General features: G+C 37.7%; 30 protein-coding genes across 38 annotated transcripts; 15 read left to right on the plus strand and 15 right to left on the minus strand.

Moving 5' to 3' along the window:
* Window positions 1–1155: 1155 nt before the first annotated feature.
* Window positions 1156–4559, minus strand: LOC9307415 (transcription factor SRM1). The gene is made up of 2 exons (XM_021021966.1): window positions 3405–4559; window positions 1156–2003 (listed from the first exon to the last, which is right to left on the minus strand). The coding sequence occupies exons 1-2, from the start codon at window positions 3779–3781 to the stop codon at window positions 1472–1474; spliced, it is 909 nt and encodes a 302-aa protein (XP_020877625.1). The 5' UTR covers window positions 3782–4559; the 3' UTR covers window positions 1156–1471.
* Window positions 4560–5882: 1323 nt separating this feature from the next.
* Window positions 5883–8523, minus strand: LOC9309437 (NADH dehydrogenase [ubiquinone] flavoprotein 1, mitochondrial). The gene is made up of 3 exons (XM_021021969.1): window positions 8299–8523; window positions 6420–7895; window positions 5883–6175 (listed from the first exon to the last, which is right to left on the minus strand). The coding sequence occupies exons 1-2, from the start codon at window positions 8299–8301 to the stop codon at window positions 6438–6440; spliced, it is 1461 nt and encodes a 486-aa protein (XP_020877628.1). The 5' UTR covers window positions 8302–8523; the 3' UTR covers window positions 5883–6175; window positions 6420–6437.
* A 108-nt stretch (window positions 8524–8631) lies between these two features.
* LOC9309438 (SURP and G-patch domain-containing protein 1-like protein) lies at window positions 8632–9922 on the plus strand. Of its 2 annotated transcripts, XM_002871299.2 has the most exons (4): window positions 8632–8780; window positions 8949–9024; window positions 9221–9451; window positions 9676–9922. In XM_002871299.2, the coding sequence occupies exons 2-4, from the start codon at window positions 8962–8964 to the stop codon at window positions 9805–9807; spliced, it is 426 nt and encodes a 141-aa protein (XP_002871345.1). In that variant the 5' UTR covers window positions 8632–8780; window positions 8949–8961; the 3' UTR covers window positions 9808–9922. The 2 variants fall into 2 exon arrangements, with proteins under 2 accessions (XP_002871345.1, XP_020877630.1); XM_021021971.1 differs by lacking the exon at window positions 8949–9024.
* Window positions 9923–10133: 211 nt separating this feature from the next.
* On the plus strand, window positions 10134–12212 carry LOC9307416. The gene is made up of 6 exons (XM_021021970.1): window positions 10134–10832; window positions 10917–11012; window positions 11115–11292; window positions 11368–11465; window positions 11609–11670; window positions 11754–12212. The coding sequence occupies exons 1-6, from the start codon at window positions 10380–10382 to the stop codon at window positions 11905–11907; spliced, it is 1041 nt and encodes a 346-aa protein (XP_020877629.1). The 5' UTR covers window positions 10134–10379; the 3' UTR covers window positions 11908–12212.
* On the minus strand, window positions 12180–16953 carry LOC9307417 (transcriptional repressor ILP1). Its single transcript, XM_021021967.1, has 6 exons — window positions 15720–16953; window positions 15310–15477; window positions 14007–14686; window positions 13558–13840; window positions 13158–13447; window positions 12180–12705 (listed from the first exon to the last, which is right to left on the minus strand). Exons 1-6 carry the CDS (start codon window positions 16854–16856, stop codon window positions 12513–12515), a joined length of 2751 nt encoding a protein of 916 aa, XP_020877626.1. The 5' UTR covers window positions 16857–16953; the 3' UTR covers window positions 12180–12512.
* Window positions 16954–23406: 6453 nt separating this feature from the next.
* LOC9309440 (WD repeat-containing protein 26) lies at window positions 23407–27238 on the minus strand. Its single transcript, XM_021022329.1, has 5 exons — window positions 26958–27238; window positions 25566–26396; window positions 25061–25162; window positions 24305–24934; window positions 23407–23923 (listed from the first exon to the last, which is right to left on the minus strand). The coding sequence occupies exons 2-5, from the start codon at window positions 26364–26366 to the stop codon at window positions 23693–23695; spliced, it is 1764 nt and encodes a 587-aa protein (XP_020877988.1). The 5' UTR covers window positions 26367–26396; window positions 26958–27238; the 3' UTR covers window positions 23407–23692.
* Window positions 27239–28436: 1198 nt separating this feature from the next.
* LOC9309441 (transcription elongation factor SPT4 homolog 1) lies at window positions 28437–30474 on the plus strand. The gene is made up of 5 exons (XM_002871301.2): window positions 28437–29073; window positions 29178–29269; window positions 29602–29657; window positions 29994–30055; window positions 30176–30474. Exons 1-5 carry the CDS (start codon window positions 28984–28986, stop codon window positions 30224–30226), a joined length of 351 nt encoding a protein of 116 aa, XP_002871347.1. The 5' UTR covers window positions 28437–28983; the 3' UTR covers window positions 30227–30474.
* A 3565-nt stretch (window positions 30475–34039) lies between these two features.
* Window positions 34040–36611, plus strand: LOC9307418 (pyruvate kinase, cytosolic isozyme). 2 transcript variants are annotated; one of them, XM_021021610.1, is made up of 4 exons: window positions 34040–34164; window positions 34433–34721; window positions 34962–35423; window positions 35511–36517. In XM_021021610.1, exons 2-4 carry the CDS (start codon window positions 34464–34466, stop codon window positions 36321–36323), a joined length of 1533 nt encoding a protein of 510 aa, XP_020877269.1. In that variant the 5' UTR covers window positions 34040–34164; window positions 34433–34463; the 3' UTR covers window positions 36324–36517. The 2 variants fall into 2 exon arrangements, with proteins under 2 accessions (XP_020877269.1, XP_020877270.1); XM_021021611.1 differs by lacking the exon at window positions 34040–34164 and adding an exon at window positions 34172–34346 and having other exon boundaries at window positions 35511–36611.
* Window positions 36551–39010, minus strand: LOC9307419 (calumenin). Its single transcript, XM_002873327.2, has 9 exons — window positions 38496–39010; window positions 38122–38324; window positions 37853–37955; window positions 37665–37730; window positions 37402–37575; window positions 37223–37319; window positions 37001–37139; window positions 36844–36904; window positions 36551–36761 (listed from the first exon to the last, which is right to left on the minus strand). The coding sequence occupies exons 1-7, from the start codon at window positions 38897–38899 to the stop codon at window positions 37011–37013; spliced, it is 1176 nt and encodes a 391-aa protein (XP_002873373.1). The 5' UTR covers window positions 38900–39010; the 3' UTR covers window positions 36551–36761; window positions 36844–36904; window positions 37001–37010.
* A 477-nt stretch (window positions 39011–39487) lies between these two features.
* Window positions 39488–42377, plus strand: LOC9309442 (serine/threonine-protein kinase SRK2G). The gene is made up of 9 exons (XM_002871303.2): window positions 39488–39898; window positions 40149–40223; window positions 40301–40402; window positions 40516–40569; window positions 40740–40832; window positions 40976–41068; window positions 41457–41561; window positions 41651–41749; window positions 41845–42377. Exons 1-9 carry the CDS (start codon window positions 39779–39781, stop codon window positions 42157–42159), a joined length of 1056 nt encoding a protein of 351 aa, XP_002871349.1. The 5' UTR covers window positions 39488–39778; the 3' UTR covers window positions 42160–42377.
* Window positions 42378–42582: 205 nt separating this feature from the next.
* On the plus strand, window positions 42583–45746 carry LOC9307420 (uncharacterized protein C57A7.06). Its single transcript, XM_021022272.1, is given in 8 exon segments — window positions 42583–42905; window positions 43038–43128; window positions 43223–43704; window positions 43800–44018; window positions 44129–44428; window positions 44513–45277; window positions 45348–45479; window positions 45584–45746. Coding segments are annotated over 8 exon segments (2391 nt in total). The 5' UTR covers window positions 42583–42638; the 3' UTR covers window positions 45719–45746.
* Window positions 45747–46355: 609 nt separating this feature from the next.
* On the plus strand, window positions 46356–50118 carry LOC9307421 (DEAD-box ATP-dependent RNA helicase 26). The gene is made up of 10 exons (XM_021022271.1): window positions 46356–47447; window positions 47531–47637; window positions 47905–47960; window positions 48073–48297; window positions 48443–48649; window positions 48724–48810; window positions 48898–48993; window positions 49073–49288; window positions 49362–49544; window positions 49752–50118. The coding sequence occupies exons 1-10, from the start codon at window positions 46468–46470 to the stop codon at window positions 49977–49979; spliced, it is 2385 nt and encodes a 794-aa protein (XP_020877930.1). The 5' UTR covers window positions 46356–46467; the 3' UTR covers window positions 49980–50118.
* A 179-nt stretch (window positions 50119–50297) lies between these two features.
* Window positions 50298–53642, plus strand: LOC9307422 (DEAD-box ATP-dependent RNA helicase 25). Its single transcript, XM_002871306.2, has 10 exons — window positions 50298–50657; window positions 50843–50949; window positions 51069–51124; window positions 51231–51455; window positions 51831–52037; window positions 52112–52198; window positions 52288–52383; window positions 52460–52675; window positions 52772–52954; window positions 53231–53642. Exons 1-10 carry the CDS (start codon window positions 50431–50433, stop codon window positions 53501–53503), a joined length of 1677 nt encoding a protein of 558 aa, XP_002871352.1. The 5' UTR covers window positions 50298–50430; the 3' UTR covers window positions 53504–53642.
* Window positions 53643–53959: 317 nt separating this feature from the next.
* On the minus strand, window positions 53960–58917 carry LOC9307423 (DDT domain-containing protein DDB_G0282237). Of its 2 annotated transcripts, none has more exons than XM_021022273.1 (11): window positions 58411–58917; window positions 57791–57924; window positions 57389–57561; window positions 56770–57179; window positions 56597–56675; window positions 56030–56367; window positions 55425–55885; window positions 55149–55341; window positions 54876–55037; window positions 54698–54786; window positions 53960–54529 (listed from the first exon to the last, which is right to left on the minus strand). In XM_021022273.1, exons 2-11 carry the CDS (start codon window positions 57901–57903, stop codon window positions 54379–54381), a joined length of 2169 nt encoding a protein of 722 aa, XP_020877932.1. In that variant the 5' UTR covers window positions 57904–57924; window positions 58411–58917; the 3' UTR covers window positions 53960–54378. The 2 variants fall into 2 exon arrangements, with proteins under 2 accessions (XP_020877932.1, XP_002873374.1); XM_002873328.2 differs by having other exon boundaries at window positions 58715–58904.
* Window positions 58918–59839: 922 nt separating this feature from the next.
* On the plus strand, window positions 59840–61238 carry LOC9309443 (flavonol synthase/flavanone 3-hydroxylase). The gene is made up of 3 exons (XM_021022274.1): window positions 59840–60381; window positions 60450–60777; window positions 60852–61238. The coding sequence occupies exons 1-3, from the start codon at window positions 59915–59917 to the stop codon at window positions 61065–61067; spliced, it is 1011 nt and encodes a 336-aa protein (XP_020877933.1). The 5' UTR covers window positions 59840–59914; the 3' UTR covers window positions 61068–61238.
* A 906-nt stretch (window positions 61239–62144) lies between these two features.
* On the minus strand, window positions 62145–68985 carry LOC9307424 (translation factor GUF1 homolog, chloroplastic). 2 transcript variants are annotated; one of them, XM_021022276.1, is made up of 22 exons: window positions 68704–68985; window positions 68439–68615; window positions 68264–68350; window positions 67980–68036; window positions 67757–67822; window positions 67261–67323; window positions 66877–66921; window positions 66677–66777; window positions 66321–66417; window positions 66021–66092; window positions 65430–65584; window positions 65292–65349; window positions 64928–65008; window positions 64609–64695; window positions 64418–64489; window positions 64191–64325; window positions 64007–64080; window positions 63501–63588; window positions 63109–63186; window positions 62749–62824; window positions 62476–62510; window positions 62145–62403 (listed from the first exon to the last, which is right to left on the minus strand). In XM_021022276.1, the coding sequence occupies exons 1-22, from the start codon at window positions 68944–68946 to the stop codon at window positions 62302–62304; spliced, it is 2049 nt and encodes a 682-aa protein (XP_020877935.1). In that variant the 5' UTR covers window positions 68947–68985; the 3' UTR covers window positions 62145–62301. The 2 variants fall into 2 exon arrangements, with proteins under 2 accessions (XP_020877935.1, XP_020877934.1); XM_021022275.1 differs by having other exon boundaries at window positions 62145–62397; window positions 62470–62510.
* Window positions 68986–69461: 476 nt separating this feature from the next.
* On the plus strand, window positions 69462–73762 carry LOC9309444. 3 transcript variants are annotated; one of them, XM_021020512.1, is made up of 13 exons: window positions 69462–69557; window positions 70124–70546; window positions 70712–71025; window positions 71113–71205; window positions 71301–71391; window positions 71586–71679; window positions 71759–71856; window positions 72048–72117; window positions 72310–72413; window positions 72503–72619; window positions 72729–72805; window positions 72910–72954; window positions 73044–73762. In XM_021020512.1, exons 2-13 carry the CDS (start codon window positions 70238–70240, stop codon window positions 73579–73581), a joined length of 1950 nt encoding a protein of 649 aa, XP_020876171.1. In that variant the 5' UTR covers window positions 69462–69557; window positions 70124–70237; the 3' UTR covers window positions 73582–73762. The 3 variants fall into 3 exon arrangements, with proteins under 3 accessions (XP_020876171.1, XP_020876170.1, XP_020876172.1); XM_021020511.1 differs by lacking the exon at window positions 69462–69557 and adding an exon at window positions 69587–69850; XM_021020513.1 differs by lacking the exon at window positions 69462–69557 and adding an exon at window positions 69880–69899.
* A 95-nt stretch (window positions 73763–73857) lies between these two features.
* On the minus strand, window positions 73858–76996 carry LOC9307425 (ATP synthase subunit beta-1, mitochondrial). Its single transcript, XM_002873330.2, has 9 exons — window positions 76440–76996; window positions 76052–76127; window positions 75877–75965; window positions 75676–75793; window positions 75495–75598; window positions 75237–75395; window positions 74915–75139; window positions 74507–74818; window positions 73858–74244 (listed from the first exon to the last, which is right to left on the minus strand). The coding sequence occupies exons 1-9, from the start codon at window positions 76911–76913 to the stop codon at window positions 74131–74133; spliced, it is 1671 nt and encodes a 556-aa protein (XP_002873376.1). The 5' UTR covers window positions 76914–76996; the 3' UTR covers window positions 73858–74130.
* A 506-nt stretch (window positions 76997–77502) lies between these two features.
* On the plus strand, window positions 77503–80686 carry LOC9309445 (ATP synthase subunit beta-3, mitochondrial). Its single transcript, XM_002871309.2, has 9 exons — window positions 77503–78210; window positions 78474–78549; window positions 78641–78729; window positions 78820–78937; window positions 79028–79131; window positions 79233–79391; window positions 79465–79689; window positions 79793–80104; window positions 80310–80686. Exons 1-9 carry the CDS (start codon window positions 77728–77730, stop codon window positions 80421–80423), a joined length of 1680 nt encoding a protein of 559 aa, XP_002871355.1. The 5' UTR covers window positions 77503–77727; the 3' UTR covers window positions 80424–80686.
* A 2105-nt stretch (window positions 80687–82791) lies between these two features.
* On the plus strand, window positions 82792–85870 carry LOC9309446 (ATP synthase subunit beta-1, mitochondrial). The gene is made up of 9 exons (XM_021022968.1): window positions 82792–83315; window positions 83647–83722; window positions 83802–83890; window positions 83984–84101; window positions 84179–84282; window positions 84384–84542; window positions 84616–84840; window positions 84944–85255; window positions 85501–85870. Exons 1-9 carry the CDS (start codon window positions 82842–82844, stop codon window positions 85612–85614), a joined length of 1671 nt encoding a protein of 556 aa, XP_020878627.1. The 5' UTR covers window positions 82792–82841; the 3' UTR covers window positions 85615–85870.
* Window positions 85871–85943: 73 nt separating this feature from the next.
* On the minus strand, window positions 85944–89565 carry LOC9307427 (probable E3 ubiquitin-protein ligase HERC4). 2 transcript variants are annotated; one of them, XM_021022970.1, is made up of 14 exons: window positions 88939–89565; window positions 88458–88534; window positions 88254–88332; window positions 88071–88130; window positions 87858–87959; window positions 87660–87753; window positions 87468–87510; window positions 87306–87351; window positions 87181–87227; window positions 87010–87112; window positions 86749–86803; window positions 86542–86645; window positions 86379–86458; window positions 85944–86236 (listed from the first exon to the last, which is right to left on the minus strand). In XM_021022970.1, the coding sequence occupies exons 1-14, from the start codon at window positions 89231–89233 to the stop codon at window positions 86117–86119; spliced, it is 1305 nt and encodes a 434-aa protein (XP_020878629.1). In that variant the 5' UTR covers window positions 89234–89565; the 3' UTR covers window positions 85944–86116. The 2 variants fall into 2 exon arrangements, with proteins under 2 accessions (XP_020878629.1, XP_020878630.1); XM_021022971.1 differs by having other exon boundaries at window positions 86749–86800; window positions 88939–89487.
* Window positions 89566–95970: 6405 nt separating this feature from the next.
* LOC9309447 lies at window positions 95971–100002 on the minus strand. The gene is made up of 10 exons (XM_021022841.1): window positions 99418–100002; window positions 99061–99181; window positions 98556–98641; window positions 98027–98408; window positions 97829–97929; window positions 97613–97679; window positions 97111–97338; window positions 96586–97032; window positions 96429–96501; window positions 95971–96346 (listed from the first exon to the last, which is right to left on the minus strand). Exons 1-10 carry the CDS (start codon window positions 99819–99821, stop codon window positions 96087–96089), a joined length of 2169 nt encoding a protein of 722 aa, XP_020878500.1. The 5' UTR covers window positions 99822–100002; the 3' UTR covers window positions 95971–96086.
* Window positions 100003–100092: 90 nt separating this feature from the next.
* Window positions 100093–102152, minus strand: LOC9309448 (probable E3 ubiquitin-protein ligase ARI16). Its single transcript, XM_021022842.1, has 3 exons — window positions 102033–102152; window positions 101113–101917; window positions 100093–101013 (listed from the first exon to the last, which is right to left on the minus strand). The coding sequence occupies exons 2-3, from the start codon at window positions 101913–101915 to the stop codon at window positions 100308–100310; spliced, it is 1509 nt and encodes a 502-aa protein (XP_020878501.1). The 5' UTR covers window positions 101916–101917; window positions 102033–102152; the 3' UTR covers window positions 100093–100307.
* Window positions 102153–103263: 1111 nt separating this feature from the next.
* On the minus strand, window positions 103264–106320 carry LOC9309449 (alternative NAD(P)H-ubiquinone oxidoreductase C1, chloroplastic/mitochondrial). The gene is made up of 10 exons (XM_002873335.2): window positions 106074–106320; window positions 105571–105764; window positions 105392–105487; window positions 105241–105307; window positions 104971–105154; window positions 104735–104828; window positions 104354–104566; window positions 103926–104273; window positions 103755–103831; window positions 103264–103681 (listed from the first exon to the last, which is right to left on the minus strand). The coding sequence occupies exons 1-10, from the start codon at window positions 106114–106116 to the stop codon at window positions 103438–103440; spliced, it is 1560 nt and encodes a 519-aa protein (XP_002873381.1). The 5' UTR covers window positions 106117–106320; the 3' UTR covers window positions 103264–103437.
* A 300-nt stretch (window positions 106321–106620) lies between these two features.
* On the plus strand, window positions 106621–109310 carry LOC9309450. 2 transcript variants are annotated; one of them, XM_021021658.1, is made up of 4 exons: window positions 106621–106990; window positions 107639–108733; window positions 108834–108908; window positions 108983–109310. In XM_021021658.1, exons 2-4 carry the CDS (start codon window positions 107840–107842, stop codon window positions 109100–109102), a joined length of 1089 nt encoding a protein of 362 aa, XP_020877317.1. In that variant the 5' UTR covers window positions 106621–106990; window positions 107639–107839; the 3' UTR covers window positions 109103–109310. The 2 variants fall into 2 exon arrangements, with proteins under 2 accessions (XP_020877317.1, XP_020877318.1); XM_021021659.1 differs by having other exon boundaries at window positions 106708–106886.
* Window positions 109311–109565: 255 nt separating this feature from the next.
* On the plus strand, window positions 109566–110435 carry LOC9307428. Its single transcript, XM_002871312.2, has 3 exons — window positions 109566–109745; window positions 109921–109983; window positions 110084–110435. The coding sequence occupies exons 1-3, from the start codon at window positions 109649–109651 to the stop codon at window positions 110164–110166; spliced, it is 243 nt and encodes an 80-aa protein (XP_002871358.1). The 5' UTR covers window positions 109566–109648; the 3' UTR covers window positions 110167–110435.
* Window positions 110436–111836: 1401 nt separating this feature from the next.
* LOC9307429 lies at window positions 111837–112899 on the minus strand. Its single transcript, XM_002873336.2, has one exon. It carries the CDS (start codon window positions 112866–112868, stop codon window positions 111978–111980), a length of 891 nt encoding a protein of 296 aa, XP_002873382.1. The 5' UTR covers window positions 112869–112899; the 3' UTR covers window positions 111837–111977.
* A 173-nt stretch (window positions 112900–113072) lies between these two features.
* On the plus strand, window positions 113073–115277 carry LOC9309451. The gene is made up of 5 exons (XM_002871313.2): window positions 113073–113157; window positions 113526–113675; window positions 113756–114546; window positions 114638–114725; window positions 114830–115277. Exons 1-5 carry the CDS (start codon window positions 113128–113130, stop codon window positions 115151–115153), a joined length of 1383 nt encoding a protein of 460 aa, XP_002871359.1. The 5' UTR covers window positions 113073–113127; the 3' UTR covers window positions 115154–115277.
* Window positions 115193–116856, minus strand: LOC9307430 (protein ATAF2). Its single transcript, XM_002873337.2, has 3 exons — window positions 116323–116856; window positions 115952–116232; window positions 115193–115859 (listed from the first exon to the last, which is right to left on the minus strand). Exons 1-3 carry the CDS (start codon window positions 116480–116482, stop codon window positions 115449–115451), a joined length of 852 nt encoding a protein of 283 aa, XP_002873383.1. The 5' UTR covers window positions 116483–116856; the 3' UTR covers window positions 115193–115448.
* Window positions 116857–119461: 2605 nt separating this feature from the next.
* LOC9309452 (transcriptional repressor ILP1) lies at window positions 119462–123784 on the minus strand. Its single transcript, XM_021020230.1, is given in 7 exon segments — window positions 119462–120008; window positions 120328–120623; window positions 120737–121010; window positions 121184–121633; window positions 121635–121816; window positions 122346–122483; window positions 122601–123784. Coding segments are annotated over 7 exon segments (1806 nt in total). The 5' UTR covers window positions 122868–123784; the 3' UTR covers window positions 119462–119809.
* Between the last annotated feature and the right edge of the window lie 139 nt (window positions 123785–123923).

Below are 123923 nucleotides of genomic sequence, written 5' to 3' on the forward strand. Positions count from 1 at the left end.
TTTGGGTCTTCCTTGTTGAGCACACACTTGGGTAACATGGAGAGGACGCATGGTAAGACTGCTTCATCACTCACTGCCCTGTCCTCTCGCAGCAGCTCACTGCCACTGGTGGTATACTCCCGAAACAGTCGGCAGAGTTGTTCAATGGAGTCACCACATATTACTTTGACTTCCAATGCTTCTGCTACTTGCCTGGCCTTTAGAGTCAACTTGACTTGAAACGCGAGGACAGTGGCAAACTGTAGTTTACGGGCCTTGAAGATATCCCCAGGGGTTACAGGTCCAACGCCAAGAGCACTGACAGGAATAGCCACCTCCGGGGATGTCAAGCACTCGACCAACCCTTTCAAGGACATGAAAGTAGAGGCTATAACATAAACTCCCTCCCCATGCTTGTTCAAACTTGCTATCACAGATGTCATTGCATCTTGCTGCTTTTCCAACTCCCATTGCAGATGTATTTGCTTAAACCACAAATAAAAATCCTTTAAGAGAGGGTTTTTTTCCTTATGTCGAAAACTATATATCTAAAACGGGACAGTATTACCCCAAATAATAATATATAGGATAGGATGCTCGCTCACATCTGATCGATCGTACAAATTCTACATTCGTAAAGATACAGATACGGATCGGAGAAACCAGATTGAACCAAAATAATTACCTTATTTGTTAGCTCTCCGTTCCAAGCTGCTCCTTCTCGCATCTCAAACCCAACTGCTAAACGTCGGAACCACGACAGAGCTCGATCCATTGATTTAGCTAAAGCGAAGCAAAAAGATCAAAGATAAAAAAAAAAGATGGAATGAGAGAAGAATAAGAACTTTTTCGAACAATATATAAGCGGATCAAACATCGTCGGGGAAAACCTAATTAATGAAATCTCTTTTCTTTTTTAAGGCCAATGGGCCCAACAAATTTCTTGTAGGCCCATTTTAAACGTTCTCCAACAAATTTCTTTTAGGCCCATTTTAAACGTTCTCCAACAGAGGATGTGCTTAAATATCCGAGTAATTACGACACAAAAAAAAAAAAAATCCGAGTATTTATGTATATGATTCTGTTTTTATTTAACTACGAATCTTCCGTCACAGTATCTTATACAACATCCAAAAGGAGGTACAACTTCAAAAATAAAGGAATTGCACGTTGCAATTGATAATTCAAACAGATTGTTGATTGAGAACAAAAGATTTACAATGTTGCTTTGTCTATCTTGTTGTAAGCCTCATAACAGAGGCTTTATTGTGTTCACATACAAAGAAGAGTGTTTCTTTTTTTTTTTGCTTCTGGAGTCTGCAAACTAATCATGTCATCTTAATATCTTATTCGGACCTCATACAAAATCCCCACAAACTAAGTAATAAAAAAAACTCGCTCAAGGAACAAGCTTTGAATATTCACTAAATCCTTTACACATCTTTCTTACACCTAAAACCAAGTGCACTATCACTGCAAAGGTGCTTTCGAGTTACCTATGAGCTGTTGGTGTGCGCGGCATGGTGTACGGCATTTGACCCATGTTCATTGCTGCACCAGGAACCACCGAGCCAGGGACTGGAGCAGCATGGACTCCATAAGCCATGTGAGGTGGAGCTGGGAGGTTCACTGGTGTTCCAACTGTTGAGACCAATGGTCCACCTACTGGTTGACCTATGGTGGGTGTTCCATACATAGGAGCTCCAGGTGGTGCTTGAGAGACGGCTTGCTTGGCTGATTTGTTTCCTCCTCCAGCAACAGCAGGAGAACTGGTGTTGTTGTTGTTGTTATTGCTGTTGTTCTGACCAGTGATTGGTCCTTGTGGCGTTGAGACATCTGCGTTGCCAACACTAGTGATGTCGTGAATGCTTGATCGCCTTCTATCTTTGTTCATTGAGTTTAGACGAATGAAATACTTTTGAGCGTGGCTCGCGACTTGGGTCGGTGTTCTTGTTACTACAAAGTTGCGAGAAATGCTACGCCAATCACCTTTCCCGTACTTATCCAAACCAAGAAGAAATAACCTGTAACATAGAAAAGACAAAGACAACAGCTCATTAGAATCATTGCATAACCAAAAGGGCAGAAACTCCTCGGCCATAGTATCAAACATGAAAACACACAAACCACTGCCAAACGGAAACAGTCTAAAAACAATTGCAGGAAGCACATTAAGGTCATGTCTTGCATCTACCTCAACAGCCAATCTGCAGATAGAATGCCACAAGTATACAGAATCCTACTTCTCAATTGCTTCTCCACTGGATTTTAATTTCCTAACTAAGAAGGAAAGACATTTCTAGACACCGGTACAAAGTGTTTGAAAATGAACCTCGTGATTTCTTGTCCTACTTTTCCTATTCAATAAGCTATGCCTTTTCTAATTTACCAGGAGGATCTATCACCGCCAAAACTCAATTTCTCAAAAAAGCACATGTAAACTACCAAATTATCAAGATGACACGGGAGTAGATCAAGATAATGGCAAAAACACAAGTTTATAAAAATGGTGTAAGAATCTGTTAAAAAGGCTTCAATCAGACAAATAAGCATTTTTTTTAACTCTCCCAGCAAAAGATTCAATCAACAAAGATAGACTTTACTGTTACATCAGTTTCCCATATCTTTAGCAAGTGAGAAAACAGTCCGGAAATTGATTATATGCCACTAATATAGCCATTATATACTTAACTCTAGTTTTTACCCCTTATCTACCCTAATAAGGTCCCAAAACCACTTGCATCTTCAAGAGAGAAAAATGAAGACTAAACTTCAAAGTAAGATTTTCTTGTCTCTTTCTAAAAGGAAGGTGGGGTTTCTCCAATAACAGAGGTTGGATGGACTGTTTCACCATGAAAAACAGCATCTAGCTTCAACAAGTGGTGAAAAAGACGGTCAAAATGGTCCCGGGGGTTAGATAGTATCTCCCCATCATCTCTAACATGGTGGATATAATGATATAGCAACTAGGACAGGAAGGTAAAGCGAATTTATGAGAACAGCTTTCTCTGTCCCATGCCAAGTTATAGTTTCAATAAATTCTGAGACTTTATAACAATCACGAAACTAAAACCACTTCAAGAAATCTCTACTTTTCCTTCAAGCATCCTCTAGAGTTACCTCGGGTCAGTCCCCCCTAAAAAAACCTCAATCCTTCCTTTTTTCATTTAAAGTATCAGATAGAGGAGACCAAGAACCTAAAGGTCTTGCTTCTAAGTACAGTATGACTTTGAAAACTCTTGATTTCTTAAAGGTTCACAGAATTAGACACCCAAGAGTACCTAAAATTGTCACTTAGAGAAATAATATTAAGGTTCTCGAACACAATGAAGACATGGAGCACAGAACAAAAATAATTTTGAAAGAATATTAAAAGAATGAGAAGAAGCAGAAAGTGATTAGCAGCATAAATAAACAAGGATCACCTGTGCTCATCTTCTGTCCACGCAATACCCTTTCGTCGTTCTTGATCGGACTTTGATTTACCTCCTTGGTTAGACTCTCCCGCATGATTGTTACCTCCTTTCTTACTACTTCCTCCTTCATCACCAGCATGACCATTTGATCCTTGAGGAGACCCATAGGCAGGAAGAGGCACACATCCTGATTCAATCCTACTAACATCTTCAACTAAAAGCTCATAATGTTCTTTAATCTGTTCAACACTTTTCCCTGGAACATCAGCAGTAATCTTCTCCCAGCGTTCCTCTGATTCATCAGTATTATTAGCTAGAGCTCTCTCAAAGGCAATATCATCCTCCCTACTCCACACAGAACCATCACTAACTTCCTCCACCGTCATGTTTCCAATCAAACCCGCACAAATTCTACAGAATCTACCCGAATCCCTCTAAAAAATCTGGGATATCAACCAGATTTCAGCAAATTTCGTGTCTTTTAGATCTCCACAAACTAGAAACTGATTTGCAGACAAACTTAGTAGAATCCCAAAGCTGAGAAACACACGAAGAACTCAGATCTTCCAAGTATCACTGAACCTAGCTAAAAACTAGCCTTGATATTCCAATCAAAGCCCAACCATACAACTAAACTACGGATATAAAGAGACAAGCTTGGGGAATCGAATATGGATTCGCACCTCCCACAAAATCAAATTCCCTCGCAAAAAAAAAAACCCTACTCTCTCTACTGATGAACTAAGACGCAAAGATGAATAAAACTTATCGTTATGAGATAGAAGCACGAAGAAATATATATATATCTGATAGCCAAAAGCAAAACGGAGATTGAAACGAGGGAAAAAGAGGATTGGCAGAAGAAGAAAAAATGTGAACTTTATAAGAAAATCAAATTGGGGGTTTTCTAGGGATTGCAGCAACTTGAAGGAGAGAGAGAGAGAGAAAGGGAAATTGGAAAAACCCAGAAGACTGAGAGAGAGAGGTCAAAACGCCATTGTTAAAGGAAGGGGAAGTTCAAACCATAAGCGCCCACACATTGATTGATAGATAGCAACAGTTTTCACAGCACAAGTCCGCTGTTATTTTGGTATTGTTGACTCTCTAACTTTTTGTTTTAGTTCCAATTAATCTTTCTTTGTTGACCAAATTATGCCATGTATTTTTTACTCATCGTTGGTGATTTTATTTTTGGAATAGCATGTGACTAGATATTTTATTTGGTGACATTTGGGGTCTAAGGCAATCATTGATGAATAATAATTATTTTGTACGGTGATTATATGTTTTATCATAAGGCAATTTAATAGTATATCAAACTATTTGTAGAAATTGTTCAAACTTAAGCTCTGATTCGGAACCTCTTTATGTTCTGACGTTTTTCCAACAACAAAAATGCTAATGACTCTCCGAGTCATGCAAATGCAATACTGGGTTAGTCCTTGTATAGGAAAACTTTTGAAAAATTATACTATTCATTTTTAGGAAGATTGTATATTTTAAAATCTTTTGAACCTTTACAAAAACCATACTATTAGTTAAAATAATTGTTGACACAAATTATAAAACTATTAAATATGAAATCAACAAACCTCTAATTTTCTTTAAATAACCGGACGATCGCAAATAAAAATTCGATAATAATTTATAGATACGTGGAAAATCTAAAATGCTATCTAAAACGTATATAACGGTAAATCATAATTAAAAGATTAAAGACTAGAATTAGAAATACGTCATTTTGTATAAGTTCAAAATGTTGTCGCAATATATTTAAAAGATTCCGATCAATAGTACATTTGATAATTTGGTGATCGTGTAGATTACAGAATCAAAATTATACAAAATTAATAATTCAAAGTAGACAAATTGGGAATTATTTCAACAAATCCATAATCACTTCAACGAGTATTTCTGTAAAATGTAATAAAATGTGTTCAAAGTTGATAATCATATTATTTCATTATGTAATTTCTTTCTACAGCTTGTTGATTGATAATCACAGTAGTTTTATCGATTAGTAAAGAAATTGGAAAGGGAAAAAAAAAGGTGGAGAGGTGGACAAAGAAGTTAGGGAAGATGTTGACGTCTTATCCATAAATATCCTCCAAAAATATCCAATCAGACCGGTCCCCATCACCCTCACAGCTCTTCCCCCTTCATTTATCTCTTTTCCTATAAGTTATTCCATTGAAGACAAACCCAAAACATCTAGGTGACTCGTTATATAATTTTTGATTCTAGGAAAATTTTAGGAAGGTTGTACAAATTTATAGGTTTAAGATGATTTCTACTAAGTTTAATTTTACGAAATCAAGTTGGGACTAATCACAATTTGGTTATACATTACCCAAAAAAATCATTTTGGACTATTCTATCAAGTAGACAGAAACCAAAATATACAAATTTACCAATTTATATCCTGTAGATATTTTTTCAGAAAATGCCAAAAAGAAGCATTGATTACAATTTATTTGCAATGTAAACTACTTATAAACCCAAAAAGGAGCATTCTTTATTTCAAACATGAAAAGGGTTTGTTTGGTTGTTCCCAAAATGTGCTCTCATAGTCAATAACATAACAAGCAAACAATAAAAGAAAGTAGAGTAATGCAAAAGAGCAAATACCGCTCTTTTCTGATACAACTTGAAGAGAGTTTTAACATTAACCATTCAAACAAATACATTACCTTCTTCCCCTTCTGAAGTAGCTTTGCATCCCAAAACCACTAATAGTGTGCATTCAGATTTTATTTTCATGGAGAATAATAGCAAATGTCCTGCAAAAACGTCAATTTTGTAAGACAAGGACAGAGCAGAAGCTAGTTACGGAAACTAACTGTTCATTACTGCTCAAGTTCTTGAATACCCAAAGAAACTATATACAGAGCTTAAAACGGGAAAGTCTACCATTTCACAAATTCAATCAACTAAGGTTGCGTAAAATCTAGATATCTGCTTTTAAGGTTGCAACAGAAGATTAAAAGAGAGCAAGATGAATCAGCAAAGACTGGAGATGCAAACCTCTGATTAACAAGGTACTTAAGCAGCAGCCTGTAGCAACTCCCTTTCAGCTCGTTCCCTGATCCTTCTCTCGAGCTCTGGCCTAAAGTGTCTTATCAGACCTTGCACGGGCCATGCAGCTGCATCACCCAATGCACAGATTGTGTGTCCTTCGATCTGTTTGGTTACCTCCTGCAGCATATCAATCTCTTCCAGCTTTGCATTGCCAACTTTCATTCTCTCCATGATCATCCAAAGCCAACCTGTTCCCTCTCTGCAAGGAGTGCACTGCCCACAGCTTTCATGCTTGTAGAAGTAAGAGAGCCTTGCAATTGCATCCACAACATCAGTTGATTTATCCATCACAATGACTGCTGCAGTTCCTAACCCTGATTGGACAGCCTTGAGCGCATCAAAATCCATCAGCACATCCTCGCAAATGTTCTTAGGAATCAGAGGAACAGATGAACCACCAGGGATGATAGCAAGTAGATTGTCCCATCCACCTCTAACACCTCCACAGTGCCTCTCAATCAGTTCCTTGAGAGGTATACTCATCTCCTCTTCCACCGTGCATGGCTTGTTTACATGGCCCGATATACAAAACAGCTTTGTCCCAGCGTTATTTTTCCTACCGAAACTAGAAAACCACTCAGGTCCACGCCTTAAAATGGTAGGCGAAACAGCCACTGTTTCCACATTGGTAACAGTAGTGGGACAACCATATAAACCAGCATTAGCAGGGAACGGAGGCTTCAACCTAGGTTTTCCTTGCTTCCCTTCAAGGCTTTCAAGAAGGGCAGTCTCTTCACCACAAATGTAAGCACCGGCACCAAAGTGGATATAAACATCAAAATCATAACCAGAACCACATGCATTCTTCCCCAAGAGACCAGCTGCATATGCTTCTCTTCTAGCCTTCTCTAGATTCAAACGCTCATTCACATATTCACCCCTGATGTAAATATACGCTGCACTTGCTCTCATTCCGACACCAGCAATTAAACACCCTTCCAACAATTTGTGAGGGTCATGACGCATGATCTCCCTATCTTTACAAGTTCCAGGCTCACTCTCATCAGCATTGACAACCAAATAGGAGGGACGGCCATCAGAAACTTTAGGCATAAAGGACCACTTAAGACCAGAAGGGAAACCAGCACCACCACGTCCACGAAGACCCGATTTCTTCATTTCATTGACAATCCAATCAGTACCCTTGAGTACCAAATCTTTGGTCCTATGCCAATCACCTCTCTTCATCGCGCCTTTGAGAAATGGGTCATGCAGACCATAGAGATTAGTAAAAATCCGATCTTCATCCGTGAGACCACCGAAATGAGTCTTTTCCGGGGGCGGAGGAGGTGGAGGTGGCTGTGGAGTGGTAGAAGTGGATGCAGCTTGAGTGCTGAATGATCTCAAAGCTGGAGCCACTCTGTTAATTTCCTTCCAAATGGACACTGCCCTTTGCAAGCCAAGAATCCCCCTCACGGGTGCCTATCATCAAACCCATATAACAGAGACGTTCAATGGCAAATTAATTCCAACTAACAAACAATGGAACACATGATCTACTTTAAAAGCAAAAAAAATTGAAGCACGAAATCAGTAAAATTGCAGAGAAATCGCTGTTTCAACATGAGAAAACCAAACTAAAGGAAGTGAATAAACCCAATCGCTCTAAATGGATAATCTTGAGCAGATCAAAATTCCAATCAATCATAACCAGCTAGATCTAAGAAGATGCCGCATTTTGAAATCATTCAGCTGAATTCGAGATAGATACAATCAAAGTCTTAAATTCGGAAAACCCTAACAAATGCGATCGAGAAAAAAATCGTAAAACCTAGAAATGAAAACGAAGATCATCAAAGTGAGTGCGCGAAAACAGATTGCTTACCATGGAGACGAAATTTCCGAGAAGTAGTCGTACAGAGAGAGACTGGTCTTTGGTTCCTGAAGCGTGAAGGCCACAAGAATGGGAGCTTGAACAGACGGAGTTATAATCACTGCCCACCTGAGACCGACGAACTCGAGATAAACTGGTTGGATTAGATTAGTCCGCGTCTTCTTGACGTTAACTTTTCTATGTTTTATGGGCCTCCCTTGTTGGGTCAGGCCCAAATATTCCTGTCCAAAATTTCCATGATGGTCGAATTTCAAAATTTAATGAACTATAGGGGATAATTAGCATTTAGAAACATATGAGGCGTCTTTTTATAATTTTCTTAATTTCCCAAATCGGGCCGGCGATTATCAGAGGCGGTGGTTCGATAGGGAGAGGAGGAAACTGAAGCGATCTCGGCCCAATTTTGATCAGCTCGTCTCAACGATTATAGGGTTTCTTGGTGTTCGACGACTGCTTGAGTTTCACGTTTTTTGGTGAGTACCGTCTTATCTATTATCTCCAATATTTTGATGATTCAGGCTCATGGTTTATGAAAATTGCCCTGTTTTACACCAGACAAGGATCAACATAAGCGAATTCTTGTGTTTGGCTTTAATTTAACCCTGAATTTCGATGATATAAATATTTCTGATTGTATTTAGGTTTTGATTTGTTATGGGAGATTCCTCGGTTTCGACAAGTTCATGGGCTGCCATTGACTCTGCTAATAGGTTTCCGGTATAAGTCATTTCTTGATTCATCTCTTCTTTTTGTGCTGCATTTAACCTATTTACATTTTGTAACTGTTTAGTGGTAGGAAATTTTTGGGTCTGTTTCTAGTTGTGTTGAATAGACTACAAGAAGTATGCAAAACTGAATGTGCATTCCTTTTGTTTTTTTTTTTATTTGACAATTGAGTTTATAATATGTTCAGGTGTCGAACGTTATGGGTGAGTCCTCTGGATCAAGCAGTTCATTGGCTGCTATAAATTCGTCCAATATTGGGTTTCAGCTCCTAAAGAAGCATGGCTGGAAGGAAGGCACTGGTCTTGGAATCACTGAACAGGGTATATTGGTGCCTGTACAGGCAGAGCCAAAACATAACAAACGAGGACTGGGAGCTAAACAACCAGCTAAGAGAAAACCGGCACAGCCTCAGGCTAAGGTCTTTTTTTTTTTCTTAAATCCTTACAGGCGATTGCCTTTAAATCTGAAAATACCTAATGATGAAAAAGTGTCCATGCATTGATAAAGAGTCTGCATCAACCACACTTCATATCTCAATAGTGCTGGACTTGGTTTTGGTTTATCACGTTGCCATGAGCTTTTATGTTTCATTTGTTTTAAGTTAGGCATATAAACTTATCTTTTCTTTACTATAAATTTCAGGATGAAGAAGTCTCAAAGCAGAGCAAGAAACTTTCAAAGAAAATGCGGAAGATGATGGAGCACGAAAAACATTTACAGGAAAAAGAATTTGAACGAGCCTTCTGTAGGGAGTTCTGGCCCGATAATGTATAACTAGGTTTTATTCTTTAGTACCTGGATGTTCCAAAAGCTTCTGTATTTACTGCAAATTTAGAAATACTCTCTTCTATTATTGCCTTACCAATGAAGAAAAATAGTTATAGAGTCATGCCAAATTCATACCTTTAGACATTTATAAAATGGAAAAAGAAAATGAAGTTGATGCAGACACTTCAAGCAAGTTTTTGTTTGCAAGTTTCTAAAGTGTATGTTCATGTGCCTTGCATTGGCTTACTCATGCATTTAGCATGCCCAGATCACTTCAAATTGTGAACCAAAAAATTAATAATAATCCGATTTAACATGAGAGTAAACAAAAATTCTAGCTTGTGTGGTAATTAAAAGACTTCAATAACGAATTCCATTTGTTATATGTCTGCTAAATTCACTTTTTCTTCTTGTTGAAATAAATGGGCCGAGTAAGCAAGGCCCATTAATACCCTCTTAAATAAATTGAAATTGTTATATCTTCTTCCTTCACCTTCCGTCGTAGTTCCCCGACTAGCTAAGTACTGTAGAGCTCCGCCGCATCCGAAGCCGTCTTTTCAAATCGTCGAGCTTCAACAATGACGTCTCTTCTCCTACCTTCATCTCAATTTCTCCAGACTCGTAGCCAAAACAATGGCCAAACATTGCTTCTCCCTCGAACACCACTTTTCGTCTCACTTCCTTCTCTCCGTCAGCTGAGACCGAAACACCCCTCTATTTCCGCCGCAGCTCCGAAAAAACAATCGGATACTGTCACGACGCCGACGCCGACGGCGAAGAAGAATTCGAGCGTGGAGGAGGAAACAGAAGAGGAAGTAGAGGAGGATATGTTGTGGATTCAAGAGAAGGCGTTAGACCTAGTCGAGTTCACTGGATCGGTGACTCAGGCGATTCCAGGTCCTCGAGTTGGAAGTAGCAAATTGCCGTGGATGCTCGCCGTTCCGTTAGCTTACGCCGGCGTCACTTTCGTCACTGCTTTCGTCAAAACCGTTCAGAAGTTCTCTTCTCCTAAAGCTCAACGCAAGAAACTGGTCTCTGATTCCACTCTCTCTTTTGTGATCCTTACTTGAACAACAAAAAACTGATTCAATTTTGTCTGTTTCGAATCTCTTCAGGTGAATCAGAATGCTATGCTTTGCAGATCTATAGATGAGCTATTACGGAAAGATGGAACAGTGCATAGCTCTGAGCTTAAGGCACTTGAACAAAAGGTGCGAATATATAACATGTCACTGATCTTCTGGTTTGATCTCTTAACCATTCCAGTTCAGGATTTGATATGAGAATGCTGAATTTTGTTTTCTACAATCCAGACAGAGTTTAACATGGAGGAGATATTGAGGAAATACATTCGGTATGCGTTGAATGAGAAACCGTTTAATCCTGACCTTGTTGCTGATCTCATTCATCTAAGAAAAGCTTCTGGTTTGAATGATTCTCAGATTCCTGAGATTTTAAATGAGATCTCTCGTCGTATTGTCAAAGAAAAAGGTAACTAAAACTTTGTTAAAGGCTCTCCATTGTTGCAATCTTCTTTATTGCTCTTGACATATTTGGTTTTGGCAGGTCCGGTAGTGATGAAAATGCAAGGGTTTACAGAAAAAGGATTCAAGAGAAAACTCGCTGTGCAGGCGCTTTTTGGAAAGATTTACTATCTCTCTGAGGTAATCAATGTGGAAACATTACTTATACTTGAGAGAATCTGCTTACTCTTTCAACATCTTCATTGATCTAATCATGAAGTCAGATATGCATACACTGTTTTGTATATGCGATAGATTTTCTAACTCCATTCTCTTTTCAACAGCTTCCTGACTTCTGCTCAAAAGACAACTCCTTAATCGTCAAGGAAATATTTGGAGTTACAGAGTAAGTTAACTCTCAAATTGCACCTTTATTCTTATGCTTTTACAATATTCCTTTTACTTGACATTCTCTACAAAACATTTCAGCGAAGACGCAGAGAAGCTGCGGATACACGCCCTTGCTGAAGCTGGAGATATAGAGGCACTTGAGAAAATGGTGGAATTTGAGAAAACAGCCGAGTCTTCTTCGGATAAAGAAGAAGATTCAAATGAAGAAGATGATTCTAACACCACTTCCTAAGATGTTTGTTCAACGACCAACTTCAACATTAGGATTTTTTTCCAAAGGGGGTTTTCTTCTTCTGTTCTTTGACTTATATCCCAAGTTGTGTTGTTTACAGCAGAAGAGTCTGATTCCAACAGAAATTGCCCTTTTGCAAAAAAGCATGACACAGCTTGTAATAGAAATTTACTGCATCTAAAATGCAGCACAACAATACAAGTTGTGGCTTATATTCATAGAAATTATTTTGTCTTTGCTAAATCTAAACTCATACAGATATAAAAGGAAAAAAAAAAAAAAGACTACAGATACTTTAGCTTCTATATTTATGATAAACAAGCACAGAGGTTACACTTACATTAAGCCAAAGTTAGTGTAATTAAGCCAAAGTAATAAAACTCTTCTGTGTCTGAAAATGGATTCCGGAAGCTTTTGGTGCTAGCCTAATACATCTTGAAATGTAAAATCCTAGGGAAAATTTCAGTTTCCTGGACTCCAAAAGTTGTAATCTTCGATGTTGAAGTCGATGAGGCTTAGCTGGTACAGTCCGAAAGGTGTAACTGATAACCTGAGGCTAAAGATTTCTGAGTTGACTTTCCAGTTTCCCATCAATAAAATTTTCACTAAACGGCCTCCTTGAGGTTGAATGTTCTGACAATTTCCCTGGCATGGTCATGTTCATGGAGCTCTACTAGTATTCTCTTTAACCTGCGGGCGAGACCAGTGGTTTCTGCATCGTCCAGTCCTGAGGCAAGCCTTTTCTCGAGAATTCTTCTGAGTGTCAGAGTACAATCCACAAGAGGTTGCAGTGGACGACTGCAAAGTCAAATAAAATATTTTAGTATGTATCAAGGCGAATGTCAACATAATGTGGTGATGTCCAAAAATGAGATGCAGATATCATGTGAACCAAATGAAGATAAACAATGAAATGATTGGTCTAAGACGAATGAGATTCCAAAAAAGTATAAAGACCATAGCCCGACCAATACTCCTAATTTCGAAAGAATTGCCCAGATTTTGTAAGATAAAGTATGTAATGTAAACATCTTAGTCCCGATTCGACAGCTTCACTTTACTTACTCTTGCATTGGCACTCGTAAAAAACAAGATAACTTTTCATGCAAACGGACTGTAATTGTATTGGTAAACAATATGCAACATCACAAGATGTAACTATAATGTTTCACTACAATGAACCATGAGAAACCTTCATGTGTGAGAAAGTAAAATTTCAGATTTGAATTTGATTATTAAATCAGTGTTACCTGTGGGTTCTTGTGACGCTTGGTCCTGTCCATACTCCAGACAAAGAAGCAACGATTCTTTCAGTTCTTGTCACAGCATCATGTATATTTGATGCAATGCTTCTGACATGGGGTAGAACTTTTCCAAACAAAAGGTCACTAAGAGCCAAGTTCTCCAACACTGAAAGCGCCAGAATGTCTTTCCACATACATATATTTCTCATCAGACGGACTGATGTCCCAAATCTATATGCTGCAACTTGTGGAGCATTAGGTACAGCCTTCAATACCAGCGGATCCCATGTCGGAACCTGGAGAATAAAGAAAGAATCAGAGGATATCATTAGTCCAGAATCTCATAACAGACTCAATGAGATCAATTACGAAATTAGCAAGAGATGTAACAAATTAAAATTCATACGCTAATAGCTGCAATGGCTTCAACAAGGCGAGCACGAATAGCAGCAAATAGTTCTGCTAAGGCCTCACTCGAAGCAGAAACATAATTTGTCACCAAGCTTGTAGCAGCAACAGCATTTCTTGTCTCCCGGGTGCTAAGTATATCCCAGCAACGAACTATCTGATGGTGCAAAATGGGTATCGCAACCTTTTCTACTAGCTCAGGGACAAGGTTGGCATCAGTATCATCTGGTGCAAAATCATCCCCATCTTCTGGCTTCCCGTAATCAAATAGCAATCCATGCCTGGAGACACAAATCACAAGTTAGATCACTTCCAAAAATGCAAAAAAAAACAATGTTTTTAGCTAACCCTCTTAAGAGACTAATGCCTACTAGATAGTATATGTAAACTGTGTCTGAGAATGAATGTTTGGATAATTAGGAAAGTCGGAAACTGCGAGTAGCTCACCATTTCATGTCAAAGAAATCCACATCTTGATGAAGAGGATCCCATTTCAAAAGCTCCAGTCTTACATAAGGTGAAAAGATGGAGGGAACGGTCAAAGACATGTAAGCATCCCGATAAGTTGATGAATAGTCTCGCTTCCACCTCTCAAATCTCGCCTTCACCCTTGAAAGCTGGGAGTACTCCTCAGATGCATCACTAAAGACCTTATCAGCACACTGAAGTAAGCTATCTCTTGTCTCCTTATAAGCTGAAGTCTCAGTGTCACTCTCATCGGTGCTTGATTCTCCTTCTATTTTCAGAGAAGATCCTTCAATCTCCATGGCTGATGCACGCTTGTTTTCAAATCGAGCTCGCCTTTTCTGCCGGGCTGCAGCCCTCTGTTCCACTTCCCTGCGCTTCTGCAGATTTTCGTCTCTGCCAAATTCATCAAGCTTAACTGGTTGATTCATCTGCTGTCTTATAGAAGCAGAGGCAGCCAACGCAGCACTTGTGGCAGCAGCAATCACTGAAGTACTGCTTCCTTGTTTGTTTAGAACTGTCATTGCTGCTTTCACAGCGGCCCCCAACTCTATCATTTCATCATTGTTATCTGCAATTCTCCTTTCCAGAATAGATAAAGCATGTTTTTCGTTAAGTTCCTTCATCTGATCTTCAATTTCTTCAATTAAGGAACCCTTGTTCTGCAAAAAAAAATTCACAACAGTAATTAGGAGTTCTGTTCTAACAACAACGTAGGCTTCCAACTGTCTTTACACATAGGGCAATCCAAAAGCAGTGTAGATAAAAATATGGTAGGGTTCACAACTGGTCGTTCGTTTTCATAGTTGGACAAAACTTAAAAGAATGACCAGCTAGAAGTTCCATTCTATGAAGGTATACGTTATGCATAAAGAATCCATACAGCTCTATATGGGAAATATATTTTGTTCTTTGTCAAGTAAAAATAAAACCAGTTTTAGTTTCAATATTACAAAAATTGTTTGCTTTCATAAAGATGAAATCCAACTCCAAGTGTCAAAGAAAACATATGCCACGGGAACCTAGATTTGCCTAAAAATATGGGTTGAGCTCATTTTTTCTTTGTTTTCTTTGAGATTAAGATTAAAGAAACAAATGCAACATAATACTAAATCTTAATCTATTTCATTTTCCCTTGGATTCATGATCCAATGCAGGCAACTGAGATTTACTAAGAAAGTATTAGCTATTGGTAATTTGGTATTATCAAAAATAGAATAATAGTCGGCCAGCAACATAAGCAAACATGTATATGAATACAGAAACAACATTATATTAAGCATACCTGCATGAAGTCGCAGATAACAGAAATGAAGTCTCTGAGTTTTTGCATGAACACATACTTATCTCCAGCTGCAGATAGCGAACTTTCAAGAGCTGTGATACTCATCAACGAAGCAGTCAAATTCTCATCTGTCTTGGTAAGGGAGGATAACGTTTTTGCATGAGATTCCTGGCAAATAGTTCAAAATTAATTCAGTTCGTAAGAAACCAAATTAAATCTAAGAACTATAACTCATAAAACTAAATCAGTCCCATAACTAGTCAAATAGCAAAGAGATACTAGGAAAACCTCTGTTGTGAATTAAGTTCAAAATCCACCTAAACTAATAATCAACTAGAATAACATTAACAGCATACAAATACGGAGATACTAAACAAACCCTACAAGAAGGCAAGTTTATAGAGCAATACCTTAAGCTTCTTAACATTGTCTTGCAATGCCTTCTTGGCAAGTGCGGCTTGTTGTGACATTGGTAATGTATCAACACTAGTAGCTGGACCAATGGTAGGAGCCACAGAAATATTCGGCATTGGTGTCCCGGCATGATAAGTATACATCTGCGGTTGCTGGTGTGGTAGTGACTGCTGGTTAGAATGCAAAGGCACGCCAATCCCATTACTAGTTACACTCCTATGAGACCCTTCATCCATTCTTTTACCAATACCCTTTTTAAATTGCTCCTCTTCCCACAACTTCTCTTCTTCATCCTCATCCTCATAAAAACTACTTGTCGTGGTTTCTTTAGCAGTAGGATTTTCATCACCGAAATCAAACACACCTTTCTTATCACCTTTGTGTGGTCTGGCACCGACGAAAATCCCCTGAAAATCTGCATCCTCATCGCTGACTCCTTCAACAGCAGAATGATTTGCGGTACCACCATCCAGTGATATGTAATCAGGCGCCGGTGCTGAACGTGACTGCCTCATCCTCTCTTTCTTGGCTCTAATAATCGCTGCCTGATCGGCAAAAGCATCTTCAGGCTGCTCTTTTTCCCCTTCCTCATCGAAGTCCAAATCCGAAACCTGTTTGACCACATCCTTGAGACTCTGCTGCTCATGCTGATGCGGAGGTTTGATTAAACCCTTAAGCACTACTTTTGGCTCGGAATTTGAACTAGGGCGAGAATACGGAAGCGTCCGTGTGTTCTTCTGGAGCTCGAGCAGCGCCTCTTTCGAATAAGAACCGGCCTGAGGAAGCACGTTAGAAAGCGGAGCCACGGTGGATAGAGAAGAAGCGGGACGATGTTCCTTGGTTGAAGAGTGTCTGTGAGAAGATCCCGAAACGCCGAGACGGAAAGAGGATTTGACACGGTCTCTGCCGTTCTTAGGCTTTATCGTCACACGGGGAGCTCCATCTTCTTCCTCCTCCTCGTCGTCGGCGAAACTTAGAAGTTTCTTCTTCGGGGCCGAGGCTGAGAGTGTTTTAGGTTTCGACAAGGAAAGAGTCGAAGTCGGTTTTGCCGCAGGGGTAGCAACTTTACCGTCGATTTCATCGCCGCCGTCGTCCCCTCGCCGCCGGAAATTCCTAGGACGGTTACTTCCCATTCTCTCTCTCTCTCTCGAATTAGGGATTTTACAGTTAGGGATCGAAACCTTTGAATTAGAGAATTGGAATTGAGCTAATCCTTTGCTTTTCTGATCCTCCTGTACTTGTATTTCATAGAAAAAAAAAAGAAAAAGGAAAATTTTTAATAAGGAAGAATAATAATATGACCAAAATAATAATATTTAAATATTGACAAATTTTATTTTTCTATATGAGCATAACAAAAAAAAAATCAAATTAAAATTCTAAAAAACCATTTTACTAATCGGTAAATTACTTGCATAATCGCATTAAAAAGGTAATTATGCATAATGCAGGTTAATGAAGAAAAAAGGACAATTCAAATTTAAGTAGACATGCAATCAAATAAGTAGGCTAATTATAACAAACTAGATCCTCACCCGCACGTACGTGCGGAGTTTCATATTTTAAGATATGTGTTATATAAAATATATAATCAATTTTTTTTTGTTTTTCACAAGCATTTAAGAAATTGTTTTTTGTTTCTGTTTTGGGAATTAGATGATAGAATATATACCAGAATATGAGAAATTAAATGGGAAAAATGTCATTTAAATCGTCACTTTGCCATTTGTGGAGGTTTAAAGCATGAACTTTGAGCCTGGTGCTTTTAATCCTAAATTTCTAGTTGACTTTCAATTTAATCTCTAACTTTCGTTGACGATGCCGATTGAGGCACGTCTTTAACTAGACAAACGGAGGATTAAGACGCTGTTATCTGTCCGTTTAATATATCCGTTAATAAGCTAAACGATGTCGTTTAATCAAATGAAAACCCCCAAATTCGATTAAGCTCGAACCCTAGAATACCAAATCGAAATTAGAAATACAAAATCGAAGATTCTCTCTCGTTTTCTTCTCTAATCAAGACTTCAAGATAGCTGTGTTGAGTTTTCGATGTAAAGATCCTTACACCTAACCCACACACACACTTTGAAGGCACTCCACGGGCAGCGAGTATTATCGATGTCTTGGAGCTAGAACTCATCGGAATCGAGACAACAGATCTTGAGGAATAAAAATGAGATCGAGATTTGAGAAGAAATCGAGATTAGAGAAGAAAACGAGAGAGAATCTTCGATTTTGTATTTCTAATTTCGATTTGGTATTCTAGGGTTCGAGCTTAATCGAATTTGGGAGTTTTCATTTGATTAAACGACGTCGTTTCGCTTATTAACGGATATATTAGACGGACAGATAACAACGTCTTAATCCTCCGTTTGTCTAGTTAAAGACGTGCCTCAATCGGCTTCGTCAACGAAAGTTAGAGATTAAATTGAAAGTCAACTAGAAATTGAGGATTAAAAGCACCAGGTTCAAAGTTCATGCTTTAAACCTCCACAAATGGCAAAGTGACGATTTAAATGATATTTTTCCCGAAATTAAATGGATATTTATATTCGGTGTGTTTAAATAAAATTTGGTACACAATTTTTTTTTTGTTTGATTAGTTATAATGTTTGAATAGAAATAAAAGTAAAAAATTAGTAATTTGTTTTTGGTGAATGATTTGGATAGGTTTGCATGGTTTGGTAAATAATCTATACATAATTTGGAAAGTTGCAGATTTGGTGTTTTTTAGTTATAATATTGTTTATGATTTTTGATTTCAAATATTTTTTAACAGCAAATTCCAAATCGTGATAGGTTAATTTGAGTGTGTTAAGTGTTAACTATAAAACCAATCTCTTTACATAAATCGTCATTTGTCCGATATAATATATTTTGAAATTCGCTTGTCTATAGATATTAACTGCAGATTTTGTCCTGAGTGACTATGGCTAGGCTAATATTCATGTCAGAGTTTAATTCTTATGAAGAAGAGAGGTTTAATGTAATCTTTTAAGCTATTCAGAATCCTGAAGCAATGTAAAAGGTTAGTTAGATGATATATGTTAGCTACTGTTATATTATTTTTGTGTAGTTGATAAGAACATGTTAGCTACTGTTATACTATTTTAATTTGATACAAACTTTTAGAATACAATTTTGTCATTGTATGTTAAATGATTTTACTAAATTAGAGTTTCTAAATGTTAAATGTATACAGGCTAAGCATACTCATTCTTATGGAGTGGCTTCATTTGATGTCGTCTTTGGAGAAGATAGGACAGCGCTATATAATGTCAAAAGATTAGTGAGATGATAAAGATTGACTATTTATTTTTAATTGTTATGAATAGAAAGATGCTCTTATACATTTAGAATTAGTAGTATTGTTATAGTCATTTTATTTTTGGCATAGTATGTTAAAATGAGTTAATTATAATACACCAATTTCTGCTATTGTTTGATAATACTTAATCACCTTAAACTTTTGAAAAACAAAGTTTAGGTATTTTGATTTGATTATTTGAGATTCTTTAAAAAATGAAAATTGAAAATAACATATCTGCGATTCTAAACAACATTATGTGTTCTCTGCTCCACTCTTCAGTAACACCATTACTTGCCAAATGCAAGTTTTTAAAGCAGCTTGTACCTGTAAGCACACATAATTTTTTTTGATTGTTTTCATAGTATTGAAGAGATATAACAATCAATTATGAGAGAATAATAGCTGGAATACGACTTATAATAGTCGTGTTCATGAGGGACATTTTGAAGCCATGCTTGGTCGCTCTGTACTTCCCCATAGATTTGGAGAGTGTAAAATTTTACACAATTCTCCACTCGAGATTTGATGAACCTTTGAAAATTGTTGTTTATTTATAGTAACATAAATCAAAGTACCCTATATAGAAGACAATAAAACTCGTGTTAATAATCATATTTATTAATGATAATTTGAAGACTATAAAGAGTTTAAGATCTAGTGAAAATTGATTGTATACTTACATCTATATGCACCGGTGATGCCAATATTTGCAGCCATTGTGTCAAAGGAGTAGCAATTGCAAAGTGATCGTATGAAAGGTTAGTGTGTATCTTAAATGGCATTAGACATTAGGTATTTATATGAAAAGAGGGTTTTAAGAATCATATCAACATCCGGATATTTGCGAATATGGATTTTAAAGGTATATGCTCGATTTGTTAGTATATCATTATCTAGTAATTGTGTTTAAAGAGATTTATCTCTATTTAGTTAGCGAAATTCTTTGGATTTTTTTGTTATAGAAATCTGTTTAAATGATAACTAACAAATTTGGTTATAGCATTAATTTCAGAAGCATAAAACATTCGAGAAGATCAGGCTGAATCAAAATCAGCGAAGCCCAATTGTTCTTACATTTGCGAGGAAACGGAAAGTAAACACAATGGACCAGGATCCACGAAGCCCAATAAGAATAGAAATGCAAAGGCCATCGGATCCTCTTACTCTATGCTTACCATTACCAAGGTCCGCATTTTTTTTTTAATTGTATTGGTGAAGGTCCGACCCAAATACCCAAGATCCGCGTCTTTTTACGGGAAAAAACCCTAAAAAACCGCCATCTATTTTTTTTTGGCCGTTTAATACGCGTGTTATTAAAGTTAGAATAAAAATGCCTCATTTAATTTCGGTTGTCTTTTAAATTCATTGTTTTTAAAAAATTGGTAAATTCGTACCTCCGACTTAACAGCCGTTAATGGACGTAACAGAATCATTTAACGGTGTTAAATTTTAACTTTCGTGTTAAAATATATATATACAATCGGTTTACTCTATGTTACGAATATGTTTTCTTGGTCTAGCGGTAAGCTATGTCTTGTTTAACCTTCAGCTGATGACTTCGAATCCTCCTGTAGCCCATTTTATTTTTTATTTTTTGGGCTTTTTTAATTTCATTTATCTTCTTCATCTCCCAGCGATCGATTTTTTTTGCCTCTTCACATTTTTCACAAAATATAAACTCTCTTCACAAAATCTCACACTCCTCATAAATTCTCCCAAATTCACCAAAAAACCCTAAGTTTTCCTCTGTTTCAATGGCGATTTCATCTCCAGCCCCTACTTCTTCCTCCTCAAAACTCCTCAATTCCTTCAATTCCTCTGATGCATCAGTCTCCACCATTAAACCAAAATCCCTAACTCTCTCTTCATCCTTCCTTCCATCAATCACATCTCTCTCCATTGATGAGAATTGAAAAAATAAAATCAATTTCAGTGACCAGAGTGAAAAACCCATGAAGAAGATGAACTAAAACTAAAAAAAAAGAGGACTAAGACAGGGATGTGCTTTATCACCATACCTATTTGTGATCTGTATGAATGTCTTATCTCAACGTATTAACAAGGCTGCGGTAGAGGGTAAGTTTGGTTACCACCCAAGGTGCCATAACGTACTACTCACACATTTATGTTTTGCAGATGATTTAATGGTTTTTGCTGAAGGGACAAAGAGATCTATAGAAGGAATCATGTCTGTTTTTGATGACTTTGCAAAATGTTCTGGACTGAAAATTAGTATCGAGAAGTCTACCTTGTACATGGCAGGAATAGCTCCGGAAACACAAGCAGAAATCCAACAGAGCTTTCCATTTGCAACAAGTCAATTGCCGGTACGCTACTTAGGCCTACCTCTAATGACCAAGGCAATGTCAGCCCAAGACTACCTCCCCTTGACAGAAAAAGTACGAGCCAGAATAAGTTCTTGGACGAGTCGATTTCTCTCCTACGCGGGAAGGCTGCAGTTAATACGATCGGTTTTAATGAGCATCACAAACTTTTGGTCAGCAACTTTTTGCTTACCAGGAGCGTGTATGAAGGAGATCCAACAGTTGTGTGCTGCTTTCCTTTGGAGTGGACCAGATTTAATTACTCACAAAGCTAAAACATCTTGGGAAACTGTTTGTTTACCTCGCAGTGAAGGCGGCTTGGGTCTGCGACCACTCAAGGAAACAAATAAAGTATGTGGGCTGAAGCTAATCTGGAGACTACTTGCTGCTCCAACGTCAATGTGGAGTAAGTGGGTTCATACATACCTAATTCGGAAAAAATCTTTTTGGACAGTGAATGCAAACTCATCACAAGGATCTTGGATGTGGAGGAAAATTCTAAAGCTCCGGGACTTGGCCAAGAATTTCCATCGGGTTGAAATTAAAAGTGGTAGAGGGACATCGTTTTGGTATGATACATGGTCTTCTATGGGAAAGTTATTTGACAACTTTGGTGATCGGGGTTGTATTGATCTTGGAATCTCAAAGGCAGCCACGGTAGAGGAAGTCCTTAGTACTCACAAAGGAAGACGGCGCCGTGTGGAAAATCTCAATAAGGTTGAAGCTGAAATCGAAGAAATAAGATTGAAGAGGAAACCAGAGGAGGATGATGTGAATTTATGGAGATGGAAAACAGGTTTTAAAGGGAAATTCTCTTCAAATGAGACTTGGAAACTCTTGAGAGTAGAGCAACCTATCTGCAGTTGGGCTAAGGGTGTTTGGTTCTCCGAAGCTACACCAAAATATGCCTTCATCACGTGGCTTGCAATGCATGACAGATTAACTACGGGGGTTCGTATGGGGAAGTGGAATGCACAAGTAGACGTCTCGTGTAAACTCTGCGATGAACCGGTAGAAACAAGAAACCATCTTTTCTTCCGGTGCAGCTATTCAAGATAGATTTGGGAGACATTAGCAAAGGGATTACTTCAAAACAGATACACATTGGAGTGGGATCAACTCATGTTGCTCATTTCAAGTAACACGCTCAAACAGAAGGCACGTTTGCTTCTGCGATATGCCTTTCAAATCGCAGTCCACACCTTATGGAGAGAGAGGAACAATCGACGGCATGGAGAAGACCCTATCACAGCATCGATCCTTGGGAAAACCATCGACAAGAACATTCGCAACCGGATCACTCTTCTTCGAAAAACCGGAAACGCAAAGTATGAAGACCTTTTCACATTTTGGCTTTCCACTAAGTTTTAAATTGTAAACTCAATGTCAAAAAACCTCAAAAAGAATGCACTTGATGTAACACTGGTTTTTTTGGTGAATAAATTTTACATTCATTCAAAAATAAAAAAAATAAAAAAAAAAAAACTAAAAAAAAAGAAAAAAAACGGAAAAAAAAATTTAGGGGCTGTGGGTGGGTTCAAACCCGACCACTAAGGGATAATCAAATTGTGTGTTACCGCCAGACCACAACAACATATACGCCATTTGTTGTAAAGCTATCGTATATATATATTTAAACACGAAGAGTTAAAATCTAACGCTGTTAAATAATTCCGTTACGTCGATTAACGACTGTGAAGTCGGAGGTACGAATTTACCAAGTTTTAAAACACGACGATTTTAAAAGACAACCGAAATTAAATGAGGCGTTTTTATTCTAACTTTAATAACACGCGTATTAAACGGCAAAAAAAAAATAGATGGCGGTTTTTTCCCGTCTTTTTACATGCAAATTATCCAGTTTACCCTTTATCGATTTTTGATTTGTTCTCTTATAATGTAATTATCCTAATGGCAATCTTTGTAATTTTTCACTTTATAAGGTTATTTATGTTTGAGTGATTCCCAATTAATAGTATAGATTAAACAGATTTAGACATGAACAATGAATTGAAGGTTAAAAAAACCAATAGAACTAGTCTGAGATAAAGAAGGTAAGTGCAATTGCAAATGCTACCATTCAAACTGTATGTACAATGTAACATCATTAGAAGAATTATATTGCAAATTGCATTTTCTTTTTCCTTTTTGTTCCTTCCACTGATGGGTTCAGAATTTTTTTTAAAAAAGAAAAGAAACAGATTTTGCCTTCTTTCTTTTGCTTTCCATACCAACGGAAGCAAACATAAAGAGGATGATGAAGAAAGAAGAAACAACATAACTGTTAAATAGTTTTAAGGAAGGTCATTCATTTTCTTTTTTTCTATCATAATCAATTCCCATTGCATCGGTGAATCACACCGTTACTGCTACTTCCTTGCACATGCTTCTTCTGGTTCTGTTGGTTAATCCGGTCAAGTCCCCATATCCTTATGGTTCCGTCATCGCTTGCTGAAGCCAACATGTGTAAGTTCGTCGGGCTCCAGCTCACGCAGTTGACTGCTCCTGCATGGCCTGGTAGCTCGACGATTAACTTCCCTGTAGATCTGTGCCATATGTATACCTGCAAATAACAGAAATGTGTGGACCCATGTCACCAAAACCCGCAGAGAGATCAACTAAATAACAAAGCAACCATTCTTCGATACTGGGAAACAGAGTATATTATCTGGTTATGCTCTGTCTAAACTGATTATGTTTTGTCTAGACTGTAAATCCTAAAACTGCATATAGATTAACTGCAGAAAGAAACAAACATATTCCTTATTCTGCAAAGATTCTGAGAACAGAGACTGGATGTTCTGTCTAAATTGATAAAATGTAGAATGAGACAGCCACTACCAAATTCACAGAATGATTCAGAGAACAGACTGGATTATCACCATTTGATTTAGCTTTTTTCTTTCATGTGCTTATGTGATGATAATAAAAGAGTGGATTTTACCTGAGAATCCTCGCTTCCGCTAGCGACGAAAGCTTGTTTATACCCACCAAAGCATGATCTGATGATGAATCGTGAACGCTTGTGGCCTTTGTATCTTGACACAATCTTGGGGTCACCTTCAATATTCCAGAGACGGATTTCCTGGTTGTGGAGGTTTACCAGAATATATTTGTTGTCATTCGAAAGCGAGAACGAGGTAATCATGTCTTCCTCTTCAATTAATCTCTCAACTGTAGCTTCTCTATCAAATAGCGATATCACGGAATCCTTGCATACACTTACGAGCCACTTTCCATCATCTGTCATTGCTATATCTGATACCTTTTGAGTCCTCTGACCTTTCCAGCATTCCAACTCTCTACCATCTAAATCCCACATGCAGATGCTTCGGTCTGTCATCCCCGCGATTATTCCCTGCCCATCAGGATACCATCCGCAAGAAATGGGACTGATGCCGCCTTTTTCATAAATGTGAACACAGTCTCCTGAATCAACATCCCAGCGTCTGATAACCTCTTCTGCTCCACATGTAAGAACTTGACGATCATCAGGACTCCATAAGATGGCAATCACGGGTTTCTGGTGGCCAACAAGTGTATGCTTCAATGAAGTGTGCCCATCTGCGCAGATCTGAAAAGTACATTCTAAGTGAATCAGCAAACAGGTTGCCTCAATTGGAATAGGTAACAAATCAAAACTTTAACAGGTTAGCAAAACCTAATTCAGGTGAGCCTTTGGTTTGTAACTCAGCCTTACCTCCCATATGATTGCTGTTTGATCCTTGGAAGATGAAGCCAAATATTTGCCATTATGTGAAAATTGCAAGAACCAAACTTCATCGGTATGTGACTCCAAGATCTGAACCATTCACGTAGAGAGAACTTAACGAATGTGATTTAAGTCAGTAACGCACACATGCACTGCAAGTCTGACTAAACTACAAACAGAAAAAAATGCCACACAAATAAGTTAATCAGAGGAACGTGTGTACAGGTGACAGCAAAAATAATGTACTACATAGCCAATGATGGAGAAGGAATAACCAAAAAAGAAGAGAGGCATCAGATTGAGACATTTAACATCTTCTATTTCTTTCTCAATGACCTGTCAAGGAAGTGGAAACGTTTGCAGCACATTGTACAGTAATTTCTCAGCTAAAGATATGGGACTCTCTTATAGTACTGACAAACTCATGATCAACAAGAAACGAAACAACAAGATGAATGAAACAGATGAAACATTCACAGCAGAGTAGTCTAACCTGAACAGTCTGAGAAGGAATTTGGTGCTGCCCGCATTGATGGTCAGAATACAAAGACAAATCACTATCCAAAGTATTATGGAAAACACAAGAATCCCGCTGAATATGAAGTGAATTCTCAACTAAACACTCCAACCTCTTTTCTGGGATTATAACAGAAGCAGGAAGCAAGTTTTGCAGTTCCTCCAGAACCTTAGACCTTGAATTCACACTTTCTTTACCTGGAGTCGAAGTGGTATGTGATATAAAGCTTGAAGGTGATATAAGGGAGGAAGCGAGCTCATGAACACGCTTTGTATTAATACGAAGAGGCGCCATCTCATTCCTTAAGGTGCCTAGCGCATCAACTATGTTTTCAACTTTCAGAAGCTCCAAGAACTTTTGCTCTAGGAGCAAGAAAGACGCAGATTTGACAGCCTTTTCATCAGGCAGACCGATTCTGTACAATGTTTTAACACTTTGATCCCATTTTCCATCCTTAACCTGCTGCAGAAACAGCTTAATGGTGGAATTATGCAGAGAGATTCCGGATTCTTCCTCCAACATAGCCCCGGTTTTATCATATCCAAGTGAATAAAGAGCCCTAGTGATAATCCTAATGAATTCAGATTTTTTAATGACCCCTTTGGAGCCAATAGTTTCGTCATCCCCTTGGGAGGTCAGAGGCCTTGCCATCAGGTCTCCCAAAGAGTTGTTCACACTAGTACCTCTAAGAGAGGAGTTCCCGGAGAAGCCGTTCTGTTCGTCAGTAAGCCGCTTAGCACGTTTCAAAGGAGGTTCAGTATCCTCCACAACTCCCATGAAATTCCTAGTTCAGCCCATATAAATTATCTGCAGAGACAACACAAATGAGACCAAACTTTTGAGTGATTGCACATTAGATCCATACAAAAACTGAAAAATGCACTTGATCAGAAAATTACAAGGAAACAAATAAGAGAAGCCAAAAGCCTGAACTTAGCCTTGAAATTAAGAAAGAATCAGGAAGGGATTTTAACAAGTTAATCTCTGAAAACTCATGTAGATCTAGTAGCAAGGAGATTAGCATTCAAACATGAAGAACAATTAAACCAGTGAATAAAACCCAATTGATCAAAACTATAAATCAAATGCACTTTCACTTTGTTCGATCGAAACAATCACCTCTCAAAAAAACAAAACAGTGAATCGAGATACGCACAATCGAATCAATCACAGTAGTCAATAGCAAAAATACTCAAATAACCCACAAAATCGACATAGTGCACCTAGAACAAGGATCCCCAAAAACCCAATTCGTGAAAATCATCATCGAACTTAAATAGAAGAAGGATCACTTGGGTATGAAGATCAATTAACACGATCTAAGAAGGACAAAATCAAAAGGGGTTGAGGCGAAAAATCCAATCTTACCAAATAAGAAGCAAAACCCAGATAAGGTTTGGCGATGGCAGAAGAAAGAGAAAGAGATAGGGATTAAGGAACAGCCCGGAAACAAAGGGGGGAAGGAAGACCGCTAGAGAGATTTAGGAAGCGGTGAGAAGATGATAGAGGGAGCAAGTTCTGGAAAAGAAGATGGAAAAGGAGAGAGAGAGAGGAAGCCAGAAGAGGAAAACAAATACTATTATAACAAGGCAATAGAAGAAGCAAAGGGCAGGCGTGGCTGATCACAGGCTACTCTCGTCTTTATAGTCCCAACAAAACCTTATGCATTTTCCTTTTCTCATATATTTTCTTTATCTTCACATTAATATTTTTGATACTTACTTGAAATATGTTAAAACGGTGTCGAATTAGCGGATCAAACGGAACGGAACAAATGATGTAAGTGCATTTTTTGATTCACGGAAGATAACCAGTTTTCGTTGACAGTAAACTAGTTTTTAAATGATTTGTAGAAAAACGTTAATTTCAATGATATCGGTTTATTTTTCGAGGAATAATTTTATGATATAGGCGGACTAGAGGAAGGGATGCTTTGAAAACAAAGATTTGGTGCGGGCGGTATGTGATTTGGTAGAATTGTCTAGTGTTTTTAGGCTGTGCTCAAAAATGTTATGTAAAATTCTAAGTAAACGCCATATAAGATAGGCCTTAATCCTTATACATCAAATAAATGTTATCTTTATCACCTTTGCAGCAAATTGCGACTGTAAAATCTCTTAGTGAAGTGAAATTAGCAAGTCCCTTTTAAAAGAAGATAGAATGTTTAAATTGAGAAGTTGTACGACATAACCAAATGAGATTATTAGAAGGTTAAAAGAGTTTGAATGGGACCCAAAATTAATGGGTTACAGCAAAATAGTATATAGAAATCCAACTATTAGCTTGGAAGAGAAAAAATAGTAAGGGTCAATTTTTATCTTTATGCATCGTATTTGGTAGGTGAACTTTGAATGGCAAAATATCTCACATGGTATAAGTGATGGGGTATACACGTTTTGTTTAGCCCTTAAGCTGCATGTTATTGGTTTAGTCTTCATCGTGCATACATGCGTATAATGCGGTGTGGTGCAATGCAAAATCCGCAGTAATTGAACATAGAAAAAAATGAGTTAGTAGGTAAAAGAAATTGCTATCAGAACCAGGATGTCGTGGTCTGGTGGTAAAGGGCTCACAGCTGTGAGTACCGCCACCAGGGTTCGATTCCTGGCCACTGCGTATTCACATTGGCGCTCCGCAGACTTCCAGGAGCCAACACGTGGAGAGCTGTTTGGCCGCCCACGTGGCTAGTCTGTGCGAACCGATAGCTAACACGTGGAACCCTGCTCTGTCGGCTCGCCGCCGATAGCTAACATGTGGAACCCTGCTCTGTCGGCTAGTGACAGGAAACCTGGGTTATCAAAAAAAAAAAAAAAAAAAAAAAAATTGCTATCAGAAGTTTGTATCCGAAAACTCGGTAAGAAAAAGAGCTTTTGGAAAGACTTTATTTTAATGACTGGTCCGCCACGTGTCGTTATGAGATTCCGTTCCTAGTGCAAAATTATCCAAACACGACAAGGACGATAAACACGATTTTGCTTGTACAAGAAGAATAAAGAAGGTTTTTTGAAGAAAAAGAAAGTTGACTATAATAAACTATGCACGGCACTCGGAGGCAGGAGAAATGAATCATTGTAAACCCTTAACAAATTGAACTCATCTTGTTGCCGAAGTTATACAGATAACGTAGGGAAGATGAATGGGCCTGTGATTATTAGTGTAATGGACTCTTAGGCCCATTTTAGAGAAAAAAATGACCAATTTCCCAAGAAAATTAATTAATTTCCTCCCGAAATAGACAATCCTGGATTAGGGGACCACATTATGGGCCCATATTGAGGCCCACATTTATGGTATTTATACTGTACGGAACTGATAGATAGACACGGAGACATTGTTCTCGTTTTTCACAGAAATTTCGATTTAGGACGTGTGGCGATTTTGGAGACAAATCACAATGGGAGAAGCGCCTGCTCAGATTCCGACGAGTTTCGGCCACGAGCTTAGGGCTTGTCTTCGATGCCGCCTCGTCAAGACCTACGATCAGGTCTTCGATGCCGCCTCGGCCACGAGCTTAGGGCTCTTTTCACTTGTGTTTTGCATGTTTCTTCTCTTGCGGATATCTTTTGCCTAATCTAATTCATCCAACAGTTTAGGGACTCTGGTTGCGAGAACTGTCCTTTCTTCAAAATGGAAGACGAACATGAACGTATCGTCGATGTTACAACCCCTAATTTCAATGGGTATGTCCTTACTTTGAATTTACATGTCACTGTTCATAAGTCTCGGAATCTGGGTGGGACTCTACTTATGATGAAATTGTATAGTCTATACTTGTTGAAAAGACTGATGCGTTTTTTGGTTGGCCACTAATCTCTCGTTTTTTGTTGAATTTTTTATTGGATGAATCGTTGCAAATTGTGAAATCACTGTGTATATGACTATAAAGTTTTCTGCTTTAAGCAACATGAGTTAACAATGACAGAGATGGTGCTAGTGTTGATTTATGTCTCTTTCGTCATTTGTCGATGTCTCGTCCATGTAATTATGTATTGATATTATGATTGTTTTGCAGTATAATCTCTATGATGGATCCACGCAAAAGTTGGGCAGCAAGATGGTTAAGAATTGGTATGTTTCAGCTCTGTTTCCTGATCGTCCTCATTGTCTTTTTGAGTTTACTGTACTGAGTAGCTGAGTAGCTTCTTCTTTCCGTTTCCTGTTATTTTTTGTCTCACCATTATACTTTATATATGGGGATATTAGTGCTACGTTATATATTTTATTCACCAAAATCCCGCTTTATATATATTTTAAATTTAACTGTTTTGTTTGCATCCGTTTGAGCGGTAGCTGCATTCTGATTTCTGTGTGTTTATGGCTTGATGTTGTATTCCCTAATATTGCCAGCTTTCTTTGAGACAGAACAGAAATAAATCTAACACTTTGCAAATATCTTGTTTCCAGGGAAGTTTGCTCCTGGTTGCTACACTCTTGCTGTCTCAGAGGCACTCCCAGAAGAAATGCAGGTAAACATATTTACTTCTCTTAGAAACCTAACAAGGGATTAAGAAGCAAATCCTTAGCTTTGGGTTTTCGTATTGACTGTTCGTCATTTTCACATGTATGTGGCGGAAATCCGTTGGCAGTCCATATGCCAACAAGTACGGGTGCAGTACGTTCCGCCCAAACGCATTTGAAGGCAAGTGTCTCCATATTGGCATCTCTGCAAGTCGTCAGTTTCAAGAAGACTTATTAGTCCGATGGAGGTTATGAATGGAAGTAGTTAAGTTGTCTACTGTTTCTGATTTCAACTAATATAGAGTTTTGATCCTCTTGTTGTTTACAAAGACTTATCTTGCCAACAAACTCATTGTGTAGTTCACCTGTGGAAGATAAGATAGATGACATAATTTTTCAATTATAGAATGGATTTATATTTCTGTGATATTCAGTTCGTTAAATGAATTTTATTAACAAAATAAATTAAACACCTAGCAAAAAGTTTGTGGTACCAATAATTTACAGACAAAATGTCAACTATGCAGTAAATAGAACACCTAGCAAAAGAGTATTGAAGAAATGGCTCCTTAATCAAGCCAAGAGGGAAACAAAGAGAGACATTATTGGTTTTTGGAATATGACCATTGAAATTCCCAAAGAACCAAAACAACTATGGGAAGATGTATAACATGCTTGTCTTTATACCAAAAAAATATGAGACCCACAAATTCATGGATACAAACAAACAAATTATAAACAAGAATTGAGAGAATCACATCTTTCGATCCAAGGTATATTCTTCTGCTAGAGTAATCATAAACATAACGTGCATAATTTCAAGTACATAGTTAAAATTATAACAAATGAATTTTTAACAACAAAAAAAAAAAAAAACCCAACTAAATGAAGACGTCAGTGCATTGGGCAAGAGGCAAATATTAATATTTGTTAATATACTTTCTGTTTTTTGGCAATTTAATTTTAATTTTGTTTGGGTCAAGGAAAAACTATAAAATCTACCACATTTTCCCAATTTCTTTCAAAATCTACCACATTTCTCTCCATCTTTCAACTCATACCACATTTTGCTGTAAATTGACAATTTTGCCCTCACAGTTGATGGCAGTTTTCACGATTTGACAACCTGCACTTTTTTCCTTCCCTATTAATCTCTCCTCTCTTGAAATCTGTGCGCTTTAACCCCACATTATTATTCCCTTGAGAGAAAACGAAACGTTTTCGTCTCTCTCACTTTCCCTTTCCCTGTCTCTTTCTTCTTCAGATCTTGTCTCATAATAAACGTTTTCGTTTTTGTCTCCAGATCTTGTCCCCAACTGGAAATTCTCTGTTGCGTCTAGATCTTGTCTCCGAGTTCATCATCTTGCTCTATTATCATGAATCCCACATCTTGTCCACCAATTGTTCTCATTTAAGGATTTCGAATTTTATTTAGATTTTTCACCATCTATTTTGGTCCATAGATTAGTTGAGCATTATTGTCTTCACCTACCCGGATTATTGAATTTTTTTTCCTTCTATTTGCAGAATAACAAAAAAATCCAGTTGTCTCCGAGTAAATCCAGATCTCTGGCGGACACTTTCGTCTCTCTCTCACTTTCCCTTTCTCTTTCTTCTTCAGATCTTGTCTCATAATAAACGCTTTTGTTTTTGTCTCTAGATCTTGTCACCGATTGGAAATTCTCTGTTGCGTCTAGATCTTGTCCCCGATTTTATCATCTTGTTCTATTATCATGAATCCCACATCTTGTCCACTAATTGTTCTCATTTAAGGGTTTCAAATTTTATTTAGATTTGTTCTCATTAGTTGAGCATTATTGTCTTCACCTACCCAGATTATTGATTTTTTTTTCTTCTATTGCAAAATAACAAAAAAAATCCAGTTGTCCCCGAATAAATCCAGATCTCTCGCGGACAAAACTACACCATCTGACGATGGACAATCAAGAGAATTGGATGATAAACATCATCACGCTCAATTTTTGATCTAATTATATTACTCATTCGTTTTGACTTGTCCCCGATCTAATTCTATTACCCATTCTATCTGAACTTGTCTTCGATCTAATTATATTACTCATTCGATATGAACTTGTCCCCGATCTAATTCTATTACTCATTCGATATGAACTTGTCTCCGATCTAATTCTATTACCCATTCGATCTGAACTTGTACTCATCTAATTATATCACCCATTCAATCTTGAGCGTGATCTAATTCTATTACTCATTCGATATGAACTTGTCCCCGATCTAATTCTATTACCCATTCGATCTGAACTTGTACTCATTCGAAATGAACTTGTCCCGGATCTAATTCTATTATTCATTCGATATGAACTTATCCCCGATCTAATTCTATTACCCATTCGATATGAACTTGTCCTCGAACTAATTATATCATCCATTCAATCTGAATTTGTCCATGATCTAATTATATCACCCATTCAATCTGAATTTATCCCTGATATAATATATTATTTAAATAACCGTGCAACATTTATTGCAGACCTGCTCCTTCTTTGGAAGCACCAAACGAAATTGTCTTGTCTCTGACACAGACTCTGTCCCAAGTCTGTCTCTGACACACTCTGTCCCAAGTCTGTCTCTGACACAGACTATGTCCCAATCAAGGGTATTTTGGTCCAGCATTCCACATGTGCTATTGGAATATGGTAGATTTTGAAAGCTTTTTGAGATTGTGGTAGATTTTGAATGCCACTTGTTGAAATGTGGTAGATTTTGTAATATTCCCTTGGGTCAAAGGCAATTTAATTTTGTTATTAAAAATACAAATTGGATTTAGAAAAGAGAAAACTAAGAATAATGCCACACACTTTATAAAAACTTATTTAAAATGCCACTTTGACTTTCTTCTTTTCTGGGATGCCATACCAACACTTAAAAAGACTTAACTACCCTTCACTAAAAGCCACATTCTTTTTTTTTTCTCTCATTCTTTTTCTTTGTTCTCTCTCTTCTCCTATCCTTCTTCTCTCAGATCTCTTTTCTCTCTCTCTCACCTTCTTTCCTCTCTCTCTCCAACGACAACAAAGAAAGACTTTCGAGATTCTATGATTTGGAAAAAATCATGGAGTACTCGACATCTTTCACAACTAACTCACCAAAAACTTAATCGTTTTAGCCGGTTTCAACAACTTCTTTCAATGATTTCTCCGGCGAGTTACCAAACACGTCTTTTTTTCGGAGCTTCCACTCTCTAATCTCGTTTCTAACAAAAACTTTTACATTTCTAACGGAATCTCATTCAGATCCGATTCCATGAGATCTAGAACAGGTTCATGGACATTATTTTGAAAATTTTGTGGACAACATTTATCATCACAACAATTTGTGGTAGACAATATGACAAATTCACACATCTTGTCTACCGTTTCCTTGTGATTTATTTTGTCCATTCAATATTAATTTTGTGATCTCGATCTCAAAATTTTAGTGGACAAATTAACATTCAGTGGACAACTTAAATTTTATGCCCAATTTGTTAAATCAATTTAGGTATACAAATTATTGTAGACAATATTTTTTGAGGAATTTTCGGCGACCTTTGCTATCTTGTAAGTTCAATGGCTCATTTTTTTAAAAATATGTTGATTAAATGAATTTTTTTGTATGGATATATGGTTTTGAATTCTGTTGATTTCAATGTGGATACGAAATTAAATATTCTTGTCCACTAAATTTTTGTGAAATATGTAGCATTGAATGTGGATAACGATTCTTGTCCGTCAAATTTTTTCGAAATCTATTGATTCAAAATCTTGTTCACTAATTTGTTTAGTAGACAACAATTTTTGTCTATCATTTTCTCACTTGTTTAGTATAATAATTCAAAATTATGACAATTTCAAAAAGAAACTTTTTTTTTATGGCATTTCTTGTAAATTTTTTTTGTCAAAGTGGCATTTTTGACCAAATTCCCTTTAGAAAATATCCTTTCTATATATATTAATTCTAAATTCGAGTTCACGTGGCGGTCGCTACCAACTTCGCTAAGCTTTTTTACTCCAAAACCCAGAGTCATACACAAGTCCAAGCCAAAAAACAAAGGTTCTTGCTCCGACACGACAACAAATCAAGATTCTGAGCTTTTTAGGTAAATCCTCACTCCCCGTAAACTCTCTTCTTCTCTAATCTACCTTGTTTCTATGCTCTGGATCCAAATCTCAGACACTCTGGTTCCTTGTTATCTATGTTCGGTTGAGTGAATCTGTGTTCGATCGTCTCCTTGTTACGGACATGGATCTCTGTCTAGAAAAGACGAGAAACTAGACTTAAGTAAACGAATTTGAGAAATTTCGATTCTTTTGCTTGTTTTTTGTTGATGGGTATGAGTTTTTATGCTATATTATTTTCCGTTGCAGGGAAGCTTGAGAAGAGAAATTGTAGAGAAAAATGTCGAACATAGACATAGAAGGGATATTGAAGGAGCTACCTAATGATGGTAGGATCCCAAAGACGAAGATAGTTTGCACTTTAGGACCAGCTTCTCGCACTGTTTCTATGATCGAAAAGCTTTTGAAAGCCGGTATGAATGTCGCTCGCTTCAACTTCTCACATGGAAGCCATGAATACCATCAAGAGACACTCGACAACCTCCGCACCGCTATGCATAATACCGGCATTCTCGCTGCTGTCATGCTTGATACTAAGGTAAAACCTCCCATCTTGTGTTTCCTTTTGCAAGCGTCCTGTGGAATGGAATCTCTTGTCCCGTGAAATGAATTTGTGAAATGTTAAATCTTGGATTATATGTATATTCAGTGTTTGATTATATGTATATTCAAGACCGTGGCTTGATCTTGGATTTTGTACTATCTGAATTCGTTAAACAAGCCTAGAGAAAACATTTTAGAGACTATCAGCTTATGATTTCGCTTGTTGAATTCGCAGGGACCTGAGATCCGTACTGGTTTCTTGAAAGATGGGAACCCTATACAACTGAAGGAAGGTCAAGAAATTACTATAACCACTGATTATGACATTAAGGGAGACGAGTCAACGATATCCATGAGCTATAAAAAGCTGCCTTTGGATGTGAAGCCCGGAAACACCATACTCTGTGCAGATGGAAGCATAAGTCTAGCTGTTTTGTCATGTGATCCTGAGTCTGGAACGGTTAGGTGCCGCTGTGAAAACTCGGCGATGCTTGGTGAAAGAAAGAACGTGAATCTTCCTGGCGTTGTTGTTGATCTTCCCACTTTGACAGATAAGGATATTGAAGATATTCTCGGTTGGGGTGTTCCGAACAGCATCGATATGATTGCTCTTTCGTTTGTCCGTAAAGGTTCGGATCTTGTTAATGTCCGGAAGGTTCTTGGATCTCATGCTAAAAGCATAATGCTCATGTCAAAGGTAGTTAAATTTTTCACTTATGGCGATTGCATTTTATGTATATTGAAGCTTGAATCTGACTTTTTTTTTTGGGTTTTGATTTTGAAGGTTGAGAACCAGGAAGGAGTGATTAACTTTGATGAGATCTTGCGTGAAACAGATGCGTTCATGGTTGCCCGTGGTGATCTCGGGATGGAGATTCCAATAGAGAAGATCTTCTTGGCGCAAAAGTTGATGATCTACAAGTGTAACCTTGCGGGTAAACCGGTGGTCACAGCTACTCAGATGCTGGAGTCAATGATCAAATCACCTCGGCCAACCCGAGCTGAAGCCACAGATGTTGCAAATGCTGTTCTTGATGGCACTGACTGTGTGATGCTTAGCGGTGAGAGTGCAGCAGGAGCTTATCCTGAAATAGCTGTGAAAGTCATGGCAAAGATCTGCATTGAAGCCGAATCCTCGCTTGATTATAACACAATCTTCAAAGAGATGATCCGAGCAACTCCGCTTCCAATGAGCCCACTCGAGAGTCTTGCATCATCCGCTGTACGGACTGCTAACAAAGCAAGGGCGAAACTCATCATTGTGTTGACACGTGGAGGTTCAACCGCTAACCTTGTGGCTAAATACAGACCGGCTGTTCCGATTCTGTCAGTGGTTGTCCCGGTCATGACCACTGATTCCTTTGACTGGGCTTGTAGTGACGAGTCACCTGCAAGGCATAGTCTGATATACAGAGGTTTAATCCCTATGTTGGCTGAAGGATCTGCAAAGGCAACAGATAGTGAAGCCACGGAAGTTATCATTGAAGCTGCTCTGAAGTCGGCTACACAGAGAGGACTGTGCAACCATGGTGATGCAGTCGTGGCGCTGCACCGTATTGGAGCTGCCTCAGTTATTAAGATCTGTGTGGTAAAGTGAGATTTCAGACTTCTTCCAATACCTCAAATCTTGGCTCCTGATGATTGTTGGTAATCGTAACTGAGATTTTGCTTTGTAGCATGAAATAAAGAAAACAGGTCACAATAGTTCCTGGAACTCTGTTACATTTAAGTATCTCTCTCTCTCTTTTTTTTTTTTTTTTCTATTTAGTATTTCAAGATTATGGTTCAAAATCTGCTTCTTATGGTTCAGTGCTGACCTTTGCATGTATAACACTGTTTTCTTCATAAGCTTTGCTTATAAAAGATTAAGCTTCAAAGGTGTTAAGTTAAACATACAGAAATGGAGAAAGCCATCTATAATTGATTGAACAAGATCCAAAGAAAAGTATGTTTCTTTCAGCTGTTTAGAATCATAAATACTCTTCTACCTTCTAAATCACCAGATGATCTGCGTGAGAGAGATTCGGGCTGGACTCTGCAGTGTAAGAATAGCCGTAAGTAAGTCAAGAACAAAGGTATAGAAGATTAACAATGGTGCCTGATGTTTTTGAGATCACCTGTTTTGTGAGGAATGTTCCTTGAAGTTATATTGAACTGAGCCTGATGTTGTTTATTCCTCTGTGTTGTGTATTGAAGAATAACAATTAGTCTTATAAGTTAAGTTAGGACATATTTCGACAGACTGAATAAGAATAGTTTGTGGCAGATACTTACTCATTATAAACTAGCGGAACTCATCGTGGTAGCCATAGTCATCATCAGTGTCATCTTCATCGAAAATGGCACTGTAGAAGACGTATGGATGCTCAATCATCTCTGCCAAAGTCAGACGTCTATCTTTGTCTGAATCCGCCTGGACGATCAGAAAAAGAGAGATAAATGTAACATCGAACAATTCAGCAGCTAAGTACACCATTTATTTGGAAAGTCATGTACCTGTGATATAATATAATCAGCTTGTTGTTTTGCATAATAATGCTCAGTAGGATGGATTTTACTGATAATGGGAAGCAATTCAACGTCTGATAAGTACCTGTAGATAAGTGGGAGTTATGTTAAAGGGATGCATGATATTAAGTGGAAATGGTAATTATGGCTACTCATATATTACGAACCCGTCATCATTTTTGTCAAGCTGAGCAAACAACTGCTTTGCAGGGCCTTCAGGCAAGTCATGATAAGGATGCGTAGAATTGTGATTGTCTTCTTCGTAGTTCCTTACAGTGTCAAAGAGGCCGTGGAAAAACTCTTCGAAACTGATCTTACCATCTTTATCTGAATCCCTTTCTCTGGGAGAGGGAAGGAGAGGAATCCGTTGATAAACATTAAGCTAAAAGAAAGGTTCCACAGAAATAATCATATGACAACAGTACATTACCTTACTTCCTCCTTGCACAACCATAACAGTAACTTTGGGTTCTTGGTGTCAGCAGGATGCAGAAAGCTAAGGGAAGAGAATTAACCAGCAAAAACATTGTGAGAAATAGAAAGAAAAAATAACTGATAGTACTAAGAACCTGATTTAGCTCGGCTGATTTCTATCTACACTAGATGAAAAACGCTTACTCGTTAAACTCTGTTAAATTCAGAAGACCATCACCATTTGCATCTGATGCATTAAAATGCTCCTCCTTCCACCATCCCATGTCATAGCCAAAGGAATTATTATCTGTTTAAGTTATAACCAAGTCAGCTGGCAGAAGAGCTAGAACCGAAACATATATTAAACCAAATCAATTTACAATTCTGTCATCAAATGTTTCTGCATGATCATATTAAGTAGCAAACATTTTAGTCAATGAAACTCAAAGAAGAGACAGGAAACTGCAGCTCACCTGACTTACGGACCCAAGAGGGTGGTTCATATTCAGAGAAAGAAATAAAACCATCCTTGTTTCTATCATGAACATCCAGGTCTCTTTGAGTTCTGTGCACAACTTCCTTGGCAGAAGACTGCATAGTCCACTCAGTCAATTCACTCTCCGTCACAAACCCATCAGTAGGAGAAACATCAATCTTCGGAAACAACAACATCAGCCTGCAAAGTACCAATCAATCAAACTCATTCCTTACAAAAGTGACATCTTTAGTTTATGCTAAACTAAATTCTTGTAAGATCCAAACTTTCAAGGAAATTGAAGTACACATTTTTGTAATTAGCGCTCAAAATCAAAGATTGGGAATTGAAGATATGTAAGTATGGCCAAACCTATCAGTGACATTGAACTTCTCCTCATCATTCAAGTAATCCTCAGCATCCATGAAATCTTCCCACTCAGGCTGAGACTCGTGACCAGGTGCATGTTCATGTCCACCACCGGTTGTTTCTTTCTGTGAATGAGAGACAAGCTCCGGGTGAGAATGGTCAATGTACTGTCGCTCCCACTCCTTATCCTCACGACGGCGCTCCATGTCGGCGACAAGAGGATCGAACGGAACTGGATCGTGACGAGTGGGTTTGAAATTGAAAGAAGACCGGAGTTTTAAGCGGTGGTGTTGGTTGTGACCACCGTGGTGGTGATCGTGGTCACCCTTCTTCTTCGGGGAATAAGAGACGAGGAAGAGCACGAGGATCCCCACCGTGATGTATAGGATCACCGAAGCTTTACCCATTATTTTGTGGTACAGAAGTAGAAAATCTCAGCTTGGAACCCTAATTTCTTTTGGCAAAGTTGAGGTTTTTACACTTGCAAGTGAAGAAGATAGATCTCTTGAAAGAAAAGATGGAGTCTTGCGGATAAATATATATATATATATATATATATAATGTAAAATATACTGTATAACTCTACAAGATTTTGACTCTAGATCTGTTACGACCTTTTTTAGTCAAATAGCTTGTATTTATTTATGAGAGCCTAAACACAACACAATAACACCATTTATTTATTTCCATAAACGCAATTTATTCAATGATTAAACGAATTTAGTAGATACATCATTTTAACCCAAAAAATCTAAGACAAAAACTAGATCTCTAGTGCAACAACCACTTTAAATTTGTGCTAAAATTCGGTCTTCTCACGCGGTTGGCTGTAATAAACTCGAAAGAATGCTTCAATGCACTTAGGAAGTTGGCATGTTCAGAGGTTTGAATTCATATCGCTATCGACAGGTTTAGTAGTAACATTTTGATACAAACGATGATTCTTTGTTCCGGTTTAGAAAAATTTAACCGTGTATATGTCGGCTAATTAGAGATGGAAACTACCTACCGTTGGACTCAACTCCAATCAAAGCTTAGTCATTGGAATTAGAGTAGATCATCCACGTGGTCCAATCCATTACCATCTCCATCGATATTATACACACAGATGGGTGTGTGTGTGTGTATTGGATCTCACGATTTCTTATCAATGGAATTTGCTTCTCTTTCTCAGATCCCCATCCAACTCTTTTTATGAGAACCCATCTCGTTTTTGTATTGGATATAAGTAGATACATATATACGTATATACTCGAACTCGATCCACTACGGTTGTTGATTTGGAAATGGACAAGTATGATATTGTCAAGGATCTGGGGGCTGGGAATTTCGGTGTGGCTCGCCTTCTTAGGCACAAGGACACTAAAGAGCTTGTTGCCATGAAATACATCGAGAGAGGCCGCAAGGTTTGGTTTTTCTGGAAAAAAAGTCTTGTCTTTTTACTATCTGGGTTCTTTAAGTTTTGAATTTGGGGTTTAACTCTTACTTTTAGCTCCGTGGATATGATCAAAATCATAATTTGAAGTCTCCTTGCTAGGCATTTTGAGAGAATTTGTATGAACTTGTGAGAAATTGGGGGCTTCTTGATATGAACAGATCAAAATGATGATGATTTAACTTTTGGATTGTTTGGTATATGTTGATCATGGATTGCAGATAGATGAGAACGTGGCGAGAGAGATCATCAACCACAGATCACTTAAGCATCCTAATATCATCCGGTTCAAGGAGGCAAGTCTCTTTCTTTTTTTGGCTCTTTATAGTTTACATAAGAGCTCTCTTGGGATCTGATTTTGATTCGGTTCCAGGTGATTCTGACACCTACTCATCTTGCTATTGTGATGGAGTATGCTTCTGGAGGAGAGCTCTTTGATCGAATCTGTACTGCCGGTAGATTTAGTGAAGCTGAGGTTCTTTTCTCTCTTTTGAAGTCTTATACTTTGATCCATATATTCTTCGACATTTTCGTTGATCTTTTTTATATGTGTGTATAAGTTTTTGCTTTTGATCTTATTCATTTCAGGCTAGGTACTTCTTTCAACAGCTGATTTGTGGTGTTGACTACTGCCATTCCTTGGTATGTATATAGTTCTTCCAATATTCATTAAGCTGGAAAGGAAAGTTATGTGCCTGATTAGGCATTTGTGGAGAAATATCAATGTTTTGTGCCTAGATTCTTTGTTTGAAATCTTATATTTAATGCCTCCGTTATTGTGTAACCTTCCCCTCTCTTTTGTTTCTGTGCAGCAAATATGTCATAGAGACCTGAAGCTTGAGAACACACTGCTCGATGGGAGCCCTGCTCCGCTTTTGAAAATCTGTGATTTTGGTTACTCTAAGGTCTGCACTCATTCATTTCCCTTTTCTTCTTTGCTCAGTTTTCCTCAATCTTCAATCCAAAACAGATTATTATGTTCTTTAATCAAAAGAATATTTATCTATCCACTGGTCTCTTGATTCTTATATTTTTTTCTATTGTGTAGTCATCTATACTACATTCTAGGCCTAAATCGACTGTTGGAACTCCAGCATACATAGCACCTGAAGTTCTTTCACGAAGAGAATATGATGGCAAGGTACACTACTAAAAATCACTCATGTCTTGTTAGTTCTTATACATGAGTGGTTGTCAAAGTAAGTAAATAATGTCAGAAAGGGAAAAATATGAGAAGGAAACAAAGTTAAAGACTGCTCAAAAATCTATGCTCTAGTTGGTTAAATATAGCTCTGTACTGGCGTGGTCTGTGTAAAATGTTTCAGGTTATTGTACTTCCATTAAGGTTTAAATGGATCAGTCTCTACTCATGTCCAAGCGTAGGGTCTGAACAAAAAAATAAAATTGAAGGGTTGATAATCTATATGAGTAGGATGTTTATAGGTCAGTCTCTATAATCATAATTTGCATGATTGTCATAGAGCACGTAGACGCTGGCTTTGGCACTCATATGACTGCATTTTTTGTAGCACGCGGATGTGTGGTCATGTGGCGTAACCCTTTATGTGATGCTGGTTGGAGCTTACCCGTTTGAGGACCCTAATGATCCAAAGAACTTCAGGAAAACAATCCAAGTAACTCCACCATTCAACAATTCTGATTAACCTCTATTCTTTTTGGTCAAGTGTCTCAAATATGTAACAATTCAAATGGTATCCTGCAGCGTATAATGGCTGTACAATACAAGATCCCGGACTATGTACACATATCCCAGGAATGCAAACACCTTCTCTCTCGCATATTCGTCACTAACTCCGCAAAGGTACCTTAAACCATTCCGGTATTCAAATTTCAAGCTAGATCTTTTAAGGAAGATGTGGTTGCAGTTCTGATTGTTGCCAATAACATTTGTGACAGAGAATCACGCTTAAGGAGATCAAGAATCATCCGTGGTACTTGAAGAACTTGCCAAAGGAGCTGCTAGAGTCGGCTCAAGCAGCATATTACAAGAGAGACACGAGCTTCTCTCTTCAAAGCGTAGAGGACATAATGAAGATAGTTGGAGAAGCAAGGAATCCAGCTCCATCTACTAGTGCTGTCAAAAGCTCGGGCTCAGGAGCTGAGGAAGAAGAGGAAGAGGACGTTGAAGCTGAAGTGGAAGAAGATGAAGAAGACGAATATGAGAAGCATGTCAAAGAGGCACAGTCTTGTCAAGAGCCACACAAAGATTAAAAGGCAAAATGCTCTCTAATTCTGTTTTTATCATTTCTTCTTCAACAACACTGCTTCGTGACTTGCTTCTGGTAAAACAAAAAAAAAAACGTTTCTCAAAGCCAAAGGCTGTAAACTACTACTACGTGCAGGTTATCTCATTGTTTGATTTGATGTCTGTCGTTTTGTCAATTGTTTACTGTTTAGTGGTTCTCAATAAATGAAATCAGTTTCCGAAAGTGAAGATGATGAAATCATTTCTTGAGAAATAGAATCTAAATCCGAACCGAACCAAAACCGAAGTTTCTTTGTAAATTATTTGACTAGAACCTGAATCTGAACCGAAACCGTGCCATACCATCTATTCTAAACCGGAAAACCGATAAGACGGTAAGACCGAACCGAATCCTTACCGAAACCGGGATTGAACACTTAAAAGGGGGAGAAGCCCTACTAAAGTGCCTCTCTCAATCTCAACTAGTTTCAAAACAGAGACAGTCATGGGAGGAGAGAAGAGGAAATCTAGTCTCAAAAACCTAGCTAATGCAAAGAAGAGGAAAGGACCTCACTTACCTAGCTCAATACTCAAGACCATTGCGAATGAGAAACGCCCTTTGAACTCTGACGAAGGAGACGATGAGATCGATTCCGACTACGGTGATGATTTGTACGAGTACGAAGAAGGTGTGCCTGAAGAGGAGTCAAGGAAAAACAAACGCTACGACCGCGTGGATAACTATGAATTCGAGCTTCCCCAGGATTTCGAGGTTTTTCGCAGTCTTTCTTTGTTTTAACTGGCTGTTAATCGACAAGTAACATTGTTTGGGTAACACGTAATAATTTAGGTCAAAAGTTGTTTTAAATTGTTTTGCTGGTAAATTGTCTTTATTCCAACCAAGGATGAAAACGTGGAGTCAGAAGATGATGATGATGATAGGCACACACGGATGTTGAAAGATGTCACTGGATTGCCAACTGCAGCCTTTCAAGGTATTGAGACAAGTAAAATTTGAGACAGAGTTTTGCTTTTTATCTTCTCTTCATTGCATTTTTAAGCTTGATCTTATACTCTCAGTTTTTTCAGGAGACAGTAAGAGCAAACGTGTACTCATAACTGAACCATATCCAGAGTCTGAATTCAATCCTACCCGTGATGTTCTGGAGGGTAAATCCCTCACCACAATTGATGACCTTATGGAGCCTCTTCAAGGATTACCTGGATATAGCCAACTACGCGATATGATCTTCCGGATGCGAAAAGATACTCAGTCTCTTGTTCATGCTCCTCTGACAAAGCAAGAACGAGAAAAACTGGAACGGAACGTAGTGAAAGAACTAGTTGACAAGGTATTTAATAATTGGGTGCCTCTTGTAAAGAGGAATAGAGAGGCGCCAACTGTTTACTTTAACCAAGATGTCAATGTTGGATACTCTACCGTTGGTGCTATAGCATCACAGTTTCAGCCCAGGACTGGATTTGAGATGAAAATGGCGTCTCTACTCGATGATAATGAGATTTGGGAGGCTCACAAAGAAGATGGAGCTAGGCTTCTTGAATTCAACGAGGCAAGTTTTGTGATCTAGTTCATAATTCCCTGCACGCAGAGCTTACTTGACTTATACGAATATCTGATGTAACTGTTAAACTTTTGATGCTGCAGGTATCTATGGAAGATCACATCAAGAGACGTAACCATCTTGCTAAGATGCGTAGCATGCTCTTCCGAGTTGACCTGAAAAGTAAACGAATCAAGAAGATTAAGTCTAAAACTTATCATCGCCTTAAAAACAAAGACCTGAATAAATCGGGAGTTGGAGCATTCATGGACCCAGAAATGGCTAAAGAAGAGGCTAAGATGCAGGAGGTTAGACGAGTAAAGGTGAGTCTAAAATTTCCTCTTCACTGCACAAAATTTTCAAATCAAGACACTGTAAAAAAAAAGGCGATAATTTTCTTATTTGTTCATATGTTATGTGCTTATATGTGCAGGAACGTATGACTTTAAAGCACAAAAACGCAGGACCATGGGCCAAACGCATGCTAAGGCTTGGACTGAATAGGAAGTACGATGGAACTCGGGCAGCTATAGCTGAACAACTTCAGATTAATGCTACATTGTCCAGAAAGATGAACTCCACAAAAGATGAAAGCAGTAGTGATGAGGAAGAGTTGAATGATGGTTCAGATCAGGATACTTGTAAACTGATAGCGGAAGCAAAGGAGAAGACACTGAGAACTCTGGAAGATGATGAAGTCCCCATTTCTGGTCTCATGTCATTACCTTTCATGGTAATTATTGCTTTGTTTTCTCAAAACACTTTTGAATTTTTTTATTCTGTTTTTTTCGCTCATTCATGTTGTTGGTTTGGTTAGGCTCGTGCTGTGAAAAAGAAAAATGAGGAAGCTAATGAAGAAGATAAACGTGGACTTGAGGATTATGAAGAGTTTAAGAACTCTGGTGGAGCAGAAACCTCTAAAAAGTCCACTAATGTTGGTGGTAGAAGAGTATTTGGGGCAGAAGCTCCAAAAGAGTCTAAAAAGGAATCAGACAACTTTTTTAATAACAGTGATAGTAGTGACAATGATATGGATGATAATGACTTAGAGGCTGTAAAAGATAATGCTTCACCAGCTAGAAACACTAAAGCCATTATGGAAACCGAGGTACCTTCTCCGGTTAGTCATAATGGTTGTTTCTTCTCTCCCTTTCAAAATCTCTGATTACAACATCTGTTGTTTGATCTCCTGCAGAAGGAGACGAAAGATGAAGAAAGTGATTATGATTCAGAGAGTGAAGCAGAGGAAATGGTTGATGGGATTTTGACATGTTGTTCAAAGGAAACCTATGAAATTCCTTGTCAGGCAGAGCTTGTAAGGCGTGCTTTTGCTGGTGATGACGTTGTAGGTGAATTTGACAAGGATAAGCAAGAGGTACTAAATCAGGAAGTTCCTGAACCCGAAAAACCAGTTCAAGTTCCTGGTTGGGGACAATGGACCAATACCCAAAACAAGAGAGGTTTACCATCAAGGATGGTTAGAGAACACGAAGATGCCAAGAAAACGAGAGAGCAAGCTCTCAAAAAAAGGAAAGACGGTTCTCTCAGACATGTTATCCTATCAGAAAAAGTCGATAAAAAGGTCAGTATCTTGCTTAATATGCTCATCAATCATAACCATCCGATCTCATGCTGACATAATCTATTGACAGGCTGAGAAACTTCAAACAACGAGTCTACCTTACCCTTACACATCAAAGGAAGTTTTTGAACATAGTATGCGTATGCCTATTGGACCTGAGTTTAATCCCACAACTATAGTTGGAGATCTAAACCGACCTGAGGTACCTTTTCATTAATTTGTTAAAACTCTCATTAGTAGTGCCCATTTTGCAAATGTTGTTGCATTTTTTCTTAAACCCTGTGGCTTTTAAACCTTTGTGTACAGGTTGTGAAGAAAGCTGGAATGATCATTAAACCTGTCAAGTTTGAGGAAGTAGATCCGAATGAGAAAGTAGAGGACGAACACGCTCGTAGCCATCAGAAACAAAAACCCAAAAAGGGTCGTACGTTAAACCAATAGAGATTAAAGCAAAAGCCAAGTCCAACTCCAAATATTTTCCATCCTCAGACTTATTTAGACACAAATTTTGATCCCAATGGAGCAATTTTGCTTTGTAATGTTTTTGTCTAATTAACAAAAGAGACATTTTGTTTGTTTTCAAATCTTTGTATCACCTTCTTGTTCCACTCCTTGTCTCCTTTGCTGAGATGATTCAGTAATGGAGACCTCACTAAGTTGTATCTTAATAGAGAAACATTGATACCTGATCAAAAACCTAAGCTGTTGCGCGCTAAACGCAACTGTTTTATTGAGGAAGCGGTTGGTACGGAAGCATTAACCCACATCCATCTTGGTTATTTTCGGTTCTGCATGGATTGCGGTTATGACACAATTTCCTCTGGTCCAACTACCGGTTTGCATCTGGAAATCGGTTTGGCATAATTTGATTACATCGTTTTGGGTTTCTTATCGGGCTTTTGTATGGGCTAGCTAGCAGTTATCAGGTTTCATAAACAACTTACCGTTTTGTCATCAGCTATAGAAAACATTTCAAGCAATGGGAGCAAACTACATACCGTTTCTTATCTGTTGTTCGAAACGTCATCGTTTAAGGCCAACTCTCTGCTTCATTTCCTATCCCTTTAAAACCCTTATCGTGTTTGTTTCCTGTAAAACCCCTCTCGAGATTTTCCGACTCTTGTCCTCCTTATCCTCTAAATCTCACCGGTCACCGACGACGGGAACTTGGTAGTTTACAGAAACAAGAAATGTCCTTGAAGTTCCCTCTCGGTGTACGCTTCATCACTCATTCTCTTCCTTGTACTCGTCTCGCTTCTATGAATTCTGGCGCACTTATCTATTCATTTCGTTCCGTCCCTGTTCTATCCAAAGCCTTTCCTTTTAGGTTAAAGTACATTGGATTAGGTTCTCGGGTCAATTTCTCAACCCGACCAGAGAGATCCCAACCCGAATTCGGGCGGCGAAGTGGAGCTGGGGGAGATATTCGCGCGTCCAAGAGCTTGATTGAGGATGAGGCAGAGCTTAGTGATTGGGTGAGCGATTTAAGGACTAGTTCGTTGCGTGGGAAGTTCACAAGTGACGAAGAGAACTCGGATCCAGAGGTGGTGCGTAGAAACGTAGACAGGGACAACAGTAGGGGTCCAAGGAGGGGAAGTGTAGGCCAATCTGATAGGTTCGGTGGTGCGAAAAGGGGAAAGGAAGGTGAGATGGATAGGTTTGGGAGTCCGAACCACAGGAGAACCAGCGGCGAGCCGGCTGATTCGTTTAGGAACAAGCGGTTAGGTGATCGAGAAGGTTCAAGGAACGGTCGTGTCCAAGGAAAGAGTAGTGACTCCTCTTTTCGTGGAAGGAATGATAGAAATGTAGATTCAGGGTCGTCTTTTCGTGGAAGGAATGAGAGGAATGTAGATTCGGGGTCATCTTTTCGTGGAAGGAATGAGAGGAATGTAGATTCAGGGTTTAGGAGAGAGCAAGGTTTGGAAAACAACAGGGGCTTGGGGAAACAGACAAGAGGTTTAAAACAGGAAGAGGAAGATAGTAGTGAAGAGGACGAGGAGAGAGTGTTATCGGGAACCATTGATGAATTGCTTAGTGAAGATAGTAGTGATGAGGATGATGAAGATGATGAGCCTCTTATTAAGAAAGCGGCTTCTGCTAAGGCTGTTCAGACTGATAAGCCAAGTGGTGAACATGTCAAAACTTCAGATTCTTACTTGTCTAAGACAAGGTACATTATTTTCACTATGTGACTTACTTTGACCATTTAGTGTTGTTTGATTGATAATACTCTTTATGGTAAATTGTTTACAGATTTGATCAATTCCCACTCTCTCCCTTGTCGCTAAAAGCCATCAAGGATGCGGGATTTGAGACAATGACTGTTGTGCAGGAGGCTACTCTTCCTATCATTCTCCAAGGTGAACTTTTCTTCATGAGCCTTGTTTACGAGCAAAACGAAAAAAAAACGCCATGATTTAGAAATGTAGTGACAATTTCTAATTGATGACATCTCACAAGCTTTTACAAATCACTTTGGCAATAGCCAATAGGTATTTCAAAGAGAACTCAAAATCTTGTGTATCTCTCTTCCGGATCCCCTCAAATTTGCCACGACTTCCATTAGCTTGATTGATTGTTTAAATTCCTCTTAACTCCTTGCTTTCTTCTATGCTCTGTCTTTTCAGGTAAAGATGTCCTAGCCAAGGCCAAAACAGGCACTGGGAAAACCGTTGCATTTTTGGTGAGACATTCTACTCTCTGGGTTCATGGATATAAGTTGGTTGGATAGGAATTGATCGGGACTTCGATTGGGATATGTTCTTACCTCTTATCGTTGATGTTTATTTTTCAAGCTTCCAGCAATTGAAGCTGTTATCAAATCTCCCCCTGCAAGCCGGGATAATAGGCAACCCCCAATTATTGTGCTTGTGGTATGTCCTACTCGGGAACTTGCCAGTCAAGCTGCGGCAGAAGCAAACACCTTGCTGAAGTATCACCCATCTATTGGTGTTCAAGTTGTGATTGGAGGCACAAAGCTTCCTACAGAGCAAAGGCGTATGCAAACGAATCCTTGCCAGGTAATAAGAGATTTCTTTTGTCACTCCAGGTGTATTAATGTGAAGTAAATCTTGCACTTCCTTAAGCTGGGCTTCTAAGATGGCTGCAGATACAGTGAGCTGTGTCTATTTATTGTTGAATAATCACATATCTGAACACTCTCAGATCCTTGTGGCTACGCCCGGAAGGCTCAAAGACCATATTGAGAACACTTCTGGATTTGCAACAAGATTGATGGGTGTGAAAGTCCTTGTGCTTGATGAAGCTGATCATCTCTTGGACATGGGTTTCCGAAGGGATATTGAGAGGATAATAGCTGCTGTCCCTAAGCAGAGACAAACATTTTTATTTTCCGCCACTGTACCTGAAGAGGTAAGTTTCAGTTTCTTGCACAAAGGCTCTCACTTTTGGGTTGGAATCTTGAACTGTGTTTTTTTGCTATCAAGGTCCGCCAAATATGCCATGTTGCTCTGAAACGGGATCATGAGTTCATCAATTGTGTTCAAGAGGGGACTGGGGAGACACATCAAAAGGTAAACGACTTCTCTTTAGATTAATTTGAGTGATGGCCTGCCATATGGTTGGATGTTATCAGTTTCTTATGTCTGTTTTATCTCCAGGTCACACAAATGTACATGATTGCATCACTGGATAGACATTTCTCGCTTCTATATGTGCTTCTTAAAGAACACATCGCAGATAATGTGGACTATAAGGTAAAATTATTTCTCAAGTGCCATTGTGAATAACCAATGTCTGTATTTCTGAACTAACCCGATTTCCTTGCTGTTGTAGGTTATCATTTTCTGTACAACTGCTATGGTGACAAGATTGGTGGCTGATCTGCTTAGTCAGCTAAACCTGAACGTCAGAGAGATCCATTCTAGAAAACCGCAGAGTTACAGAACCAGAGTTTCTGATGAGTTCCGCAAGTCCAAGGCTATTATCCTTGTCACATCTGATGTATCTGCTCGTGGTGTCGATTACCCTGATGTGTCATTAGTCGTACAGGTAACCATAGTTTTCTGACATGGAACTACGAATTTTATCTCTTTTGTTTTACTGAACTTGTTTGCTTTTGCAGATGGGATTGCCATCAGACAGGGAGCAGTATATACATAGACTTGGCAGAACCGGGCGGAAAGGTAAGGAAGGGGAAGGAGTATTATTGTTGGCACCATGGGAAGAGTACTTTATGTCATCTGTTAAAGACTTGCCCATCACCAAGTCTCCACTACCGCCAATAGACCCAGAGGCTGTGAAAAGGGTAAGCATTTTCATATAATATGGCAAACTCGCATGAAGTTGTGATTCTACTGAACTTGGCAAGCCTTTCTTAACTCATATTTGCTGGCAATCCAGAATGAGTAGGGAACTTGAAACTCATAACACAAAACTCTTTGAAGTTAAAAGCTATGATTTTTTCAAGGGTATGAGTGAGTATTGATGAGTATAATAAACTTGTTGAATTCAGGTGCAGAAAGGGCTAAGCCAAGTGGAAATGAAGAACAAGGAGGCGGCGTATCAGGCGTGGTTGGGTTACTACAAATCTCAGAAGATGATTGCAAGAGACACGACCAGACTGGTGGAGTTGGCCAATGAGTTTAGCCGCAGCATGGGACTTGGCAGCCCACCAGCTATCCCCAAAAATGTTCTTGGCAAGATGGGTCTCAAAAACGTTCCTGGTCTTAGAACCAAGTAGATATTGTTTTTTTTACCTAGTGATCTACTTTGGTCTTAAAACTTTAGTGTTTTGTAAGTGTATTGCTACACCCTGAAGGCTTTTCTAACCTAAAAGTCCTATAAAAGTTTACCTTCTTATGAAGGTCTTTTGTTTGTAATGGCGTATTTTCGATTTTCACTAAAAATGAAAAAAAGAAAGAAAAGTAATCAACTACATTTATCTTTTAATAATAGGTTGTTCTAATATTAAAACAACATTTCATAGCAATGGGAGCAAACAACGTGCCGTTTTTCTAATTTGTTGGCATTTTGGGCCACTCGCATCTGTACCCTTAAGCCCTAAAACATGTTTCCCTACAAAACCTTTTAAACCCTAAAACTACCGACGGCGGGAATTTGGTAGTTACAGAGCCTTACAGGTTAAGGCATAGGCTTCACCATTCTCCTCCATCTTTTCTCCTCTTGTTTCCATGAATTCCGATGGACCCAAATCCGGTAAGAAGAGACGAGAGATTCGCGCTAAACATTTGAAGAAGTTAACGAGTGACGAAGATGACAAGGACAACAATAAGGGTCTAAAGAGGGGAAGAGAAGGCAAATCTGATGTTGATGAGCCTCTTATTAAGAAAGCAGCTTCTACTAAGCCTGTAGATTCTCAGATTGCTAAAACTTCAGATTCTTACTTGTCAAAGACAAGGTACCTTTATTCCTGCTGCTTAGCTTAAGAGTATCATCTTATCAACTATGTGAACCATCTTAGAAGCAATTGCTCTTCTTTAATAGACTCTTTCTGGGTTATGCTTTGCATGTGAGGATAGCTTCAGAGCAATTCTTAGTTCTGTTTGATTGAGAATTCTCTTTATGGTAAAATGGTTTTAACAGATTTGATCAGTTCCCACTGTCTCCCTTATCGCTAAAAGGAATTGTGGATGCTGGATTTAAGACAATGACTGTTGTTCAGGAGGCCACTCTTCCTCTCATTCTCCAAGGTGAACAAGGCAGAAACTTTTGCATCTTTCTTCATGATTCCTTATGTTTTATCATTACTTACATTTTGAAGCTTGACTATTCCTCTAATATTTCTTCTTTTAACTCCTTGGTTTCCCAGGTAAAGATATCCTTGCCAAGGCCAAAACAGGCACTGGGAAAACCGTTGCTTTTTTGGTGAGACATTCTACCCTCTGTGTTCATTGATATAAGTTGGTCAGTTAGGATTTTATCAGGCTTTCAATTGGGATTTGTTGTTAATGTTGATGTTTCTTTTTCCAAGCTTCCATCAATTGAAGCTGTTATCAAATCTCCTCCTGCAAGCCGGGATAATAGACATCCCCCAATTATTGTCCTTGTGGTATGTCCTACTCGGGAACTTGCTTGTCAAGCTGCTGCAGAGGCAAACATCTTGCTCAAGTATCACCCATCTATTGGTGTTCAAGTTGTGATTGGAGGCACAAAGCTTCCTACAGAGCAAAGGCGCTTGCAAAAGAGTCCATGCCAGGTAATAATTTACATGTGTATTAATGTAAACTTATTTCTGAGCAAATCTTGCATTTCCATTGAGCTCGACTTCTCCGATGAAACCTGTTATCTGATCAATAGAGTTGCATTTTTTTTTCAAACTGATTTGGTTCTTCTTCACTAGAACAATATGGACTCATGGTTTGAATTACTAAGAATAGATAAATTGAGATAGATTATTATAAAAAGAATGTATTTCCCTGTCCAAGTTAGGATCTGTTATTTGATTTAGCCTCTTATGCATTTACATTTATTTTTTTAAATTATTTGTCTTCCCTGCAGTCAAAGTGGCTGCAGAGATGGTGATCTATGTCTCTGTATATATTTGAATAATAACTTATTTTCACAATCTCAGATTCTCGTGGCTACACCCGGAAGGCTCAAAGACCATATCGACAACACTTCTGGATTTGCAACAAGGTTGATGGGTGTGAAAGTCCTTGTGCTTGATGAAGCTGATCATCTTTTGGACATGGGTTTCCGAAGGGAGATTGAGAGGATAATAGCTGCTGTCCCTAAGCAGAGACAGACCTTTTTATTTTCCGCCACTGTACCTGAAGAAGTAAGTTTCAGTTTCTTGCACAAAGGCTCTCACTTTTGGGTTGGAATCTTACACTGTGTTTTTTTGCTATCAAGGTCCGCCAAATGTGCCATGTTGCTCTGAAACGGGATCATGAATTCGTCAATTGTGTTCAAGAGGGTGCTGGGGAGACGCATCAAAAGGTAAAAGATTGTTTTTTTAGTTCATTTGAACGAATGGCCTGCCATATGATTGGATGCTAATGGTTTTTCATGTCTGTTTTATCTCCCAGGTCTCACAAATGTACATGATTGCATCATTAGATAGACATTTCTCGCTTCTTTATGGTCTTCTGAAAAAACACATCGCAGATAATGTGGGCTATAAGGTATATTTTGTTCCTCCAATGCCATAGTGAATCACCACTGTATTTCTGGATTAACATGATCTCCTTGCTTTTATAGGTTATTATTTTCTGTACAACTGCTATGGTTACAAGATTGGTGGCTGATCTGCTTGGTAAGCTAAGCCTTAACGTCAGAGAGATCCATTCTAGAAAACCACAGAGTTACAGAACCAGAGTTTCTGATGAGTTCCGCAAGTCTAAGAGTATTATCCTTGTAACATCCGATGTATCTGCTCGTGGTGTTGATTACCCTGATGTGTCACTAGTCGTGCAGGTAAACCATTTAGTAGTTTTTCATCATGGGATTGAACAATAGCTACAAAGTTAATCGTTTTTTACTGAAGTAGTTTTGTATATATTGCTTTTGCAGATGGGATTGCCATCAGACAGGGAACAATATATCCATAGACTTGGCAGAACTGGGCGGAAAGGTAAGGAAGGAGAAGGTGTACTATTGTTGGCACCGTGGGAAGAGTATTTTCTATCTTCTGTTAAAGACTTGCCCATCACAAAGTCGTCTTTACCGCCAATTGATCATGAGGCTGTGAAAAAGGTAAGCTTTTTCAAATACTACTGCAAACTTTAGCAAGAATTTGTGACTCTACTGAACTTGGCAAGCCTTTCTTAAATTATATTTGCTAGCAAGTAGCAAACCAGAACAACCAGAATGTTATAAACTGTATTTGGAATATGTATGCAAAGTACCAATGTTTAGAATAGATATTCACATCTCATAACACTAACCTCTGTGAAGTCAGAAGCTACGATATTCTTAAGAATATATGACTCGAGTGAGCATTGATGGGTGTGAGAAACATGTTAAAATCAGGTGCAGAAAGGGCTTACCCAAGTGGAAATGACAAACAAAGAGGCGGCATATCAGGCCTGGTTGGGTTACTACAAATCTCAGAAGAAGATTGCAAGAGACACGACCAGACTGGTGGAGTTAGCCAATGAGTTTAGCCGCAGCATGGGACTTAGTATCCCTCCAGCTATCCCTATAAATGTTCTTGGCAAGATGGGTCTCAAAAACGTTCCTGGTATTAGAGTCGCTCCAGGTTTTGACAAGAAACATACAAAGAGAAATAATCGTTCCCGCTAGACTTTTTTCTTTTTTTTGCTTTATGGTATTTTTTTGAAACTTTATTGCTTTTCAAGGTATGACATTTTGTTATTGTTGTAACTTGTAACACTTTGATTTTTTAACTATAAAAAATCTACAAAAGTTGCATTCTTAAGAATTTCATTTGGTAATTCACTAATTTATCAAGATCCGGTTTGTTTCGAAGCCCAAAAAAACGAAAATAAATATTATGTGTTGGCCTTTCCCATGACAGAACCCATTTTGTTGTAAAGATATAGATCTGTTGAACTTGTAGTATCACAATAATAGATGATTATAGAACCTGTAGTCCTTCGTTTGCTTCTGAATCATAGCTAAGGCTGTTTAACATTGTAAATTCTTCTTTAAAGGTGTGGGTGTGATCACCTGGATTTGAATAGGAGAACTGACTTTCTTCTCCAAGTAGTTGTATAGATTCAAATGTTGAACTACCAATTTAATGTTTTGATTTTTTAATACAAAAACAGGCATACGATTCCCCTAGACTCCAAGTAAAAATGTTTATTTTGGAGCTAAATAAACAAAATCAGACATAGATATGCAATGAAGCATTTTAGGAATAGTAATAAAACTTCTAATTTCCCCGCAAAAACAAAAAAATGGAACCTCAGAATCGAAGAGTCACTGAAAAGAAGGTGATGATGAATGGTAACAGAAAAAAAAACATCTTTCTACTCAAGCTTTGCCTTCACCATAACATAAGGCTACACCTTTTTGTTGTAACTTGTAAAGCTCTACTAAACCCTAAAGGAGCAAAAAATAAAACAGAGAAGGCAAGCTGAAAATGGTAAGTTTGGCTATGGCTGCAACTGCAACTACAAGCTTTTCCTATACAGAATTGAATTCTGCTACGTTTAGTCCTCTTTCCACTTGTTAACATATCTCAAGAAGGCACTAGCTGGATTTTCATGAAGTGGAGCTCTTACACGGGTAGATCTCCTAACCACTGCTTCTTCCATTTCTATGTTGTGAGCAATGTCCTTCGTCCTCTTTTGTAGTGTAGAGCTGCAAATCACAAGTCATTGCCAGGTTTTAAAGCCGTGACACATAAACAAGGAGACTTCGATAAATGTGGTGTTACTCTTCTACATCATCAAAGTGAGGATAGAACAAGTGACCAGAATAATAAATAATGCAGGTTATGCAAAAGAGAAATGGAAGCTATAAACTGACCATATTCTGTCATAGAATGTCTCTAGCTGTGTATGTAATGACAGTTCCCTCTCTCCTTTACGGTTTAGTGATCCCATCAATGCATCGAGCTGGAAATTAAGAAACATACACAAAATTGAACAAGATCTATACAATCAAATGATCAAACAAGGAAATGAACCATGTGGGTTGATGGTACCTCTTCCTTGGAGGTATAATAACCCCATTCTTTGGAATCAGAATCCTCAACAAATATCCTTCCATTGCTTCGGAACCACCAGTACCTGTTGTAATCCCGATCTTTACCCAAGGGGTTTGTACGTATGACTATTTTCTCCATCTCTCGTTCATAATATTGCCTCTGTTTGTAAAAATAAAAATTTCAGACTTGATGGGTAAAAAAGCACACACGATGCGGGCATATATGCAAACAACCAAATATCAAAAATAATTATGAGGGGAAGGACTTTACCCTCTGTTCGGGCCCCCTCCTTTCTGAAGTTCCTTTCTCATCTTCGCTTGCTGATTTTACCTCCTGCTTCTTCACCGAAAATCCTTTCTCCTCTTCTTCCTCCTCCGCCTCCTCATCATCTTCCTCTTTAGGTTCGATTTTTGTATCCATCATCTGCCTTTTGTGCTTTCTCAGATAGACATTCCCCATAAGCCTATCACAACCATAAGAACAATGAGCTCCCAAGTGATCCAAAAACCAAATGTTCTGCTTATGTGTAAATAGGATAAGCCAAACCTTTTCTCTGATTTTTCATTTTTTTCCGAAGAAACAGACCCATTCTCCATCATGCTTCCCCCTGCAGTGCTCTCATTCCTTTTGCTGTCTTCACTGCTTTCTAATACTGGTGGGCTGTTTTTCTTTTTCTCCAACCTATTATTGTCTAAAAATCCATTAGCTTCCTCGCCAGTTTTGGACCGTTCTTTCTCCTCTCTTATCTGTCGGGCCTCCGCCAATGCTTCTTCTCTTCTAGCAGCTCCAAGGGCATGCCGTTGTTCAACAAGCTCATCTATTTCCCCCTTGAACATACTTGTTTCAGTTATATGGTTCACTAATTCCCTTAAGATTTTCAATTTTACATTTGGGTCCAATAGACCATAATGTCCACGTTTGATCGTTCCAACGTCGAAGCACAAATCAGGAGTGTTGACTAATTCCAAGAAATCACAAAGATACTCTGCCCATGTGATCAATGTTATCTGAAATAAGATGAAATAAAGTAACAACTAGGCCATCAACCACAAAATTAACTGAAAAATCACAAGGCTGGCAACTTAATGTTGAATGAGAAAAGCATATTAATTTGTTAGCCAAATATGATTTCCATGAGACGAGGATCTGACCTTTGACTTGCGACTCCTTCTCTGTAAAGCTTTGAAACTATCACCACGTTCATTGATGAGGAACCGAAAAAGACAGGCATGCACTTCCATGATCAGAACCAAATTACTCTCCTTGTGGCAGACAGCATTTTCAAAGTCTTCAAGAGAAAATCGCCATAGATGCAGCTGCCTACCAAATGAGGTACAAAAGTCCCAGACCATAAGAAGATCCCCAACACAATCCATTGGAACACTAAAATCCCGCGAAGGAGAAGGACGCTGAGTGACATCAGGATCAGGTGGCAACAGTAAATCTTCGATTGGGTAATTGATAGCCTCTTCCTCGGAACCATTACCCTCTGGAAAGAGAAAACCAACAAAGACAAATCACTTCAAAATAATACAGAAAAGACCGAATTTTTCTCTATTCCTCAAGTTAACAATATTCTCCATAAGCTCAAGAGAACACGTAAGATTAATGACGTCAGCTATAAAGCAGAAATATAAATGAAATCGCAAAGGAACTTTTGGCCAACTTTAGAAAACATTGAATTGGAAATGAATTGCAGAGCATCCATGCAAAGCTACCTCTATCTGTCTCCTCTGCAACATGTTTACCATTTTCTGCTCTCTTTCTTTTTCCTTTTTCCCTTCCGGTTTTATCTTCCTACAATTTAGCAATGAGACAAAACTGATTAGTACATAGACCAATTATTAGGCAATGCTATAAATTATTGTATGGTGGTGTACTTTTTATCAACCTGCTTCCTTTGTTGAACCAGTTCTCCATTCTGAAAGACATATTTGTTCTGAAGTTCCTTGGGAATCTTTCTCGTGATTTCATGTGCTTTAGCCAGGTAATCTTTTACTACCCAAGGTATACTGTGGCATGTGGAATCCCGAATGAAAGACTTCAGAAAATTTCTACTAAATGGAAACTTCTTCCATGACAGATCCTCCCCAAAGAGCACTGTGTTCTCATTTATTTCCTTGTCTTTGTCAAGGAAGCCTACCTCATACTGAGGTTTACTATCCCCATCTGTTACTGTCCTCAAGATTTTGCAAGGATGCAGTTCCTCATCCCTTTTCCCATACAACTCTGCGCCAGCGAAAAAGCAATTTTGCAACTCTGTCGCTATTTTGTTAGCAAGATCTTTCAATGAGAGCGTACCTTTTCAAAATGGAGGAAAAAGAGTCAGAAATAATGCTCAAAAACCAGAGATTTCAAGTATTCAGAGAATTATCTTACACAAACAAATTCAAAAGGTAAAAAGGTAGTCCTGATTCGCAAAGTCATGACTTGGAAACTCTGCAAATCAAGACTTCGACACGCTTGTAACATAAGAACGAAAATAATCAATGAAGGAGTTAAAAACTTACTGAATTGGATGATGCGTAAAGCAGGTGCAACTAGCTCTCTGGGCAGAGTTTGAACCTTCTTGCTTGCCAGTTTTTCTGAATCTAAGGCCTCCTCGTAGCTCAAGCTAGTTTTACCAGTAGACTTACATGTCCAAACTCGGTTGCGATACAGATTCATCCTCTTCAAGTACAATCTATTTTATGTTAAGCAAACAAATAGTTCTGAAACGGCATGTGCACAGATAATCATGAACAACCAAGCCTTTGAAGGATAATATGAACAAAGGTTGTTCCAGAATGAAACAGGCAAAGAGCATTACAAGTTTTAAACTTATTAATCTTTCGTCTAACTGCACACATAAGGAGAAGGCAAATATACAAAACATAAGTCTTAAAATTGTAACAGCTACAGAATAAGGATACTGATAATCTCGAAAGATCTCCTTTGTTAGACGAACTTGATAGACAAGTTCTTGAGGCTCCAAGTTCTTTGGGGGCTCCAGTAGTTTATGTGACTTCTTTTTTAGTAGAGGCATCCTTCAAATGGCAAAACAGACCTGTAGTGTAAACAAAAAAAAAAAAATTGAATGGTCTATTCACTTAAGTGTAATCATAATAAGAAACATCAAGGAAATGTAATCCAAGCAAGAAGGGAATTGTATGTGAAAGCAAGACCTCACAGTTGTTCACACGGCGTTTAAGGTGACACAAATGTCAAGTAAACTTAGCAAGCGTACAAATTTTTGGCACAGAATGAAAACGATAGCATATAGCCCTAGAGCTGACTCTAATTTCTAACACTGAATTCGACAGAGCCAATGGAAAAGCAAGTTGTACTTGTGAGATGATGTGGAAAAAAGAAAACCCAATGAAAAATGTTGAGAAAAGCAATGCAGAAACCGAGATAGCACTAAACCCTAGAACAATCGCAATCCCAATCGAATTTAGAAAAAATCTGAAAGCATGGGACAAAATTGACACTTGAGAGCAATAATCGATCAAGCAAAGGAACCAAAACGAAACCGATGAATCAAAACCCATACCCAAGATCGAGAAAAAGAAAGCACTATCATGCGCCAGTTTCGGAGAATCCAGAACGCAAAACCGACAAGTAATACACACAAAAAGCAGTCATAAAAGCCTAACAACAAATGTAACAAAGAAGAGACGAACACAATGATCAATAACAAAAAAACGCAACGAAAATTCGAAGCTAATACAATGAAAATCACAACAAAGAAAGCAAAATCGCAAACGAAAAGAGGATCGATGTTCCCGCCACAACAAAGAAACCGATTGGAGAGAATTAGAACCACGAAAAAGGAGAGACTCAATCACAAATCTTACGGAGAATGTATGAAATTGGGAATGCGCGTCGTCGAGAGAGAGAGGTGGTCTCAAAAGGAAGAATACAAGTGTTGAGATCTCGCGGTCTCTCTTCGTTCTCTTCGCTCTCTCTCTCGCTCTCAGCTGTTTTTGGTCGTCGTCCTTCCTTATGGGAAAGACGGAAAAAACTTAATATGCGAATTAGTGAATTAGTCTCTCACTTTTTTTTATTTATATGTGAGAGCAGCACTCCTTTTCCTTTTTCTTTTGTACAGGTGTTGTTGTTTTAGAGCCCTTTACTGTACCTTTTTCCTTTTTTTATATTAGCCCCGTAAGGTTTACTGGGCCTTGTCTTCTTATTTGGGCCTTAAAGGATTTAGCTTTATATGGGTTTCGATTTGAATTCAGTAATTTCATGGCTTTAGTATCCAAATATAGATTGAATCCTATTATAATCAAATAAAAATCCATTTTACATAATTTTATATTTTTATTATGTTTTCCGTTGTTTTTTCCAGACAAAAAAAAAATAAAAAAATAAAATGGTAAAACCTAATCCTCGACCATTATTGTTGGAGTTAAATTCCAAATGATGTTTGAGCAAAAAAGGAAAACTTCAAATAACCTACACTAAAAAACCAAGTCATTACATAATGTCTTCTGAGTAAAATTCATGGACGAATCGAAATTTATAAAAAAATATTTCCAGAAAATCAGAAAATAGAAAAATTGTTGGATACTGAAGTCTTTAAAAATTGGCCAACAAAAAAAAATATATATTTTTTGGACCTTTTGGTCAACGACTCACTTTAGATGATATTAATTTTTATTTTGGTAATGTGGATGATTTTAATTTTTGTTTACATGAACACCCGCCAAAAATATATACTAAAATATCTATTTCAAATTTGTATTTTATGGCCTAAAATATAACATATTTTTCTTTCTTTTCTTAAAACTACCAGCACAAAACAACAAACCAAATTAATTAAATTCTTCATCCGTAAATCTATCAAAACTTGGTACCAAACTCGTGAATGACGAAGCCTCGACGAATTACACATATCAACACGTACTTTATGTGGTAGTTGTCTCTATCCAGCGGTCACGATTTCGCCACGTCATCACTTCCTCCCTCCTTAAAACCACTCGTTACACCATTCCTCAAATTACATACATATCCGCCATTGTTTCCGGCACCGAAAACTATACCAAAAAGCCATGGAGGTCGAAAGAGTCCAAGACATTTCATCTTCTTCTCTACTAACCGAAGCGATCCCGTTGGAATTCATCAGATCGGAAAAAGAACAACCGGCGATCACAACATTCCGAGGTCCAACGCCGGCGATCCCCGTCGTCGATCTAAGCGATCCCGACGAAGAAAGCGTGAGGCGTGCGGTGGTGAAAGCGAGTGAAGAATGGGGGCTTTTCCAAGTTGTTAACCACGGGATTCCGACGGAGCTGATACGGCGGTTACAGGACGTCGGAAGAAAATTCTTCGAGCTTCCTTCGTCGGAGAAAGAATCCGTCGCGAAACCGGAAGATTCACAAGACATTGAAGGATACGGAACAAAGCTTCAGAAAGATCCAGAAGGTAAAAAAGCTTGGGTCGATCATCTCTTCCACCGAATCTGGCCACCGTCATGCGTCAATTACAGATTCTGGCCTAAGAATCCACCTGAATACAGGTAAACCGAAACAGAATCCAAAATTCAAATTTTGTAAACCGAAGTTAACCGTTGGTTTAATGTATAAGGGAGGTGAATGAAGAGTATGCAATGCAAGTAAAGAAGCTCTCGGAGACGTTATTAGGGATTCTCTCGGAAGGATTAGGGTTAAAGCGTGACGCGTTGAGAGAAGGTCTCGGCGGAGAGATGGCGGAGTATATGATGAAGATTAATTATTACCCGCCGTGTCCTCGGCCGGATTTAGCTTTAGGTGTACCGGCGCATACAGATCTCAGTGGAATCACTCTTCTTGTTCCCAACGAAGTTCCTGGACTTCAAGTTTTCAAAGATGATCATTGGTTCGATGCAGAGTATATTCCCTCCGCCGTCATTGTTCACATCGGCGATCAGATTCTGGTCAGGACTTTTAAAATCATATATAGGCATTTTATTTTTGGTATAAATGTAGATTAATTTTGTGAATTTTGCAGAGGCTGAGTAATGGGAGGTATAAGAATGTGTTGCATAGGACGACGGTGGATAAAGAGAAGACGAGGATGTCGTGGCCGGTTTTCTTGGAGCCTCCCCGTGAAAAGATCGTCGGACCTTTACCGGAGTTAACCGGAGATGATAATCCTCCAAAGTTTAAACCTTTTACTTTCAAGGATTACAGTTACCGCAAGCTCAATAAACTTCCTCTGGATTGAAGAAAATCAAAACCAAGAAGAAACTATTTGATTTTTTTTTCAACGTAAAATTTGTGGTTGTGGAAAAGGAAGTGGTCGTTATTGAGTGGTTGTTTTCCCGCGATAAGAAGGTCGTTGTGTTTCTTGTTTCTGTATTATGATTAAATAAAAGATACATGTTTTTATTGTGTTGCGAAGCCTTTGCAAGTTATGTCGGACCATTTTTAGGCATTGGAAAGAGTAGGTTTGTATTTTGTAAATTTTTTACCTGTTACGGGAAATTTGGTGATATTTTTTTTTTTCCGCAAGAAATTTGGTGATAATAACATGATATTTATTATAATGAAACTTGTATCTATCCAAAGTCCAAAACCGACACATTCGTTTATAGACAAAATTATTTACTTTCTGGCCAACACTCAAGTTGTTATCAAAAGAAACCAAAAGCTGGAAAACGAATGACTGATTTTGTTTCTCACGTCACATTCAAAAAGGAGGTAAAATGACGACGACTTTGCCCAGACACATTTTTCAATATTCCAATCATATCCTTGCTATACGGTTACGCACCAAAGACAATGTTCTGAAATTGTAAGCTATTCATGAGTCAAGACCAACTGCTTCCTTTTGGACACGGCTGAATAGTAGACTTGGTTCTTGTTTCCTCTTGTACTGAGCTCTAGTGACGATCATGTTTCAATGTTTTTTTACTAACCACTTCGTTCTCCAACAACTGAATTCATTCAAACTTAAATTTGTTTATATATGTCCACATTATCCAAACAATCCATGGAAAAGACTTATCTAATCCCTCCTGGCAATCTTCTTTATCATTCGAGATGCTTAACAAGTGATGCAAATTATTGTACAACGAGTCCAATCATCCGTATTCCAGAGAAGAAATGTTCGATAAAGGCAAAGCTCACACTTGTCTGGTCAGAAGACATTAAAAAAGAGCAAGTGATTCACAATTTCCACTTTGCATCCACATTGACATAACTGTCATCCTAATTCCACTATTTCTGTAAGCTTAGAGATGTTGAATCGTTTTGCTTTTGCATCCACATAAACACCGTATCATTTCACTTTTTTTTTTTAAAAAATTTTAATCAATACTTTGATGCGTTTTTCTTTGTATGAAATCCTTTTAAACATTGCATTATGTGAAATTAGTTTGCATAAAATTACAAAGTGATCAAATGAAATATATTTAATTGATTTTGAGTGACTTAAAAGTGGAGAAACCCACAAGATGTCACAATACTTCTCGTTCAAGTTTGAGGACCGCCATGAAAGCTTCTTGAGGGACGTCAACTCTACCTATGGCTTTCATTCTCTTCTTACCTGCCGCCTGTTTGACACAACAACACATTTTAAGGAACGCAGAAACCGCTGAAGATACAATCATGAAATCAAGATATACCTGTTTCTTAAGAAGCTTCTTCTTCCGAGAAATATCTCCACCTGAATGAATCATAGTAACAAGATCAGATATGGCTTTGTGGGAACAAACACGTCAAAGAGAAAACTATTTCATTCTCTGTGTCTGAATCCAGTTGTGCAAGAAAGAGCCTTTAGAAGAAGTTTCCGATAATACAAGAGCTTACACTAAAACGGTTAATGAGTTTCGATATCAAGTCAGCTGGTGATTATTTCATGCTTTTATGAAAGGAGGAAGGGAAGCAATGGAATGTGTACTTACCATAACATTTTGCCAAAACATCTTTTCTGATTGCTGAGAGTGCTTCACTAGCAATCACCTTGGATCCTATACAAGCCTGTAAGTATATGTATATGTCAAAACATCTTCCGTGGTTTTTATATTACTATATTCTAAGGGCATTGTCAGATAACCAAGCAGGAACACAGTTCATCAGACCCATCTGATCACAAGTAAGTTTTATAAGCTCAGAAGGAGAAGACTTAAGATCCAATCCATCTTATGTGCCTCAGGCCCTAGGAGTTAGATTTAGAATCTTCAAGCATTCGTAGAAATGTAAGTTATTTGGAAGAGAACTCTCTAGCAAATTATTTTCAAAAGCTTGGAAATGCAGATATATACCTGGATGGGCACTTTAAACATTTGTCGTGGAATAAGCTCTTTGAGTTTTTGAGTCAAAGCTCTCCCAACAGAATATGCCTGGAAGTACAGTACAAAACGATTCCACAATACTGTGAGGACAAGACTCTAATATAACCCAATGCTAAATCCTGAGAGATGTACTAATCTCGGCAGTGAGAGCTTTAAGCTAATGGGAACAGTTCCACAAAACTTCACAATCAGAAACGTGTGAAAGATAGTTAGCAGTGCCTTTTGTTTCCATCAATCTACTTGTCAAACTTATTCGGCAAGTGAAATTGTATAATTGCGATTGCTGAACCAATTATTTCTATTCAGGTATAAGAGTGTGTATGTATGCTATGTTCAGATTAAAGAGCTTAAGCAAAAATAACCTTGTCTCTGTGTACGATGGTTGACAAAGGTTCCACCATTTCAGCATTAATCAGAATATCGAGTTTTATCAGATCGCTTTCCCTGTACCTGCACACATATTTCAAGAAACAAAAAAACTAGTTGAATATCTTAAGATGCTAAGAAAATAAATCAAAAAGAGCAAAGGGAACATATATGTATTAAGCTTATATGGAAATTGAAGAAACCGAGCTTCCTTCTGTTCCAATCATATAGTTTAGTCAACCTGAAGAAGCTGACAGTAGTTAACTTGTACAAAGAAGGGCTACCAAATTTTACGTAGAGAGCAACACGATAATTAACCTGATTGAAACTGATCTGATGGTGCTAAGAATATATATTACAGATTACTTGGGATTACTAAGAAAAGAATATAGATTCTTATCTTTAAGAAAATCTGACGCATTTCTTAGTTAATCAACTAAAATAGAAGACATGCATCAGAAATTAAGAGAAAGATCTGTGCATCAAAGTTGAAAGAACTAACCCAATAACTGAGTATTCCATGCTAGCATATCCCTTGGTTCTCGACTTCAATTGGTCAAAGAAATCTCCCACCATCTGCAAAAAGGTAGGGAGAAATTATTTAGAAGATCAGTTAACATAAATAAGAAAGACATGTCTAAACTTTCATTGGGGTTATCTTAACTCTGCACAAGCAGAAAACTCACCTCTGCAAGAGGTAACTCATAGAGGATCGAAGCTCTGTTCTCAGCTATATATTTCATTTCTTTGAACTCCCCTCTCCTCTCTTGGGCGAGCTCCATAAGCGCACCGATATAGTCTTTTGGTGTAAGCAGCTCAATCTGTATAATACCGGTTTGCAGTAAGGAAATGTAATTCTACGAAATGTGGGGTGTGAACTTATCAGCAATAACTATGCAGCAGAAAAGGTAACCTTAACATATGGCTCCTCGACCGATTTCCTTTGCCCAGGATCTGGAAGGCGTGATGGATTTGAGCACAAAGTCTGCAGTAAAATTTATCACAGGTAATAAGGCTATAGATATCAAGAAAGAAGCACAAAAGGATGCAATTTTCAGGGAACAAAGAAGAATATTTAAAAGTGTAGGATCAAGAGGAAATTACAGTATCACCATTTACAGAGTTCACCCTATAAACAACACTTGGAGCTGTGGTAATAAGATTTAAGTTGTACTCCCTCTCTAGCCTTTCCTGTGAAGAAGAATGAACTGGAGGGTAAGAGTGAAGAATGATATAATTCACTTTGTGGAGTATAATTTATGGCGGCATCAATCGGGGTGGAAACTGTAAATATGTAGAATACTAACAGATAACTCAGTATATATGAATTTTTTTTGTCTATCTTCTGTTATCAGCATAGGAAATTTTCATTCAGAGACGTACCAAAAACATTTTAAAACAAGAAGAGCAAAACATATCTTACCTGCACAATTTCCATGTGTAGAAGACCCAAAAAGCCGCATCTAAAGCCAAAACCCATGGCACTTGAAGTTTCAGGCTCAAACTGCAGGATAAAGACCAAGATGAGGACAAGCCTATAGATGAATTAATGCTACGCTCCTTAGACCAAATGTGAATACTTTTAACAAAGATATATACAATAGAGGACTGAAATCCCTAGACCAGTTCTTTGCAAAACAAAACTTTACTTTTCAATTAGCATACTGAGCCTAAAAATATATTGGCCAAGTAAGCATACGGAGATCATAGTTTTTTTCGTCCGTGCAAATTATTCTGGGTACAGACGAAAGAAAAATGTTGTTTTCTGTCATTTTATTCTACTATACCTTCAGTGCAGCATCATTGAGTTGCAATTTTTCCAATGCATCGCGAAGATCGGGAAACCTGCCATCATAGATTAAGTGTGAAAAAATATAAAAAATTAAAAAGCAAAAAGTCAACAAACAAAAGCAAAAACTCAGTACTGGTCAGCGTCAACTGGAAATAGGCCACAAAACACCATAGGGGTAGCTTCCTCGTAACCAGGTAAAGAGCTTTCTGCCTTTCTGCTATAATGTGTTATTGTATCTCCTACCCTGGCATCTGCAACAGATCTTACAGAAGCCGCAATATATCCTACCTGTAGTTAAGGACAGTAACATTCAAAATATGTGCAAGAAATGTGGCATGATATTCAGGCATGTCTAATATACACCAGCAGCATCGATCAGTGCTAAAAACATCTTCCTAACTAATAGAACTTGAGCAAGGGAAGATGCAACTAATCGTTCCCTCTCAAATCTAGCCAAACAATAAAAGTGAAAACATATTTGTTTCATTGCAATCAGATTGTTATTAACCACAACTCTATCTTCTACCAAAGCTGCTACAAGGAAATGATAAGGAAATCCTTCCATTTACAAATGCAAACAGTTTTCCTATTAACATGTGTTGGAATAGAACATCTCCATTTCATCATACCATGATGTAAGAAAAAAATTCAATAAAAATGGGAAATGAAAGCACATGAAAGTAAATGAAACAAACAAAATATTATGTTCAAAAGAGTGCACTACCTCACCCGCATATAATTCATCCACTTGAATTTGATTTGGAGATAGAACTCCAACTTCATCCGCAAAATAATCCTGCAATTGATGCAAAACTGAGAACATGGCAGATACTGGTGAAACATAAGAAAGCTACATATTCTCAACTTTCCCGAAAGAATTACAAAAATAACACTTCACATCGCTCTAAATACATAGACCGCGAAGAGCTATCTCATGCACAAATTACATTCAATTTATTATTGGCAAATGGAAAGCTGTCTCGATTAAATAGAAAGACAGCACAGTAGAGTAAAAAGGATAAACCTTTCCGCTTGCCATGAAAAAAATTCTGTCGCCTTTCTTCACTTTCCCATCAATAACTCGAAAGTATACAATGACACCACGATATGGATCATAATAACTGCAGTAAAATGTATTGTGGACAAAAAATCTAAGTAGTTAACATGTAAAAACTACACACTTGTAGACTAATCAAGCAAAAAAAACCAGTATTTCACGCGCATTTTTAGTTTACCAGTGACTAACTGGAACTGACTTGACATGCCAATGACCAGTCCAATCATTATATAACAATACAACTTCGACTCCAAGACTCAATTTCATACTGTTTTTTCTAGAAAAGGCAAAAATATTTATGGATAAAAACAACAAGTGCAAACCTGTCAAAAATTAAAGCTCTTAAGGGATTTCCTGCAGTATCGAGAGGTGCAGGTATCCTTTGAACAATTGCATCCAAAATCTCGGTAATACCAATTCCCTCCTGCGTCAATATATTATTCCCCAAAATTTGTAATTGAATGGATAGAGACACGTCTTAATTTTTGAGTAGCAGAATAGCAAAACAATTTTAAAATCTAACCTTTGCCGAGCAGAATATCGCTTTGCTACAATCTAACCCAATAACCTACAACCAATACGAATTATCAATCAGTGTTCACATAAAGGCTGATGTCTCTGAGATTGCAGCAGTGAGACAATTACCCCATTAGAGGAACATGAGACTGGATCATGATATCACAAAGAAAATGTTTAAAGCATACAAGAATGTACCGAAAATGATTAAAAATAATAGAACCTTGTAAAATGTCATGATAATATATTGACAACAGCAAAATAAAAGACTGAAGAGTTTTTGCAGACACCCAAAAAGGAATACTGTTCAAATTATTACTGGCTGCATTGTATGATTGCTATTAAGTACTAACATCATAAAATGGGCAACACAATGAACATAATCACCAACCTCCTCAATCTCCCTGAGAACTTTCTCTGGCTCAGCGCCTGGAAGGTCAATCTTATTCAAAACCTGCAGGAAGAAGTAGAGTTCATTTGCTTTAAACTTTGGTATACAGACCAAATATTTGAACAAAAAGAATAAACCACCTTACATAATTGTATCCTGTAGAGTCATGAATCAGATTGAAGCAATAACGAAACGTTAAATGATATAATCATTTTATCCTAGACTAGCTATTCTTTTCTTCATTACGCATCTTCTATGTACTGCTGGAGTGATACTAGCTATTTTTGTAACATGTTTGGCCTGTTTGAAACTTAACTTATTGTAGACTCCGATTTCTTTTAAATAAAACGGGCATTGACGTCATTAAATAATCTTCCATGGAGATGAGACAGAGGAACGAATGATGATAACTACCACATATACTTGAAAAGTGATTTATTAAAAAGAATGTATAATGTATAAACGCTAATAAGATGAAGCATAATTGTGTACTTACAGGAATAATTTCGAGGTTGTTTTCCAAGGCCAAATACACATTAGCCAATGTTTGTGCTTCCACACCCTAAAGCACATGTTAGAGGAAGTACTTAGAAAGATTTTCACTAATGTAGTCATCAAAAAAGAACGAAATTACCAAGCGAAAAAACAGCTAAAGCAATACAGATTCCAGATTTCCACAACGTGTCAGAAAAGTGTATGTCAAGAGAAGGAAAAATCACCTGGGATGCATCGACAACAAGAAGAGCACCCTCGCAAGCAGCAAGAGATCGGGAAACCTATGTATAAAAAGAAATAAACAGTGCATTGTTCATCAAAACTGCAACTTAATATAGTTTGTATATATTCCAAAATGTAAAAAAGTTTAGGCTTTTAGGTGATATAAAACACTCAAACCAAGTAAGTTCTCACATATGAATGTAAGCATGAAAATTAACTACATGGCTAAGCTTCAAATATATCCGTAGAGGCGTAGACAATAGGTACATTAGAAGATTGTAAGTACCTCGTAAGAGAAATCAACATGACCTGGAGTATCTATCAAGTTGAGGCAATATGGTGTATCTTCATAAACATAACGCATTCGAGCTGCCTGCACAAACATACAACACAGAGTTACAAAGTCAGAATCAGACTGTTGAGCAATCTTAGTGTGCAGAGAAAACGATAGAAACAAAAACCTGAAGCTTGATAGTGATGCCTCGTTCTCTCTCTAAATCCATGTTATCAAGAAACTGCTCCTTCATATCTCTGTTCTGAACAGTACCAGTCACCTGAAGCAACTTATCCGCTAACGTAGATTTCCCATGATCAATATGAGCTATAATACTAAAATTCCTGATGTTCGAAATCGGAACCTGCGAAACAAATTCAATTTTAAAAAATCTGAATTCTTCCCCAAGTTTCGGCACACGGATGATGACAGTAAACAAAACAGAACCCGACCTTCAAAAGACGGTCTTGACCAGAACGGGCGGCTAATTTGGAGCCAGAGACAGAGAGACCACTCTGAGGCTCAGTTCCAGCTGTGGCCTGGCAAAGTATCTGTAACTTCCGATAAGAGTGACGGCGGAATCCGGAGACGGAAATGGAGGAGAGACGACGGAGAGCAGGGGAAGAAGAAGATGTAGAAGTTCCGGATAAGAAGAACGTTGGAGGAAATAAGTCCATAGCAGAAGCCATGGCCATGGCACTGTGTAAGTCTCTAGACCTCTACTGTTTTGAGAGGAATCGTTTTTAAGAATCCTGAGCCACAGACTTAAGAAAAAAAGAAACTATGTAATTGGGCCAGCCCATCAGATTCTAACCCACCGACCCGACCCGATCCAAATCTGTTGTCATAAAATAACAATTGTTTGGTGTGCAATATTAATCAAATTAAATCGAAATTGAACTAAAAATCTTGAATACAAATTCAACCACAAATGGAATTTTTGTTAATTGATACAAATGTCCGGATCAAAAGTGGCTTATCTGCATTGTCTGAACCAGAGATTTTGAGAATATAAGACTCTTTTTATTCAATGATGAGTTGATTAGTGTTTAATCATTTTTTATATAGATCTTCACATGCCTTAAGACTAATATAATCCCTTTGAAAAGTCCTAACCTTTTGCGCAATTTCGGTTTAGAAGTAAGAAGAGTGAGAATTGAAGCAAAGATGAGTTTTTTACTTCCGCGGAATTTAAAAAGACAGAGCACAAGATGAGTCAATGTCGTGGTAATAAGGGAAGCTTTGACCAATCCATCACCGCTTGTGACTCTCTTTTTAACATGGGGGAGGAGATTAAAGAAAAAAGGTTTAGACTTTTCTTCGTTTGTTTCTTTATCAAGCTGGTTGTTTCAATTTGGCTCTAGCTGATGGTCCAATCTCTCTCTTTTAATTTTTTGCTGTTGAATCCTCTTTTTTCTGATTTCTTCCTTGGTTCATAGTTTCATACTACTCTCCTTGACTTTCTCCTTTTTAACATCAATTCTCGTGTTCGAGGTTCCTTTGTCTTTTGTCTTTTCACTGTTGTGTGTCGTGAATCCCAAGCTCAATACCTCCGGAATTGGCTTGGCCCACGTCTTTTCTGGTCTTTTTCTCTGCTAGGTAAGTCTTCTTCTTCGCATTCCTCTGCTCAAAATCCGATCTTGCCTAGGTATTTTGGATATACAGGGGCTTGCACAGTGTTTGACTTAAAGGCTTTACTTCGTGAACGGCTTTCGGCTTGATGTGAATCTGTTAATTTACCTCAAGGCGATTACAATGTCTTCAAACTATTTCGGACACGATCCTGTCCCTGTTTTGCTAATTTACTTTGGACGATTCGGTTTCCTTGAGTCTCTTGATCTGACTTTTTCCTTACTTTGTCCTTTGTTCTAGGTTATTTACTCTTGCTGGTTTTGGATCAAAGTCTCGAGATTTTTTGTTAGACTACTCTTCCCACAGTGGCATGATCTTTCCGATAACTTAGCTTAAGGTCTTTTGAAAAGAGTTATGGGGAGTTTTTGCTCCAAGAGCCTTGGAATCAATTTTGGCAGCGAGTATTCAGGTTCAAGTGTGGCTGATGATGGTCGAGAACCTGATTTTGGCCACCCACAACCAAATGGACAAACCAGTTTGATTGTTCCTGGTATGAGGCAGCTTATGGTTAAAGACGTTAAGGAACAAAACCAATTAAAAGATGTTTTCTCTTTCCGCGAAAGGGAAGCTGAAGATAATTTCTATGATGGGATTCCGACGTATACCATGGCTCCATCACAGAAAATCCGGTCTGCAAAATCAACTCAAACCGCAGTTTCAAAGGTTAGTATGGACGAAATGAGATAGAAATAAGCTCCTTTTAGCAACTAAGATTAAGAGTTAAAGCATTGTCTCTTAGTAACGGCAAGTGTCTGTGTCTTTTAAGTTTTACCTGTATGAAGTCCTAAAATGTCGTGAGAACAATCCGAATTTGCTACACTGTGGCAGGTTACAGAGGCAAGTGTGCTTTTAGGCAAAGCGGGGTTAGGTAAAGCAAAGGATGTTTTGGATACCCTTGGGAGTAGCATGACGGATCTTAGCAGTGGTGGATTTACTTCTGGAATAGCAACTAAAGGCAATGAACTCGGGATCTTATCTTTTGAAGTAGCAAACACAATTGTTAAAAGCTCAAATCTCATTGATTCCCTTTCTAAGAGGAACATCGAGTATTTAAAAGGAACTGTCCTTTATTCCGAGGGTGTTCAAAATTTAGTCTCGAATGATTTCCATGAACTCCTCAGACTTGTTGCAGCTGATAAGAGGTGAAAATTCGAGTCTAGACGGCTTCTTTGTTTTTTCTTAGCTTTTTTAAAACACATGGCAAAATAGTTCTTTTGATATATTTGCAGGCAGGAGCTGCAAGTTTTCTCGGGAGAAGTGGTTCGGTTTGGAAACCGATCCAAAGATTTTCAGTGGCATAATTTACAGCGCTATTTCGATAGGTAGCTTTATACAAAATATTTGTGCACAAGCGAATGTTAATATTTGTTTGTCATAGCTTTCTTTTGAGCTGCCGAATTGTTTCTTTTGTCTTCAGGATTAGCAAAGAATTAACTCCTCAAAGGCAATTAAAGGAAGACGCGGTGTTGGTTGTTGACCAACTGATGGTTCTAGTGCAGTATACTGCTGTGAGTGAATACTCTCTAAAATTAGAAACTCTAAAAGCATATTGACTTGTTCTTGCTACTTAGATTTGGTGTTCTATGCGTTGAGCTATCAGATATCTTTTTTAGTAGCTGTTTACTTTCGAAAGAATATGTGATAGAAAAATGGAGGTTATTTTTCATGTCACTCAGACATCTCAATATCTCTTTTGGTTCAGGAACTATACCAAGAACTCCAAGTATTGTATCGATTGGAGAAAGACTATGAGCAGAAGCGTCGAGAAGAAGAGAACTCAGCTAACAGCAGTAAGGGTAAGTTATCGAAGACTATTTGCCTGCTTGATTAGATTTGAAACATTGGGTAGATGACAGCGTTCTCTTTTTCACGTAGGTGATGGCCTTGCAATCTTAAAAACGGAACTTAAAGCCCAGAAAAAGGTAGTGAAAAGCTTAAAGAAAAAGTCGTTGTGGTCCAGAGGTTTTGAAGAGGTGTGTACAGCTTTATCATTTAACCTCACCAAATCCTTCAGCTGCATGGTGTAAATGCATCGTTTTAAATCACTTCAAACATTACACTTCACCAACTAAAATCCAGTCAAACTAAATCTCTTGTTACAAAAATCTTGCAAACAGTAATAGATTATTATGATTTTTAACTCACCCGCTAACTTGTATTTCAGGTGATGGAGAAACTAGTAGACATTGTACATTTCTTGTTGCTAGAGATTCATAATATCTTCGGTGGTGCCGGTATGTAAGTTCCTCCTTTTTGTACCTTCACCATGTGCTACTGAGCATGTATCTAAGCTTTTGAATATATTTTCTCGGCCACTGCTCTATTTTAGTACATACTGTAATTTTTCTTGTTAATTGATCCTCCATAATTAAGTTTTCACATAAAAACATGAATTTTCTTATATCAAATTCACTTTCTTTGCCCAGATGATCAACCATCAAAGAAAGGAGCTGCAGATTATGATAAAAGATTGGGTCCTGCTGGTCTTGCTTTACATTATGCAAATATAATTGTGCAAATTGATACACTTGTGAGTACAAACGTAGCATTGCTTCATTTGGTTTGGTTGGTTCTGTGTATTCTCTTAATCATATCGCATGTGTGTTTCGATGGGTATAGGTCGCTCGTGCAAGCTCTATAACTTCAAATGCAAGGGATTCTCTGTACCAAAGCTTGCCACCTGGTATAAAATTGGCTCTTCGTTCCAAGATAAAATCTTTCAATGTCGATAAGGAGGTAATGTCTTCTGGCTTACACTCTGGTGTACAAAACTGAAGAAAGAATGTGGTTGTTTGGCCAATCACACTAAACACAAGGTGCGTATGGTTTCTGATTTTTATGACAGCTTTCGGTTACACAAATTAAGGACGAGATGGAGAGGACACTGCATTGGCTTGTCCCTGTTGCAGGCAATACCACCAAGTAAGAAATCTGACCCTTCTTTCGTCACGCTGGCTTTACAATTTTTTATCTCGGTATAAATTTTATTTTTAATGGCTAATGATTGTTGAATGGGTTCATCACAGAGCGCATCATGGTTTTGGCTGGGTTGGAGAGTGGGCAAATACAGGGTGAGTGATGAATGAAATGAGACCTGCAACTTCTCTTCACCTGCATTTTGTGTTTTTTTTCGCCAATGCTTTCTTTTTTAATCTTACAGGACTGATTTCACTAGTAAGCCTAGTGGTGGAGATATACTACGTATCGAAACACTCTATCACGCTAGTAAAGAAAAGACAGAGATCTACATTCTTGGACAGATAATTTGGTTACAACATTTGGTTACAAAAGCGAAGAGCGACGCTCGAGGAGTGCCTAGACTTTCTTCTATCAAGTCTCCATTGAATACTACAAACCAGCAAATAATATCTGAACCACTCAGTGTCCCATTAGTAACAGATGAGGAGCAAAAGCTGTTACAAGAGGCAAGCACAAGAAAGAGAACTCTATGTGTTAGCAAGAGTCAGGATTTTGATTCTGAGTACTCGCGGGCAAGAAAGTGCGACCCTTTGAGCAAAAGCAGCGAGTATTTTCGTGGAGTGAGAAGAAGCAAATCAGCTGCAGTGAAGAGGTATTCTTCAGGTTTTCCGCTTCTTGACTTTGCTATTGACAAGGAAAAAGTGTTGGATGTGATAGATCGGGTCGATGTGCCAAGAGATCATAAAGCATTGTTAAAAGAAAGTAGCTTGAGCTTCTAATGGAGAGTTGTGTGTGTTTGTGGTCTCACCAATGCACAAAACCGGCTTCTGATTCATACTGATTCATACTTGTTTGGTTGTATATAAGAGCATAAAAGAAAGGGTATGGAAGAAGCTATAATGTGACGTAATATTGTTAGATCATTTGCAATATTTCAATATAGTGATACATTTTCAGGAATGGGATGTTATATTGCTTGCGATGGGTCAATGATAATGATGATCATCATACCAACACTTGCACACCTTTCTATGAAACAAAATAACAAAGGACACTGACATCAAAAATTCTTAAACATACATTTCAATTAGAATCTGCAAGATTTTCAAATTTATTTCAACAAAGCAAAACAACCAAAAATTTGAGTAACAGTGAATGGATCTGTTCAGTATCATCTTGCCAGCTCTCATGGAATTTGAACCAAAAGAAACTATAATTACGGAACTCAGATTCCGTTTGGTCGGGGAGTCGCAGGCATTGTTTTTTTTTTTTCGTTATTGTCAGAAAAATAAGAGAAGTATTAAGCATGAAAGAGCTGAATCAATCCCTTAAGCTGCTGACTCTTTAGCGATCTTCTCTGCCTTTGCAACCACCTCATCGATACCTCCAACCATGTAAAACGATTGTTCAGAAAGATCATCGTACTTGCCATCCAACAAACCCTGAAACAAACACAAGATAATTTGGGTCAGTTACTCTACATATTCCATTTGATAACAACAAATCTATCTATGGCAGAGTCATCTAGACATAGACATCACAAAGAAGTCTTCTATACTAAAAGCCAGTTGTAGTTCAACTTCAAATTCCCAGACATGTTAAGGGAGCATTGAAAGCTTTTAGGAACTCACAGCAAAATGTTTCAAAATCATATGATTATAGCAAAAACTTGTTGTGTATCAAAAATTGTTGTGTGTATCATACCTGGAAACTGTTGATGTTTTCTTTAAGGTCGACATATTTTCCAGGGGCACCAGTGAAGATCTCAGCAACGTGGAATGGCTGACTCAAGAATCTCTGGATCTTACGGGCACGGGCAACAGTCAACTTGTCATCTTCACTTAGCTCATCCATTCCCAAAATGGCAATAATATCTTGCAAGTTCTTGTAGTTCTGTAGCACTTTCTGCACGCCACGAGCCGTGTTGTAGTGCTCCTCTCCCAGAATGTGAGGTGACAGCATACGGGATGTTGAATCCAAAGGATCCACAGCAGGGTAGATACCAAGCTCAGAAATCTTCACATTAAAATAATAAAAGTATCTAGATGTCACCTTTATGAGATTTACACATAAGTATATTGAAAGAAGTATCAGAAAGACACAAATTCACACCTGTCTTGAAAGCACAGTTGTGGCGTCCAAGTGAGCAAAAGTTGTAGCAGGAGCAGGATCAGTCAAATCATCAGCAGGTACATAGATGGCTTGGACTGAGGTGATAGACCCTTTCTTGGTGGTAGTAATTCTCTCTTGAAGAGCACCAAGATCGGAAGCCAGAGTTGGCTGGTAGCCCACAGCAGACGGGATACGACCAAGCAAAGCAGACACTTCAGAGTTGGCCTACACAAAAGAGTATACCAAGTTAAATTTACAATCTCTTCATGCATATATGGCACAAAGGGGCTGAGTAATAGACAAAGCTAGGAACAAGGCTCACCTGAGTGAAACGGAAAATGTTGTCAATGAAAAGCAAGACGTCTTGGCCTTCGGCATCACGGAAATACTCGGCAACAGTCAAACCAGTCAGTCCAACACGGGCACGGGCACCCGGGGGCTCATTCATTTGTCCGTACACTAGAGCACACTTGCTCTCAGACTGTTAAGACAGGAAAACAGAGAGAATTGAGTAACAAATTAAATCAAATGCCGTTTTTAGAAAAAGCAAGGTGAAGAGTAATCAAAATTAATTGAAAACCTGCTTCTCGCCTAGCTTGATGACACCACTCTCAATCATTTCTCTGTACAAGTCATTGCCTTCACGGGTTCGTTCTCCCACACCAGCAAACACAGAGAAACCACCTGTTCAACAGAAAACGCACCCATTAATAAATTGAAACAGATACTAACACGATCAGAACTACTTGTGCTAAACAGACCATGAGCTTTTGCAACATTGTTGATCAGCTCCATAATAAGCACAGTTTTCCCAACACCAGCACCGCCAAAGAGACCAATCTTTCCTCCTCTTTGGTAAGGAGCAAGAAGATCAACAACCTGAAAAGTAAAACCAAGAATCACCTCGGAATAAGAAAACAAGACATGCGACCTGTGGAAACAGTGCAGAGCTAGGAATCTACCTTAATACCAGTGGCCAGGATCTCTTGCCCAGTAGCTAGATCAACCAAAGCCGGAGCATCTCTGTGAATAGGTAAGTAATGTTCGGTCTCTGAGCAACAGCAAGAACATATTGTCATGACAAGTTTGCATAATGTGAGACATTAATTAAGCGTGGGTGAGGCTAAGACTTCTTACTAATTTCGCCTCTCTCGTCGATGGGTTCTCCAAGAACATTCATGATACGTCCAAGAGTAGCTCTTCCAACAGGTACCTTAACAGTGAGAACAACCAAAAAGTCAGTTTTTCGTAATCGCAACTTATTCAGATTAAAGTATCAAGGAAATGATTAGTTTTTCAAATTCACGAAATCATCTGGACGTAGAGTTCCTTGGAAATGAATAGACTTTTGACGAAAAAAGGTGTGAATGGGAAAAGTCAACGTTGAGGATAAGGAAAACACCGAACAGAGACCGGCGAGACTAGGCCAAATCCAATCATCGAATTCACAGATCTATACTCAATAATGGCTGCTTTTACGGATCAGCGATCCAGATGGAAGGATCTAGACCCAGAAAGTACTTACAGTAATCGGAGCACCAGTGTTGAGAACCTTCCTTCCACGGACAAGACCCTCAGTACCATCCATAGCAATGGTCCTGACGACATTTTGACCCAAATGGTGAGACACCTCAAGCACCAGCCTTGTAGGGTGATCCTGCACCTCGAGGGATGTCATGATCGGAGGCAATCCTTCCTGATCCTCGAATCTCACATCGACAATGGCACCGATGACCTGGCAAACACGCCCGATCGCACCTTTACCACCGTAATCATAGGTCTTCTTTCCCTCATCCTTAGCAGGAGCAGAAGATGGCGCAGCTGAGCTTGCCGGTGAAGAGGTCGCGTACTCGGCGACACGGCCGAGGAGGTAGCTACATGGAGCGGCGTGACGAGCGGGTGAAGGAGAAGGAAGCCTGGGGTTACGGTTGCCTAATTTGGCAGCAGATCTGCCGGAAGATGAACGGAGAAGCGATGATAAGACTCTCCGAGACGCCATGAGTGGGTGTGTGTTTGAGAGAGAAAGAGAGAGGAAATGCTAGGGTAATACAACATATGCTGATTGCCGAAACTAAGCTCCACTCTCTCTGTTTGGTGGGCTTAGTTAATGGGCTTATTTGGGCCTATTTTATCCATAGAATACGTATGCTCCAAAGGACTAAGACCTAATCAAGAAGATGACCCTTGGGGATCCATATGATTAACAAAGGTATGTTTTGGCCTCTTGGGAGGTCAAAGTTTGATTGCTAGATCATGCTAAACACATATATTTTTTGTGATAAAAAGTCGTATCAGTAGCAAAACTTTTGAAAAGACCACTGTTAATCCGACATAATACAAACAATTCACCTTACAAATTTATCTGGATTTTCGTATGTATAACGAAACGTTCAAATGTTGGGAACATCGTTTGATTAACAAAATAATTACATTAACCACATTCCACATATAGTTTACATATGTATGATGAAGATGAGAAAATGGTTAGTTTTTGTTATATGTCGACAACTTATTAGTAGTTCTAGTGTACATTTTGTTTTGTTGTTGTTCCGACATTTCCAAATTTATTGCATCGGTTTGGTTTGGTTGGGTTTATGAGAAAGATCAACGTTTTGATTATTTCCTTCTCCAATCAACGGCCTGATGATATGGAACAGAATCGGAAAATCACACGTGTCGCAGTCAGAACAAAACACGTTACGCAGAAGAAGAGGTCTACGCTACTGAATCGAGGAGTGTTATATGGAGAGAAGAGAGGAGAGAACATATTCATTTGATAACCCTAGTAGCCCCTTTTTCTCTGTTTCACAGTCATGGCGAGTCGGCGAATCTTATCATCGCTCCTCCGTTCTTCTTCCGGCAGATCTACTTCTAAATCCTCCTTGATCGGGAGCCGAAATCCAAGGCTTTCATCACCAGGTCCCGCTCATCGAGCCGCGCCATGTGGGACTCTCCTTGGCCGAGTCGCTGAGTATTCGACTTCTTCTCCGGCTAATTCGGCTGCGCCATCGCCTGCTCCTGCTAAGGATGAGGGGAAGAAGACCTACGATTACGGTGGCAAAGGCGCGATCGGGCGTGTTTGTCAGGTTATTGGTGCCATTGTTGATGTTAGATTCGAAGATCAGGAGGGATTGCCTCCGATCATGACATCTCTCGAGGTACAGGATCACCCCACAAGGTTGGTCCTTGAGGTGTCTCATCACTTGGGTCAAAATGTCGTTAGGACCATTGCTATGGATGGTACTGAGGGTCTCGTCCGTGGAAGGAAAGTTCTCAATACTGGCGCTCCAATCACTGTAAGTAGTAGTTTCTGTCTTTGTGAGTTTTCCGGTAGAAGTCTCGTAGATCCGGGATCAGGGCTCAAGTTGGGACATTTTTGCCATTTCATTTCTTAGTCTAGATCTGAGGATATGTTTATGGCAACTCAATTGGAGTGGTTTCTATAGTTTCTTGTCCTAATTTTATCGTTGACTTTGTTCAAAGTTTCCTTTTCTCTAAAGTCTCTTTCTTTCCGATTCATTCATGTCTTATGTTGTGGTGAATTTATCTGTCTACTCAGGTTCCTGTTGGAAGGGCCACCCTTGGACGTATCATGAATGTTCTTGGCGAACCCATTGACGAGAGAGGCGAAATTAGTAAGAAGTCTAAGCCATACTTAAATAATGTCTCAAGTTCGACGGACCTGTTATGATAATTAATTCTTGCTGCTTTTGAATGCTCCAACAGAGACCGAGCATTACTTACCCATTCACAGAGACGCTCCAGCTTTGGTTGATTTGGCCACCGGTCAAGAAATTCTTGCTACTGGTATTAAGGTAGATCCTGTTCCTACCTCTGCACTATTTCCACACGTCACATTCTTTTGTGTTCGGAGCTGACGTTTGTTACTTTCTCTCTTGTATTAGGTTGTTGATCTCCTTGCTCCTTACCAAAGAGGAGGAAAGATTGGGCTTTTTGGCGGTGCTGGCGTTGGGAAAACAGTGCTCATTATGGAACTGATCAACAATGTTGCCAAAGCTCATGGTATGTACTCTCCGGGTATTTTTAAGTAGTGTGCACAATGGTGTTCCAATTTTTTTCAACATATTAACTGGTGCTTCTTGTGATCAATAGGTGGTTTCTCCGTGTTTGCTGGTGTGGGAGAAAGGACCCGTGAAGGCAATGACTTGTACAGAGAAATGATTGAGAGTGGTGTCATCAAGCTAGGCGAGAAACAGGTTTTCAATTAATTTGGATTAGTATTCACCTGTGTTTTTCCTGCAAATGGAATTTAACTGATTTTTGTTGCTCAATTCTATCATTTTTCTTGTCTTAACAGTCCGAGAGCAAATGTGCTCTAGTGTATGGACAAATGAATGAGCCCCCGGGTGCCCGTGCTCGTGTTGGACTGACTGGTTTGACTGTTGCCGAGTATTTCCGTGATGCCGAAGGCCAGGATGTCTTGCTTTTCATTGACAACATCTTCCGTTTCACCCAGGTGAGCCTTATTTTGTTCTATATTTTCAGCACCTTTGTACCATAAGCATGAGCTAAAACACTCTCTCGTATAGGCCAACTCTGAAGTGTCTGCTTTGCTCGGTCGTATCCCGTCTGCTGTGGGTTACCAGCCAACCCTGGCTTCCGATCTTGGTGCTCTTCAAGAGCGAATCACTACCACCAAGAAAGGTTCAATTACCTCAGTCCAAGCCATCTATGTCCCTGCTGATGATTTGACAGATCCTGCTCCTGCCACAACTTTTGCTCACTTGGACGCCACAACTGTGCTGTCAAGACAGGTGTGAACTATCTCCTTCTGATGTTTCTTTTCAATATAGTTCTGCATTTCTTGTAATGCTTCATAAATCTGTCATCTTTATACTTTATCTCTTCCATGTGAAGATTTCTGAGCTTGGTATCTACCCTGCTGTGGATCCTTTGGATTCGACGTCCCGTATGCTCTCCCCTCACATTTTGGGTGAGGAGCACTACAACACAGCTCGTGGTGTGCAAAAAGTGCTACAGAACTACAAGAATTTACAAGATATTATCGCCATTTTGGGAATGGATGAGTTAAGTGAAGATGACAAGCTGACTGTTGCCCGTGCCCGTAAGATCCAGAGATTCCTGAGTCAGCCATTCCATGTTGCTGAAATCTTCACTGGTGCCCCTGGAAAATATGTCGACCTTAAAGAAAACATCAACAGTTTCCAGGTATGATACACACAACAATTTTGATGCACAACAAGTTTTTGCTATAATCATATAATTTTGTTTTGAAACATTTTGCTGTGAGTTCCTAAAAGCTTTCAACTCCTTTGTGATGTCTATGTCTAGATGACTCTGCCATAGATAGATATGTTGTTATCAAATGGAATATGTCGAGTAACTGACCCAAATCATCTTGTGTTTGTTACAGGGTTTGTTGGATGGCAAGTACGATGATCTTTCCGAACAATCGTTTTACATGGTTGGAGGTATCGATGAGGTGGTTGCAAAGGCAGAGAAGATCGCTAAAGAGTCAGCAGCTTAGAAGCTGGATTAATCTCTTTCATATGCTTAATACTTGTCTGTTTCTTGTGACAATAACGAAAAAAAAAACCACTGCCTGTGAGTTACCTACCCCCACCAAGCGGATTTTTAGTTCCGTATTTATAGTTTCTTTGGGTTCGGATTCCAATTGAGAGCTACGAAATGATGCTGAACATATCCTTCATTCCCTTGTACTCAGATTTTTGGTTCATTTACTTCCTTGACTTGTTGAAATAAAGGTTAAGCAAGTCTTGCAGATTATGATTTCTTGATCTCAGGATTTTTCTTTCGCAGAATGCTGCAAGGCTTGGTACGCCAAGCAAGTATAATATCTTATGTCCGAAAAGACAAGCAAAATAGCATCCCTTAATTAGAGTAATATCACGATATTCAAATATTCCATCTACGTTTGTTATACAACAGCAGCACTACATTGCTCATGATAAAACGTGTTGTATACTTGTATATGATATACCCTCATTTTGACGTCCTTACATATCTCGGTGTTTTTACAAAAAGAGAAATTTGGCTGTATAACCAAGAAAAAAGCTTTAATTCACTATCTAACTATTCTAACCATAGAACTATGATATTGTGTAGGTTACATGTATTATTGACAATTTTAACCCTACTCTATATAAAATTGTAATTTCTAAATAAATTAACATGACTCTATTACACTACCACCACCATTGCCACGTTATTGTAGTCACCACTTCCATCGCCGCGAACACCATGGCGCACCATCACTACTACAACCACCACCATCATCTTCGTTACCACCACCACCACCGCGACCACAATAACGTCACCACCACCACTATTGCGACTATGATGACGTCACCATCACCACTACCATGTTGTCACCACCACAACCACGTCATCACCGCCACTATTACCATCATCTTCACCACCATGCCGTCACCACCATAACGACCACCATAACGTCACCACCACCACAGCAATCACCACAACGTCACCATCACCACTATCACTATCACTACCACCACCGCCGCAACCACCATGACAGTCACCACCACCACTGCTACCTCCACCACCATCGCCGTTGTCCCAACCACCACCGACGTCACCATCACCACCACTATATCACCACCAACACTACCACAACTATGTCATCACCACCATACCGTCACCATCACCATCACCGAGTTATTACCATCACCACCACCACTACTTACATTTTATTAAAAATGTTTCGTTCTATACTATTTTATTAGATTCTATACTATCTCATTTAGATTCTAAAGTTTAACTTGGTAGATTAGGTTTCATATGTACTATTCCTAAAGATATAACAATATAATTTCTGTCATGCCTTTAATTCGGTATTTGGGTTCCCTATATTGTATCTCTTAGGATATAGTGTTTATTTTCCGATGTACGTTTAACACAAATTTATGAAAAATTAATAAATTATTCTTAGTAATAACATATTATGCAATTACATTTTATTTTACTCTATACAATTTCATTTTATGTAATTCTATTTAGACATTAAATTTTTATCATTAACCACCTTTTTCATAAACTTATCTGTTTTAAAAAATTTAAATCATGATACATTCAGAAAAGTATATAGATTTTTTATAGAAGAATCATGACTTTGAAAATTTTATTAAAACAAAGAAAATTGAGTTACAATTAAAAGGGGTAAAGAAAAAATATATTTCTCTCTCCTGCCCCTCATCCTTGAACTCCAACGATTGAGCTTTTTTCTGCCACCTCAGCTGAATGTCTTTCTCCTCTGGTGCTTCATCTCGACACTAGTTTAGTCTTTTCCCTTGTCCCTTATGTTACTTTCTTAATATTTTTGAATATAGTGCTATATTCTTAATTTGAGATTGTATTATGGTTATAGAGCAAATTCACCCTTACAAAATCATGTTGATTTTTTTATTTGAAAAAAATACATTATCATTTTGTATTTATATTGTGCAAATAAATAAAAAAAAAGGTTATCTTTGTCCTTTTCAAGATCATTAAAGGACAGCAACTTGGGAATTTTGAAACCATAAAAAATATAGTAGTGTTTGGCTTAATCAAGCACTGACCTTAAAAAAAAAAAAACATTGACCTCCCAACATATATTTTTTTTTGGTCAACTTTTTTATTTTTTTTTGGTCAACTAACCCAACATGTATATTTTGTATTTTGAGCTGTTGATTACAAAGCTCAACAAATTCCCCAAAGGTCAAATCTCCTCTTTATTATCCTTTAGTTTTCTTGCATATATTGGTATTATGATATAGGCCCAAATAACTAAACCCATTATCATTTATAGTTTATTCAAAATAAGCCCATTATCTGAGCCCACCAAACATTGGAAAGTTTGAGCTTAGAATCAGGTGCTGTAGTTACCCTAGCTAGCATTTCCTCTTCCACACACACACACCCACTCATGGCGTCTCGGAGAGTTTTATCATCTCTTCTCCGTTCTTCTTCCGGCAGATCTGCTGCCAAACTAGGCAACCGTAACCCCAGGCTTCCTTCTCCTTCACCCGCGCGTCACGCCGCTCCATGTAGCTACCTCCTCGGTCGCGTCGCCGAGTACGCCACCTCTTCACCGGCAAGCTCAGCTGCGCCATCCTCTGCTCCTGCTAAGGATGAGGGGAAGAAGACCTATGATTACGGTGGCAAAGGTGCGATCGGGCGTGTTTGCCAAGTCATCGGTGCCATTGTTGATGTGAGATTCGAGGATCAGGAAGGATTGCCTCCAATCATGACATCTCTCGAGGTGCAGGATCACCCCACAAGGCTGGTACTTGAGGTGTCCCACCATTTGGGTCAAAATGTCGTCAGGACCATTGCTATGGATGGTACTGAGGGTCTTGTCCGTGGAAGGAAAGTTCTCAACACTGGTGCTCCAATCACTGTAAGTAGCTTCTCTGTATAGATCCTTCATTTTGGGTCTGTGATCCGTAAAAGCAGCCAATATTGAGTATAGATCTGTGAATTCGTTGATTGGATTTGGCCTAGTCTCGCCGGTCTCTGTTCTGTGTTTTCCTTATCTTCAACGTTGACTTTTCCCAATTACTCTTTTTTTTTGTCAAAAGTTTGTTCATTTCCAAAGAACTCCTCTATGTCCAGATGATTTCGTGATTTTGGATGACCAATCATTTCTTTGATACTGCTCTTAATATTCTTCCAGGTGTCTACGTTGGGATAACAAAAATATGACATTTTGCTTGTTTTCACCTTTTCAGGTGCCTGTTGGAAGAGCTACCCTTGGACGTATCATGAACGTTCTTGGAGAACCCATTGACGAGAGAGGCGAAATTAGTAAGAAGTCTTAGCTACACTTAATTATGTCTCACATTCTGCAAACTTTTCATGACAATAAGTTCTTGCTGTTGGTCAGAGACCGAACATTACTTACCTATTCACAGAGATGCACCGGCTTTGGTTGATCTAGCTACTGGGCAAGAGATCCTGGCCACTGGTATTAAGGTAGGTTCTGGGTCCTAGCTTCGCACTCTTTCCACAGGTCACATGTGTTGTCTTTCGTGTTACCAGGATATAATTTTTTTCTTTTCTTTTCAGGTTGTTGATCTTCTTGCTCCTTACCAAAGAGGAGGAAAGATTGGTCTCTTTGGCGGAGCTGGTGTTGGGAAAACTGTGCTTATTATGGAACTGATCAACAATGTTGCAAAAGCTCATGGTCTGTTTAGCACAAGTTCTCCTAATCGTGTTAGTATCTGTTTCAATTTATTAATGGGTTCTTTTTCTGTTGAAAAGGTGGTTTCTCTGTGTTTGCTGGTGTGGGAGAACGAACCCGTGAAGGCAATGACTTGTACAGAGAAATGATTGAGAGTGGTGTCATCAAGCTAGGCGAGAAGCAGGTTTTCAATTCAGTTGGATTAGTCTTCACCTTTGTTTTTCCTGCAAATGGAATTTAACTGATTTTTGTTGCTCAATTCTATCATTTTTCTTGTCTTAACAGTCCGAGAGCAAATGTGCTCTAGTGTATGGACAAATGAATGAGCCCCCGGGTGCCCGTGCTCGTGTTGGACTGACTGGTTTGACTGTTGCCGAGTATTTCCGTGATGCTGAAGGCCAGGATGTCTTGCTTTTCATTGACAACATCTTCCGTTTCACCCAGGTGAGCCTTATTTTGTTATATATTTTCAGCACCTTTGTGCCATAAGCATGAGCTAAAATACTCTCTCGTATAGGCCAACTCTGAAGTGTCTGCTTTGCTCGGTCGTATCCCGTCTGCTGTGGGTTACCAGCCAACTCTGGCTTCTGATCTTGGTGCTCTTCAAGAGCGAATCACAACCACCAAGAAAGGTTCAATTACCTCAGTCCAAGCCATCTATGTCCCTGCTGATGATTTGACAGATCCTGCTCCTGCCACAACATTTGCTCACTTGGACGCCACAACTGTGCTTTCAAGACAGGTGTGAACTTTCTCGTTCTGATGCTTCTTTTCAATATAGTTCTGCATTTCTTGTAATACTTCATAAAGCTGTCATCTTTGTACTTTTTCTTTCCTATGTGTAGATTTCTGAGCTTGGTATCTATCCTGCTGTGGATCCTTTGGATTCGACGTCCCGTATGCTCTCGCCCCACATTCTTGGTGAGGAGCACTACAACACTGCTCGTGGTGTGCAAAAAGTGCTACAGAACTACAAGAACTTGCAAGATATTATCGCCATTTTGGGTATGGATGAGCTAAGTGAAGATGACAAGCTGACTGTTGCCCGTGCCCGTAAGATCCAGAGATTCTTGAGTCAGCCATTCCATGTTGCTGAAATCTTTACTGGTGCCCCTGGAAAATATGTCGACCTTAAAGAAAACATTAACAGTTTCCAGGTATGATACACACAACAAGTTTTTGCTATAATCATATGATTTTGAAACATTTTGCTGTAAGTTCCTAAAAGCTTTCAATGCTCCCTTAACATGTTTGTGGATTTGAAGTTGAGCTACAACTGGCTTTCAGTATAGAAGACTCCTATGTGATGTCTATGTCTAGATGACTCTGCCATAGATAAATTTGTTGTTATCAAATGGAATATATAGAATAACTGACCCAAATCATCTTGTGTTTGTTTCAGGGTTTGTTGGATGGCAAGTACGATGATCTTTCCGAACAATCGTTTTACATGGTTGGAGGTATCGATGAGGTGGTTGCAAAGGCAGAGAAGATCGCTAAAGAGTCGGCAGCTTAAGGGATTATTGATTCATCTCTTTCATATGCTTAATACTTCTCTTCTTCTTTTGTTGACAATAACGAAAAAAAACAAGGGCAATGCTTTAGGCTGTACTGCTGATGCATTGTGATCATTGTGAGTGTGAGAGATAGTACGGAGAAAACAGATTCATTCGTTGAAGTTTTTGACTTGGAATAAAGGAGACAAGTGTTGATGTTTTCATTCTCTCCACATTTGTATTCAAGCTTTTGTATTAAGGATTTACAGGATTCAATGTTTTGCTGTTCAAAGTAACAGACTCATTTTACAAGAAATGTTAGAATATCAGTGTTGAATTTGCACTTTTATTCGTCTTCTTCTCCTGTATATATATTATCCTTTCGGTCATTCTTACAAATCCAGTTCCACAAGGTTCTGTGACTTCTGTCTATAGAGTTGAACTGATGTACAATCTCCTCACTCAAGTTTAAGCAAGAATAAACAAAACATCTGTATATGATATGAAATTGAGACTGAGTCTTCAAAAATGTTCAAGAACTGCTGCTGTATGATTGAAGCCACAAGATATATGCACTGCTCTTACATTCTTGCCCAAGTCCACCATTGCTGGTCTTGCATAGTCTACATCACTACCATGGCCCTACATATTGAACATACCATATTTATTCTCTTCGAGACTTGGAAAAACTATTAAATGATTTCGCCTTCTCATAAGAAGTTAAATTTGTCAGAGTAATGTTGTTTCAGAGATTTGATCAATAAGATAAGATGATGAAACAAACCAATTGTCCACCAGAGGAATGTCCATCAACAGAGAATGTGCCGTGAGAGCCTCCCCAGCCCCAGGTGAAGACCTTGTTATCTGCAAACAAATTTCAGAAATTGAGTTGAATAACTTGCACAATGAGAAGGAAACAAATATGTTTTACTTAAAAGAGATGCTACCTGAAATAGCTGCAGTGTGCTTCCACCCACAAGATACCTGAGATACAGTAGACTCCAAGAAAGGACCTTCAACTCTCACAGGTGAGTGTGAGACATATGTTGAACTGAAAATTTTGAAACAAGAGTATAGGTACAGTGCAAGAACCTTGTTTTCAGATCTTAATTCTTATGGGGGAACATCCTAATTTTTCGGGGTATATAACTTACTCTGTTCCAAGGCACCCATTTTCGTTAGAGCCCCAGGTGTAAAGCTCCCCACCTCCTTGCAAACACGAAGGAAACAACAAAGGATGAGTTGCTATCGACCATCTTACAAAGACAATATGTTCATATATTTAGCAGAAAATAAAAAGCAGTTTTGGGCCTCTATAAAGAACAAGGAAAAGAAATTTGAGCAGGAGAGGCATTTGCAGTATACACAAGCAAACTCAATAGCAAAGAAAGCGCTCATTAATAAGAGAGTATTACTTGTAACTACACATGTGTGGTAGCCACCACATGCAACTCCTTCTGCATATGGAACTTCACTGATAATTGATGGTGTTGTGGCATTTCTTACTCCTCCGAAGCCCTGTATTTTCCCATCAGATAGCTTTACATAACTGTATATAAAAATCAAGGAAAAATACATTTTCTTACCATCTTGTTTATAGACCTCTCTCCAAACATGAAAGCAGAGCCATTCTCTGCATTATTTGCAAACAAACCTCATAAAGTCGGTAAATGGCACAACATTCATACTTTTAAGAAAGTAAAATCAATACCATCAGTGCATGCTGAATGCAGTAGACCAGCAGCAACATTTTTAACCTAGTGCTCGACAGAAAGAACAGAAAAACATAAGCATGAAAGTCTAAAGATTAAAACCACCACTAGAATACAGGAAACTCTTCATCGAAGGTGGATATTCTTCACCACTAGATTACCTTGATCCCCTCAAGTTCCTTGATAAGCCTTGGAGTAAACTCACTGCAATCAGGGGGATACTTTACAGCGCAATACAAGAAAACTACAAAGGAATCATGATAAAGTAAAGGAGGAAATGCGAAAATTCTTGGGAGTAAAAAATGCATGAGAAAGAGACAAAACTATATTGGAATTAAGTAAAACAGACCAACCTGTTACTTCTTAAGATGCCGAAAAGACTGGACTGGTGACCATGGCCAAGTCTTCCAGAGCCCCCTCCTCCCCAACTCAGGACTTCACCTCCATCTGCTCAAGAAAAAGATAAAGGTACCCTTAGCTCTCTCTCCGAATACTTAAAAGAAAAGAAAAGGTGTTTTCTTCTGTATCCAGATAAGATCTAGGATCCAAACCAGTAACAGCAACTGAATGCTCTGAACCCAAAGCCACGGATTGTATGGTGATTCCATGCAGAGCTTCCACTTTAGTTGGTACACGTACCACTCTTGCAGCCTCTTCATAGGAAAAAATATAGAAAGGAAAAGAACATGTAAATAGAGCAAGGAACTTTACGTAATAGGACATGAATAACAGTGCATAAACGATTGAATGGAAAAGTGATATACTTTTTCCCAGTCCAAGCTGTCCACTTGAGTTCTTTCCCCACATGTATAGTTCTCCATCAACTAATGAAATGAAAGAGAGCAAATATGAGGCCAACTACGAGTGACATACTATATCAAGAAGATAATGTTTCAGGTTCAGGTCATGACAATTTAAGAAGAACATTGTGGTTACTTGTTGTTTACCTGTAATAGCAGCGGAGTGATAATAACCAGCTGAGATGTGCAGAATATCCTTATCTAGTCCAGAAACTTCAAGCGGATCCTATAACAACATTCAAAAACATCAATTATAATTGAATTCTCTGAGATAAAGACATGTGAAAGAAAAGAAAAGAAAAAGCCAGCAACCCTATAGTGTTTTGACCAACCTACCAATTACTAACATACCATAGCATGACTTTTAACATCTGATACGCCAAGTTGACCACAATCATTAAGACCCGTTGCAAAGACTCTCCTCGTTTCTGTCACATGTGTAAGCTGACAATCAGATACTGCTGAAATTCTTCAAAACCAATCATTGATTCAAAGATGAAAACTTTACAAAAACCGAACTCAACAACAACATGCCCAATTAAACAAAGCCAAGAAAATGCTATCCAACGAAGACCACTCTAATACTTCTGATATTTGCAGCTAGAACGATCAAGATCATAGCTACAAATGGTGTATACCAAAATGACTCAAATCTCAGCAAGTCATTGAGATGCCAATTCTCCGGATTTCTCAGCTCAATAGTCAACACAATTCTTCTCCCTCTACTTTTATTACCACACACCAAATCACATTGCAACTTCTTAAGATTTCAAAGTTTATTAATAATCATCAAATAAAAATCATAAAGCAAGTCGGGGGATGAAGAAATCACCGGTGAGAAACAGAGTGTGAGCTCCACCGCAAGCAACAGCTCTGATACTGTGATCACTCAAGGCAGAGCAACCGGCAGGTGTCCACTGAGAATCCAAGTTTCCGAGCCCTAATCTGCCGTAATCTCCACTTCCCCACATCGCCGCAAAGCGTTTCCCGCTCTCGTTCGATAACCATCTTCTACAGGAAACACCAATCGGACCCAATTTCGAATCTTTCAAAAACCCACTCGAATTATTCGATCCCTGAATCCTCGACACAGGAATTCGAACTCGTCCGATGGCTCTAGTCAACATTTTCTCTTGTAGAAATCAAAAGGAAATGTGATAAAGGAGAAGAACTTAGATGGTTAAATGAGGATTCTTCCTCTTCTTCCGTTTGAAAAGAGACTGGATTTTTCATGAAGAGATTGAACTTGTAAATGGAATCACATATGATGATCAAGAAGATGGAAGAAGAAACTGATGGACAGCGAGAATGCTACGTCTTCCCGTTATTGAAAGTCTCTAGAATGAGATGGTTTTTGGAAATCGGTCCTTCCACTTCTTTTTTCCTATTTTTCAAATTCGCCTTCAACTTTGTTTTTGTACATTTCACACCCAAATCAGGCAATTGGTCGTATGACTCTGTTTTTTAGGTAACCATATACTAAAGACAGTAGCCAAAATTTAATCAAGACTCTTCCAATTCAATTTTGTTTTAGTAAACTAACGTAAGAGAAGTAAATAAAAGACAAAAAAAAAATCAAGAAAAATCTTGGGGTTGTGGTCATTTGTTCCTCTCTCTTTGTTTATATATATGGGATATACAAGACCTGGATTTATTTTGTCTCACACACTTACCTTTCTTACAAAAAGTTTCATCACATTCACATCATCTTTAACTTTGGTCTCTTTTCTTTTCGTCTTTCATCTTACATAAATTTTCATCACATTCACATTTCCTTTTGACTGTGTGGTCTCTCTTTTCTCTTCTTGATAACCTTCTAGCTAGTGTTGATTTTAATTATTGTGGTGCGATTTAGGGTTGAGAGGAATGTTGTCTGGCTCGAGGTCATGAAGGAGAGGATATCACTCCAATTAATTTGGAAGAACGAATTAAGAAACCCTAAATGATTCTCGGACCAGGCTTCATTCCCCCTAACCGACTTATCACTTTTTGCCCACTTTCTTCCTTTAGTTTTTTGTTGTCTTTGTTTCATATTTGATCTATCTTGCGAGCGAGATAAGTTTTGATCTTGTTATTAGATTAATTCTACATGACTACATGAGAAAGGAAACTGTCGTTGTTTTTTGGTTTTGTTTAGTTATCATATTATAGAGCTCTATATACATATATGTGTACATATAAACTGAGAACATTAGAGATATTCAAGATTGAATGATATTTTACTTCAATATCAGACCCTTTTCTTTTTTGGGTTTATGCATGCTTTTCAAGATTGAATTCTATATATCTTTTTCTTCTTCGCTTTTTACGTCACAGTTCACATCTTAACGCGCTCTCTCTCTTTCTCCGTCACGAGTCAAGATCTCTGAAACTTGGTTTCTGTAATAATCTAAAACACAGAAAGAAGATTGTTTCTAATTACGTGTAACTAGATTTGTGACCCCGCGCATTGCGCGGGATTTTACTTATAAACTATTAACAATATAAGCCGTGAATATAAATATATATAAATATATATATATATATATTGAATTTTAAAAGATAAATCTATAATGACATAAACCTATTTATAAAATGATATATAACATAGATTTTATTGAGAATAATGTTTCTCTTGAAAAAAACAACAAATTTTTAGGTAACACGTTGTAAAAAATTAGTTGAAAAAATTCAGAGAAATATAATACAATCTCGACCATGTCATGTTCATACATCTTTTTGAATTTAGTCAATTTCTCTTGAAATTATTTCGTTGTCATTTTATTCGTCATATTCTAATATGCAGTCGTCCACCTCGCGACATTTTATCTCTTTTCACGTTCTTTTCGTTAAAATAATTGATTAAATTTTTGATTCATTATAAACTTATATTAAAATTATATTATCTTTATCTATTTCATTTTTATATTTTATTTTTTCTTGTCTATTATAAAATGTCTTTTTCCTACATATTAAATTTTAGGGGCTTTTGCAAAATGCCACTTTTTCAATGTCACTTTTCAAAAATACCCCTTTTTAAAAACCTTATAAAAAATGCTCTTAAAAATATAAGATTTACCCAAATATGTATGTAATATTATTATAACATACACAAACTACATTTCTATGTATCTAAAATCTTATAAATACTTTAGAAATACCTTATAAATGCATTTTAAATACCTTTAAAAACCTTTAAAATATCTTGTAAAACCTTTGAAAAACCTTAAAAATCCTTTAAAATAACTTGTAAAACATTTAAAAACACCTTATAAAACCTTATAAATACTTGGATCGAGTCTTCAAGTAGTAGTTACAATCCATAAGTACCTTATAAACCTAATAAAACTTTATAAAAATTTCAGATTTAAAAAGGGGCATTTTTGAAAATGGACATCTAAAAGGGGCATTTTTGAAAAGGGGCACACCAAAAGGGGTATTTGGATTCTTCCTATTCTCATACATTGCATTTTCCATGAAACAGTGCACTCTAACGTTATTGTTTAAAGAAATCTTGTATCTAATTGTACTTTTAAATCACAATTCTTTCCTTAAATATATTATACAATTTTATATATATTTTATCTTGATTTTGGATACATACTTTTTTCTTGAAAAATAGATATTCTTATTTCGTGTAATCTAAATTCTATAGTTTACTATCATATAAACTTTTTTTAATCTAAATATTTTATAACTCTTGAAAAGGTTAATGTCTTTCTAGCGTGATAACATATTTTTTTGTTTTCTACTTCTCATATATAAATTATATGTATTTGAAAATTATCTATATACTTCTAATTTTTATTCATATTTTTATCTTATATATTTTTGTGCTGTGTTTTATTAATTCATTAACTTCTATTTTTGAATTATCTATTTGTATATTAACTTCTATTCACATATTTTTGTGTGTTATATTATATTACTTTTTATTTATATTAAACAATGTTATTGTTTATGAAAAAATATGTTCTTTTATTAAAAGATGATAATATAAAAGTATGTGATTTTTTTTTTTAATGTTTCTTCGTTTAATAAATAAATTGAGTTGAAGTTTTATAAAGTCATATATATAATTTAAATTTTGATATCAATCAAAACGATTTATATGGCAATTTGGTTTGAAATGCACCTATTAAATCTATTGGGTAAGGGGTTCGAATCTTTTCGGTAACATTTTATACCTATTAAAAATGTATGATGACGTGTACGCTGATGTGTCGCCTATGTGGATACTCTAGATGGAGAGAAAATTCTCTCATTATATATATAGACTAGATTTGTGACCCCGCGGAATGCGCGGGATTTTACTTATAAACTATTAACAATATAAGCCGTGAATATAAATATATATATATATATATATATATATTGAATTTTAAAAGATAAATCTATAATGATATATAACATAGATTTTATTGAGAATAATGTTTTTTTTTTGTCAACAACTTTATTAGATTAGCTTATACAAGCCAATTTTGGGGGATATTGTTTACATAGGTAATTAGATGCGGTTAGTACGAACATTTCGTGCCAGATTATCCGCTTTTGAATTTGCACGTCGAGAAATCAAATATGGAGAATAATGTTTCTCTTGAAAAAAACAACAAATTTTTAGGTAACACGTGGTAAAAAATTAGTTAAAAAAATTCAGAGAAATATAATACAATATCGACTATGTCATGTTCATACATTTTTTTGAATTTAGTCAATTTCTCTTGAAATTATTTCGCTGTCATTTTATTCGTCATATTCTAATATGCAGTCGTCCACCTCGCGACATTTTATCTCTTTTCACGTTCTTTTCGTTAAAATAATTGATTAAATTTTTGATTCATTATAAACTTATATTAAAATTATATTCTCTTTATCTATTTCATTTTTATATTTTATTTTTTCTTGTCTATTATAAAATGTTCTTTTTCCTACATATTAAATTTTATATTTGGATTCTTCCTATTCTCATGCATTGCATTTTCCATGAAACATTGCACTCTAACGTTATTGTTTAAAGAAATCTTGTATCTAATTGTACTTTTAAATCACAATTCTTTCCTTAAATATATTATTCAATTTTATATATATTTTATCTTGATTTTGGATACATACTTTTTTCTTGAAAAATAGATATTCTTATTTCGTGTAATCTAAATTCTATAGTTTACTATCATATAAACTTTTTTTAATCTAAATATTTTATAACTCTTGAAAAGGTTAATGTCTTTCTAGCATGATAACATATTTTTTTGTTTTCTACTTCTCATATATAAATTATATGTATTTGAAAATTATCTATATGCTTCTAATTTTTATTCATATTTTTATCTTATATATTTTTGTGCTGTGTTTTATTAATTCATTAACTTCTATTTTTGAATTATCTATTTGTATATTAACTTCTATTCACATATTTTTGTGTGTTATATTATATTACTTTTTATTTATATTAAACAATGTTATTGTTTATGAAAAAATATTTTCTTTTATTAAAAGATGATAATATAAAAGTGTGTGAATTTTTTTTTAATGTTTCTTCGTTTAATAAATAAATTGAGTGGAAGTTTTATAAAGTCATATATATAATTTAAATTTTGATATCAATCAAAACGATTTAAATGGCAATTTGGTTTGAAATGCACCTATTAAATGTATTGGGTAAGGGGTTCGAATCTTTTTGGTAACATTTTATACCTATTAAAAATGTATGATGACGTGTACGCTGATGTGTCGCCTATGTGGACACCTTAGATGGAGAAAAACTCTCCCATTATATATATAGATTTCATTTCATATTGAAGACAACGACGAGACTTTAATTTTCTTAAAACCGTCACTGTCAAATATCTTTTACGTGCCTTTTATTTGCTCTTTCCCATTATCCTTCTTATTTTTATGTGGTCTTATCAAATTTTTCCAACGTTGTCTGTCTCACTTTGTTGTCCAGCTATAGCTAAATTATAACTTTACTATATACTTATACTAAGTTAAATAATTAGTTAAATAATAAAAAAATTCAAATACATAGTATGTTGACCAATAATAAAGACAAGAAAATGTTTTATTGTTGAATTTTAGAATAGTCTGGTATGTAAAATTTAAAAAGCGATCTAGTATATATAGGAAAAATTTGGACGTACCGAGGTAAAGACCAAAACAATGTTTTGTCATTTTCACAACAATCAATGCATATGTTCGTGAAGTCGTCATGAACCACCTATATAAGCCAATGCACCCATATATATAAAGATATAAAACACATATAGATATAGTACAAGTTAAATGAAACATATTTTTGAATATATACTTGTGTACAATTAGAATTCTGATTATAATTTAGAATAAAAAGAACAGAAAAAGTAGGAGTTCTTTTTTTTTGTGTGCAAAAAGTAGGAGTTCATTGAGAGAGATCCAAAAGAAATAATAAGGCAATAATGAGATAGAAATCATGGTACTTGTCTCCAATTTACTCAAAGTTACACTTTTGAGATTTTATAACAGTACTTGTTATGATTATGTACAGTAGCTACTGAATGAAGAGGCAATATGTGTGGTAACAAAAACAATTATGTTACATGTCTTGTCTATGTATTATTAGTATAGATATATTTTAGGATTTCTGGATCTCGTTTACCACATACAATTTCTTTTTGTTAAAGTAGAGAACCAATTAATTAACCAACAAAATGTAGAGAGATTAAACTACTGTTGACCTCTCGGAAAAGAAGGAAATTTAAGAAACAACTAAAGACAAATGAAGATATATACATGGAGGAAAAGTTTGAATGTACAAATGGAGTATGTTTTACTTTTATCTTTACAACTCTGGATTTCACTGTAAACTTCTATATAAGGCAACCCTACACACACTATATTAAGACAGTAACCAAAACCCAAAAAATTTACTAAATTAATGTAAGAGAAGTAAATATGAAAATTTTGGTCTTGTGGTCATTTGCTCCTCTCTCCTATATATATAAAGACTCGTCTCACACATACACCTATTTAGCCTCTTCTTCTTCTTTCTTCTGTCTACTTACAGAAAGTTATCCTCCTTTGGTTTAGGGTTGAGAGGAATGTTGTCTGGCTCGAGGTCATGAAGAAGATCATTAGATTGATTCATCTTAAAGAATGAAAACCCTAAATGATTCTCGGACCAGGCTTCATTCCCCCCAACCGACATATCACATTCTTACTAATTAATTCTACTCTTTTTTTTTTTTGGCTATCTTCTTTGATAGTTCTTGTGAAATGGGATTTGTTGTCCATTTGTAGATCCTGAAGTGAAAGCTACATTTTCTTCATTTCTCCTGATTAATCTATATGAGAAAAAGAAAAATGTTGTTTACATATGTTTCTTTAGCTGTTCGAGGGTTTGTCTAAATTTAGAGGAAGGTCCCCATTTTCATAACATAGAGCTATTTTATAGAGTACAATGATTCAAGATTTTCTGATAGTTAACCTTTAAACCCTTTTCTTTTCTAGATTTATGCCTGCATTTTATATTTTCTACTGTTTTCCCCTTTTTAAATCTCGATTTTATTCCCTTTTCACATAGTCACATCACAATTCACATCAAAACATCTTGACCCTTTCTCTTCAGTCACGAGTCAAGACCTCTGAAACTTGGTTTCTGTAAGAATCTAAAACCTAGAAAGAAGTTTGTTTCTAATTACGTGTAATTTCATTTCACATTGAAGGAAGACAATGATGGAACTTTTGTTTTTTCTTAAAACCATCACTATCAAATTTCATTGACTTGCCTTTACTTCTTTGTCCCTTGCTATTATCCTCCTTATTGGATTGTTCGGTGCTCTCTCACTTTTTTTTTTTTTTTTTTTTTTCTTTATCTAAGTTAAATATAAACACTAAAAACAAATATAAAGAAAGTTAAAAAGAGATCAAGATTATTTCAATCTAATGTTGCAATTTACATAAATACATGTTTATCTTTGCGAATTACAAGACTGCACAAATATTGAAATGTACATAATTAATGCTTTAATATTGAACCCAATTGATATCAAGATCTTTAAGATTATACAACCATTTCTCTGTATCTTGAGAGACGTAAGGTTCATTTTTCTTATTAACCGCTGAATTTAAATCGGCCTCAGTAGATTCAGTTCTCAGTATCGTGTTACCGTTGTCTTTACGAGAATTTACCTGTCTGTTCGGATGTCTCACGTTCAATGCTAGAAGACGAGACACTTCGTGTAATCCTCCCCATTTCTCCAGCGCCCGCGCAATGTCATAACGACCTGAAACGACAGACCAAACGTTTCCCAGACCAATCTGATTGAGAGGAACACACAAAGCTTAAATAGAGTTTACTCTTTGTACCTGCGCGTTCGAACGTTTTTCTGCTCGGCATAAATGATGGATCCATTCCCCAACTCTGTTGAAATCTTCCTATCTGCAAACACATGCAGAGGGAGAAGCTCTTGTAAACACCATTGGAACAATGGTTTTAATTTGTGAACATGTCTAGAACCTTTACCTCCTCCTGCAAGTTTTCAAGATTGTCCCAATATCCTTTCGGTTTTCGGTGTTTATAAGCAAGTGAAAGATTCATCATCAAAGCTATTCTCCTAAATCCACCCATTCTTGTAATGGCTTTTTCAATGTCAACTCTTCCGTGTAACCGAAGCTGCTTCCTCATGGGCATGAATCCTTCTTGTCCATGTTCTGATATGAACTTGAGAATCTCTGATTTCAATACTTCAATGTCTCTTTGCAGACCGGGAATCCTCCGTCTCTGCTTAGTTCGGTCCGAACCATCATCATTATTGTAAACTGTCTCAACTGTTGTGGCACGAGATGAAGAACATGTTTCCTCTGAAACTTCACATGTCTCCAGTTTACATGACTCTGAAGATTTCTCTCCTCTTTTCTCAATGTAATCCCGAATAGCGCATAAATTTGACGGAAGATCTTCATATATAACCTGAAAAGTTTCAGAGTAACATTGTGGTTACAATAAGAAAAAAAGATGGCACTGAACACACTCAATTGTTAACCAAACCTCTTCCATGATTGCTTCAGAAAGAAATGAATCTTTTCGCATTTTGGACTCCACGGTATACTTGAGAAGTGTATGGTGACTTCCTAATTGTTCAAAAATCCATTTCCCCTCTAGCGAGTCAAAGTCTCCTTCAACCTGCTCAAATCTGATTTCCTGCTCGCGAATCTCATGCAAATCAAGAACAGCTCTCGCATGAAGCACCATGTAAAGCAGGCCTTTGCATCCTTCCTGCAAACAGATTCAGTTTAGTTATATAATTTCTTGAACTCAAGATAAGAAACATTGGATTTGGCCAGTGTCAGAATTTCGATCTTCAAGACCAGACTAAATGCTGAGCCTTTCTGAATCATGAAAGAGCAAATTATGAGTCATATTTTGGCAACCAAATTCTATCTCTTATAATTTTTTTCCAGTGTTAGTACCCAATACAAGTACTTGTAGAATGATTTCTAGTCCTTGCCAAATTTGATTACAAGGTTACCGCGGATGAGAATGCTCATACCTGGAGTATTCGGACCTTATTGTTATCGCGTGACAAAATCTTGCTGATTGCCAAATTTGGAACTATCCTGATAGGTTCATAACCAATAAAACGCAGAAGAAAAAGAGATATACATAAGCCAACAAAACCAACATCTAAAGAAGATTGACAAGAAAATCCTCCTTAAGGTCAGAACAGTGCAGCCCGAATATGATAATATATGTGTTCGGTACTTACTCTGGAAGACTCTCGTAAGAAGTTAGAACTTTCCAAACTTCACAAACAGGAGCCTTAACTGTTATACTAGCAACGGCGCAACGGTGAACACCTCCATTTTCCTTCATCCAAGAAAAAAACCACTGACTAATAACCACAAAAGATGGGAAATCTTTTTTTTCGTAGTATATAGAGTAAGTTTTGAACTAAACTTCTTACCAATAGACCATCAAATCTACGAAGATGAACTTCATCCACGGTGCAAGGTTTATCAAGCTTGCAGACTTTTCCATACACTCCCCAATTGTTGTTCAATTCATTTGAATGAGCTAATGATCCAACACTGGAGGCAACAGATCTCTCAGTAGCAAGACTTTCGAACTCAACACCACGAGAAGGGGCTGGCTGTGAAGATATTCTACCCAACAAATCTTCTATTATTGACGGCTTTCCGCAATCTTTATAAATTTTCTCAGCTTGGCGAGCTACGGCCCGGAGATTTACAGGAAGATCTGATCTGATTATCCTCTCTAAGAAAATGGCAGGGAAGTTAAATCTGGGGATCACGTTTACTTCGTATGACAAGACAGTTCCTATGGACCTGAACATAGATGGTTCCAAAATGATCCGTGGTTAGAAATGCATAACAGATTGTTTCAAGAAATATTTTCTCTGATACACATTTATAGAGGATTTCAATGATGATAGGATGTGCACACAAAATTTTTATGGGGAATAATGAGTGTACCTGATACCAGATTTCACAGACCACTTTCCCTCAAACTTTTTGAAATCACCATCTACCATAGAAAAGTGAAGCTCACGGCCATTTGGCTAAAACGATAAAAGGAAAAACAGCACGAAACGACATTAATAGACATGTATGGATTGAGAAACAAGGTAATATAAGAACTCAGTGTAACGATTAACTAATCCTAAGCAAAATACCCAATCCAAGGAGTGCAAAGCAGTCTGAAAGAGAACTCATTAATACCATGAATTTTCGAATAAGTAAACCTCACTATGATTATTTTTCTCGAACTAATAATAGTTCAGGAATAAGGATCTAGAGAAAGTGGGAAGAAGCAGGCAATTCCTATTTAATCATGATTACAGACCATACAATGTAAAGGCAACCTCTTGATACTTGACAAAAGATGAAATATGCATAAAAACAAGAGCACAGAAATCCGGAAGAGTTTTCAGGTTTTAGAATTAGTCCCCGTCATTTAGCAAGAGACAAGAGTGCTCACAGAATCTAGACACTCATGGAGATCAAGGACAACACGAGCCTCGATATGCCAATACAAGGCTCTTTGAAGGCCTCGTTGCTCCAGCCATATACGTCCTGGATGTGGACAAGGAATTCTTCCACTAGATGTTGAAACAATCACCATCAAGGCCATGTTAGCTTCAATATTCATAACATATACAGCACTCAACAAATGTGAGGTAACTAAGCATGGAGATTCAGCATTCTCTTGGAGAATCAGAGTCATTGTATTCACTATGAAATGAACCAGACTACATCAAAATTGGATCTTTTGAGATTATTCAGAAGAATTCTGTAGATAAAATGAACAAAAAGTGGGAATTAGTGAGTGAAGTACCTCCAAACGAGATTGGGTATGAAATCAGCAAGTCGTTCATAATCAGTGAGAACATTCCAAACAGATTGAGAATCAGAATCGACCCAGATTTCGCCTCTTATCCTCCGTTCTCTCCAAGAGATCACATCAACCTCACAACGCACTTTTCTCTCCCCTCTCTCGTCGAAACCTAATCCACTATCGCTCCTCAACCCGTTATCACCTCTACCGGCGCCGCTATGTCTCGTTCCGTGGCACTTGGCGACCCCAGCGCCGCCGATCCCGGTGGTGGAAATGGTCGAGAATACTCGAATCCGAGAGGGACATGGGAGCAATACACTTAAAAACACTGGTTCGTTGGTGAAATTGAGGAAGTTGATAGTGTGAACGCCATGGGAGAGATGAGGAAGTTTGCTCACTGACATTAGCGAAAGGTGTTCGACGAAATGTGTCAGTGTGGAGGAAGAAGATACTGTTGCAGAGTGTTATTACATTACCGTTAAATTTTCTCAGCCACCGGATTTTTTTTATATTTATTTTCTCCTAATAATATATTTTTATACTTTTTGATGTATGGTTGAAATTCACTTTTTGTTCTTCAATAGACATCATTGTTTCTCTGAGTTTTGTATTTGCATTTTCATGTTACAAAAAATATCATAACAATGAAACACAAACATAGACACAAACAAACAATAAGAAAATTAACAACATGACAACAACGACAACAACAGAAGACTTAAAAGACAAATGCAACAAGACTCTTAAACCAATATGATGGATGATGATCCAACACATAGAGGACAAACAAAGGAGACTCTTAAACCCAAAACAACACAAGAGAAGCACCAACATAAAACGAAACCAGCATCAATCACTGATGAGACATGTCCTTTACTCATCACTCACTCTCACTCCAATTTTCCAAGGTCTTCAGGAGCTGCTGCCACATGAGGAGAGCCCAGAGAGTAAAAGCACATCTTGCACTGTTTATCATCACAGCTGTTCTCAAACGTGCACCTATCGCAGAACCAGTGACTGCTTTGTCCATCCTCATATGCATCAGCCTTCACTTCAGGCGGCTTACCATCTTCCAGATCCTTGATGAATGCATCGAAGTAGTTACCAGTGTATGTTGTACTGGTTTCCAACATGTGCTTAAAGAAAGTGAAATCTCCACCTGAGAGGGCTCGATACATCGACTCATCAAGCTTCCCTTCGTGCGTACAAAGCATTGCGCTCGCTTGACCTATGAGGTGTTTCGTGTACTGCTTCTTCGTGCTTTCGTACTCGGTTATGAAGTAGTCAAAAACACAGCTCCATTTCAGTACCTGCCTGCACTGAACACTAAGTATCCCTGCTTCTCTTACTGTCCTAATGTCCAGCTCGCTCAATCCACAATTCTCAACTAGTTTCGGAATGGTTTTTTCCTCTAAGGCTCTCAGCTTGGACTTAGCCTTCTCCAATGCTTCATGACCTCCTTCCCACAGATTCAGGTGGAGAATGTGAGAGAATTCGGCGGTTGTAGGATCCGCAGCTGGAACAGTGACTGGAGCACAGTTCCAGTTCCCATTATGGTCTTCCTCCGTGCGCAAGCAGATCCAACAGAAGCTATGACTGATGCATAACAGTAAAGAAAACATAAGAATGAGTTTAAACTTTAAAGATCTAATATTTTGCACATGTTTTAAAGCACAGAAAGGAAACGAACCAAACCTGCATATACAAGTGATGAGCCTGTAATCAGGATCACCATTCTGCTGCACAGGACTCTTGCAATTGGGACAAGGTTTGGTGTTTGCATGGATCCAAGAAATGCTTCTTGACTGATCCAACAGGTACGTCCACCAAATTGATGCTTTTTTGCAAGACACCGGTCGGTGTGACTCAAGCCGGCATGTCCAGCAGAAGGTGTGGCCGCACAAACAAACCACAGTCACATTATCTTCATTACCATCCTCCTGAAGCTCGATAGCGTATTCACACCCCGATGCAGGACACCATTTGATCGTTCCCTTATGGCACTCCATGAATGATTCGAGAGCATAATTCTCGTACATCACCTTCACTTGCTCAGTGAGTTTTTCGATCGTATCGGGTCCAACGGAAGCGACACAGTCTTGGTTAAGGCAAGAGATGAGTCCTCTCTCCTCCTTGTTCTTCTCCAGAGCATCGCTGAGATATTCACTCCAGCAAGTTGTTGAAAACTTGTGTGAGCAAAAGGGCGTGGAGACTAAGTAATCTCCATCACCAGCAGAAAGGGACGTCGTCTCACGATCTGCAGAAGAAGAGTTGGAATTGAAAACTCGAACCAGCCCTAACTTCGCCAGAAACTTCTTCTTGTTGTCACCAAGAAGATCTGAAGCCTTAAACGAGTTCCATCGGAGACAGATTAGGATTACGGTTGCGTCGGATTTTGAAACCGAGAAGACTTCCGAGATCTGTTCGATTTCTTTCATCATCTTCTCACGGACTTGTGTTTTCGCAAGAACAGAGTATTTCTGACCATCGGCTTCCATGACTGCAGAAAAACAAAGAATTTAAAGATTTGGTTTTTACACCTAAAAGTTAACGAAAGAGGATATTGTATGGAGAAAATTTGTTAATCAATAAGAGTAAGGTTTACGGTAGCTTACGGATCAAGGTATCAAAATCAACTCAAAGAAATGGAGGATAAGGATGATCGTTGTCTATGGTTATAGTGAAAAGAAGCACTGATGGTGAGTATATGAGACTACAAGCAAGCAAGAAGTATTTATATACAAAATTGAAAAAAATTACCTCTTAAGAAATTAAAGAAAAAATACAGATTTTTTAGTAAATTTAGGTACTCTATATTTTGTCATTAATTTTCTGTTTAAATTTAAGGAACAAACATGTTTTTTAGTTATTTAAAATAAGAACTTATTAAAGTTTTATTTAAGAAAAAAATATAGTCAATTAATGCGGTCAAACTTTTTTTTTTCTATCGACGCGTGTCGAATATTATTAATATGTGGTCAAAACAAATAAAATTTTACTGATATTGTTTAAGAACATGCTAAAAACATAACTTTGAATACTATTATGATTTCAAGGAAACTTTTTTTATAATTGCATATAACTTTTTTTATAAATAGTTATAATTACTGTATTAGCTGTAAAAAAAAATTCTATCAACGCGTGACGAATTATTGTATGTTTGGAAATATTGACTTATCATCAAATATGAACAATTTAGACTTTTTTTTACAAATATATACACATGATCATTTATCTAAAACCCACAAGAAAATGAATGTTTGGAAACTATTGAAATGTTCAAGAGGATAATGAGGATGTGTGTATGAACATATTTGTTGGAAGTCATTTTTAACAAGTGTGACAAACTACTTTTTCAGACAATTTTTTGAAAAATCATTTTGACGGAATAATCGGATTATAAAACTGATGGATTCTTTGTTGCGAGCACTATAGAATAGTGTATTCGTATGTCAAAAATGAATGTCTAAAGTTGATTGCTTGAACTACATAAATGGGACGAATGGTTAAGTTCATTGGGCTCACCGGAGTTCGACTCCACTAAATCGCATTACCCCGCGTAGTAGGGATTGACTATGGATCGGACCTTGTCAATGCAATGATGTCAAAAAAAAAAAAAAAAAAGGAACTACATAAATAGGACAAATGGGAAAAAAAATCCCATACTGGAACATTGAAAAAAAATTCTTCCAAAAATATGAGTGAGGATGTTTGTGTCTATGCCCAAAATCTTAGAACCAAACTTACTAAATCAGAACCGGACTTAAATTAGGGTCTTGATAATTAGGTCGTAGGCTTTGTAGCCTATCTTTTTGGATCATAGTTATTTTGAAATTTGTGGTCGAGTTAATCAACACAATCAACAACGAAGCCTTTTGTTTCCAACTTCCTTATCCTTGATATGACCTTTGTGTCTAAGAGAGTCAATTTAATACAATGATTTTCCAATAAATTTTACAAAGTGACACATTTGTCTTTCATACGGCAGCGATTTATACTCCAGAGCAAAACAAACAGAGATCAAGATCCAGACAAAACCTTGGTTAGATTGCTCTGAAGTAAAGCAATTGAATCAACAGCAGATTTAGCAAACCAACTGATTCCGACCTTAAACCGGTGTTCATCAGTTGGTAGCCTAATCAAATACGCCAGTTTTCTTGCTGCGTGGCCAATTGGACCTTCAAGTGTAAGCCCTTCAATGAAACTTGGCGATATAGCAGCATCATATCTTCCAAGAGTCATCATCTCACCTAGGTTCTGAAACCTGCAAGAATATTAAACAGAGCTTAAAGTTCTGTTTTCAGTACACAGACCAGTAAAAAGTCTATTATTGTTACCTGAATGGTAATAACGGTCGGTTATTTATGGCTGCCCATATATTCCAGCCAGTAAAGTCTGCTTCTTGAAAAGCAACCTGAAAATTTTATTTCCATATCACTCTGATTCAGTTCTAAAGCATGAATGTGATCAGATTCTGGAGTGCTTATAGCTTCTTTTTTCTTTCTCACCTGAGCTGTTGTAGGAAGAAGCTTTCCGTTTGGGTCTCTTAGAGAAGACGAATCACCTAATGCGAAAATCCGTGGATGTCCTTTAACACGGAGTGTCTCGTCTGTTTCCGCTTGTCCTCTAGCATTCAAAGGAAGGACATTGGGACCCGAGGGTTCTAGTTTGGTAAGCAAAGGCTTAGCACCGACTGTCCATAACACTATATCCGCTTCAATAATTTGACTCTCTAATCCTCTTTCTGCAGGCTGGAGCTCTAACAGATATCCTTCATCTTCTTCTGAGTCGCTTGCTCTCTTTATGGATTGAACAAGATAACCCAAAAGTAATTGGACTTTTCTAGACGTAAGGACCTAACCACAATCCAAAAGGACACTATTACCATCTTTTACTCTGTCTAATCAAATGGAGGATGCAATTGCCATTAAAGTACCTTCATAGCCGCCTCCCTGTTCCCATTAGGGGCTGATGTTAGTATATCCTTTGATACGTTAATGGACTGCACTATTCCACGATCTTGCAGTCTCTCTGATATGGTAGCAGCCAACTCAACTCCTGCATATCCGCACCCAACAACAGCCACTTTTATGGCAGAGCCGTCTTTGAAATTCTTCCTCTCCAATTTACTCAGCTTTTCGTTAACTCTCTGCAATATCATAGTGGCAGTCACGATTTAGTCAAAAAAGAGTGTACAATTCGGTTAAACCAATCTGAACCAAAGCAAAAACCATATCAACCCAAACAAAGCAGTTTCTACATTTCATAAATCAAAAAATCCAAACTGCACACCGGATTGGGCACTTCTAACTCTTACAATAGCATCTTCAAGAGTGTAGAATGGGAAAGCCAACTCCATTGCGCCGGGAACAACATCGAGTTTAGATTCAGCGCCAAGAGCAAGAACCAACCTGGCTGTAGAAAAGAAAGAAAATGAGTCCAAATCTCTGAATTAAGTGCATGGTTTTGTTGTATCACACACCATTAGAGTCTGTAGACAAGAGAAATGAGATAGATTGCATTGAATTTATGGGGATTGTGTAAACATAGTACCAATCGTATTCAATTTTAAAACCACTTTCGAGCAAGACAGTTCCTCCAGTAACAGAACTTTCAGACCCATTCACTCCTAAATGGTCACAAGGAAGCAATGTTTTCACTCTATCTCGGAGAAATTGGATCCCCGTGTTTGTAAGCAAATCCGAGAAACGGGGAGCAATCTCCCACACATCAACTTCTGCAGATCAAAAGAGCCGGACACTAAATCAACACACAAAACCTAAAGTATCAAAGATTAGTTGAGCATAAAGAAACTAAATTTACCTCCAGAGAGAAGTTCATACAACATCGGCTTGAACACAAAACGTTCGGATTGGTCAACCAGAACCACCTGATCAATATAAGAACATTCAAATATGTATTCAGAACACAAGTATTTTGCAAACAGATTGAATCTAATTAGCAGAAACATCACCTGAGGTTTTTTGTCGTCAGGCCACACAAGCGATTCTAATCTCAAAGCTGTGTACAGTCCTCCAAAGCCACCACCTAGAATACACACCCTTGGTCTCTGTAAAAAGAGAGCTTTTACATTCATGTAGTTGCGGAATTGAAACTTAGAAATCTCATACATCGTTCTATAGAGTTACGAACCTTGTTATCAGGCCATGTGTAAGTCCTTGGAGCAGTTTCATTCTCAGAAATCTCTGTGGTGCCACTGTAGTTTGTCACTGCCCTCGAAAGATACAACCTAGGGGCGTTTCTCGTTGAATTCCAACGAGAAGAGAGATTGAATCCAGAAGTTCTTGAAGCTAAAGAAGCTTTACTAGTCAGTCTATTTGCCCCATCTGAAACACATTGAGACAAAAACACCAAAAGTTTCAAACTTCCATCTTTAGAATATCACTAGCATCAAAGCAGAAATGTTCAGTCTTTGGAATCAAGCAAAGGAATCGAAACGGTCTTCTCAATAAGACAATCTTTTTATGGAGACCCAAAGACAAAATTGAAATCATCTTTACTAATCAAGCTTTCGATAGGAATCTAAATTTATCTAATTGTCCGGGAAAAACCCAATCGGAAATTGGAGTAGAACAGAGACAAGAATCGAGTTGAACTAATATAACGAAACTGGATTGAGGAGAAGAATGACGTACAAGAGAAGGGTAAGAGAGAAGATACGGAGGAGAGAGCGGACATTGTTGACTTTGAATATCGCCGGAAGGTTTGCCGGAGATGGAAGTGATTGTTTGAGACGTCTCGTTTCTTATGGATGTTTGGGGTTCCACGCTCTCCGCTATTTGGACAAACGTTTAGTGTTACGCGACTTACGATAAAAGGACAAAACGCTTACACCGCCAAAAAGACGCGGTTGAGATTAGCGTGCGATTATCGAAAATGCGATGCGGTAAAAAAAAAAACGGTGAAATAAATATACAATACATAGCGGTAAAAATCACAAAAATGAGGGGGGCATAGTCAAATAATTTTGATGATTCTGTTAATCCATAACTATGTAGTAAAATTATGTGCCAAAATCTAGTCACTGAAAAAAAAAGTCACAACTGATGTGAGTTCTTGCGATGTCAAATTCAAGATTTTTGCAAAGATCAGATTCGCTTGCTTTTAATCTGTTTTAGTGGGAATCTGAACAGTTTTCTTTTTACTGGAAAAGCTTTTTTTTATGTATCCAACAAATGAAAAAGAACAATCTACACTTTTCAGAATACGAGTGGTTGGTGTTAGTGGCAAAGAAGAGAACTATCACTAAAAAAAAGGTAAAATAGATCCAAAAAAAAAAAAAAAGAAACCCAGAAAATAAAAAAACAGTCCCAACAAAAAGAAAAAACAAAAATCGGAAACGGAAGCTCACAGAGACAAGGAGGATATGAGATTTTTCTCTTCCTTTGATAAATCCCAATACCTAATTCCCAACTTCCCATACGTTTAGGGGCCGAAAGATAGAGATAGTAAGAGAGACACGCATTGGGTTTTTTTTTTTTTTTTTGAAGAGCCTTGATTCTCGCTTCTTACTACATGTGTATCAATCGATCTCTACCCAGATTCTCCGGAGGTACTTATTAATGATTTGTTTTAACCCAAAATTCTTGCAAAAGTTGGCATGCGTTTGATCTGCTTATTGCAATTGCAGATCTTTTTTATTTCTCATTTTCTGCTTTGTTGTGTAAAAGTTAGATCAATAATGTATTAGTTTGGTGTTATGAGTTTATCATGTTTTAAGGCAGTGTAACTCATGAAGGAGAGCAACCCTTTTTTTGAAAGTGACGATTTTTTTTGTCTTATAAGTTTAAAAATCTTTAGTTTATTCATCAGTGGGTGTTTGGTGGAATCCTTGTTTGAAGCTTTTTTATAGAGTTAATGGTGTCTTCTTATACATTATTGATATCTTTTCCGTTACTCAACTAATAAAAATTTAATCTTTTTGATTTGCATACATCTTTTCTTTGTGATGAAAGCTTTTTACTAGTTCTTCTCATGATCTGATAGGTTGGTTTGATCTTATTAATTGATTATTGTTGTTACTACGTCTTATTCGCTTCTTGTTAGACATTTCTTCTCACTTGTGATTCAGAAAAACTCTTTGATGCTTCTTTAAGCTTTATTCTATTTTTCTCTGTGTTTTGCTTCCCCTGTTTTCTCTTCCATACTGGTTTTGAGATTATGCTGAATCTGGTGGTTTCGTATGTTTTTTTAACTGTAGGAGCTTTGAGTCTTCTCGTATAGATGCAGTGAAGGTCCTTTGTTAGATGGGAAAACTTTTTCTGGAGTTGTCAAAAGGTATTTTCTATGTTAATGGAGTAGAACTGTTTACAAGGAAGCAGCCATAAAGAATTTTGAATTTGGAGAAATGGTTTTAGCGGTGTTGTGAAGAAAGATCAGTTTTGGTTGTTTTTTGGATTTGATGGGTAAAGAGAATCAGTTGGAGACTACCAATTGCGGAGTCAGTGATCACGGTTCTCCACCTATCAAGAACGAAGAGCATGAGGCACCACGTTACAGTTCAGACAAAGACACGGGTTTACCAACTTGCCGTGTGTGCCAGTGTGCAGAATCCGATAGAAGAGGAGATGCTGCTTTAGGGTTTTTGGGGATTACTCCTCCGGTTTCAGAACCTCGCAGAAGCAATGCGGGCAAAGAAGCCGTTGATCAGAAAAGCTCGGTTAACAAATCTAGTGGATTCATCGAACTAATAAGTCCTGATGGAGAGGTTTTCGTTTGTGCAAATAACGATATAGAAATGGGAGCGTGGCGACATCGAGATAAGTTGCTAGAACTCGGATGTTCTTGCAAGAATGATCTTGCTTTGGTACACTACGCTTGTGCATTGAAATGGTTCGTCAACCACGGATCAACAGTTTGTGAGATATGTGGAAAAACCGCGAAGAATATAAGAACAGTTGATTTCAACAAAGTGGTTATCGCTTTAAAAGATTACGCAGCGCTAAGAGAAAGAACAGCGGATGGAGATCCAAATCCTGTCGCGGTTAACAACAACACGAGTTCTTCAGGAATTGATCCTGATGCAGTTGCAGCCATTCGAAGGCAACGACTTAGTGAGATTTCGTTATGGTTTGGTCCACATTGTTCAAACAACAACAATAGTAGTAATTCCGCTGCTGCAGGGACGGCTTCTTCTCAGGTTACATCTGAACAACCTGTGGGTATAGTAAACTTTGATATCTTGCCTATGGAAAGCCGTGCGACCAAATGGGCGGTTGAAGGTACCGGAATACTACTTGCAACCGGATTACTCACTGTTACTTTGGCATGGCTCATTGCTCCTCGTGTCGGAAAGGTACCGTATATATGTAAATTGATCACACTTTGATTGTCCCATAACCCTCTGTGTTTAGAATGTTAAAGACTGATATGATAGATCTTTTACTTTTGCTCAGAGAACTGCAAAGAGCGGACTACACATACTTCTAGGTGGTCTCTGTGCTTTAACAGTAGTCATCTTCTTCAGATTCGTAAGTACAATTTTCATATTCTTTGTTCTTGAAGAATGAATGAGAAAATTGATTAAGAAACACTGGAACAACAGGTTGTGCTGACAAGAATCAGGTACGGACCAGCACGTTACTGGGCAATCTTGTTCGTCTTCTGGTTTCTTGTGTTTGGCATTTGGGCTTCACGTTCACACGCTTCTCACTCCTCCACGTGATAAATTCTTCATCATCCTTATCCTCGTGTTACTCCTTTTTTGGTCTCTGTCAATATCGTTTACGTTATTCTCTTTCAAAACACAAAATGTACAATTAATTACTCTTGTCAGAAAAAAAAAAAGGAAACTGAATGTTACTTCACAACAAAAATCTCTTCGTCGTATTTATTCTTTGTATTATAATATGAATTATGTTATTTTTAGCAAATTTTTTCGTCTTGCATCTCGTTTATTATTGTTAGTCACTCTCATGTTCTGTTTTGAAGATTAACTAAACAATAAGACTAAAAGACACAATTATTTGTGTTTGGAACCATTAGACCCTGTATCAAAATTAGAGAAGAATTCCAAAGTCTTTACCATTTGTTGGATAGCAAAAGAAAGGTAGATATTAAGTCGTTAGTCAGTGTACAAGGTAGAAGCGCGTTAACTTGGAATTTTTTTTTTTTTTCGTTAACTTGGAATTTAGTTGGTGAGTCAGATGATTCATTCTGTTTCTGTATTTATATACCATTTGATGCATTGTAACAAAGAAAATCAGTTACAATGTCTAAAGAGAAATCATATATAATTGCTCTTCTTCTATCTTTGCTTCTATGTCTTTCTTCTCAAGTTGGTGTCTCTGAGGCCAACTACAACGCAGGTCTAGTATATATAATCGTCTATGCATATTTTTATCTGTTCAAGTTATCACATTGTTTTTGAAAGAATCCTGCGAAAGCTCAACCAAGTATAGCTCGAATGTTTTATGATATTTTTGATGGTAGTTTTGGAAAACAAAACCTAGACAGTGTGTATAATGTTCAACATTTTTCTAGTTACTACAAGGTACTCGGATTCTCGATGCGCCAATGAATCTTCTGCAAGTCCACCACCACCAAGTAAGTTTATGAGCTTCAAAACCAAATATTTCGAGTAGACTATATATACAACTTTAATCCCATAAAGTTCAACACTACGATCTGGGGCATATTGTTTCAGGACACTACCCACGGGGGCGTCCCCGTCCTGTACCGGTTAGATCTGCGGTGCACTCTAACTCAACCAAAGGAAAAGGCCCATAATTATTATATGTCTCAACTCTCAAGAATGAAGAAACAATATATCTATCTGTATCACGGGGGATGCACAAGGAGAGGCAACTTTATTGCTGTGTGCAATTATTAAAAATATTACATGGACATGCCTATACATAAATTTACCGTGGATTTAAACGTGAAATTAAATAATTTTGTTTTAAAATATTATATTAAAAGGTAATAGATAGTTTGAACATTCCTAAGGGTCAAAAAATATGTGTTCCAACACTAATACATCCGTTTGGTTACCACTAGTTTTCACTTATCTAGTGAAGAGAGAATAAAATCGACTCAACAATTATTCAGAAGACAACAAACATATGCAACGGAGACGACTATCACAAACCACAACACTAGTGTCACTATTTCAAATAAAAAAAAATAAAAAATTTTTGTTCAACTATATATACATGGGATTTGTCGGCTAAAGTGTGGCTCTAGTTGTCTTACTTTTTTTCAGTAATATTTTTGGGGAAAAAAGATATTCAGCTACACGAAGTATAACGGAATACATGGTTACACATGCCAAGTTTAGAAATGTACAACCAGCTACACGAACTAAATGTATTGCATGCCCACATATACCAACTATATGACGACATGTAGTCAACATCACGAACATCTTATTCCGGTACACCAATCGTTGAAATCCGGCGTTGACCATCGTTGACCGGCATTGACCAACAAAAATATGCAAAAAAATTATTTTTATTTATTTTAATATTAAAAACAAAACTAATACATATTAAATTCAAAATAAATATATTTTGTATATATATTTAATATATTGATTATTATAATTAGTTAGTTTTTTCAATTTAAAAACTAAAATAAAAGTGAAATAAAAATAATTAAGCGAATTACTTATTTGTACATTGTCAATAAAAAACATTAACTTCTTATTTTACAAATGCTTTTGCTAAAATCAATATCGTTAGATTTTCTATTTTCTATATATTAAAAAGAAACATTGCGATTTTTTTTGTTGTTTACGCGTTATTACGAGAATTTGTTTTAATAATTTTAATTACAAAAATTTAAAAATATATTAAATTTAGACTAAAGAATATATAAAATTTTCTATATATCTTTTTTATGTATTATGATTTTGATTTTAGCAAAAAACTTTATATATTTTTACCATGCAAAATTTAGACTAAAGAGTCATATACCCAATTTTTTTTGTAATGGAATTTTATTTATTTCGCTTTTAGTTTAGTTTTGAAATTGAAAAAATTAACTAATTATTATTATCATACAAAATATATATATTTTAAAAATATAGAATGTGTTTTTTTATTATTATTATATAACACCATAACCGATTCTATAGAATAATTCTTTTTAAAAACATTTAAAATAAATAAAAATATATATTTTTGAATATTTTTGTTGGTCAATACCGGTCAACGATGGTCAATGCCGAATTTTGATGATTAGTGTACCGGAATAAAATGTTCGTGATGTTGACTACATGTCGTCATATAGTTGGTATATGTGGGCATGCAATACATTTAGTTCGTGTAGTTGGTTGTATATTTTTAAACTTGGCATGTGTAGCCATGTATTTTGTTATACTTCGTGTAACTGACTATCTTTTTTCCTATTTTTAGCGTAATTAAGATCCAAGAAGGAGAATGGAAAGAGAAAGAGCAAGAATTCCATTATTAGAAACCATCGATTAAAACCCTATATGATTTATTTAGTTTGATGTAAAATTTACAAGCCTCATAGAATCTTTTTGTCAATGAGCTGAAGCAAAACAAAACAAAACAAAACAGAGAAAAAGTCCAAATTTACGCAAGGAAGAAGATATCGTCAGTCATCAACATCAAATATTGCAAAATCCGTAGAGGTGCGTTCCTAAAATCCAATTGAGGAAGTCTTAGCTCTCTTACTCTACACGACCCGTTTCCTTCTCGGGCCATGATCCGACCCGTATACACTTTCCTAAACAGATACACTGAGCTCCCTCCGTTGCTAGTAGATTCCGGCGACGGATTCTCTTTCGTCTTGTAAATTGTCCATCCTTTCGAAGCCAATGCATTCGAGAAACTCTCCATCGATCCGATTCGCTTGTTGGCGATTCTTGAGAAGAGAGAAACGGAGCAGCAATCCCAATTGCTAACGGATCCGGGTGAGGAAGAGGAAGATGTCTCTACGGTGGTGGCGGAGAAGACGAGTTTGAAGAGGCCGTTGGAGAGGGAGACGAAGGATCGGAGATGGGAGAGTGATGAGGCGGAGAGAGATGGGAATGAGAGCATTACAGCGTCGTTTGGAAGAGACCACGAGAGAGACGACGATAACGAAGCCGAAGACGACCACGTCGAAGGATGCGAGGATGAAGAGAAAGGCGACGGCGATTTCGATTCTCGCGACGGGAATGAGAAGATGATGTGAGAGAGCGATGGTGTTGGGTACAAATCCATACCTAGATCTCTCGCGATTGTGGCTAATCGGTATGTATCTGAGATCAATTCTCGTGTTGGAACGAAGTAGAGCAATGGGATTTTCGAATTTCTCTTGTTATCGGATCTCGATCGGGTTTTTGATTGCTTGTAGGAGCTTAAGATTTGCCGGATACTGGTTTCTCCGTCTTCATCGCCGTCGTCTGTATCGCCGGGATTGTGAGTGAGATCGAGAGTCTCGTGGAGAAGAAGAGATCGAGCAAGCTTTAGTGGAAGCATTTTCCGATTTCTGATCTTTCGTCTTCTTCGTTGGCTGTTTTTGCTTTTTATTTCCCCTTTAGGGTAGCTTTACTCGAACCAAACATAACCGATCGGTTTAAATTAAAGAACATACTCGATTTGGATCGGTTTATTCCGGTTACATTTGGTTCAATTCGATATAAGGTTGGCTTGTCCCATAACTTTAGCATGTTTGTTACTTCCCTCCTCGTCGCCTTCAGGGTTTAAGCGCCGACTCTGCGTACACTGCAGAGCTTCAATGGCGGCTTCTGCTATATTAATGTCTATGGTTTGTAACTCCTGCTTCTTCTCTTCTTCGTTTATATGTAATTTACTCTGCTCTTTCACTAGTCCGCTTATTTTCAAGGTTTTTCTTAGTTCGTCAGCATCTATCAACGTGTTTGTGGTTTAGGTTTCGTCAAATTGGGTTTTAAATCACTAATTTCTTACTTACAAAAATTTTCTATTTCTGTGCTTCGGTGTCTTCTGATGGTAGTTTATGGATCTGTGTGCTCCTCTAAATCTCGTTGGAAAATTTGTACGATCATGTAATGTTTGAGTTGTTCATAAGTTTGATAGCTTGATTCCACAGTTTTGAGCACTTGTTTGTGAGTTGAATCTGAATGTTAACTATGAACAAATTTTGTTGACGGACAGGCACACGAAAGAAAAGTTGAGAATCTGAGAGGTTTTATGGTGAATTTGGCGAAATCAAGAGGCTTTTCCCTTCCTGAGACTAAACGTTTCCAACAGAAATTCTTGGATCTGTGTTTATCCCGTACTCCTGATCATCCCACTTATTCCGCTGTATGTATGAAATTATGACATCTATTATGTGCACATACTCATCTCTGCTGTGTTCTTATGACTGTACAAATTTGTTTCAGATGATATTTATTGCTATTATGGATTTGAATGAAGAAGGTGGCGCAAGTGAAGATGTTATATCTGAGTTTATAAAGTCGAAGTATAAGAACTTGCCATTTGCTCACAAGAGTTTGCTCAGTCATCATTTAGCTAAGCTTGTGGAGAAAAGAGAGATACTTTGTGACTGCAACAGCTACTGTTACTCTCTCCCGGGTGAGAAGAAGACTGTTGCTTCCACTGATGATGAGAGAAAGAGCGCTGTGATAACAGTGAGAAAAAATGATAAGCGTGTGGCGAATGAGGTTATGACTTGCCAAAACGAGGAAGAAAGTGTTGAAATTTTGAAGTCTGGGGATCGTAAGGTTGATTTGTTGGAAGAACAGAGTTTGACTAAATCCCGAACTAGCTCCAAACGTAAAGCATGTTGTGCCATTAAAGTCATTGAAGTAAGGCACACAGAAGATAATGGAGTCAAAGCAGATTTAAGGGATTCGACTATTCACACTCCTAGGAAAGAGGGAGTTGCTGAAGAACCAGGAGTGGCTGTTGGAAATAGTGAGACTGAAGCTAGGATTGAAGTAAACAGTAGAGGAGGTGAATTATATGAAGTAGCTGTTCTATATAAGCAAAATGATGTGTTGACGGATGAGTCGGGTAAAGAAGCAATGGAAACAAGCTCAAAAGAGAGAAAAGCAAAACTGCGCAGAACATCTAACACGACGAAAGAAGCATGTGTGGAAGTGACGAGTGAAGCATATAAAAAACTTTGGGAGTGCCAAACCGAAGCATGCAGCAATATCATTGCTCTAGAGTAAGCTCTGATCCCTTTTGTTGCCTGTTTTTCTATTCATCTTTGAATTAGCTTTAATGCTCATGTTTCTCTTTGGGGGTTGGAAAAATAGGAAAATGCTAAAACAGTGGAAAGAGAAAGACCAGCAGAACAAAGCTGTTTCAGAAATTGATGATGTTTCTCGTTTGCCTTTATCAATGGTGAGGACGAAAATCTCTGTTACTTCATGTCACTGATATGTTTTTGAGCTGATGAAAAACCGGTTCTGAATCTTTTTGGTTTTGTCGCCTTTCTTTATCTACAGGAAAGCTGCAGAGAACTGTGGAAGGCTGCCCAAAAGATACAAAACCAGCTCTCTGAGATCATCGATTCCTGTGATGAAACCGTGGTTCCATATTCTGAATCTCCAGGATGTGAAATCGAAGGTATAAGCAAAGGATTATGCAAAGAGGATCCCAAGATGAAAACTCCTTGTGGGAATAGTGGATCTGAAAAACCCTCCAAACAGATTGAACAGAAGGAAAGACAGAAGTGTTCTCAAAAGAAACCACAGGTCAAGAAAACGAGAATCAAAAGACTCCGAGACATAGGAACAACAGCTGTGAGGAAATCGCCTCGATTCAGCTGATGAAACTCATAAAAATATGCTTCTGAAGAGCATGATATTTTATAAAGGTTAGGTTGTTATTTAATATCAGTATCTACATAAGTGCAACATCTTGAAGAATTTGAATATAAATTTTTAGTTTTCATATAAATTTCTCATGAAAGAACAAGAATGTGCCTGCTAATGAGGCATTGATGCTAAAACCTATTAACATTCTACAATCCTTTTATACTACTAAGAACCAGGGATGAGTTGAGATGAGACTCTTCTCTCTGGCACAGTACAAGCAAACATCTTTTTTTAATCTCTTCCGTTTTTACCCCTGTGGAGCAAAACTCCAATTCAAGAATGGTTTCTGCTCTGGCGGATCCTGGAAGGAAGTGAAATAATCAGACTGATACAAGAACTGAGGGACAAAAGCGTCAGGCTGTAACAACTCCATGGAACCACCAAACATGGAAGTATCAAAAGCTTCCAAAGCATCCTCAAGCTCTCCCCATTTAGGCTCGCTCTGAACCTCCAAAACGTCCGGTGACACCACGTGACCGTGACCACCTGAGCTGCTGGAATCATCCTCTTGCAATGTCGGGTAAGTCGAGTCCGATGTATCAAAAGGCGATGATGACTGTTCAGCCACTGTCGTCGTCCTCGGTTTCTCATCCGCGGGGAAATACTTCTCCATGGTTCCTTTCTTGTTGTATATTCGACATAAAACCCAATCATCAAGCTGTATAGCAAAACCCACAATAACAAAGTCAATAATCTAAATCATCATTCACGAAAACATGAAACATAAGTTAATAATAAAGCAGAACTTACTCGTAGGTTGTTCTTTTTGTTAACAGAAGCTGATCTATCGACATTAGCGAGACGATACTCATGCATTATCCAATTGGTCTTAATCCCTTTTGGAGCTTTCCCAGCGTAGAAGACGAGTGCTTTCTTGATACCCAACGTCTTCGGTTTACCGATGGGTTTATCTGCTCCGGTAGCTTTCCAATAACCGGTTCCTGCTGCCCGGTTTGGACGCGAACCGTTTGGGTATTTCCGATCTCTAGGTGAGAAGAAGTACCACTCTTTTTCTCCGTACAGAGACATGTCTGAAAGAAGAACAAAAATCTCAATTAAAAACGATTCTCGAAGACAAATGATTTCGCGAAAAGATGATTAGAAGAAGCCCATAGATGTACCTGGAAGCTCCCAAGGATTGAACTTGTACAGATCAATCTCGGCGATAACCGGAGCCGAGATCTGCTCGGAAGCACATTTCCGGCACAAGTAGAATTTCACAAGCTCCTCGTCCGTTGGATGGAATCGGAACCCAGCCGGTAAATTAAGCTCCGCCTTCATTCTCTTCTTCTTCTCTGTTGCTCTTCGAAAAAATACTTCTTCTTTGGTTGAAAATTCAATTTCAGCTGGATCTGGGTTTTTGGTTTTCTTCGTCTGCTCAGGATTGTAATCGAGGATATGTGAGTGAGGCGACGAAGGTTTTATAAGGACGAAAATCGCCGATATTTTTAATTAATTAAATTGAAAAAAACACAAAAAACAGAAAAAAGATGACACGAGGGGATTTTCAAGCACGTGCGGCAAAACCGACCGTTTTCTTTTCTACGCTGACCGCAGCCAGCTGGATATTTACGTGGCGCAATATCATTGGATGGTCGACTTAGATGTTGTCATTGCTTGCGTCACTTGAACCCTTTGTGAATTGTTGACCGACCTTATATGTATGTCAAACCGTAATCTCCTGTTTCTCAGTGTAGCTTATCGCTTTTGTTCCTTACTTACCACTAAGGTTTTTTGTTTTTTTTTTTAATATTTTCTCAGCAGCCACTACTTTTTTTTTTTATGATAATTGAAATTGACACATTATTGTAACCTTGCTAAAGATAAGTCAGCATTTCTTGGGGCGGAAGTTGTAGTTTTGACCGGTGATTGGACAGTTTGATGCAACTGCGGTGAGCTTATCCGCAGCTGATTATTTCCTTCTTCGAAGCGAAACTTGCGTCATGATGGATGACGTCATTTAAAGTTGCAATCGCCAATCATAGTCACTAAATTATACATTTTCTCGACTAATAATATTGTTTTTATTATACATACATTCACAGAAATAAAAACATTATTGAGTTCGCAAAGAAAGCGTTTGCGCTTTAGTTTGAGTTTCCCCGTAATCTTAAAAAATGTTTAAGGACAACTATTTATTTAAACCATTAGCTTAATCCTTGATTAAGTACCTACTAAGCCGCTTTCATTACGGACTTAATTTATAATTCATAAGTTTGATTCATTATAGTTAAAAAATGCACATGAATCCTCTTCTATTTTAAAATCTTTAAATGGAAAGTTGAGGTAGGTGTGTATGAAAGCATGACGTGGGCTTGTTCCCCGTTTTATGATCATCACTTACGTTTTCTATATCATAATATAAACTAATTATGATCGATTCAACATAATGTTTTATAAGATCATGGTCTTTCCTTATACTAGTACAACTCCCTTAATAGCCAACTCAATACAAATACGAAATATTTTTGGTCAAACATGACTTTTTGTTGTTTTGTCAATAAGAATATTTCTTTATTGATATAAGAATGTAAGTTATATAAGTCGTATCATTTCATACACATCTTTTAGGATTTTAGATAAATAATTTTCGTCCACTGACGACTTAATTTGTTTATAATGTAATTTGTTTATTGTCGTTTTAGATGATAACAGTCAAGTCTAAAACTAAAAGATATGCCCACTAATATTTAACAAAAAAAATCAAGAAAATATATATAAGCATGTTTTGTTCCTATTATAAAATTCAGATCAATTGCATCTGGACTTGATCTGAAGTTATTATGATAAAGAGAGAAATCGACTTTATAGTTTTTTTTGCAGATGTTTGTTATTTAGTCCCGGTGTGAATTTGAAAATAGGAAGCTTCGTGGAGCTTGATGTTATAGCTGCCGAACTTGACCTAAAATATGCATATATAATTTTTTGGTGATGGATTATTACCTTTTTGTTTTGTCGTATCTAGAAATTTATATTGGAATATGCTTGAGAAGTTGGATAAGGAGGAGACAAGTTGGGACCTCATTGTCGGAACTTAGAACCTATCGTTAACAACAATTAGTATCACATATACTACATACTATTCTCTTTGACTCTATTCATATGACTACTTGTCTTATTCGTATGTGTGTGCGTATGACAAAAATCTTACTATATAACATGCGTTTGAAACCGTGCATATATTCTAACATTTTAATTGGAATGTTTGAGTATGTTAAGTTTATGATAGATTCCTCCAACCTTCGAAATTCTTAATCAAAATTACTCAAAACTCATACCTCTTATAAATCGTGTGTAATTAACTACTTGCAAAGTTTCTTCAAAAACCAAACTACTTGCTAATTCGATAATAAAAGTTCTTCAAAGAAATTTCTCTCTCTCTCTCTCTCTCTCTCTATATATGCTGCAACATTGAGAATTGAGACAAGACTTGCAGACCATTCGACAAACGTTTGTGGTCGAAACAAAGTATTCGACCGACCATTTTTTAAATGTAAAATACAGTAAAAGTTAGAAATTTGTTTGCACCCACTTGGCCACTCCAAACTATGTGTAACCAATAAAAAAATCAAATAAATAACATCCATTTGTGACACCATTTTGTCCCTCTCTCTCAATCAAGCGTCACCGCAGCTTTAAAACATCGGCCCAATTTGTTTTTCTCAGACACAACAACTTGGAAATAATGGGTCACTTTTGGGCCTTAATTTTGGGTCATTTACGGAAAACGGGTCGGTTAGCTGGAGATCGACAGCCGATCCGAATTCCTTGTCAAATACTAATTTTTATCCTTATCAAAATGATACATGTTTAGAACTTTTTTAATATGTGAATATTTTTGAAACGCAGTAATTTTTCTTTTATGAAAATGTTTCTAGAGTTATTATTAGAATCATTAAAGCATATTAAAAAAAATTATTGCGTCTAGAAATTTCACAACTCTACGTTTCTTTTCTTATATTTTGTGAATTTTAAAATTACAATATATGTAAGGAGTTTTGTTGCTAGTGTGAGTAGTGATAGAGTGAAATTTTTGAAAAATCAAAATGTTTCAGAAGTGTGGGGGAGAGATTTGTGTAAACCAAGGCCAAACCTTTCTCAAGTGCAAAGTGAATTATATGAAGATAGAATCTTGGTCTTTGCACCAAAAAAAAAAAAAAAATGAAGATAGAATCTTTTGGAATTCAAAAAAAGTTCTATTTTCTTAATGACGGATTTCAAAGATTCTCTAATATATAATAAAAAAAATAATGAAATAATGGTGGATAGGAGCACTCGACAAATTCGATTCTCTTCTCAATATAATCATATCAATCACTACAACACTCTTCTCACCCTTTTTCTTGTATATTGGACGGTGTTTGGTACACTTGCTCAATTTCTAATTCTATTTACAGTATATAAAATATCAATCATTTTTCTCTTTTGTTAAATTGATCTGTTAGGCTGAAATTTGGAAAAATACTGGGACTTACCATCACGTTAAAAATTTACAGTTTTCAAGCATGTGTCTAGTAAATACCGATTCTTGATCACTGATAATTGAACTATACTATTACGCTTCCAGTGCAACTAGTGTGACTTACATTGATAGAAATATTGCCTCAGCTAAATTTGAACTGCCTCCTTGAGATTGAATGCTCTGACAATTTTCCCGGCGTGTCCATGTTCATGGAGCTCGACAAGTATTTTCTTTAACCTGGGGGCGAGACCAGTGGTTTCCGTATCGACCAGTCCCGAGGCAAGCCTTTTCTCGAGTATTCTTCCAAGTGTCAGAGTACAATCCACAAGGGGTTGCAGCAGACGACTGAAAAATCAAATAAAACATGTGTGTATGCATCAAGGCAAAGTTGCAACATAAAGTGGTAATGTCCTAATCTGAGATGCGGATATTCATGGAAACCAAATGAAGATAGGCGAATGAATGATACTCAGGACGTGCCTAGACCCGTTGTTTTTTTTTTTTTATATGTACACACACATCTTAGTTTCTGATCGGACATACTATGTGACATCACAAGCTGCAACTACAACCTTTCACAGCACTGGACTATGAGTAACCTTCCTTGATGTGTGCGAGTCAAAGCAAATTTTCTGATGTTACTGTTGAAAGAAATCAAAGTTACCTGTGGGTTCTTGTGACACTTGGTCCAGTCCATACTCCAGACAAAGAAGCAACGATCATTTCAGTTCTTGTCACAGCATCATGCATATTTGATTCTGATGCAATGCTTCTGACATGAGGTAAAACTTTTCCAAACAAAAGGTCACTCAGAGCCAACTTCTCCAACACCGGAAGCTCCATCATGTCTTTCCACATACAAATATTTCTCATAAGACGGACTGATGTCCCAAACCTATATGCTGCAACTTGTGGAGCATTAGGTACAGCCTTTGATACCTGAGGATCCCATGTCGGAACCTAAAGAACAGAGAAAAAGATCAGAGGATATCACTAGTCCAGTTATCTCATAACAGACTAAATGGGATTTATTAGGAAATTAGCAAGAGATGTAAACATATTCAAATTCATACACTAATAGCTGTAATGGCTTCAACAAGGCGAGCACGAAGAGCAACAGATAGTTTCGCTAGGGCCTTACTCGAAGAATAAACATAACTTGCCACCAAGCTTGTAGCAGCAACAGCATTTCTTGTCTCCCGGGTGCTAAGTATATCCCAGCAACGAACTATCCGATGGTGCAAAATGGGAATCGCAACGTATTCCACTAGCTCAGATACAAAGTTAGGATCAGTACAAACTGGTGCAAAACCATTCCCAATCTCATAATCAAACAGCAGTCCATGCCTGGAGACACAAATCGCAAGTCAGATCACTTGCAAAAATACAAACAAAACAATGGGTTTAGATCATATGCTTAAGAGACTAATGCCTAAGAGATGGTACTGTATAGGTGAACTGTGTTTTGAAAATGTAAGTTTGGATGATTAGGAAAGTTGGAAACCGCTAGAAAACTTTACCAATTCATGTCAGAGAAATCCACATGTTGATGAAGAGGATCCCATCTCAAAAGCTCCAGTCTTACATAAGGTGAATAGATGGAAGGAACGGTCAAACACTTGTAAGCACTCCGACAAGCAGATGGATAGTCTCGCGCACACCTCTTAAATATCGTCTTCACCCTTGAAAGCTGGGAGTACACCACAGATGCAACACTAAGGATTTTATCGGCACGCTGAAGTAAGCGATCTCGTGTCTCCTTATAAGCTGAAGTCTCACTGTCACTCTCATCGGTGCTTGAGTCTCCTTCTATTATCAGGGAATATCCATCAACCTCTTCGGCTGATGCACGCTTGTTTTCAAATCGAGCTCGCCTTTTCTGCGGGGCTGCAGCCCTCTGTTCCACTTCCCTGCGCTGAACTGGTTGATTCGTCTGCTGTTTTATAGAAGAAGAGGCAGCAGACGCAGCAATATATAGCTGAATTACTGTTTCCTTGTTTGTTTAGAGCTGCCATTGCTGCTTTTACAGCGGCCTCCACGAGTACCATTTCGTCATCGGCAGCTGCAGTTCTCCTTTCTAGAATAGCTGAAGCATGTCTTTCATTAATTTCCTTCATCTGATCTTCAATTGACTTGATTAAGGAACCGTTTTCCTGCCAAAGAAAATTCACAACAGAGATTAGGAGTGCAATTCACAACAGCCGTTTGCTTGAAACTATTTGTACTCGCAGGGAAATCCAGTGGCAGTATCTAGCATAGTTGAATAATTTAAGATTGATGGAAATGAAAGCACCAGATACAGATATTTTTATGGTTCACAACTGGTCTTTCGTTCTCGATAATTCAGATAAAACCAGTGCTAGTTTCAGTATAAAAGAAATCGTTTGATTGCTTTCATCAGTAAGATGGAATAGCTAACTACAAGTGTCAAAGAACATAATCGAACGACAAGAGTGCATAGGTAATTCCATCAATACATGGTTTGAGCTCTTTCTATGTTTTTTTCTGGGGATTAAGAACAAAGAGACAAATGCAGGAACACATATTGATCTCTCTTTCATTTGTTCCTTGGTGTCACATGATACTATGCCTTCAAATGAGATGAAAGGAAGAGACATCTAGAGAGAGCCACTGGTATTACAAAAGTAAAGAGCCTGCAACGTACAGGCAGAACAGGAGTACCTGCATGAAGTAGCGGAAATCAGAACGGAGGTCACTGAGTTCCTGCATAAAGACATACTTGTCAACAGGAGCAAATGGACAGATTTCAGGAGCTGCGAGCGAAGCAGTCAAATTCTCATCGGTTTTTGCGTAAGGTTCCTGGATAATAAAACGCAGTTCATCAGAAACCAAATTAGATAGAAAAAAAGAAGGAAAACAAATGGAAAAAGGCAGCAGAAGAATAAATAGGAAGAAGCCAAGTTCAAAGAGCAATACCTTAAGCTTCTTAGCAAGCTCGTCAGGTAATGCATCATCAACAACACTGGTACAAGGCACAGTAACAATGGGCATTGAAGCAAGTGGTATCCCACTAGTACTAACAGTCCTATGAGACCTTTCATTACCAACGCCCTTCTTAAATGTCCGTGCGTTCCTCGAATTCACGTTTTCATCATAAGCATTGAAATATCTATCAAGCGAAGCTTTCTTATCATCATCTGTTTGCGGCATCGGACAGTTGAAGACATGAAACAAACCATTCATACCAAAGCTACGCAGTGGCTCACCGTTGAATACTGTAAATATTTAAGATTTCAAGTAGGAAATGTTGAATGGATCATGATTAAGGATGGAGAGAAAAGATAGAAATGTATTGATTAAAGATGTGTATCACACAATGAGGAGGCACACACGTTTATATAGAGAACATAATCTAGGTCTGAGATGGGTTGTGCACAAAGACCAACAGCACCCTCATTCAGCCTTGTAACCCGAGTAACCCAAGTAACCTGTAACCCGAGTAACCCAAGTAACCTACATTTAACCCTGTAACCTGTAACCCGAGTAACCCGAGTAACCCAAGTGTTAAATGTCTTCTTGATTAACACTCCCCCTCAAGTTTATACTACAATACTCATTGTGTATAAACTTGGCACTCGCAAGAACAACCTCATTAAAAACCTAAGCTTGGAAAACCACGTGGGACAAAACCAAGCCTAGGGAAAAAGAGTATTGTCCCAACAAGTTGGAGAGTCTTTCTCAAGGATGTGTGAGGTCTACAAGACCAAGTTTACCATGGATAAATTGGCAAACTTGGTTACTTGCTGCCTTGGTGAAGATATCGGCCAATTGGTCCGAGCTTTTAGTGTAACAAGGGAGAATGGTACCATCTTCTACCTTCTCTCTTGTCTTGTGGCAGTCGGTCTCTATATGCTTCGTTCTCTCGTGAAACACTGAGTTTGTAGCAATATGGATCGCCGCTTGATTGTCACAATGAAAGGTGATTGGAGTCTTCTGCTCGATCCCAAAGTCCTTCAGCAAAGCCTTTAGCCATGTTAACTCGTTTGTGAGTTTCTTCATAGCCCTATACTCTGCTTCAGCACTCGAACAAGAGACCACTTTCTGCTTCTTCGACTTCCAAGTCACAAGATTCCCACCAATGAATGTACAAAAGCCAGTTGTTGATTATCGTGTGTTGCGATCGCCATTGTAATCTGCATCACAATATCCAACAATTTCTCGCTAGAGTTTCTTCCCATCCATATGCCTTTGAAAGGACTTCCTTTGATAGAGCCTTATGCGTAATAGAACTTACCTGTT

Source organism: Arabidopsis lyrata (assembly GCF_000004255.2).
Source record: "Arabidopsis lyrata subsp. lyrata unplaced genomic scaffold ARALYscaffold_6, whole genome shotgun sequence".
NCBI classification, from domain to species: Eukaryota; Viridiplantae; Streptophyta; class Magnoliopsida; order Brassicales; family Brassicaceae; genus Arabidopsis; species Arabidopsis lyrata.

What these genes read in the sequence shown, in the direction of transcription:
- LOC9307415 (XM_021021966.1), bottom strand. Translation starts at nt 3,781, where the DNA reads ATGACGGTGGAGGAAGTTAGTGATGGTTCTGTGTGGAGTAGGGAGGAT. An exon ending in TGGACAGAAGATGAGCACAG is followed by an intron (nt 2,004 to 3,404) that starts GTGATCCTTGTT and finishes TCTATGTTACAG; the next exon opens with GTTATTTCTTCTTGGTTTGG.
- LOC9309438 (XM_002871299.2), top strand. Translation starts at nt 8,962, where the DNA reads ATGGGAGATTCCTCGGTTTCGACAAGTTCATGGGCTGCCATTGACTCT. An exon ending in ACTCTGCTAATAGGTTTCCG is followed by an intron (nt 9,025 to 9,220) that starts GTATAAGTCATT and finishes TAATATGTTCAG; the next exon opens with GTGTCGAACGTTATGGGTGA. An exon ending in CGGCACAGCCTCAGGCTAAG is followed by an intron (nt 9,452 to 9,675) that starts GTCTTTTTTTTT and finishes TATAAATTTCAG; the next exon opens with GATGAAGAAGTCTCAAAGCA.
- LOC9307416 (XM_021021970.1), top strand. Translation starts at nt 10,380, where the DNA reads ATGACGTCTCTTCTCCTACCTTCATCTCAATTTCTCCAGACTCGTAGC. An exon ending in TCGTATTGTCAAAGAAAAAG is followed by an intron (nt 11,293 to 11,367) that starts GTAACTAAAACT and finishes TGGTTTTGGCAG; the next exon opens with GTCCGGTAGTGATGAAAATG. An exon ending in GAAATATTTGGAGTTACAGA is followed by an intron (nt 11,671 to 11,753) that starts GTAAGTTAACTC and finishes AAAACATTTCAG; the next exon opens with CGAAGACGCAGAGAAGCTGC.
- LOC9307417 (XM_021021967.1), bottom strand. Translation starts at nt 16,856, where the DNA reads ATGGGAAGTAACCGTCCTAGGAATTTCCGGCGGCGAGGGGACGACGGC. An exon ending in TTATCTGCGACTTCATGCAG is followed by an intron (nt 14,687 to 15,309) that starts GTATGCTTAATA and finishes TTTTTTTTGCAG; the next exon opens with AACAAGGGTTCCTTAATTGA. An exon ending in AGCGTCACAAGAACCCACAG is followed by an intron (nt 12,706 to 13,157) that starts GTAACACTGATT and finishes TTGACTTTGCAG; the next exon opens with TCGTCCACTGCAACCTCTTG.
- LOC9309440 (XM_021022329.1), bottom strand. Translation starts at nt 26,366, where the DNA reads ATGGGAGTTGTGGAGGATACTGAACCTCCTTTGAAACGTGCTAAGCGG. An exon ending in AAACAGCAATCATATGGGAG is followed by an intron (nt 24,935 to 25,060) that starts GTAAGGCTGAGT and finishes TGTACTTTTCAG; the next exon opens with ATCTGCGCAGATGGGCACAC. An exon ending in GCGGAAGCGAGGATTCTCAG is followed by an intron (nt 23,924 to 24,304) that starts GTAAAATCCACT and finishes TGTTATTTGCAG; the next exon opens with GTATACATATGGCACAGATC.
- LOC9309441 (XM_002871301.2), top strand. Translation starts at nt 28,984, where the DNA reads ATGGGAGAAGCGCCTGCTCAGATTCCGACGAGTTTCGGCCACGAGCTT. An exon ending in TCGTCAAGACCTACGATCAG is followed by an intron (nt 29,074 to 29,177) that starts GTCTTCGATGCC and finishes TTCATCCAACAG; the next exon opens with TTTAGGGACTCTGGTTGCGA. An exon ending in ACAACCCCTAATTTCAATGG is followed by an intron (nt 29,270 to 29,601) that starts GTATGTCCTTAC and finishes ATTGTTTTGCAG; the next exon opens with TATAATCTCTATGATGGATC.
- LOC9307418 (XM_021021610.1), top strand. Translation starts at nt 34,464, where the DNA reads ATGTCGAACATAGACATAGAAGGGATATTGAAGGAGCTACCTAATGAT. An exon ending in CTGTCATGCTTGATACTAAG is followed by an intron (nt 34,722 to 34,961) that starts GTAAAACCTCCC and finishes TTGAATTCGCAG; the next exon opens with GGACCTGAGATCCGTACTGG. An exon ending in GCATAATGCTCATGTCAAAG is followed by an intron (nt 35,424 to 35,510) that starts GTAGTTAAATTT and finishes TTGATTTTGAAG; the next exon opens with GTTGAGAACCAGGAAGGAGT.
- LOC9307419 (XM_002873327.2), bottom strand. Translation starts at nt 38,899, where the DNA reads ATGGGTAAAGCTTCGGTGATCCTATACATCACGGTGGGGATCCTCGTG. An exon ending in CTCTTGGGTCCGTAAGTCAG is followed by an intron (nt 37,956 to 38,121) that starts GTGAGCTGCAGT and finishes TAACTTAAACAG; the next exon opens with ATAATAATTCCTTTGGCTAT. An exon ending in AATTTAACAGAGTTTAACGA is followed by an intron (nt 37,731 to 37,852) that starts GTAAGCGTTTTT and finishes CTCTTCCCTTAG; the next exon opens with CTTTCTGCATCCTGCTGACA.
- LOC9309442 (XM_002871303.2), top strand. Translation starts at nt 39,779, where the DNA reads ATGGACAAGTATGATATTGTCAAGGATCTGGGGGCTGGGAATTTCGGT. An exon ending in GTGATTTTGGTTACTCTAAG is followed by an intron (nt 40,833 to 40,975) that starts GTCTGCACTCAT and finishes TCTATTGTGTAG; the next exon opens with TCATCTATACTACATTCTAG. An exon ending in TCGTCACTAACTCCGCAAAG is followed by an intron (nt 41,750 to 41,844) that starts GTACCTTAAACC and finishes CATTTGTGACAG; the next exon opens with AGAATCACGCTTAAGGAGAT.
- LOC9307421 (XM_021022271.1), top strand. Translation starts at nt 46,468, where the DNA reads ATGTCCTTGAAGTTCCCTCTCGGTGTACGCTTCATCACTCATTCTCTT. An exon ending in GGAAAACCGTTGCATTTTTG is followed by an intron (nt 47,961 to 48,072) that starts GTGAGACATTCT and finishes TTATTTTTCAAG; the next exon opens with CTTCCAGCAATTGAAGCTGT. An exon ending in ATGTGTCATTAGTCGTACAG is followed by an intron (nt 49,289 to 49,361) that starts GTAACCATAGTT and finishes TTGCTTTTGCAG; the next exon opens with ATGGGATTGCCATCAGACAG.
- LOC9307422 (XM_002871306.2), top strand. Translation starts at nt 50,431, where the DNA reads ATGAATTCCGATGGACCCAAATCCGGTAAGAAGAGACGAGAGATTCGC. An exon ending in TCTTACTTGTCAAAGACAAG is followed by an intron (nt 50,658 to 50,842) that starts GTACCTTTATTC and finishes TGGTTTTAACAG; the next exon opens with ATTTGATCAGTTCCCACTGT. An exon ending in CAGATAATGTGGGCTATAAG is followed by an intron (nt 52,384 to 52,459) that starts GTATATTTTGTT and finishes TTGCTTTTATAG; the next exon opens with GTTATTATTTTCTGTACAAC.
- LOC9307423 (XM_021022273.1), bottom strand. Translation starts at nt 57,903, where the DNA reads ATGCCTCTACTAAAAAAGAAGTCACATAAACTACTGGAGCCCCCAAAG. An exon ending in GAAGGAGTCGCAAGTCAAAG is followed by an intron (nt 55,886 to 56,029) that starts GTCAGATCCTCG and finishes ATCTTATTTCAG; the next exon opens with ATAACATTGATCACATGGGC. An exon ending in AATGAAAAATCAGAGAAAAG is followed by an intron (nt 55,342 to 55,424) that starts GTTTGGCTTATC and finishes TGGTTGTGATAG; the next exon opens with GCTTATGGGGAATGTCTATC.
- LOC9309443 (XM_021022274.1), top strand. Translation starts at nt 59,915, where the DNA reads ATGGAGGTCGAAAGAGTCCAAGACATTTCATCTTCTTCTCTACTAACC. An exon ending in AAGAATCCACCTGAATACAG is followed by an intron (nt 60,382 to 60,449) that starts GTAAACCGAAAC and finishes TTAATGTATAAG; the next exon opens with GGAGGTGAATGAAGAGTATG. An exon ending in ACATCGGCGATCAGATTCTG is followed by an intron (nt 60,778 to 60,851) that starts GTCAGGACTTTT and finishes TGAATTTTGCAG; the next exon opens with AGGCTGAGTAATGGGAGGTA.
- LOC9307424 (XM_021022276.1), bottom strand. Translation starts at nt 68,946, where the DNA reads ATGGCCATGGCTTCTGCTATGGACTTATTTCCTCCAACGTTCTTCTTA. An exon ending in ATGAATTATATGCGGGTGAG is followed by an intron (nt 65,585 to 66,020) that starts GTAGTGCACTCT and finishes CCTTAACTACAG; the next exon opens with GTAGGATATATTGCGGCTTC. An exon ending in TGTTTAAAGTGCCCATCCAG is followed by an intron (nt 62,825 to 63,108) that starts GTATATATCTGC and finishes ATATACTTACAG; the next exon opens with GCTTGTATAGGATCCAAGGT.
- LOC9309444 (XM_021020512.1), top strand. Translation starts at nt 70,238, where the DNA reads ATGGGGAGTTTTTGCTCCAAGAGCCTTGGAATCAATTTTGGCAGCGAG. An exon ending in CTTGTTGCAGCTGATAAGAG is followed by an intron (nt 71,026 to 71,112) that starts GTGAAAATTCGA and finishes ATATATTTGCAG; the next exon opens with GCAGGAGCTGCAAGTTTTCT. An exon ending in GGAGAGTGGGCAAATACAGG is followed by an intron (nt 72,955 to 73,043) that starts GTGAGTGATGAA and finishes TTAATCTTACAG; the next exon opens with GACTGATTTCACTAGTAAGC.
- LOC9307425 (XM_002873330.2), bottom strand. Translation starts at nt 76,913, where the DNA reads ATGGCGTCTCGGAGAGTCTTATCATCGCTTCTCCGTTCATCTTCCGGC. An exon ending in CGACGAGAGAGGCGAAATTA is followed by an intron (nt 75,966 to 76,051) that starts GTAAGAAGTCTT and finishes GCTGTTGCTCAG; the next exon opens with AGACCGAACATTACTTACCT. An exon ending in CAATGTTGCAAAAGCTCATG is followed by an intron (nt 75,599 to 75,675) that starts GTCTGTTTAGCA and finishes TCTGTTGAACAG; the next exon opens with GTGGTTTCTCTGTGTTTGCT.
- LOC9309445 (XM_002871309.2), top strand. Translation starts at nt 77,728, where the DNA reads ATGGCGAGTCGGCGAATCTTATCATCGCTCCTCCGTTCTTCTTCCGGC. An exon ending in CAATGTTGCCAAAGCTCATG is followed by an intron (nt 78,938 to 79,027) that starts GTATGTACTCTC and finishes TGTGATCAATAG; the next exon opens with GTGGTTTCTCCGTGTTTGCT. An exon ending in ACATCTTCCGTTTCACCCAG is followed by an intron (nt 79,392 to 79,464) that starts GTGAGCCTTATT and finishes TCTCTCGTATAG; the next exon opens with GCCAACTCTGAAGTGTCTGC.
- LOC9309446 (XM_021022968.1), top strand. Translation starts at nt 82,842, where the DNA reads ATGGCGTCTCGGAGAGTTTTATCATCTCTTCTCCGTTCTTCTTCCGGC. An exon ending in ACACTGGTGCTCCAATCACT is followed by an intron (nt 83,316 to 83,646) that starts GTAAGTAGCTTC and finishes TCACCTTTTCAG; the next exon opens with GTGCCTGTTGGAAGAGCTAC. An exon ending in ACATCTTCCGTTTCACCCAG is followed by an intron (nt 84,543 to 84,615) that starts GTGAGCCTTATT and finishes TCTCTCGTATAG; the next exon opens with GCCAACTCTGAAGTGTCTGC.
- LOC9307427 (XM_021022970.1), bottom strand. Translation starts at nt 89,233, where the DNA reads ATGTTGACTAGAGCCATCGGACGAGTTCGAATTCCTGTGTCGAGGATT. An exon ending in GCATTCAGTTGCTGTTACTG is followed by an intron (nt 87,754 to 87,857) that starts GTTTGGATCCTA and finishes TTTCTTGAGCAG; the next exon opens with ATGGAGGTGAAGTCCTGAGT. An exon ending in GGCATCTTAAGAAGTAACAG is followed by an intron (nt 87,511 to 87,659) that starts GTTGGTCTGTTT and finishes CCCTGATTGCAG; the next exon opens with TGAGTTTACTCCAAGGCTTA.
- LOC9309447 (XM_021022841.1), bottom strand. Translation starts at nt 99,821, where the DNA reads ATGTCAGTGAGCAAACTTCCTCATCTCTCCCATGGCGTTCACACTATC. An exon ending in TCCATGAGTGTCTAGATTCT is followed by an intron (nt 98,642 to 99,060) that starts GTGAGCACTCTT and finishes TTATCGTTTTAG; the next exon opens with CCAAATGGCCGTGAGCTTCA. An exon ending in ATAAGGTCCGAATACTCCAG is followed by an intron (nt 97,339 to 97,612) that starts GTATGAGCATTC and finishes ATCTGTTTGCAG; the next exon opens with GAAGGATGCAAAGGCCTGCT.
- LOC9309448 (XM_021022842.1), bottom strand. Translation starts at nt 101,915, where the DNA reads ATGGAAGCCGATGGTCAGAAATACTCTGTTCTTGCGAAAACACAAGTC. An exon ending in CTCATCACTTGTATATGCAG is followed by an intron (nt 101,014 to 101,112) that starts GTTTGGTTCGTT and finishes GTTATGCATCAG; the next exon opens with TCATAGCTTCTGTTGGATCT.
- LOC9309449 (XM_002873335.2), bottom strand. Translation starts at nt 106,116, where the DNA reads ATGTCCGCTCTCTCCTCCGTATCTTCTCTCTTACCCTTCTCTT. An exon ending in CTGACGACAAAAAACCTCAG is followed by an intron (nt 105,308 to 105,391) that starts GTGATGTTTCTG and finishes TATATTGATCAG; the next exon opens with GTGGTTCTGGTTGACCAATC. An exon ending in TTTAAAATTGAATACGATTG is followed by an intron (nt 104,829 to 104,970) that starts GTACTATGTTTA and finishes TTCTACAGCCAG; the next exon opens with GTTGGTTCTTGCTCTTGGCG.
- LOC9309450 (XM_021021658.1), top strand. Translation starts at nt 107,840, where the DNA reads ATGGGTAAAGAGAATCAGTTGGAGACTACCAATTGCGGAGTCAGTGAT. An exon ending in TTGCTCCTCGTGTCGGAAAG is followed by an intron (nt 108,734 to 108,833) that starts GTACCGTATATA and finishes ACTTTTGCTCAG; the next exon opens with AGAACTGCAAAGAGCGGACT. An exon ending in TAGTCATCTTCTTCAGATTC is followed by an intron (nt 108,909 to 108,982) that starts GTAAGTACAATT and finishes CTGGAACAACAG; the next exon opens with GTTGTGCTGACAAGAATCAG.
- LOC9307428 (XM_002871312.2), top strand. Translation starts at nt 109,649, where the DNA reads ATGTCTAAAGAGAAATCATATATAATTGCTCTTCTTCTATCTTTGCTT. An exon ending in TGAGGCCAACTACAACGCAG is followed by an intron (nt 109,746 to 109,920) that starts GTCTAGTATATA and finishes ACATTTTTCTAG; the next exon opens with TTACTACAAGGTACTCGGAT. An exon ending in TGCAAGTCCACCACCACCAA is followed by an intron (nt 109,984 to 110,083) that starts GTAAGTTTATGA and finishes ATATTGTTTCAG; the next exon opens with GACACTACCCACGGGGGCGT.
- LOC9307429 (XM_002873336.2), bottom strand. Translation starts at nt 112,868, where the DNA reads ATGCTTCCACTAAAGCTTGCTCGATCTCTTCTTCTCCACGAGACTCTC.
- LOC9309451 (XM_002871313.2), top strand. Translation starts at nt 113,128, where the DNA reads ATGGCGGCTTCTGCTATATTAATGTCTATG. An exon ending in ATCATCCCACTTATTCCGCT is followed by an intron (nt 113,676 to 113,755) that starts GTATGTATGAAA and finishes AATTTGTTTCAG; the next exon opens with ATGATATTTATTGCTATTAT. An exon ending in AGCAATATCATTGCTCTAGA is followed by an intron (nt 114,547 to 114,637) that starts GTAAGCTCTGAT and finishes TTGGAAAAATAG; the next exon opens with GAAAATGCTAAAACAGTGGA.
- LOC9307430 (XM_002873337.2), bottom strand. Translation starts at nt 116,482, where the DNA reads ATGAAGGCGGAGCTTAATTTACCGGCTGGGTTCCGATTCCATCCAACG. An exon ending in CAATCCTTGGGAGCTTCCAG is followed by an intron (nt 116,233 to 116,322) that starts GTACATCTATGG and finishes TTCTTCTTTCAG; the next exon opens with ACATGTCTCTGTACGGAGAA. An exon ending in ACAAAAAGAACAACCTACGA is followed by an intron (nt 115,860 to 115,951) that starts GTAAGTTCTGCT and finishes TTTGCTATACAG; the next exon opens with CTTGATGATTGGGTTTTATG.